Source organism: Musca autumnalis, unplaced genomic scaffold (genome assembly GCF_047663935.1).
Source record: "Musca autumnalis isolate F117 unplaced genomic scaffold, ASM4766393v1 scaffold_4, whole genome shotgun sequence".
Taxonomy (NCBI): domain Eukaryota; kingdom Metazoa; phylum Arthropoda; class Insecta; order Diptera; family Muscidae; genus Musca; species Musca autumnalis.
In genome coordinates this window covers 14,312,207-14,456,385 of record NW_027411977.1, presented here as the reverse complement: position 1 = coordinate 14,456,385, position 144,179 = coordinate 14,312,207, and the positions used below count along the sequence as shown (strand labels likewise).

The window sequence follows — 144,179 nt, the reverse complement described above, 5'->3', positions numbered from 1 at the left end:
ACCTATACCTACAAATTTCAAGTGGAAAGTTTTGTACCCCCCACGAAGACTAAATTCCAAATTTCAGTCATTTCGGTGAGGCCACAACCTAAAAAATACCAAAGATCGGGAGGTACCGTTCTATATATTATATTTTATATATTATGATACCAAGCAACGGTCTTGACCGGCTTTAACATGGCAAAGCCCAGGATTTATCTTGGTCCCTCTTTCAAGTGGACACTGACCTCCCCGTGGTGTCACCTGGGGAACTGCCTTTAACACCCGTTAAAGGTAGTGAGCTAACATGTGCCGCGCGTTCACCCATAAGAACGTTAAAAACTTGGGTTTGGGCGTCGGGTTAGTAACCCTCCCCTAGAAAAAACATCCTACTATGAAAAAACGAAAGAAAAGAAAAACAAACCCCTCTAAAGTTGACGAACCCCGCAAACGTTTTAAGGACCATGATCTGCGAATCTGCACCTGGAATGTTCGCACTCTTTATTGAGAAGGTGCAGTCTTCGCATTGGCAGACGTACTTGAAAAGTACAAGGCGGATATTACTGCCATACAGGAAATACGATGGATTGGGAAAGGCGTCACAACAACACCTAAAGGTGACGCACTGTATTATAGCTGCCATGACGTAAAGCATGAGTTTGGTTGCGGATTCGTAGTTAGTCGGAGACTAAAACATCTGGTATCCAGCTTCACCTCAGTGAATAAAAGACTTGCTGCTATTCGAATAAAAGCTAAATTCTTCAACATCAGCTTTATTTGCGCTCATGCTCCCACTGAAGAAAAGGACGAACAGACCAAAGATATATTTTACGAGCGCTTAGAAGAAACATATGACCGTTGCCCTGGCCATGACATTAAAATCATTCTCGGCGATTTTACTGACAAAATTGGAAAGGAGAATATCTTTGGCCCAACAGTCGGGAAATTCAGTCTCCACAATGAAACATCTGACAATGGTATGAGGCTGATAGACTTCGCAGCTGCAAAAACATGGTAGTTAGCAGTACCAGATTTAATCATCTCGATATTCATAAGGGCACCTGGCTGTCACCAGATCAAAGAACAAGTAATCAAATTGATCATGTTGTAATAGATGGAAGACATTCATCCAGCGTGGTGGATGTACGATCGTTCCGAGGCGCAAACATTGATTCGGACCACTACCTTGTTGCAGCAAAGGTACGTACCGGTCTAAACGTTGCAAATAAAGCACGAACAGACACAACGCGGAAGTTGGACATCGATAGGCTGCAAACACAACAGATAGCCACAGCATATTCCACTCAACTAGCCCAATTGTTTAACGCGAGCACTCCTTGTCCCGATAACATAACAACACAATGGCAACATATTGCCCACTCCATGCAAACAGCCGCAAAATCCATACTTGGATTCCAGAGAATTCCACAAAGGAATTCATGGTATGACCAGGAGTGTCGTGCTGCCACCGAAGAGAAAAATGCTGCATATAGGGCTACTTTACAATCAGTAGCAACGCGTAGCGCACGAGAGAGATATCGGGAGAAAAGGAGAGAAGAGAAACGTCTTTTCCGCAGGAAAAAGAGAGAAATGGAAAAGCGGGAGTGTAAAAAAATCGAGATGAACAGGAGCCAGAATGAAGTCCGAAAATTCTACCAAAGAGTGAAACATCAAACAGATGGCTTTGGTACAGGCACATCCTCCTGTAGAGACCAGCAAGGTAATCTGGTAACAGATACAGATAGCGTGCTCAGGATATGGAAGGAACATTTCTCCAATCTGCTGGTATCCAATAATAGTGAAGACGATGATACCACAGATCCAATCCCAGAAGATGGTATAGAATGTATACCGCCCGGCCAAGATGAGGTAAAAACAGCAATCAACCGGCTGAAGAATAATAAAGCAGCAGGAGCCGATGGCTTACCAGCCGAGCTGTTTAAAACCGGAGGCGACGCGCTGATAAGGTGTATGCATCAGATAGTTAGCACCATCTGGAAGGAAGAACTCGTACCCGACGATTGGAACATGAGCATCCTATGTCCCGTCCACAAGAAAGGAGATAAGACTGTATGCTCCAACTATAGGGGCATAAGTCTTCTCCCTATTGCCTATAAGATAGTGTCAGGGATATTGTGCGAACGACTAAAGCCAATGGTCAACGAAATAATTGGACCATACCAATGTGGCTTTAGACCTGGCAAGTCCACCATTGACCAGATATTTACCCTGCGACAAATCCTAGAGAAGACCCAAGAGATGCAGATCGACACATTTACCTTTTTGTCGATTATAAAGCAGCATTCGACAGTCCCCTCCGATCAAAGGTATTCCATGCAATGTCTGAATTTGGTATCCCCGCAAAGCTCATCCGGCTTTGTAAGATGACTTTAACTGATACTAGGTCCTCAGTTAAAATTGGAAAGAACCTTTCCGAAGGATTTTGTACCAAAAGAGGTTTCAGACAAGGAGACAGCCTTTCGTGTGACCTATTCAACATTTTGCTCGAAAAGGTAATACGAGATGCAAATGTCAAAAGAAATGGCACAATTTACACCAATAGCCACATGCTACTTGCCTATGCTGATGACATAGACATCATGGGACGATCAGTAAAGGAAGTAACTGATACCTTTAGGAAGGTCGAAGCAGAATCTGCGAAAGTGGGTCTGGCGGTAAACGGCGAAAAGACCAAATTGATGGTGTCGACGCGCAAAGCGTCCATAGAGCTCGGACCAACTGTGGAAGTTGGTACCTACAATTTTGAAGTAGTTAATGACTTCGTCTACCTCGGCACTGCCATAAACACAACAAGCAACATCAGTTGTGAAATAAGAAGAAGAATTGTATTGGCCAACAGATGCTACTATGGTCTAAGTAAGCAATTTAAAAACAAAGCCACATCTCGTCAAACAAAAGTAACACTATACAAAACGCTGATACTATCCGTGCTAATGTATGGCTCCGAAGCATGGGTACTTGCGCAAGCAGATAAGGCAGTGCTTGGTGTGTTTGAGAGGAAAATTCTTCGAAAGATCTACGGGCCGATTTGCGTTGACGGTGAATGTCGACGTCGTATGAACCACGAGCTATATGAGCTATACAAAGACATGCATATAGTTAAACGTATCGAGATGCAACGATTGCGTTGGCTAGGCCATATCATGAGAATGAGCGATGATGAACTCGCTAAAAAGGCGTATGAATGCCACATGGCGGTGCACGCAGAATCGGCAGGCCTAAGCTTCGATGGAGCATACAAGTGGATGAAGAAATGAAAAGGCGCGGTATTCCAAAAAGTCAAGCGAAAAACAGAGAGGAATGGAGATCTTTTCTTAGTTCGGTCTATGGAACAAATGTTCTGTAATGGGCCAACTAAGTAAGTAAGTAATATATTATATATTATATATTATATCATATATTTTATATTATACTAGTAGACCCGGCGAACTTCGTCTCGCAGTCTGATGTACACTGAAATTAAAGATTTTAATTCTATTAATGAATAGAATTGCAATTAAGTATCAGATTTCTTGTTATGAAAAGAAAAGTTGCTCCCTTCGAGGATTCCTTTTATTTAGATGTAGATCGTGGTAAAACTGGTATAATTGTCTCAAAAATCTTTTGTAATTCGCTTCAATTGGGTTAATCGCAAGCTTATGCGGCCTTAGATATTCGTAACAAATAAATTGGCCTGTTCCCGTACTTTATAAAGTGGTAAAAGTCGTAAAAGTTGTAAAAGTCGTAAACGATTTTCATATAAATATTGTGTACGGGAACGCAAAATGTGTAAATGTGGTAAAAATTGTAAAAAAATTTTAGTTCTGGAACAGAGCTATTATTTGGCTAACACTCAAAGCGTTCCGACATGTGTGTTTTAACACGGATTTGTCATTAGGCAAGATTCACTATTTTTTCCGTTGAAGCGTACTATGTGCTAACCCTTTAAGAACTCTAGACAAACAATCATATGAACAAAATATTATCAGCGCCCCCAACCTATGAAATGTATTTACTATAGACATTTGATCATGAACTTCTGTAGAAATCACATAAGGATGACCATCAGGATTATTTATGGTTCGTGAAATTGGTGCCTTCGACTATACATGGTGATTATGGGTCGACGACGCCACACGCTCTGTGAATCTAATTTTCAATTTTAACTAAATGTTGGTCTTCATCAGGTTCGGGATCAGGGATTTCGGCAAATCAACTTAGTTTGATACTATTTTTCAGACTTACCTAATGATAATGTTGGCATGTGTCAAGCTCCTTTCTACGTCCAAATTAGTACAGTCTATATCGTGTATTCTCCCAGATGCGATCCCCAGAACCGAAACAATAACTTGGTATTTGCGAAACAATTTACATATATTTTTCCTCTGTATTTATTGTTCTTCATTGATCAAGCTGAATTCACTGTTTCGCTGAATCCAGTTCATTTTCCAACAACGGAAGTCATTCGTAAGCATGTTATATCGCTGAGTATTAGAAAGAAAATGGCGTGGCATTAGTGTTCTACAACGTAGTAAAGAATACAATAGCTTTGGTAGTATGAACAATTGTGTTAATTTTACCAAGAAAACTAAAAAACACCATGGGTGAGAGAATCATCCATTAGCCCCAATGTAAGTGTTGTGCTCCTTTGAGCAATCATAATGAAATACTAAATCGTTGATTAAGATTTCAGCGTGGTCTTTGGGCATTGATCCAAATTTTGAAGCTGTTAATAAATTCTACGATGTTTTATTCCTTAATGAATTCATTCGCCTGTCTTTGTTCTTGATTGTGATCCACGAATTCTGTCTATTCCCATTCAGTTTCGTGATCATCACTTTTCAACTGATGTGCACTATTGCGATGGTGTGCATTTCTGGCCCGACGTCTACATTTCATATTTTGATTAGCGCAACTGTAAGGAATAATACATAAAAAACATTACCACTTATTACATAATTAAATAATCACAATAAGTCTTGGGGTTTCCACCAAATGTATCAATCAGAATGAAATGAACGCATTGATTCAAATTTTGACGCTGTTAATAAATTCTACGATGTTTCATTCCTTAATGAATCCATTCGCCTGTCTTTGTTCTTGATTGTGATCCACGAATTCTGTCTATTCCCGTGCAGTTTCGTGATAATCACTTTTCAACTGATGTGCAATATTGCGATGGTGTGTATTTCTGGTCCGACGTGTACATTTGATATTTTGATTAGCGCAACTGCAAGGAAAATGGTAAATTACTTGAAGCATACCGCAACATACATATGTACATAAAAAACATTACCACTTATTACTTAATTAAATAATCACAATAAGTCTTGGGGTTTCCACCAAATGTATCAATCAGAATGAAATGAACGACGAATAACCCTTGACTTCACAAACAAATCCAATACCGTAAGTCAAACTGAACAAAATATTTTATACAACATTGAATATTGACAAAAAAAGAAAACAGGAAAAATCAAAAATACGCATTTTCTTCAAGAAAATTTTTGCTGATTTTTCACGATTTTTTTCGGTTTTATCCTTTTCTGCCATGAGGCCATTCCGAATTGGTGCGAATGATACAAATCTGTTCAGCCGTTCTTGTGTTATAAGCGTAGTAACTAACATCATCCTTTTTTATATACATATATAGATATAGTAAGGCAAAAACCTGTACACAAAAATTTCTGGAGAAAATTTTTTTCCCCAACTAAGACTAAATACCAAATATAAGCCATTTCGGAGGATCCTTTTGGTAATTTTTACCTACTTTTCGTGTGCTTTTCGCGGGCAACTTCATGTTTTCTGATATAATAGTCCAAAGGTCTAAATTATATGGTGACCAATTGAAATGACTGATGGGCGCCAAATACATATTTTTGTGGGTAAGTCCGTAAGCAAATAAAATCTGAAAACCCCCTAAATACCAGGGATTTGGAGTCGGGTTCTACGAGTCGGGGTCAAGCAATTTCGCTGGAGACGGAGTCTGAGTCGAAAAAATAACTCGACTCCGACTCCGGGCAATTTTTTTCTGCATTATAGAAATATAACATTAAATTCTGGACACCAATTTTTTTTCAAAAAATCATTATTCATTTTAAAAGAAAAAGAAAACAATTAAGCAAACGGTATATTATACTAAGTGATAGGGCGATTCACAGGATATCTAGTATCCTCTGAAGTCAAATCTTTTCATTTCTATTTTGATTACAAAATTCATTCATGCAAGCAAAAGTAAAGTTCTATGATATTCGAATTATAATTGGACATTTAACGTCTTCAGTACAAGTTCTACAAGTCTTCTGTCATAAAAAATGGCTTTTTAAGTCCCTCGTAGCATTCTAAAATGTTAGCTTTAAAACATTTTCATTAGGTTTGTTCCAGAACTAAAACGTTTTTACAACTTTTACGACTTTTACACATTTTTCCCGAAAAACCGTACACAAAAAAGTTGTAAAGTGTTCACTTATCTTTAAACAAAAATGGCGCTGAATGGCGTTCTCTTTAAAAACTTTTTACTCGACAAATTTGAGCGTGTACAAAATAGTATCATGGTTGCCGGCGTCTGATTGGCTGATACGCCGGCTTTGACATTTGTTCCAGTTTTTTTGACGTATTTTTCGTTCCCGAACTATTTCAAAAAACTTTTGTGTGAGAAAACATGTTTTACAGTTCTCTCTTTTACGAGTTTTACTATTAAAAGGTACGGGAACGAAACCCTGTTAACCCTGTTTTAAGGAAGTGTTCAATTCACGCAGGCTGAGGGTAAAGCCGACTGATAGTTATTTAATTGTTACTTGACTGGCCTAATATACACACACACCTACAACGCTATTTAACGTCAATACCGTAGACAATTTAATGTATAGACAACGAACAATTTAAGTTTTCGTATCCTTACAGAAGTTGCACACATAGGTTTTAGAGTTAGTGAAACTATTTTTTTTTACAAAATGGAGGCTGATATTGTAAATTTCCGCACTTTGATGGGTACTTTAAATTTCAAATTAACTAAACCACTCTAATTGATGAACAAATAGTTCGTGATTGTCTAAAAATACTTTTAGGATTTCTCGTTGGCTTTTGAGTGAACTAAGTAAGTAGCTTTCATTGAAACCATAGAACTGCGTGAACGAAATCTATTGTTCAGAAGTTTAACGTTAAGAGCAGTTGTCTGTCTTTACATGAGCGTCGCCCAAAAATTTCCATCAATGTTTTAGTTACTAAAATTAATTATTATTAAATACTAAAATTTAGTATGTTTGTGTATATATGAGTGAACAAAACAATAACCACATGATTTTTATTGTTTGGTTTCATTCACTTACACTGTAAACGAGAGAGGGAGAAGCAAAAGCAAAAACAACTCAGTGGGCGCCCTCACTATACTGTATTTGCAAAGAGCCCGTCTCTGCTTTACATTCAATAGTCTATGACTATGCTAATATTTTTAATTATACATTAGGTTTGTTCTATTTACATTCACAAAATTTCTCAGTAACTGGTTTTAGTGGAGTAAGGAGGATTTTTTCTCTTGAGTTAAAATATTGCAAGGAGTGATGAGTCTATATGTGTGGAATTCATAAACGATAAATACGAAATATTATGACATTCCGTTATAGGCGTGTCATTGAAGTCTTGTCGGCCTGGCGGGCTGGTGTGCACGATAACTCTCGAAAGGATCATCCGATTTGGTCCAAGCTCTTACTTACTTACTTAGCTGGCCCATTACAGAACATTTGTTCTATAGGCCGAACTAAGAAAAGATCTCCAATTCTCTCTATTTGTTGTTTCGCTTTCTGGAATACCGCGTCTTTTCATCTCATCATCCACTTGTTTGCGCCATCTATTCCTTGGCCTGCCAATTCTGCGTGCACCGCCAAGCGCTCCGTGTTTATACACCTTTTTAGAGGGGTCATCATCGCTCATTCTTATGATATGGCCTAGCCAACGCAATCGCTGCATCTCGATACGTTTAACAATATTGATGTCGTTGTACAGCAGATACAGCTCGTGGTTCATGCAACGTCGATATTTACCGTCAACGCAGATTGGTCCGTAGATCTTTCGAATAATTTTTCTCACAAACACACCAAGCACTGCCATGTCTACTTGCGCAAGTACCCAGGCTTCGGAACCATACATCAGCACGGGTAGTATCAGTGTTTTGTAGAGCGTTATTTTTGTTTGACGAAATGTGGCTTTGTTTTTGAACTGCTTACTTAAACCAAAGTAGCGTCTGTTGGCCAATATTATTCTTCTTTTTATTTCACAACTGATGTCGTTTGTTGTGTTTACGGAGGTGCCGAGGTAGACGAAGTCTTTCACTACCTCAATATTATAGGAACCAACTTCCACAGTCGGTCCGAGCTCAATGGACGCATTGCGCGTCGACATCATCAACTTGGTCTTCTCACCGTTTACCGCCAGACCCACTTTAGCAGATTCTCCTTCGACCTTCATAAAGGTATCAGTTACTTCTTTTACTGATCGGCCTATGATGTCTATATCATCAGCATAAGCAAGTAACATGTGACTATTGGTGTAGATTGTGCCACTTCTTTTGACGTTTGCCTCTCGTATAACCTTTTCCAGCAGGATGTTAAAGAGATCACACGAAAGGCTGTCTCCTTGTCTGAAACCTCTTTTGGTACCAAACTCTTCGGAAAGGTTCTTCTCTATTTTAACTGAGGACCTCGTGTCAGTTAAAGTCATTTTGGAAAGACGGATGAGCTTTGCGGGAATACCAAATTCAGACATGGCTTGGAATACCTTTGAACGCAGCGGGCTGTCGAAAGCTGCTTTATAATCGACAAAAAGGTGGTAGGTGTCGATCTGCATCTCTTGGGTCTTCTCCAGGATTTGCCGCAGGGTAAATATCTGGTCAATGGTGGACTTGCCAGGTCTAAAGCCGCATTGGTATGGTCCAATTATCTCGTTGACCATAGGCTTTAGTCGTTCGCACAATATCCCTGACACGATCTTGTAGGCAATAGGGAGTAGACTTATGCCCCTATAGTTAAAGCATACAGTCTTATCTCCCTTCTTGTGGACGGGGCACAGGATACTCAGGTTCCAATCGTCGGGTACTCGTTCTTCCTGCCAGATGGTGCTAACTAGCCGATGAATACACCTTATCAATGTGTCGCCTCCGGTTTTGAACAGCTCGGCTGGTAAGCCATCGGCTCCTGCTGCCTTATTATTCTTCAGCCGATTTATTGCTGTCTTTACCTCATCTTGGCTGGGCGGTATACATTCAATACCATCTTCTGGGATTGGGACTGTGGTATCTTCGTCGTCTTCACTGCTATTGGATACCAACAGTTTTGAAAAATGTTCTTTCCATATCCTGAGTACACTATGTGTATCAGTTACCAAATTACCTTGCTGGTCTCTACAGGAGGATGTGCCTGTACCAAAGCCATCAGTTTGATGCTTGACTCTTTGGTAGAATTTTCGGACTTCATTCTGGCTCCTGTACATCTCGATTTTTTCACCCTCCCGCTTTTCCATCTCTCTCTTTTTCCTGCGGAAAAGACGTTTCTCCTCTCTCATTTTCTCCCTGTATCTCTCTCGTGCGCTACGGATTGTAAAGTAGCCCTATATGCCGCATTTTTCTCTTCGGTGGCAGCACGACACTCCTGATCATACCATGGATTCCTTGGTGGAGGTCTCTGGTATCCAAGTATGGATTTTGCGGCTGTTTGCATGGAGTGGGCAATGCTTTGACATTGCGCTGATATGTTATCGGGATGAGGAGTGCTTTGATTAAGCAATTGGGCTAGTTGAGTGGAATATGCTGTGGCTATCTCTTGTGATTGCAGCTTACCGATGTCTAACTTTCGTGTTGTGTCTGTTCGTACTTTGTTTGCTACGTTTAAGCGGGTGCGTACCTTTGCTGCAACAAGGTAGTGGTCCGAATCAATGTTTGCGCCTCGGAACGATCGTACATCCAACACGCTCGATGAATGTCTTCCATCTATCACAACATGATCAATTTGATTTCTTGTTTTCTGATCTGGAGACAGCCAGGTGCCCTTATGAATATCGAGATGATTAAATCTGGTACTGCTAACAACCATGTTTTTTGAAGCTGCAAAGTCTATCAGGCTCATACCATTGTCAGATGTTTCACTGTGGAGACTGAATTTCCCGACTGTTGGGCCAATGATATTCTCCTTTCCAATTTTGGCTTTAAAATCGCCTAGAATGATTTTAATGTCATGGGCAGGGCAACTGTCATATGTTTCTTCTAAGCGCTCGTAAAATACATATATCTTTGGTCTGTTCGTCCTTTTCTTCAGTGGGAGCATGAGCGCAAATAAAGCTGATGTTGAAGAATTTAGCTTTTATTCGAATTGCAGCAAGTCTTTCATTTACTGGAGTGACTAACTACTAACTACAAATCCGCAGCCAAACTCATGCTTTACGTCATGGCAGCTATAATACAGTGCGTCACCTTTAGGTGTTGTTGTGACGCCTTTCCCAATCCATCGTATTTCCTGTATGGCAGTAATATCGGTCTTGTACTTTTCAAGTACGTCTGCCAATGCGAAGACTGCACCTTCCCTATAAAGAGTGCGAACATTCCAGGTGCAGATTAGCAGATCATGGTCCTTAAAACATTTGCGGGGTTCGTCCAAGCTCTAAGCCCCGTAATATTTTGTTTAAGCTTTGATCAAAAATTTGTTCAAATCGCTAACAATTTTTTTTGTGAATGAACACACCCATTAATAATTTTTAGACAGACTGCTCTCTTCTTCTTCTTTTTCTTAATTAGAAATGTCTAATTTTGTGATTTCCATGCGGTTTTTACATTGTGGTTTATGTCGTTGCGTTGTGTTTATTTTGTTCGAAAGAAATTTGCACTCTAATTCAAGTTTAAGTTGTACATTTAGGTCTTATAAGTCTTGAATTACTTAGTCATAGTCTAAATATAGAATTTAAATTTATGTGGAAAAAAAGTCTTTCTTAAGGTTACAAAATAGTTGAAGACAGAAGGCGGAAACTTGAGTACTTTATACCACACTAGCAAAGTGCCCGGAAAGGAAATAACAAAACAACAACTAACAATAATTACAGACCAATAAATTACAACCAACAAGATTGTAAAATGTGCTTAATATATAAAAAAAAACCTTAAATCGGGAGGTACGGTTACATGGGGGCTATATCAAAACATGGACCTAGAGACCCCATTTTCAATACCAGAAGTCAATTGATATAAAAAAGATTTCAGCCAAATTTTGGCACCCTACGTTAATTGGTTCGGCAGTTAAAGAGTTTTTACCCAACATTTGGGTAAAAACTCGGGTATTTACCCAAGTATTTACCCACATGTTTAAAGTACTGTTAAACTCTCCATTTTGAAATGATTTCACAACCTAAACCCTGGAATTGGGTGTAAGAAGTTGTATTGACGATTCAATATAGTAAATACCCACAAATGGGTATTTACCCAAATTTACCGGGTATTTACCCATTGAGTATTTACCTAGCTTGTCGTGACACTTGACGTTCTTCACCTGAGATTGATGGGGCATGTACTCCGAAGACTCCCAATTATTTATGGCATATGCGTCTGCATCTGAGTGAATGAAGATGCCTCCTGGCATGCCTGCGTGGGGATGTCATATCCACCATGCGGTGATTGGTATGCCTTTGACGATAACACTCGACCAAGTGTTGCAACGACAACATGCCACGACTCCTCGTGTTGATGATCTACGGATGGCATGCGCCAGTAATGTTCCATGGGGCAGTGCTTATGTTCGCATAACACACTGGCGCCGCATAGCTTACCAGAGACCAACCTATCGCGTTATATGTCCTTAACAAGATATTTGAGAATCTTGTTCCTACATCTCAGCTTCTCGCAGATAGCTGTGCCATGCGCGGGCGACGTGAAAATACTCCAGAATCCTATAATCTAGAGGTAGTAATTAGTCGGAATTGTGTTGCCATCGACCAGGACATTCAACCCTGTGCTCATATCCACGGTCCATGTGGTGAATAGTGTGGCCGTAGAGTAAGTGGCTGATATTTTCATATTCCTCAATGGTAGTTCTTTTCGCCATATGATTTCAGAATGACCATATTCGGAAGTGTACATAAGTTTAGCTCTTTGAGCCGGAGGGCATTCTTGGATGCCAGTTCCTGAACTACAAGATCTAGTAAATGAAATCCAACAGTGGACAGGGCAACCTGTGGAGATTCGAATTAATGTCGTTCTTTGGATACTATTTAGTTTACGTTTGCAGAACCAATGTTGGATTAAATGTATACCAAGATCAGAATAGAATAAGATCAAACCTATGAAAATCCGTCAGAAGAATAATAACGGATCAAAAGCCGATCGGTTCATGAGTCGCTGCGACACGTTGATAAGGTACAGTGACTGTCACTAAAAATTATGGAACCTGAAGTAAAAAATGTAAATGTTGATAACATGGAATCGAGCTGCGATTTTTTAACAATTCAAAAAACAATTTTATATTCTGAAAAGTTTTCTTTAAGATGGCACACAAAAATATTCCGTTTACAGTACCGTTATACTAAAATTTTTCCAAAAAATAAAAAATTGGCATTTTTGAATTGAGCAATAAAAATGATGCAGCGCAATAATCGATTAATAATTTCCAATTTTCTTCGCTTTTTATGCCATTTTAGTAATCAGAATGCTGGAATAATAGTTTCCCTATCGTGTCAAGTAGTGTTGTCATTGATTCCGATAGAAAAAAAAATATGTTCCTGATGTATTTTTGGCATGATTGTAATTAATGTCCCTTTGTAGGCAATTTGGCTAGAAATTTCTGGTTTTTGAAGTTATTTTCCAAAAAATTACTATGAAAAATCATTAACGATTATGTCTAGAGTACGTACAAACAATTTAATGATATTTGGAAAGTCCTACATCAGCCCGACTTGCCCTATATTATACTAGTCTTTAACTGCGTTGTCCTGATAGAGCTAAAAATCAAGGCATAGAACAAAAGTTTCGCACATTTCTTGAAAATAGTTTTTAGAAACATTGTTAACAATGTTGTGATCATGTTTGCTTTTATGAAAACAAAATTTTCCGGACCCATTGTTGCCATTCAAGCCAAACAGTACTAATCCCTTTCACCAGTTTCATTGAATCATTGCAATTATTTCTTTCGGTGCGGGTTTTTTCATGTTATTTCGTATTTTTGCGGGGATTGTGTGGTATAAAATTCATAGTTCGGATGAAAATCAACATATCTGGCGTTAAATCTATATTTTACTTGTGGAAGAAGCCAACACACACCTGAGTTTAAATAAGTAAACTGTCGCTATCAAACCGCTTCGTAAGAAGTATGGGCTTGAATGGCAACAAAGGGTATTGAAATTTGTGTTTTTATGAAAGCAAACATGGTCAAAAAATTGTAAAAAATATTTCTGAAAGCTATTTACAAAGAAGTGTGCAAAAGATTTAGCTATATGCCCTGATTTTTACGTCTATCAGGACAACGCCATTAAAGACTAGTATAATATAGGGCAAGTCGGGCTGATATAGGACTTTCCAAATATTATTAAATTGTTTGTACGTACTCTAAACATAACCCGTAATGACTCTTCAAAATCAATTTTTGGAAAATAACTTCAAAAGCTGGAAATTTCTAGCCAAATTGCCTAGAAAGGGACATTAATTACAATCATGCCAAAATTACGTCAGGAACATATTTTTTCTATCAGAATCAATACAAAAACTACTGAAAACGATAGGGAACCAATTATTCCACCATTCTGATTACTAAAATTCCATAAAAAGCTAAACATTTGGAAATTATTAATCTTTAATGTTGTGCATAATTTTTATTGCTAAATTAAAAATGCCCATTTTTTGTTTTCTGGTAAAATTTTAGTAAAACGGTACTGTAAACGGAAAATTTTTGTATGTCGCCTTAAAGACAAGTTTTCAGCCTACAAAATTGTTTTTTTGAATTGTTAAAAAATCTTAACCCGTTTCCAAGCTATTAACGTTTACATTTTTTATTTCAGGTTGCATCATTTTCAGTGACAGTCACTGTATATGTATCATAGCTAGAGCAAAGCATATTCGACAATTGGAACTCAGATTATTTATTTATTTATTTAATTTTTATTTAATTGAATAAATTGAGCTATAATGACCTAAGGAGTTTGTTTTAAAAAAGTGATATATAGCGATGTCCTCACACATCCAACCAATATGCTACGATCGTTTCGCTGGTGGTTAATTTAGCTCATCTAGCATATCAGATAGATGTGTTGCTAGACAAAAGCTGATTTTGAAAACTTGTATTTGTACTAAATTTATTACAAATTTGCAGTTGTGCAGTATTTTTGAAGCATTTTTTCTATCAAATTAACCTAGTGTCTCTGGTCTTCCTAGAATCATTTAATTTTTTAGAGAAACAACTAAGAAGACTCGAATTCAAATTCGTTCGAATTTCTACCGAACTTCTGTTGTTGATGGAAATGTTTGTTTGATTGAAAATAGAAACAATTTAAATATTAGTCCATATGATTCACCCGCATATGTACGCACATACATACATACATATTCATTTAACTACTTATTTTCGAGGTAAAAAATAACCACCTACTTATTTCGTGGAACATGCCCTTGTTAAAATAATGTATGTATGTCCTGTACAGTTTTCAAGGCATACAAAGGAACTACGAAAAAAGCACCGGATTAATAGCCTCTGAATGTCTACATCATAGTAATGTGTATTAAATGTTCACAGAAATACATCAAACGATATAAATTGCAAATTTTAAATGCAGCTTTATATTAATAAAACTTAATTCAGGTGTAAATACATCAGCTTTTAATTACAACGAAATTGTATCTACCCTGAAGCAGTTACGTACGTACACATTGCCATTGCATAAAACTCAGCTGAGATATTATTCCACGTAGTGTTTTACATAGCAAAAATACAAATTGGCAACGTTTAAAATTAAATATTCGCAAACATACATACATATTAGGGCTATGACCAAAAAATACCACGCCAGTACCATGTGCGAAATATTGTCCTGATTACGAAAACACGTGTTTTAGTTCGGTTCGATGAAAAAAGTTTTCGCACCGACTAAAATTTCTAAATGCCTTTTCAACATTTTTATAAACAAAATTTTTGATTTTAGTTTTTTAAAAAAACATTTATTTGTGTACATATATGTACTTTATTTATGTTAAAAGCAAAGGATCGTAGTCGGGCCGACTATATGATACCCTACACCACTGTGAATATGTAAAATATATATGAAGATATATATAAATTTGAACCGATTTCGATATAATTTGGCACACTTATTTCTAGACCGAGTTCAGTCACACAATCCAAATTTCATCGAAATCGGACGTATATAGCGTGTTTGGTGCAGCAATTACGTCAAATCGACCGAAACAATGGGTCTATTTCGTTTCCTTTTGTATGTTACATACAAATGCACAAAGACATAATACCCCTTACCACAGTGTGATGTAGGGTATAATAAACGCTCTAAATATCGCGATTTGACAAAATGTATGTACAGGAATTACATATGTAGAATTTTTCGATACTGATTATTATATTCAATTTCAACAACTAATAGCTTATTTAATAACGATATGCTATTATAATGGAAAACATATAACAAAAAAACTCCAATGAAAAACAGTATGCAATAGGTGAGGAAACTTTTTTAACGGTAGGGAAAAGTGATAATGCATTTCGTAATATGTTTCCATGCTCTATACGGCTATGTGGTGGTATTTTTGATATTTGCAAACAAATCAGAAAATGTATAACCCTAATGTACATAGTTATTATTTGCATTATATTCATTGATATCGTAATGTTCACGGTGCTCTTGAATCAAATTTAAATGGAAGGTGCTTACACCTGGGAAGTTTTAGCGGATTCTGAAGCTACAATGTTCATAGATGAGAAAAATCAAAAAACCAAAAAAATCGGCGGAGCGCTTTTTAAATAAATCGCGATTCAAGTTGACATTTTTAGGGGTTGTTTAGGTTTTCACGATTTTGCTTAGAAACCGCAAGTCCTATCAAAATGAGACTGAAGAAAATGTTTTAGCTATGAAAATTCTCTACAAGATTGGCATTTACGGTATTTTCGTAAGTTTTACCATTTTTGAGATATGAAGTTCAAATTGGGACAATGCACTGACTGTATCGCCCCCTTATAAAAGAATGTCATGAAGGGTGCGCCTTAACTAACTTTTAATAAAAACCGCTTACACAGGGAAAGTTTTTGTGAATTCTGAAACAGCAATGTTCATAGATGAGAAAAATCCAAAAACAAGAAAAAATCGCAATAGAGATTTTTAAATAAATCGAGGTCAAAATTCACATTTTTAGGTGTTTTTAGCTTTTTACGATTTTGCTTGGAAACCGCAAGTCCAATCGAAATGGAGCTAAAGAAAATGTTGTAGCTGTGAAAATTCTCTACAGGATTGACGTTTATGATTTGTTCTCAGGCTGTACCATTTTTGAGATAAAGAAGCTTAGTTTACATTTTTAGGTTTTTTTGTTAGGGATTCGCGATTTTGCTTGAATGCGGCAAGTCTTATCGAAATGGGACCTGAGAAAATCTTATAGCTGTGAAAATTCGCTACAAGACTGGCTTATGTAATAATTCCTGGGTTGTACCATTTTTTATATATATAAATTAAGTTGGGAAATTGCAGTCATAACATTGTTTTATTAGGACACGATACATAATTGAATTGAATTTGAATTGTCCCAATTTCAACTTCTATATCTCAAAAGTTGTAAAACCTACGAAAATATCATTAAGGTCAATGTTGTAGAGAATTTTGATATCTACAACATTTTCTTTATTTTCATTTTGATAGGACTTGCGGTTTCCAAGCAAAATCGCAAAAACCTAAACAACCCCTAAAAATGTCAACTTGAATCGCGATTTATTTAAAAAGCGCTCCGGCGATTTTTTTTTTGTTTTTTGATTTTTCTCATCTATGAACATTGTCGTTTCAGAATTCCCAAAAACTTCCCAGAAAATGCTTTTTTTTTCAAAAAAACTTACGTATTTAGGGTTTTTTCAAAACAATATTGATAGGATTAAAGCGCAAAAATGTGCGGGGACATCGATAGATAGGGCTTTTTTAAACTAAGTTTCGACAATATTTAGAGTACCATTAAGCGAATATTTTCGAACATTTGTGGGGGAATTTCATCTAATATTCGAAGAAATATTACGATATCCAAAGTGTGGACGAACGCAGTGTTCGGTTCGAGCTCTCCAGTCACTACATATGGTGCCATAGGGGGTTTTTACAACTTTCGAGCTTTTTTCTCAAGAAGTATGGACTTGCCCTTGATAAAAATGTTACTGTCGTAATTGAGGCAGAGAATGCCTCAAAGTGATCCGAGAGCAGGTCTTAAAGTGAATTTATCCAAAAATATGTGTGGGAGGGTACCCCACGGAGTGGACATATATGTATAGTCCATATTCGAACCTTACCTATACCTGGTAGATATATTAGGATGTATAAAGTATGGACCAAATCTGTCACTCCCATCAAGAGTTATCGTACGCACATTTATGCCGAGTATTTTTGAACTTTTGTTGGGAAGGTACCTGAAGTATTGGACCGATATGGCTTATCTTCGAACTTAATCTAAGTTTGCACAAAATATTACGAAGGCCACATTTTGGACAGAAACGGCAGATACGTTCGGTGTCAAAGGTTTTTTTGCACCTTTCAGACTATTTTATCAGAAAGTATGGACTTGCCCCTGATGAAACTTGTACCGTCGTATGTGGGACAGTGAATATAAGTTCCTACAACAAAAATCAAAGCGATTCGAGAGCAGGCCCTAAACTGAACTTTTCCGAAATTTTGTGTGGGAGGTACCCGAAGGAGTGAACCGATCGAGTCCATATTGAAACCTTATCTATGTCTGGTGCACATTTCACGATGTGCAAAGCATGGTTTCGGAGACTACGAGTCGGTGTCAAGCAATTTTGCTGGAGTCGGAGTCGAAAAAAATAACTCCGACTCCGGGCAATTTTTTCTACAATATAAAAATATAACATTAAATTCGGGTCACCATTTTTTTTTATCATTATTTATTTTAAAAGATAGCTAAAAACTTATAAGCTAACGGCATGTTATACAAATTTAGAGAACGATTCACAACGATATTTACTGTCCTTTGAAGTCTAATCTTTCCATTGCACATTGCATGTCCAGAATATTTTTGATCCAGTTGATCCTTTATTTTGGTTGCAAGCAAAAGTAATGTTCTATGGAATTATTATTGGACATCTAACGTCTTTTGTATAAGCCCTACAAGTCTTCTGTCAGAAGATCTACTGGTCTTCTCACAAAAATCTACTGATCTTCTCATATTGTCTTTTGTGAGATGTCATCTTTGTCTTCTATTTATTGTTGGACTCCTATGAAAGACATTGTGGTCGCTATGGGAAATCTTACTGACATAAAATGGAAGCCAACGTCTAGGAGTAGAAAATTAATGTTGGGAATGAAAGCGCCTATTGAATATATTAAAAACTCCAAAGGACCCATAGCAGAAGTTTCTGAGTTATGGCGTAAAGATTTTTTATTGAAGACCAATAATGCTTGAGTAAGTAGCTTTATATTTTTGTTTGGCGATACTGTTTCATCATTTTGAGATGGAATGTTTTCAGATAAAAGGAATGAAAAATCATTTGTAGTTTATTTTGTGCTTTTAGCTCAGTTCCTTCCATGTCCTTCTTGTTCTTGAACTGACAAACAAACAATGTCGAGTCGATTGGACAAGAATTCTCAAAATTAACATTTTGGAATGTAGGGCCCACTGTAGCTCGAAAATAGATGATCCGATCTTCATATGTTTTTGTGGGATTATTATACATATTAAAAATTTGTACTTAAGCGAGAGACTTTTTAAAAAAAGGCGTAAAAACTATCCATTTTTTAGTTAAAATCTAAATGTTGATTTTGACAGTTCACAATTTTTTCAAAAGTGGATATTTTTTTTTTTTGTAAAGATATATCGACCTTTGATTCTTTTTATGTTAATTTTATGACGTGTGTCTTATTTGGGCTATAATATTTTTTTAATTCCGTTTCGCTTAAGTACAAGTTTATTGGTTATTAATGATCCCACAAAAAATATGCTGATCGGTTTATTCGTTTTCGAGCTACAGTGGGTACCGCAAACTGCTTCAATAAAAACAGTGTTTCGTACGCACCATTTGTCAGGAAACTGTGCAATATTTTTCAACAAAAAAAAAAAAAAAAAACAAACAAAAAAAAATCCAAAAGTTTCTGATAGTGTGATCTATCGGAAAATTTAATTTTTCATGAACAATAAGTGGCCATAACCCCTTAACTTTCAAATATTTTTTGTCCTTTTTATGACCAAAAACGTAATTTTATTAAAGCCAACATTTGAAATGTTGCCATTTTCTGTCCACCATTTCCGTAAAATCTAATATTTTTTACAAAATCGAGCGATGAATGACTAGATTTCGATGTCCTTGTTAAGCCCACACAAAATAAATGACAATCGAATTATTAGTTTTCGAGCTAGAGTAGGCACCCCAAAACGCTTTAAAACTATATGCAAAGAAATACTCATAACTTCTTTAATATTGGTCCAAATTTAATAAAAAATAGAAAAAATTGCACAGTGTGCTTGGATGCAATTTTCGCGATTTAATATTTAAAGTAAATTTGAACAATGATGGTACTCTTTAATTTTCTTGAAACTTTTTTGTATTAAACTACGATCAATTACAAAAATTTTAGATCCTATTAGGTAGTTACATTCGAATGATTACTATATTTTCTTAATTTTTTTTTAATTTCTCAATACATTATACCAGTGTGAAAAATTCGTTATTTTACGAAAAAATACTAAATAAAATTTGCATATTTCAAATTCAAATCCTCTTTCATATTTAAATAATCATCTTCTGAAAAAAACTATCACTGGTATATTATTCGGCTCGGATGCCCAGTCATATAATTACCGTGCTGTATTTATGTATTGGATCATCAATTTAGTTAGTTTATTGTTCGGCTGGTACAGCAACTGCTAATTCATTTTCAAAACCGACAAATTACGCAGTTTTTAAGATGTTTAAGATAAATCCATGTTCAAAATAAAACAACAAAACAAATGTTAAAAAAACACTATGCAACATTTTTAAGGTAATTGTGTGCAAATAACTTCTAATGTGGTTTTTATGACAGTACAGACCTAATAGACAAAACCTCTATTTGGGTTTTGTTTTGTTAGATCGGTTTCGGAGTTTATGGCCCTATCTAAACATGGTTAAATATTGACTTTTTTAAGCAAATCGGGGCTATGTCTTTAAAACCAATATGAATCTTTCCATGACATCCTCTCAAACTTGTAGATAAGAACACAAAGATGATATTCGGAAAAATAATGAACACAAATAATCTCATTTATTGCCTCAAATTTTATAATATATGTAAAAATGCCGTAAATTGTATATATTTCGCAGCGTATCTCCAAAATGGTTAAAATGTTCTTAATATAATATTTGGAAAACGTATTCGCTGAAATGTAATACACAACTCTTCAGTACATATCATTGTTGTAAAATGCCTCTATCGCGAAGTTTCTAGCATATTTTTCAATGACAATTTGAAAAATATATCAACAATATATTGAAATTTCAAATATGTGAATAAACGGCCTGTGTGAACGTTGTTTGAAATACTTTTTGTAGAAAGTATGATATGAAATACCACCTAATCAATTAGTTTCTAAGGTAAAGCCCAGATCAATGGAAAAAGGATTGTTTTAGCAAGGTATAGATTAGACCATAAAATCCAAACCCGATCTAAAACGCGAAACCCTACTAGGGGTTCTGTAACCTCAATATGAACTTTCAGAAAATGCCCACTAGAAGTTGTTTGCATTTTCAGTGCTGCACAGTGAAATATATTTTATTTTATTTTTTGTAAAATAACAAAGGTTTCACACAGGTATAAAGGAAAAATGGTATTAACAAATTTTTAAAAAATGAAAAAAAGTAGTAATCATTCGAATCCCACTACCTAATAGGACCTACAATTTTTATAATTGATCGTACCCAGCAAAAATTCAGATCCGTTAGTCATTATGTAACCCATAACCAAGTAATTTAAACAAAAAATAACTACTTATATTACTCCTTACTAAGTTATGAGTACGGTGTGTTCAACGCTCACCTCCGGCAGGGTACTTTTTGTTAAACAAAACATCGAATATTTGGTGGTGCTTATGTAAGCGTTTTAGTGTGTTCGGCTACAACGCAGAAGTTCGTGTGTTCAAATCCAGCAAATTGCGAAATAAAATAAAAATATAAAGTATGTTGAATAGAAAATAAATTCCACTTAAACTGATCTATAAATAAAAAAATATTTTTTAGCTTATAGCTTATTTTTTAACTTCCTGTGACCGTAGAATAACTAGTTATTCTAGTGGTCATAGAATAACTAGTAGTTCAGTGCGACATGCCCTTGTTAAAATAATGGGTTAGTAGGGGGTTTTGTAAGCAGTTTCGGCTCCCAAAAATCCTTTATAAAACCCATTATTTTGGGAGGAGTTTTTGCTGGGTAGTTTAAAACAAAACAAAAAATTGATTTTAAATATTAAATCGCGAAAATTGAATCCGTAATTTGAACTTCTATCTTAATAACTATAAAAACTACGAAGATGTTATAAAAGTCAATCTTGTAGAGAATTTTCGTAGCTAAAACATTTTCTGCAGTTCAATTTCAATAGGAATTGCGGTTTCTAAGCAAAATCGTGAAAACCTAAAAAAAACCTTAAAAATGTCAACTTGAATCGCGATATATTTAAAAAGTGCTCCGGCGATTTTTATTGTTTTTTTTTTTTTTTTTTTGATTTTTCTCATCTATGAACATTGTAGTTTCAGAATCCGAAAAAATTTTCCCAGGTGTAAGCACCTTCCATTTAAATTTGTTTCAAGAGCATCGTGTCATACTATGTATGGAAGGTATTTTAAGTTTGTTTTTCTTCTTGTACGTCATCGAAATAATCATTTGTGGCCCCATAAAGTATATATATTTTTGATCAGGATACAATTCATAGCCGACTTACCCTTGCCCGACTGTTGTAATCACTCTAGCATCCGTAATATTTAGCACCCCAATCTATTTTTTCCATGTGCAGGTCAAGCTTGAATATGGACTATAACGGTACCTTTTGGTTTAAAGTATTTTGAGGATTTTATGCACCGAACTGACTTTAGTTTGACATTTCAGGTTTCCAGTGATCGAATAACTTCTTCACAAAAAATTGTCAACATAGGTTCATGTTTTGGTATAGCCCCCATATAACGGTACTTCCGCATTTAAAGTATTTTGAGAATGTTTGCTATATTTTTTTACCGAACTGCCTGTATTTTGACATTTAAGGTTTTCAGTTGTCGAAAAATTTCCCCACCAACAATTTTCAACATTGGAGCATATTTTGGTATATAACGGTACCTCCGGATTTTAGGTATGTTGAAGATATTATTTACATGTTTTATCCGAACTGCCTATAATTTGACATTTGAGGTTCAGAGTGGTCACTAAACTTCTACACCAAATCAATCCTACGGCAGCGGGTTCTTTCGTACCGGATTGACCCGAAACCATAGTGTTTTGGCCAGCAGATTCCAACCCAGCATCAAAGCTGCTACAACAACACTAACAAACAAAAATTTTCAACAAAACATGGACCTAGTATAGCCCCTATATAACCGTGCCTCCCGATTTAAAGTATTTTTAGGATTTTTGTTTCATTTTCAATGCCCTACCTGTAATTTAACATTTGAATTTCCCAGTGGTTGTAAAACTTATCCCTAAACAAGTAAGAAAAGTCTATAGTCGGACGGAGCCGACCATGGGATACCCTATACCACTATCCCTGACCAATCGCTCTCCACGGAACTTCTTTTCAATGATTGTGAAAATTTAATTATCAAATATCAAAGATGTAATGTATAATACTAATGACCAAAACCAAAAAGTTATCTAGCATGACAAAGACATTTTTGTAGCAGGAAAGGAAAATTTAGTTCACACAAACTAAAATGTAATGAAACCCACTTATGTAGTACTACTACTTCCGTTGTTTAAAAGCTTCATTATTGAAATTTTTACCAATTTCACACAAAAGTTTCAGTCCATTTAACCCACTAAGTATTATCTGATCTTCACGTTGGTTTGTACGCTTCTTCATCATCATAAACCCAAACTTTGTTTAAAATTTTGCGGGTTATTATTTTGACCTACAGAGCCGCTACAAAATTCGTTAAAATTTTATTTTTGGTCCATTTCATTCCCTGAACATTTCACGATCATCAGCAGAAACTAATCACTTCTATTCTGGCCCCAACCCAACCTCCTTACAAAATTCGTTACAATCGGTCCATAATTGCAGCCTTAAGCTTGTTTACAATTGTTAATGGACGGACACACATCGCTAAATCGCTTTATCTCGTCGAGATATGAATTTTTGCATAACAAATAAGGGGTCTAGGACGAATATTTCGTGGTGTTACATAAACTTTTGGAGAGACAGTATGTAGCATGGGATAAAAATGTGGTTCTCTACACAGAACCCATTATATATTAGGCAGTAGGCCCGTAATCTAGCAAACACTTTATTGCAATTTACATCAGAGGAAAGGTCAGTAGTTTTTTCCTATATTTACTACTTGCGAAATATATATGTCCTAAAGGAATTAAAATATCGACCAAAAATAAAATTTTTATATTTTTCATACAAAAGTAATGGTCCATTTCACCCGCTAAAGAATATCAGATCATCATTCAAAATTGTAGGCATCTTTTTCGACCTATACTCTTACCCGGTGCAAAATTTCGTGACTATTGATGTATAATTGCGACTTCTAGCGAGTTTATTATAACTCTACAAACAAATAACGGAATATATTAGGCTGTAACTCTGTTATCTGATCATGCACACAAACACAATTGGCATCAATTGAAAGGTCAAGCGTTCCACTTTCAAGTATATCTCACTTGTCCGGAATGTCAATTCCAGGAATTAAGATATAAGCTGTATATTAAAAAATTTCACAATTTTCACACAAAAGTTTTGGTCCATTTAACCCTCTAAATATTATCCGATCGCCATCTAAAATTGCCAGCTTCTCCTTTGTGATATACTCTTATCTTATTTAAAATTACGCGTTGATCGGACTATTATTGAGACCTACAGAGCCGCTAGAAAATTGGATAAATATTATGTTTTTGGTCCATTTCACCCGCTAAATATTTCACGATCATCACCAATAAGAATAGGGATCTATTCTGATCTGAACCCGACCTTCATACAAAATTTCGTGACGATCGGTCCATAATTGCGGCCTGGAGTGTGTTTACAATTTATAATGGACAGACGGTCGGACGGACGGACGGACGGACGGACAGACACACATCTCAAATTCGCTTTATCTCGTCGAGATATGAAGATTGGTATACCACATTGGGGGTCTCCGACGAATATTTCGCGGTGTTACATGAATTTTTACCAAAACAAACTTATAATACCCTTTTCCACATTGTGGTATAGGGTATAAAAATTGTCAACGTGGGACAATTTGTAATTTGGTAATACTCCACCAAAAATTGTGGACATTGTGGGGGATTTTCGGGTTTTTGAACTTTCTGATAGAATTAGCTAATATTTGGCAGTAAGGGTCCCTTGTGGTCAAAACACTGTGAAGGACATAGTTCCATGTTTTGGAATAGCCCAATTTTTTCATCGAAGTTTTTGGCTAAGTTTGGATGTAGTTTGACATTTACGGTTCAAAGTGGTCAAAAAAGTTCGCCACCAAAATTTGTGGACATTGGTCCACGTTTGGGAAGTACCATCCAATTTCAGGTATTTTAACGATTGTGTCTATATTCTCGCCCTAAATTTGCATTTGGCATTTAGTGGCCAAAAAAGTTCTCCACCAAAAATTGTGTACATAGTTGACATGGACATATAACGCCACCGCACAGTGCGAAGTATGGGAAGTTTAGTGGAACTTTTAGGAATTTTGAAAGTATATAAAATAAATAAAATTTTTATTAAATTCGTTAGCTAAGTACTTCAGTTTGGCGATTTACTCCACGACACGACTTGCAAATGCACATAAATATGCACTTTTGTTTTATAATTTTTTTCTAATAAATATATTTTCCATTCATTATAAAAAATGGAGGGGCGCGGACAAATGGTAAATGAGTATCCCATGATTAATTTTTCTTTATATTTTACAAAACAATTATGATATTTTACTCTTTAAAAACAAAATTATTTTTTTTTTTCGTGGACATTTCAAAAGTGAGTCTCTTACATTCCCGTGTTAAGATATATATAATCTGAAAGATTATGGTCTCCTCTGTTCGCAATGCAATACATAAACGCGCAGTCTTCAGATATATTCAAGATTTTTAAAATGACTTCGGAAATTTCATTTAATTGTATTTTCCAAAAGTGGAATGTAAACGCGGCAATGAACGCCATTGTTGACTGAACTCACTAACTTTAACAAATTATGATTTTTGTTAAATTAGGAAACATCTCGCAATTTTTCATAGTTTTGACTGTAAATGTTGGTGATTTATATGTAGTGCAACATTTTTAAATGTTGTGTTGCAAATACCAATATACGTTAAAAATTGGAAAGCAATGCCAACCTGAACTTGATCTGAGAGATATTATTAATAAAATTAATGGTACAGACCTGCTGAATAGACCATTACACATTATAGATAAAAACAAGTAAGAAAAGTCTATAGTCGGACGGAGCGGATACCCTATACCACTATCCCTGGACAATCGCTCTGCACGGAACTTCTTTTCAATGATTGTGAAAATTTAATTATCAAATATCAGAGATGTAATGTATAATACTTATGACCAAAACCAAAAAGTTATCTAGCATGACAAAGACATTTTTGTAGCAGGAAAGGAAAATTTAGTTCACACAAACTAAAATGTAATGAAACCAAGGATCATCACCAAAAACTAATCATTTCTATTCTGGCCCGAACCCAACTTCCTTAAAAAATTCGTTACAAACGGTCCATGATAGCGGCCTTAAGCTTGTTTACAATTTTTAATGGACGGACGCACATCGCTAAATCGCTTTATCTCGTCGAGATATGAATTTTGGCATACCAAATAAGGGGTCTAGGACGAATATTTCGTGGTGTTACATAAACTTTTAGAGAGACAAAATGTAGCATGGGATAAAAATGTGGTTCTCTACACAGAACCCATTATATATTAAGCAGTAGGCCCGTTATCTAGCAAACACTTTATTGCAATTAACATCAAAGGAAAGGTCAGTAGTTTTTTTTCCATATGTAGGCTACTTTGCGAAATATATACATATGTCTTCAAGGAATTAAAATATCGACCAAAAATAAAATGTTTATATTTTTCATACAAAAGTAATGGTCCATTTCACCCGCTAAAGAATATCAGATCATCATTCAACATTTTAGGCATCTTTTTCGACCTATACTCTTACCGGTGCAACATTTCGTGACTATTGATGTATAATTGCGACTTCTAGCGAGTTTATTATTACACTACAAACAAATAACGGAATATATTAGGCTGTAACTCTGTTATCTGCTCATGTACACCAACATAATTAGCATCATTTGAAAGGTCAAGCGTTCCACTTTCATGTATATCTCACTTGTCCGGAATGTCACTTCCAGGAATTGAGATATAAGCTGTATTATTGAGACCTACAGAGCCGCTAGAAAATTGGATAAATATTATGTTTTTGGTCCACTTCACCCGCTAAATATTTCACGATCATCACCAATAAGAATAGGGATCTATTCTGATCTGAACCCGACCTCCATACAAAATTTCGTGACGATCGGTCCAAAATTTGCGGCCTGGAGCGTGTTAACAATTTATAATGGACAGACGGACGGACGGACACACATCTCAAAATCGCTTTATCTCGTCGAGATATGAAGATTGGTATACCACATTGGGGGTCTCCGACGAATATTTCGCGGTGTTACATGAATTTTTACCAAAACGAACTTATAATACCCATTTCCACATTGTGGTATAGGGTATAATTGAAACAGTTATTGTGTGAGAAGGTTTTTTATTCGCAAACTTCTTAAAATTTACATTTGCATAAAAATCGGTTGCAATTTTTGGTATTTAACCTTTAAAATACCTAATATGAGGGAACCCGTCGTATGGGGGCTATACCAAAACGCGAACCAATGTTGCTAATATTTTGCACAGAGGTTTTCTGTCTACGAATAACATAAAATGCCAAAATACAACCAAATACTTTGGAAAATGTGTGTGTAACATTTAAAATATGTCCTATCGACCGGAACCGTTAAATGGGGGCTATAACAAAATGCGAACCTATATTGAAAATATTTTGTACATAAGTTTTCTATCCGCTTAAAAGTCAATTTACCAATTTGCAGCAAAATCGATTAAAAAATAAATGTAAAACGTAAAAACGGCCACCGGCGTTAGATGAAAGCTACAGGAAACCGCGGGTCTATGTGGCCCAATTTGTGCCCCACCCACACTATCCACTAATATAAAAAAAATTTTGCAAAATTTTAGGAATCTACGCCCTTTCCTTAATAATGTGCTCATATTTCGCACTGTGCACCGTCCGGTCTCAGGTATTTTGACTTTTCAATATAGGACTCCCATTGTTCAGAAAACTTTCCGACCACAAAAACAACCAATTATTTATTTTTAGTTCATAATTTTTCATCTATTTATAAAATTCGGCCCGGCCGAACTAAGCGCTTTTTAATTGTTTTAAAATTATGCCCCTTTTTTATACCCTCCACCATATGGAGGGTATAATTAAATTTGTCATTCCGTTTGTAACTCATCGAAATATTCGTCGGAGACCCTATAAAGTATATATATTATTGATCAGCATAAAATTCTATGTCGATTTGACCATGTCCGTCCGTCCGTCCGTCAGTCCGTCCGTCTGTCTGTTGAAATCAAGATACAGCTCGCAATTTTAAAGATAGAGAGTCAAAATTTGGTACAGAAGTTTTTATTATTTGCAGGATGGTTGGTATTGAAAATGGGATATATCGGTCCACGTTTTGATATAGCCCCCATAGAACGGTACCTCCCGATTCTCGGTATTTTTAAGGTTTTAGCTTCATTATCCAACCAAAATGGCTGAAATTTGGTAAGTAGTCTTCTTTAGGGGTATAAAACTTTCCCCCAGAATTTTGTCGGTATCGGTCCACACCTTCATATAGCCCCCATAGAACGGTACCTCCCGATTTTCGTTATTTTTAGGGTTTTAGCTTCATTATCCTACTAAAATGGCTGAAAATTGGTACGTAGTCTTCTTTAGGGGTATAAAACTTTCCCCCTGAATTTTGTCGGTATCGGTCCACACCTTCATATAGCCCCCATAGAACGGTACCTCCCGATTTTCGGTATTTTTAAGGTTTTAGCTTCATTATCCTACCAAAATGGCTGAAATTTGGTTAGTAGTCTTATTTAGGGGCATAAAACTTTCCACCAGAATTTTGTCGGTATCGGTGCACACCTTCATATAGCCCACATAGAACGGTACCTCCCGATTTTCGGTATTTTTAAGGTTTTAGCTTCATTATCCTACCAAAATGGCTGAAATTTGGTACGTAGTCTTATTTAGGGGTATAAAACTTTCCCCCAGAATTTTGTCGGCATCGGTCCACACCTTCATATAGCCCCCATAGAACGGTACCTCCCGATTTTCGGTATTTTGAAGGTTTTAGATTCATTATCACACCGAAATGGCTGAAATTTGGTACTTAGTCTACGTTGGTGGTATAAAACGTTCCCCCAGAACTTTGTCGGTATCGGTCCATGCCTTCATATAGCCCCCAAAGAACGGTACCTCCCGATTTTCGGTATTTTGAACGTTGTGGCCACAATATTCCACCGAAATGGCTGAAATTTGGTATTTAGACTTCGTTGGGGTACTCAAACTACCCCTTTAAATTTGTCGGTATAGGTTTACGCCTTCATATAGCCCCCATGGAAAGGTGCCTCCCGATTTTTCGTATTTTGAAGGTTGTGTCTTCAATATTCCACCAAAATGGCTGAAATTTGGTATTTAGTCCTCAATGTGATATAAAACTGTTCGCCACAAATATGTCTGTACAGGTCCACGCTTTCATATTGCCCCATTTCTGACTAAAATTCGTCGGTATAGGTCCACGTTTCGATATAGCCCCCATAGAACGGTACCTCCCGATTTTCGTAATACTGAAGATTGTGACGTCAATATCCAACCGAAATGACTGAAATTCGTTATTTCGTCTTCCAAGAGTTATAAAATATTCCAGAAGAGTATTATCAGTATAGGTCCACGTCTTCCTATATCCCCATAGAAGCGTACTTCTTGATTTTCGGTATTTTTTAAATTTTAGCCACATGGGACGATCAGTAAAGGAAGTAACTGATACCTCAAGAAAGGTCGAAGCAGAATCTGCGAAAGTGGGTCTGGCGGTAAACGGCGAAAAGACCAAATTGATGGTGTCGACGCGCAAAGCCTCCATAGAGCTCGGAACAACTGTGGAAGTTGGTACCTACAATTTCGAGGTAGTTAAAGACTTCGTCTACCTCAGCACTGCCATAAACACAACAAACAACATCAGTTGTGAAATAAGAAGAAGAATTGTATTGGCCAACAGATGCTACTATGGTCTAAGTAAGCAATTTAAAAACAAAGCCACATCTCGTCAAACAAAAATAACACTATACAAAACGCTGATACTACCCGTGCTAATGCATGGCTCCGAAGCATGGGTACTTGCGCAAGCAGATAAGGCAGTGCTTGGTGTGTTTGAGAGGAAAATTCTTCGAAAGATCTACGGGCCGATGTGCGTTGACGGTGAAGACGTCGAATGAACCACGAGCTATATCAGCTATACAAAGACATGAATATAGTTAAACGTATCGAGATGCAACGATTGCGTTGGCTAGGCCATATCATGAGAATGAGCGATGATGAACCCGCTAAAAAGGCGTATGAATACATGCCACATGGCGGTGCACGCAGAATTGGCAGGCCTATGCTTCGATGGAGCATACAAGTGGATGAAGAAATGAAAAGGCGCGGTATTCCAAAAAGCGAAGCGAAAAACAGAGGGGAATGGAGATCTTTTCTTAGTTCGGTCTATGGAACAAATGTTCTGTAATGGACCAGCTAAGTAAGTAAGTAAGTAAGCCACATTCTCTTACCGAAATATAGGAAATTTTGTATTTAGCCGTCTTTGAGCCTAAAACTTTCCGTCAGAAATATGTCGGTATAGATCGACGTTTTGTAATAGCCCCCATAGAATGGTTCCTCACATTGTTTTACCGAAATTGCTGAAATTTAGTATTAAGTCTTCTTCATACACGAAAGGAAACTATTCCATTTTACTTCAATACAACTTGTGGTGGAGGGTATAACAAGTTCGGCCCGGCCGAACTTAACGCCGGTCTTACTTGTTTAAGTGTAGCTTTAGAATAAAGGCTGAGGATATAAAATCATTGTTAACACACGATTCATTGACGAGAGAACATAGGCGTTATGACTCTATTAAACAACGTGGTAGAATCTCGCAGTCTATGCAGTCTCTCCATTAACAACGAATGAAAATACTAGTTTTTAAATATACATCCCTGGGGAAACAGAAGAAGGAAAACAACTTTTCACACCCTCACTGAATACAACAGGCGGCGTTATTTCACCGCCCCAACCGCTATCACTTTGTCACTAATATAAACTCTTTTTAGTTTTCTATTATTATTTGCATAATTAAGTAGATTTCTCTTGCCTTGTTTTTACGCATAATTTCACTCAAAGAGTTTATTTTGTATCCGCAATCTTATTTTAAAATTTCCATATTACTATCAAAATGTTTCCATTTGCATCTAAAATCGTTTACTTTCCTAATTGTTTGCTCATGCAGCAGAAACAACAGTTTTTGTTTTCATTATTTCTGTGGTTATGACAGATAACACAAACATCATAATTCCAACATTTCATATTTCCGGGGTAACAAAAAAATGTGAATGTTTGTCCAAAGAATTACTAAGTCATAACTTAAGTTCAGTTATGTGTGGTATTTACCACCTACATAACTGTGATTTTAGAAAGAATTTCGATGAAATACTCGTAGTCCATAGCCATGAAATTTGCATAGACAAATAGTTTAACCGAAAATTATTATGTTGGCATAATTGAATGTAATTTGTTCAATTTGGTTGTGGTTCCAAGTAAATCATGTAAATAACCACAATTTAGCAAAAATACATATTTTCAAATGAAAATATTATTGTAAAAATATTCCAAAAGACTAGAAGAACATGAAAAATTGCTCCTAATTAGGTCGAGTATTTATTTTCTCATGAAAGAAATTTCATGAAATTGTGTATTTTCGAAATAAAACGTATAATTTCATAATAATAGTGCACACGCTTTCATGTGTTCATCATATTTGTACAATGAACCAGACGCTTCCACTGAATAATTATTTTGTTTTTCTGCACTTAAAAAATGCTGATCTTTTGTGGTGGCCACATTCGAATTTTATCTAAGAATCGCAGAAATAAAACGAATTGCCCACCTTATTAGCGAAAATATTTTAACTTTTGCTGGGGAGGTACCTGAATGTGTGTACCGATATGCCCATCTTCGAACTTAACCCATTTCATACTTGGTGTTCGATTTTTCGAACAGTAAAATCATTTTTTTTCAAAAAAAATCTTTACGGATGAAAAATGTAAAATTTTAAACAAGTTTTGGTAGTTGTATTAAGTCTCATCTGTCAGCAATTAAAACAAAGTTCTTCACTTCGAAACCTCAATTATAGGGGTACATTTTTGAAACCTATATTTTTGGATAAATTTTAAAAAAATTAACAAAAATTTAAATTAAAAAATAATCATGGGGAATTATTGTCAATATTTGTAAGCGTTTCAAAAAAAATATAAATAATATGATTTATATGCCCAAGCGCGACTTTACATATGTGCAAAATTGGCTGTTCGAAATTTCGAACACTGGTGCTTAACATATTTGTCGGCGGCTATATCAACACGTGGAAATGTACCGACAAATTGTGGGGAAAGTTATTATAGCCCCACAGAAGACTTAACACTAAATTTCAGCCATTTCTGTAGGATAGTGCGGCAAGAACCCTGAAAACCCCTAAAATCGGGAGGTAAAGTTCGAGGGAGGCCATATAAAGCGTGGACCTGTACTGTCAAATTTCTGGAGGAAAGTTTAGTAGCTCCAAAGAAGACTGACAGCCTGTTTCTGCATGTCGAAAGAAGAATGTGTGCGAATGAAACACGCCCAAACTTTTGTTTTCGAAATAATTTTACCTTTGCTTTTGCTTTAAAACAAAAAAATTTAAAAACAGACACGAGTTTGGACGTGTTTCATTCGCACACACTCTTCTTTCAACATGTAGAAACTGGCCGTTAATGTATATTCAATTACAGCCATTTCTGTAGGATAATGCAGCTAAATCCCTGAAAAACCCCGAAAATCGGGCGGAACCGATCTTTGGGGGGGTAATCCAAAACGTTACTGGTCCACGTTTTGGACCACATTTCCGGGGAAAAGTTTTGTAGGCCCAAATAGGTCTCAATGCCAATATTCAACCATTTTTTCACTCGAAAATTATAAAATAAATCAATAAAACAGCAATAAAATATTTTTTTTTTACTTCTATACATACATATATGTAGGTTAAGCGCCAGTGTACGAAATTTCGAACACCATTTTCCGGGAAATCGATAAATCGTTAAATTTTTTTGAGTAGATTTTTGACATCAGTTTGTCCTAATTACCCTAGAAAAAGATGTTTTTCTTAAAAGGAAAATAAAAATTTGGTCTCGGGACGAAATGGGATAAAAAAAGTTTAGACAAAATATTACAAAGGGCAAATTTTGGACCAAATGGACTGATCCGTTCGAGGGTTATCGTAAACTCCAGTCACTCCACATGGTGCCTTTTGGGTCCCTGACAACTTGTACCTTCGTAATGGGGGCAGCGAATACAAGTGGTTGGGAAGTACCCGAAGGAGTGGACCGATATGGTCCATATTGGAACCTTATCTATGTCCGGTAGAAATTCCACGATGCAAAGTATGGACCAAATCGGTTAATCCATTGGAGAGTTATCGGCGGTACAATTTTTCTGAACATTTCTGAAAGTTTGTGTTTAGTTTTGTTTCATTTTAAAATTATTAAATTTGGAGCACAATCGGAATATGTTAACACGTGCCACTGGTGTCTCGAAATTTCCATATTAATTTATACGGGGCCAAAGGCGAATTTTCACGAAATCGTTTTTCAGACCAAATTTATTATCCAGTCGATGAAAAAATTTACAAGTTCTTTGTTGTGGCTAAAAAACGAATCCTACAAAATTTTTTTGAAAATCGGCTAGGATTTGAATATTAGTTATATATAGGAACAATGGAAACTATGAGGCCCCAGTGGCACGTGCTGACATATTCCAACTGTACTCAAACTATGGGAATCTTAAAATCTAACAAAACTGAACAAATTAGGGGCGTGCCGCCTAAAAAAATCCTACATCGATTTTTTAAAACATCATAGTGTGCACCAATATTGTCCATCTTCGTACTCTTCCTGGGATACTGTTCGAAAGCAGTTTGGAAATTTTTACCGAAGGTACTCGTAGTGGTAATGTTTATATAATGTATAATAATGTAATGTATTATAATGTATGTATATAATGTTTGTCGTGGGCAAGTTCATGTTTTTGGATATAATGGCCCAAAAGCTCTAAATCATATGGTGACCAACTGAAATGAGAGAGAAATGACTCCTAAAATAAGACCCACTTTCAAAATAGACTATGTCGGTCCACTCATTTAGGTACCTACCTTACAAAACTTTCGAAAATGGACAATATAGGTCCACTCCTTCCGGTACCTCCCCCACACAAGTTCGAAAATGTTCAGAAAATTTGTGCGCACGATAACTCTTGAAGGAAGTAGCCGATTTGATCCATACTTTGCACATCGTAAAATTTTTAGATGAATTTCCAATATGGACTCAATCGGTCCACTCCTTTGGGTACCTCCCACACAAAATTTCGGATAAGTTCAGGTTAGGACCTGCTCTCGAATCGTTTTTTGCCTTTGATTTTTGTTGAAGCGATTTGCAGTCGCTACCTAAATTACGACGGTAAAAGTTTTTTCAGAGGCAAGTCCATATTTCTTGGGAAAACAGCTCGAAAGGTGAAAAACCCCTTTTTTCACCCTATGTGGCGGTCGGAGAGCACGATATCGCTCGAACTGTTCAACCGATTTGGTCCAACATTTGGTCTTCGCCATATTATATCCAAACTTAGTTTCATGGGGCAGTACCGGTCCACAACTTCCGGTACTTCTCCCCAATATTTAAAAATTGTCACTAAAATGCTAGGACGATATCACTTGAAACCAATTTGGACCAAACTTTGGATCTCCTAATATTTTGTCAAAATTTAGTTTAACTTCTAAAATGGTCCATATCGGTCCTACTTAAGGGTAACTCCCCCACAAAAGTTCAACATTTGTGTCTTAGTGGAGTTAATTCCTAATCCACATTTTTGTTGGCAAGTTCAAATGCCCAAAAAGGGCCAAAAGCAAAAAGGTGAAAGTTTCACTTCACATTGGCGGAGGGTATATATCTGTCGACTGACACTTTTTTACCTGTTATACCCTCAGCCTTTAGGCTAGAAGGGTATATACACTTTGATACGAAAAATGCCTGTCTGTCTGGATTGTGCGCACGATAACTCTCGAACGGTTCAACCGATTCGAACCAAATTTTGGGTATCGTAATATTTTGTTTAAACTTAGTTTAAGTTCGAAGAAGGGCCATATCGGTCCACTCCTTCTGGTACCTCCCCCACAAAAGTTCAAAATTGTTCTGTAAAATGGTCTGAACGATAACTCTCGAAGGGAGCAATCGATTTGGTCAAAACTTTGCACATCGTATTATTCCTCCCAGATATAGATCTGGTTCGAATATGAACTATATCTGTCCACTCCTTCGGATACCTCCCACACAAAATTCGGATAAAGTGATGTTTAAGGGTTCCTCTCGGATGGTTTTGCAATTTGTTTCAGTAAGTTTTCCTTGCGGCTCCCTTTATGACGGTACAATTTTTTTCTTGCGGAAGTCCATACTTGCTGAGATATTGGCCTTAAAGCTCCCTGACGGCACCAACCAAAATGGAAAATCCGCAACATAATCCTCGCAGGGATTGGTGCAGGCTTTGCACATCGTATTATTTCATCCAGTCATGTATCAGGTTGGAATATGGATTGTATCGGTCCACTCCTTCGAGTACCTCCCACACAAAATTCGGATAAAGTGAAGTTTAAGAGCTCCTCACGGATCGTTTTGAATTTTTTTCAGTAAGTTTTTTTGTGGCTCGCTTTACAACGGTACAATTTTTTGCCGGAGTAAGTCTATAATTCCTGAGATATTGGGAGGGAGTTTTTGATTGATGCAGGCTTTGCGCATCGTATTATTTCATTAAGCCAGTATCGGATTGAAATATAGACTATATCGGTCCACTCCTTCGGGTACCTTCCGCCCAAAATTCGGATAAAGTGAAGTTTAGGAGCTCCTCTCGCATCGTTTTGACTCTTTTTCAGTAGATTGTTGGAGCGGCCTCATTTACAATGGTACATTTTGTTCCGGAGTAAGTCAATACTTCCTAAGATAATGACCCAAAAGCTTCAAAACCCTATGGGATATTGTGCAAGATAACTCTAAAACTTTTTCAAAAATTTCTTTCAAACTTATTTTAACATAATTTAATATTTTGAGTCCTTTATGTGGAAGTTTGGTTGCCAAAAATGTTTGGTATATGTCAATGATTTGGTATAAGCCCACGTTACGGTACCTACAGATGTTAAAGCAAACTCGTGATATACAATCAATATATTTTATATACGGCATAATTATTGTGTTTGGTTTGGTTTTGTTGCTTTTTTTTTTTTTTTTTTTTGGCCAGTGTCTGAGGATATTTCTCCGTCAGCACAGCTGACTGATACGTACTTGTTATTATAAATTTGTAGAAACTCCCATAATAAATTCTTGTTAATATGGCAAGGCCGGAATGCTTCAGGTTATCACCATTATTTTTTGCGTTGTCAATTTCTGTACGTAAGTTTATGTGTGATGTTTAGAAATAGGACATTGTTGTGCCGGCTTTTTTTCATTTTCTTAGTGTTTGTATGATAGGCACACTGAACTGGCAATGCTTTCCTTCTTCGTTCAGTCTGCTATTGCAAAAATGTTCGATTCAAACAAGTTCGATACAAATTCGTACTTTGTGCACAAGTGCTTTCTACCGCAAATTATCAAACATGGTTTTTTATGTTAGTAGGTTAGTTGAATTTTTGGCGCCATTTGACTCAGCTCTTTGCTACGGGTTGCCGCTGCTACAGAAATAAAACGTTTCCGCCGGATATTAAAGAGCGTAAAATAAATGCAACAGCCGTTGTATAGACAACAAACAAAAAAGTGGCAACAAACGCAAACAAAGGAATATTCTATACAATGCCCTTGGTTAAGGTGGTTTAATTTAAATACCTAACAAGTGTGAAATCGAAGAATTGTGCTTTGGAGAAATTATAAATGTGAGAATATAAAGCAGAAAAAAAGAATTGAAGTGAAATAAAAACAAGTAAGCAAAGGCTATAGTCAGACAGGACCGACAATACGATACCCTATACCACTACCCTGCGAGTTAGCTTTCAGCAAATCAAAGTTTCTTTTGGACAAATAAGCTCATTGTAAGAAATAAATTTTTGGAGTCTGCAACCTTATCACTTTAAGGGCCATTATTATATGTGTTCTTTTACTATCTGATGGATTTAAAAACGCAAAATAAACCAATTTAGAGCCATTAAAAATATAATTTTTACATTGAAAGCTAAAAATGATGATTGAATTTCAAGGAGGAGCTTCTTGGCATCCTCCTTGAAATTCAATCATCATTTTTAACTTTATGTTAACTGGAAAGCGATAAATCTGTTCGGTAAATCCAAGCTATAACAAAAGAAGACTTATAATAATGGGGGTAAGTTTAAATAACAATATAATAATTTTTCCACAAACATCACAGAAGGGACAGGGCGTGTACCACGATTCATATTACAGCAATAGTATGGGGCCTACTGTTTATCACCGAGTCCGAAATGCATGTCTTAAAACACCACCTGTAGTTGAGTACATGGTTGAAATACTCAGAAAATGTCGCCAACTTTACTGAGGGGTATTTTGCCATCGTTGGAAATTTGATGTTTGCTGGCCGGGAATCGAACGCCCGACCTTCAGCGTGCAAGGCGGGTGTGCAAACAATTGTACTATGGTGGCACCAATAAGTAATTTTAGAACGGACACTTAGTCTGGACCTAATTTTTTGCATATTTTGACATATTTTTTAAACCATATGCAAGACTTTGTGCCCTAAATATCCCATCGAATTGACTGAAAGTTTGTATTAAGTATTCGTTCATCAAAATTTTCGACCTGAAATTTATCGGTATAGGTCCAGGTCTTCATATAGCTCCCATAGAACCGTACCTCCCGATATCCGGTATTTTGAAGGTTGTGGCCTCAATATCAAACTGAAGTGGCTGACATTTTGTATTCAGTCATCGTTGGAGGTAAAAAAACTTTCCACCTGAAATTTGTCGTTATATGTCCACGTCTTCATATACATAGCTCCCATAACCAGAACCTACGGATTTTCTGTACTCTGAAGGTTATGGTCTCAATATCAATCTGAATTGGCTAAAATTTGGTACTAAGTCTTCATTGGGGGTATTAAACTTTCCATCTGAAATTTGTCGGTATAGGTCTAGGCTTTCATATAGCTCCCATACAACGAAAGCTACCCATTTTCGACATTTTGAAGATCGTGGCTCTGGTTACAGATTTCTCTATTTTATTGACTTGTCTGAAGTGAATTTCGAACAGAAAAATGTACACATAAACATTTTAGAAGATATGATTGAAATATATGTAGCATACGAAAATATATGAAATACAGAAATTTTCCATATGCAAAAATAATATTTGCATATGCATAATTTATACATTTCGCATATTTTTGCTTATGTGATATATTTTGATTGGAATTTAATTAGAAGCCAAAAATATGCAAATTTTACAAAAATAGGTGTTGCATAAAATTCCGCTGTCTACATATTATTGAGCTGATATTAATCGGGGTGCCCTCATTGATATGAGAGAAGGCTAGGGACAAGGGCGCCTTCTCTCATATCAATGAGGGCTGGGATGTTTGTGGAACAATTATATACAGTACATTTTAAGAAATATTCTTAAATTGGAAAATTGGCGTAGTTTAGCAATTTCTGCTACATCTTTAAATTTTGGACAATTGGACAGGTATGATAGGGTGCCACGCAATTTGTAAGAACTGGGAATTTGTCTGTCATGATAGAGAAAATTTGTAGCATGGGAGGAAGATGTGGTTCTCTTCACAAAACTCATTATATCTTAGGTAGTAGGTCCGTTACCAAGCACACATATTATTGCAATTTTCATCAGAGGAAAGATCGGTAGTTAATTTTTCATATATAGGCGACTTTGCCGGTATACGGCCTCCAGGGATTCAAATATGGACCAAAAATAAAATGTTTTTATTTAGCATACAAAAGTAATGGTCCATTGCACCCGCTAAATAATATCAGATCATCAACAAAAATTGTAGGCATCTTCTTCGACCTAAACCCCTACCTCGTGCAAAATTTCGTCACTATTGATTTATAATTGCGACCTCTAGTATGCTTTTGATTACATTACAAGCAAAACACTCGATATATTAGGCTGTAACTCTGTTATCTGACCACATAAATCAACGTAATTGGCATTAATTGAAAGGGCAAGAGTTGTCCTTCCAAATATTATTTATGTGGAGGGAATGTGTGGTCCAGGAATAAAGATATTACCGGTATATTAAAAATTTTCACAATTTTCACACAAAAGTTGTGGTCCATTTAACCCTCTAAACATCATCCGATCACCATCTCAAATTGCAAGCTTCTTCTTTGTCATATAATCTTACATTATTTAAAATTTCGAGGCGATCGGACTATAATTGCGACATCGAGAGCCGCTACAAAATCGGATAAAAATTTTGTTTTTGGTCCATTTCACCCGCTTAATATTTCTCGATCATCACCAATAAGAATAGGGATCTATTCTGATCTGAACCCGACCTCCATACAAAATTTCGTGACGATCGGTCCATAATTGCGGCCTGGAGCGTGTTTACAATTTATAATGGACAGACGGACGGACGGACGGACGGACGGACGGACAGACACACATCTCAAAATCGCTTTATCTCGTCGAGATATGAAGATTGGTATACCACATGGGGGGTCTTCGACGAATATTTCGCGGTGTTACATGAATTTTTACCAAAACAAACTTATAATACCCTTTTTCACATTGTGGTATAGGGTATAAATACAGTAAAATAATTGACTACATACTCATTAATAAAATTTAAAAAATGCATTTGAAATAAAAATAAATAATTGTTGGTGTTGGATATTCTAAAGATAATATATAAAGAGAAAGCCATAATTAAAAATATATGTGAATTTATATTCACGATATAACGATATATTAGATTAATAATATTAATACCAAATGAAATGGTATTGACGACCTCAAGCGCAAAAAGAATTTATTTTACAATACTTACATACAATTTGAAAAAAAAACAAAACTACAAGCAAAATAAAATAAAATGCAAATAAAATAAATTAAAAATAGATATTTATATAAAGTGAATGTGGATGGTGTTAAACAAAGTTTAAATGAAATTCAAATATATTCACTAATTGAAAATGCAAGCAGGCTACAAACAATTAAACAACTTGTAAAAATCCTACTGCGAACATAACACATTGCATTGATTACTTGGATGTATCTAGCTGCCCAATTTAACGGACTATATAGCCTAATTTCTGTTCTTCCATAGAAAAGTAAGTTCATTTTTTCATTATTTTTTCAACGGATGCCAGTAATCTTTGTTCTATCATTTCGATCGGAGTTTGCCCAAGAATATTAAAACAAGTAAAAAAGTATCAGTCGGCTTGGCCGACAGAGATATTCCCTCAGTCTGTGCATATGTGCATACAAAAAAAAAAAAAAAAAAAAAAAACATATGTATTTAGAGGTTTTTAAAATTTTTGGGCGTATGAACCGAAAAAATATTGATTAGGATTAAAGAGCACAAGTTTTGCGGAAGAAATACTTAAAGGAATGAATCAACATTGACCATTATGGAAGTGGATCTCCAGTCACTACATAGGGTGCCATAGGGGGTTTTTAAATCCTTCAGGCTGTTTGGTCACGAAGTGTGGATTTGCCCGTGAAAAAAACTTTTAACATCGTAATTGAGGCAGCGAAGTTGTTTCAACAAAAACAACAAAAAAAAACAAGCAAGCAAAGGCTACAGTCGGACGGGGCCGACCATGTGATACCCTACATCACAACCTGTAGGATTTAGCTATGTGCAACCGCCTTGCACGCTGAATGTCCGGGTTCGATTCCTATGGATCTATGTTGACAATGTTTCGTTGGAGATGTTTTATGACCACTGTGAAATTCAAATGTCAAATTACAGCTATTTCGGTTAAAAACTGCAGCTTAAATTCTCAAAATACCGAAAATCGGGAGGTACCGATATATGGGGGCTATACCAAAACATGGACCTATGTTGACGATGTTTGGATGAGATGTTTCATGACTACTGAGAACCTCAAATGACAAATTACAGCTAGTTCGGTTAAAAATTGTAGCTAAAATTCTCAAAATACCGAAAATCGGGAGGTATGGTTATAAGGGGGCCATACCAAAACATGGACCTATGTTGACGATGTTTGGTGGAGGTGTTTCATGACCACTGAGAACCTCAAATGTCAAATTACAGCTATTTCGGTTAAAAACTGTAGCTAAAATTCTCAAAATACCGAACATCGGGAGATACCGATATATGGGGGCTATATCAAAACATGGACCTATGCTGACGATGTTTCGTGGAGATGTTTCATGACCACTCAGAACCTCAAATGCCAAATTGCAGATTGTTCGGTTACAAATTGTGGCTAAAATTCTCAAAATACCGTAAATCGGGAGGTACCGTTATATGGGGGCTATACCAAAACTTGGACCGATATAGCCCATCTTCGAACTTGATCTACCGACGGCTAACAAAAATGGTATTCCCCAATTTTCAGCGAAATCGGTCAACAAATGCGACCTGTATGTTGCGAACGGACGGACGGACGGACATGCATAAATCGATTCTATGTATATCCCTAGGAGGAACTATGGGTCTATCTCGCTTCCTTTTGTATGTTACATACAAATGCACTAACACATAATACCCCTTACCACATAGTGGTGTAGGGTATAAAAAGCGATTCAATAGCAGGTCTTAAAGTGAACTTATCCGAAATGTTGTTTGGGAGGTACTGGCTGAAGTGGACAAATATAGTCCATATTCGAACCTGATCTATATCTGGTAGATATATCAGGATGTGTAATGTATGGACCAATTCGGCCACTCCATTCAAAAGTTACCGTACGAACATTTTTTCCGAACATTTTTGAAATTTTGTGGAGGAGGTGCCTGAAGGAGTGGACCGATATGGCTTATCTTCGAACTTAAACTACGTTTGAACAAAATATTACTAAGGCCAAATTTTGGACCCAATCGACAGATCCGTTCGAGAGTTATCTTGTGCTCCAACCACATCGCACGGTGTCATAGGGGTTTTGTGCAACTTTCAGGCTATTTTGTCAGGAAGTATGGACTTGTCCCTGATGAAACTTGTACCGTCGTATGGGGGCAGTGAATACCAGTTGCTAAAACAAAAATGAAAGCGATTCGAGAGCAGGTCCTAGACTGAACTTATCCAAAATTTTGTGTGGGAGGTACCCGAAGGAGTGAAGCGATTGAGTCCATATTGGAACATTATCTTAGTTTGGTAGACGTTTCACGATTTGCAAAGTATGGACCAAATCGGTTACTCCGTTCAAGAGTTATCGTGCGGACAATTTTTCCAAACATTTTTGAACATTTGGGGGGGGGGGGGGGGGTACCTGAAGGAGTGGACCGATATGGCCCATCTTCGAACTTAAATCAAATCTGGACAAAATATTTCGATACCCAAAATTTGAACCGAATCGATAGATCCGTTGGAGAGATATCGTGCGCGCCAGCCAACCAGACAGACAGACGGACGGACATTGCTAGATCGACTAAAAATTGTCTGAAACGGATATCGTACAAACATATTTACACTTTGCTACGACCAAAAATGTGCCTCATCGAAATAATGGTTTTAGGCATTATTTCGATGAGGCACATTTTTGGTCGTAGCAAAGTGTAAATACCCTCTTTAGCCTAAAGGCTGAGGGTATAAAAAGAGTAAAAAAGTATCAGTCGGCTTTGTCAACAGGGATATACCCTCAGCCTCTGTGAATTGAAACAATTGTTTCCCAAACAACTTATGTATTTAGGGCGTTTTCAGAATGTTGGGCGCATGAACCGACAAAAATATTGATTTGTATTATAGCTTAAAAGTTTTGCTAAAGAAATGGTCCGACATAGTCAATTTTGGAAGTGGGTCTTATTTTGGGAGTCATTCCTATCGACAAATATCCCGTTCACATGTCATTTCAGTTGGTCACCATATAATTGAGAGCTTTTGAACCATTATATCAGTAAACAAACAAACTTGCCTACAAAAAAACATAATATCATTGTAAACAGGGCCAATAGAATTACCTACGGTAAAAATTTCCAAATGATCCTCGAATAGACCCTTAGTCACACAAAAGTGTTGAACATTTGTGCTGGTGGTACCCCAAGAAGTGCGCCGTTAGGACCCACTAAATAAGTGTGGACAAATCGGTTGCACCATTTGAGTCATATCACGCGTACCATTTTAGAGAATATTTTCGAACCTTTGTTGGGGAGGTAACGGATGGAGTGGACCTATAAAAACCACCTTCGAATTTCATTTAATATTAGAAAAAATGTTACGATATGCAAAGTGTGGATCAACGCAGTATTCGATTCGAGAGTTGTCATGCGCGAATTGAATTCAAATTCGTTCGTGTTAATACCAAACACGTCAACAGTGACACTCCCACCAAACTTTAGAATCCCAATTCCATCCTTTCACCCTATACAAAGTTTAGTGATTTTTGTAAATTATTTAAACCTAAGCACCAATAGTGACCCTAATATCAAAATTCCAGCTTTATCCTTTCATCCAAGTTTTACCAAATTTAGTACCATTTATTACTTTCCGTACGATTATAGTACTAATAGTTCTTAAACGACCTCATTATCTCAACATTACTCACAAATAGTTACCATATTACCAAATTTCGGAATTCCAGATAAATCCCATTCCACGCTTATAGTTCCCATTTCTCCTCATATCAACCCCACTTATCACCTGTGACCCAGTTCTATCCCCTCATCTAATACCAAAAATATTCCATATGTTGTACCATTTAGCATTTTTCGTACACCTACAGTATGCATTTACACAATTTCAGAATTCCAGGAAGACCCAATACCAAATTTTGTATAATGTATTAATTTAGTCCTTTTATGGTACAAATTTTCATAACCACCTCCATATCTCAACCCCACACACTAACGTTGTAATATAGTACATACATATTTCAAAAACTTTACCTGCAACCAATACAAAATATAGTACCATTTAGTACCTTTCCTACACATAAGTACGAGTTTCCAAATGAACAGCTCTATACATTCAACCAAATTGGAATTGTTCCAAATTTAGTACAATTTAGTACGAATTTCCAAAACTCCCTCGATATCCCAATTCTACACTCCAACAGTAATCCTAATCCCAAACTTCAGGATTTCAGTTCTATCCGTTAACGCAAATCTAATTTGTATAAAATTTAGTACCATTCAGTACTTTTTGTACACAAACCACCTCCTTATATTAACCCTAATTCCCATACTTGATTATCATTCCAAATTTCAAGTTTTTAGTTCTATCCGTTCACATAATACCAAATGGTACCAAATTTAGTAGATTTTAGTACTTTCCGTACATTTATAGTTCGAATTTCCCAAAACCCTTCGGTACATCTATCTTGCACACCATAAGTGACCCTCGTTCCAAATTTCGGAATTCTAGCACGGGTAGCTCCCAATACAAATGGTACCAATTAGGTACCTTTTAGTACTTTGCGCACCCTTCTAGTCGGAATTTCTAAAACCCAACCTTATCTGACACCTTCGGACCAAGAGAAACCCTCACACACAACTTCAAGTTTCTCGCTTCAGCTGTTTGGTCTGGACCTTGATCAATTTAAAGTTAGAACCATTTAATACTTTCTGTACACATAAGTACGAATTTCCAAAACTATCTCTATATCCAACAGTAATCTTTATTCCAAGTTTTAGGGTTCCAACTTCCAACTTTATCCGCTGATCCAAATCCAATTAGATCCAAATATAGTACCATTTAGTACTTTTGGCACACATAAGGAGGAATTTCCAAAACTATCGAACTCCTTCACTTTCTTAATTCCAACAGTAATCTTAGTTCAAGTTTTAAGGATTCCAGGTATATCTGTTCAATCAAATCCAATTTGTACCAAATTTAGTACCATTTAATACTTACAGTATACATAAGTATGAATTTTCAAAACTAACTCCATACATCTATCCTGTATTCCAACAGCACTATTGTACCAAATTTAGTCCACTTTAGTACACATAAGTACGAATTTCGAAACCTACCTCCATATGTAAATTCTGTAGAGTAATCATAATGTCAAATTTTAGGATCTATCTCTCTCCGTTCATCCAAACGTAAATTGTACCAAATTTAGTACCACTTCCCAACCCCAACCTTGATTCCCATACCAAATTTCAAGATTCTAGCTATATCCGTAAAATTGGTACTAAATTTAGTAACTTTCAGTACTTTTCATACACGCATAGGCCAAACTTTCACAAACCCTTTGGTAAATCTTTCTAACTCTTCATCAGTGATCCTCATTCCAAATTTCACAATTTTAACTCTTCCCGTTTGCCTAATACAAAGGGTACCATATTTAGTACTATTCTTATACATAAGAATGAATTTCCAAAACTATCTCATTCCTAGACTCCATCAATAATCTTAATTCGAAATTCCAGGATCCCATATTTATCCGTTCAACCAAATCCAAATTGTACCAAATTTAGTACCAATTAGTAATTTTCGTACTACTTATGTGTACGAAAAGTACTAATTTGTACTAAATTTGGTACAATTTGGATTTGGATTTGTATTTCCAAAACAACCTCGATCCACACTCCAACAATAACTTTAATTCGAAATCCATCTTTATCCTTTCAACCAAATCCAAATTGTGCTAAATTTAGTACCATTTTGTAGTTTTCGTACACCTAAGTACGAATTTCTAACCTATTTCCACATCCCAATCCTATACTCCAACAGTAATCTTTTGTCCAAATTTCAGGATTCCAGCTTTATCCGTTCACCAAAATCCAAATTGTACCAAATTTAGTACCATTTAGTACTTTTCGTATACATATGTATGACTTTCCAAAACTACCTCCATATCTCAAACCTCCAACAGTAATCTTAATTCCAAAGTTTAGGATTCCAGCTCTATCCGTTCATCCAAATCGAATTTGTACCAAATTTAGTAGAATTTTGTACTTTTCGTACACATTTTCAAAACCACCTCTTATATCAGCCGAACTTCCCTTTCTTGAATCTCATTTCAAATTTGAAGATTCCAGCTCTATCCGTCCACATAATACAAAATAGTACCATGTTTAGTACATTTTAATACTTTTCGTACACTTCTATTTCGAATTTCCTTAAACCCTGTTGTACATCTATCCCACACACTATTAATGACTCTCGTTCCAAATTTCAGAAATCTAGCTCTTCCAGTTTGCCTAACACAAAGGATACCATATTTAGTACCTTTTAGTACTTTTCGTACAGTTCTAGTTCGAATTTCCAAAAACGCGGCCTTACCTGACACCTTCGGACCAAGACTGGCCCTGACCCATAATTTCAAGATTATAGCTTCAGCCGTTTGGTCTGGGCGTTGATGAATCATAAAGTCAGTCAGTGAGTCAATCACTTTACTCTTTTATTAATATAGATTGCAAACGGTTGGTGAAAATGGCATGCCAAAGCATTGGTGAAAATGACATGCATTGGATCCAAAAATGAATAGCATCTTTTGGGGACCACGCTCATATAAAATTCATTGATGAAGATGCTAAAAAGATGACATGCCAGCTCACTTTCACCCATGATTGAATGGTATCTTTTGCATCGAACATTTCGCTGGGTGCATAATCAGTTTACGCACGGCATCAATGTTTTGTGGCACAACGGCTGTTTCTGCACGACCTTCGTGTTTGAGCGAGCGTCGGTCATGATTGAATTCATGAAACCAGTTTTCCACAGCACTATAGGATGATGCTTTATCCCCATACAACGATTTAAGTTCATCGATGCACTCTGAAAATGATCGCACGAAAATGTTCACGAGTTAATTACATTTTTTTTTAAATTTTAGATTTTTCAAATTACTGTAAACAACACAACAATTTTGAGATGGGCGCGTGCCTAAATAAATAGGCACGAACATGCACGAACACGGACCAAATTTTTTATGTACATTCACGCACAAGCACGGCGTTTTTCGAGAAGGCACGAACACGCACACTCACGCACGAAATTACAAAAACAGAGAAATCGATATAGGTGCACATTTATTTGTTCAAAAAATATTCGCATGTACTGAGCTGACGGGTATAGCCAACAATTTTCTGGATAATTGTTTTAAATATTTTATATTAGACTGTTTCCAAAAGTTTAAAACATCAGTCTGGCCAGATACGGCACTCGATAATATGTATCAATTTTTGTATCAGTTGGAGACTTTTTTATTTTTCGTCTTTTTGCCATTTTGATCCAAAAACTCTAAAAATTCGTATCAATTGAGCAGACTTTCAAAAGTTTTTTAGACCAAAGGGCAAAACTGTACATAGTAGGGTACTTTTCCTAACTTAATTCTTCGGAACATTCTTTGAAAATTTTATGAAAACCAAATAGAGGTTCTAGCAATGAAAACTTTAAGTTAGATATCAGGAAAAATGTCTAAAATTGTCTTTTCCATTTCAAAAAAATCAAAAAAAAAATTTTGATACTACAACAATGATTTTTGGTACATAGATTAAGAAAAAAATCTGCATTCCAAATCTGTTTTCGTTACTAACTTTGATCGTTGCGCGCAAAAGATATGACCGTTTTATTTATGATAATTAGAAAAAATTATAAAAAAATCGCGGCTTAATATAGTTAGCCGTTATATCCTATTATCGTTAACTGAATTCGTAACCTTCGCGATGATGCAAAAAATAATGGCTAAGTCTCAATGGATTCGCGAAAAATCAAATTTGTTAACTAATTTCACGTATTTACAAACATATTTTAGAAACAATAGCGCTCATACTTACGAAAAATATATAAAAAAATTATAACAGCATCCAGACATTTTGAGGAATAAAATGAAACCTAAGTTGTGAAGGTTGGAGCTATAGTATTCATATTATTTGCAAAAATACGAAGAAAATATTAAAAAAAAAATTAAAATCATATTATTGTAATTTTATTTTTTTATGGTTTTATAGGAAAATTTGGAGAAAAAATGTTTGAGTTCTTCGGCATTTTCGTGAAAATTTCACGCAATAATGATGATATTCCGTTGTAACAAATTGTTCGCTTATAGTTTTCCTATTGGATAATATTATTAGAACCTTATATTAAATCACAAGGAATTCCAATTGTGGCATAACGTTAAAATAATGTTATGTTGAATATTATAACATTTGAGACGCACATAACCCGCGTAATTATGAAAATGACATGATGCGCATCCGATTTTCCAATACAGCGAATCAATCCCTCTTATTTGATGTACAGTTTGTCAAATTCTATTTGGCGGCCACGATGTAGCATCTGCTGCATACTACTGTAAAATGGTCATAATTTCCGCGAAGTTCATTTACATTTTATGCGCATCCGATTTCAGCAATCACCATTAAAAAATACATCATTCTATGCCGTTTTAATGCGATCCATCAAGAACCGTGGATGTAGCATCGCACTTAATTTTTAGAAAAAATCTATTATATCTCTGGATTTACGAGAGTTTTTAAATATCTGTTTTCGCACAGTTTAAACACGCGTATCGATCTAATTATTTAAGTAGAACTGACACATCCAAAACGCGTTTTAATATGCGATATTTTCAAAATAATTTTTTGCAAATTTTCGAAATTTGAGGGGTATCATATCCGCCGATCTAGTGGGTGGATTTTTACGCGTCGTGGCTTGTTAGATTCAGAACGTAAAAAAACTAAATATACGCGGGTCTCCACGGAAATCGAATGACGTTTGTAAATTTTAAACCAAAAAAATAGGTTTTTCAGAAAAATTTACGCACAAAAATTTCGTGTTTGGGCGCAGATTACTGTGATCCTGTGAGGGCTACACCCTCATGTTATACATTAAAAAATGCGAAATCGCGAGTACTACAATCAAATAATAAGCTTTTAGGGAAATCCAGCTGCGCGTCCCGATTAGAGCAAAAATTCAAAAAACCACATTTTTCAGGTTTCAAAATGTCAGCATCCGTTTGAGGTAGATACAGTGGATATATTAAAAAATCATACATTAGAAACTTCAACTCTGAAGTGCACTCTTTAACTTCTCCTTTGAGCATTAAGCTCTACATTGTGTTGTAAAACCACTAATTGGAAAATAACATAATGAAACTCGTTTATTTCAACGATTTTTTCCGATTTTTTTACGTTAGTACGACCACAGCTTCCGCTCAAATTATTATTTTAAGAAACCCCTCGGTGAATCGGGCTAAAACTGTTTATTTTACCGAAATGCGGTCAAAAGTTATGGTATAGTAAAACTGATCGCGAGTTACAATACCCCATACCTCAGTTTCAACATAAGTTAATTTTCTACAAAAAGCTTGATATACGATCCAACTCATTCTTTTGTAACAAAATACTCTTAATCTCATTCTGGACTTGGTATATGCTCTCAATCATTATATATGTTGAATTCCCGCGAGCGCTTATATCTTGTTGTAACATTCTCGACAAATTGATGTTTACCTCCGAGTGTTTAAAATTTCTTACAACGTTTTTTGGGCAGTCAATTAATTTTCCCAATTCGGGAAGAGGATGTTTTTCAATAACATCATCCATAACAGATAAGTAGACAGCGTAATGTTGTGCCCCTATTTTTGGTCCGATTCATGTCAAATTTTGGGACTAGGCATATTTTTGGCTTCTGATTTAATTGCAATCGAAACAAAAATTTTTCCGAAAATTGTTGAAATTTTGTGGGGGAGGTAGGTACCTGAAGGAGTGGACCGATATGGCTTATCTTCGAACTTAAACTATGTTTGGACAAAATATTATAATTGTTCCACAAACATCCCATACGGGACAAGGGAGACTTCTCTCATATCAATGAATGCAACCCGATTCATATTAGCTCAATGATATGGGACCTACTGTTTATCGCCGAGTCTGAACGGCGTGTCTTAAGACACCACTTTGTAGAGAAGTTTTACATGGCTGAAATACTCTGGAAATGTCGCCAACATTACTGAGGGGTATTTTGCCACCGTTGAAAATTTTGATGTTGACTGGCCGGGGAATCGAACCCACGACCTTCAGCGTGCAAGGCGGGTGTGCATACCATTGCAACAAGGTGGCACAAGGTTGGACAAAATATTACCAAGACCAAATTTTGGACCCAATCGGCAGATCCGTTCGAAAGTTATCTTGCACTCCAACCACACGGTGTCATAGGGGTTTTGTGCAACTTTCAGACTATTTTCTCAGGAAGTATGGACTTGCCCATGATGAAACTTGTACCGTCGTATGGGGGAGTGAATACAAGTTGCTAAAACAAAAATCAAAGCGATTTGAGAGGTGGCCCTAAACTGAACTTTTCCGAAATTTTGTGTGGGAGGTACCCGAAGGAGTGGACCGATTGAGTCCATATTGGAACCTCATCGGTTTCTTCCTTCAAGAGTTATCGTACATACCAATTTTCCGAATATTTTCGAACTTTTGTGGGGGAGGTACCGGAAGCAGTGGACCGATATTACCCATCTTCGAACTTAAACTAAGTTCGGACAAAATATTACGAAAGCCAAATTTTGGACCGAATGGTTTGATCCGTTCGAGAGTTATCGTGCGCACCAGCCAGCCAGACAGACGGACGGACATTGTTCAATCGACTCCAAATTGTCTGAAACACATTTCGTCCAAACATACTTGGGGTCTAAAACCATTATTTCGATGAGGCACATTTTGCCCGTATGAAAGTGTATATACCCTCGTTAGCATAAATGCTGAGGGTATAAAAATGTTTGTATGTACAATTTTTCTGTTTAAAATTCTTTTCAGACAAGTCCATAAAATAGAGAAATGTATATCCACAGCCTCAACCTTCAAAATAACGAAAATCGGGAGGTGTCGTTCTACGGGGGCTGTATGAAGCCCTGAACCTAAATCAACAAATTTTAGGTGGAAAGTTGTTTACACCCAAGGAAGACTTAATACAAAATTTCAGCCATTTTGGCGGGATATTGAGGCCACAACCTTCAAAATACCGGAAATCAGGAGGTTACGTACTATGGGGCTATATGAAGACGTGGACCTATTATAAGGAGGTGGTTTTGGTGGTTTGTGTACGAAGAGTACAAAATGGTGCTAAATATGGTAAAAAATGGATTTGGGTTAGCGGATAGAACTGGAATCCTGATGTTTGGAATTAGGATTACTATTGGAGTGTAGGTTTGAGATATGGAGGTAGTTTCGAAATTCATAATTATGGGTACGAAAAGTACTAAAAGTACTAAATGGTAATAAATTTGGTACAATTTGGTTTTGGGTGAACCGATAGAGCTGGAATCCTGAAATTTGGAACTAAGATTGCTGTTGAAGTGTACTAAATGGTACTTAATTTGGTACAATTTGGAGTTGGTTAAAAGGACTAAAATGATATCCTGAAATTTCATTAAGATTACTGTTAGAGTGTAGGAATGAGACACAGAGGTAGTTTTGAAAATTCGCACTTATCAGTACGAAATGGTACTACATTTGGTACAATTGGATTTGTAGGAACGGATCCTGAAATTTTGAATTAAAATTACTGTTTTATTGTAGAATTCGAATATGGAGGTAGTTTTGGAAATTCGTATTTATGATTACTAAATGGTCATTTTGGAAACTCGTACTTATGTGTACGAAAGGCACTAAATGGTACAATATTTTGTATTGGTTTTAGGGAAAGTTTTTTGAAATATGTACTATATGTACTAAAGGTACTAAATAGTACACCCAATATAACTTTAGTGTGTGGAGTTGTGATATGAAGGTGATTATGAGAATGTGTATTATAACGGTACAAAAGTAATAAATTGTACAAAATTCGTTATTGGGTCTTTCTGGATTTCTGAAATTGTGTAAATGCATACTAAATGGTACTATATTTGAAGTAATTTTGGTATTAGAAGAAGAATATTATAACTGGACAAATAAAATTTTGAATTATGGTCACAGGTGATGTGAGGAGAAAATTGGAACTTTAAGCGTACCAAATGTACTAGAAAAGAATATATCTGGAATTCTGAAATTTGGTAACATGGTAACTATTGGTGAGTGATTTTTATAAATGGTACTAAATTTTTTTTATAAATGGTACTAAATTTGGTACGACATGAATGAAAAATCTAGAACTCTGATTGCATCCTCTTTTCTATTAATGTGAGTTTGTCGCTAACGAAGCAGCAGGCACATGCTAGTCTTCCAATAAAAAACATAACCAAGAAAAATTTATCAACAAACAAGTCGGGCCGAACTTGTTATACCCTCCACCACAAGTTGTATTGAAGTAAAATGGAATAATTAGTTTCCTTTCGTGTATGAAGAAGACTTAATACTAAATTTCAGCAAATTCGGTAAAACAATGTGAGGCACCATTCTATGGGGGCTATTTCAAAACGTCGATCTATACCGACAAATTTCGGACGGAAAGTTTTTAGGCTCAAAGAAGACTAAAACCAAATTTCCTATATTTCGGTAAGAGAATGTGGCTAAAACTTAAAAAATACCAAAAATCAAATCGAAAAATCAATCTATGGGGATATAGGAAGACGTGCACCTATACTGATAATACTCTTCTGGAATATTTTATAACTCTTGGTTGGATATTGACGTCACAATCTTCAGTATTACGAAAATCGGGAGGTACCGTTCTATGGCGGCTATATCGAAACGTGGACCTATACCGACGAATTTTAGTCAGAAATGGGCAATAAGAAAGCGTGGACCTGTACAGACATAATTCTGGCGAACAGTTTTATATCACATTGAAGACTAAATACCAAATTTCAGCCATTTTGGTGGAATATTGAAGACACAACCTTCAAAATACGAAAAATCGGGAGGTACCTTTCCATGGGGGCTATATGAAGGCGTCGACCTATTTTTTAAAGGGGATGTTTGAGTACCCACAACGAAGTCTAAATACCAAATTTCAGCCATTTCGGTGGAGTATTGAGGCCACAACGTTCAAAATATCGAAAATCGGGAGGTACCGTTCTATGGGGTCTATATGAAGGCTTGGACCGATACCGACAAAGTTCTGGGGGAAAGTTTTATACCACCAACGTAGACTAAGTACCAAATTTCAGCCATTTTGGTAGGATAATGAAGCTAAAACCTTCAAAATACCGAAAATCGGGAGGTACTGTTCTATGGGGGCTATATGAAGCTGTGGACCGATACCGACAAAATTCTGGGGGAAAGTTTTATACCCCTAAAGAAGACTACGTACCAAATTTCAGCCATTTTGGTGGGATAATGAAGCTAAAACCTTAAAAATACCGAATATCGGGAGGTACCGTTCTATGGGGGCTATATGAAGGTGTGGACCGATACCGACAAAATTCTGGGGGAAAGTTGTGTACCCCTAAAGAAGACTACGTATCAAATTTCAGCCATTTTGGTAGGATAATGAAACTAAAACCTTAAAAATACCGAAAATCGGGAGGTACCGTTCTATGGGGGCTATATCAAAACGTGGACCGATATATCCCCTTTTCAATACCAACCATCCTGCAAGTAATAAAAACTTCTGTACCAAATTTTGACTCTCTATCTTTAAAATTGCGAGCTGTATCTTGATTTCAACAGACAGACAGACGGACGGACAGACGGACATGGTCAAATCGACATAGAATTTTATGCTGATACAACTTTATAGGGTCTCCGACGAATATTTCGATGTGTTACAAACGGAACGACAAATTTAATTATACCCTCCATATGGTGCAGGGTATAAAAAGAGGCATCAGAAAACAAAGTTTTCCTTCGATATTCATACGACATTATTCCAAAATCGTTGAGAAATCTTTACGAAGATTCGGAAGTTACCTCTGATTTTCATACGACACTATTCAGAAATCGTTCGCCTTCCGAATTTCCCAGGGATTTTCTTTCGATTTTGTTCCGAATTCTGGCCGAAATCTGTCCGATTTTGCTCCGAAATTATGCCAACCACTTCATACAACTTTCGTAAAGATATCGTTACGATTTCGGATCCGACATCCGACGTAGCGTCCGAATTTTGTTTCGATTTCGTTACGATGTCGTTACTATTGGTTTGCTGGGTGTGTATATGAAATTAATACAAGTCTACTTTGAATTGCAGTTATTGTAAATAATACATTACTAGTCTGAAAATACAATTTGCAATTTTCTTTTGAACTGTTGGCCTTACTGAAATAATTATTTTCCTGGCAAGTTTTATGATCTGTTGGCCATATAATAATTGCAGTTTAAACAAGTAAAAAAGCCATTCCGAACTCCACCATGGATTGTATTAAAAACCAAGTTCCGGCTAAACCATTTTCAAAATCGAAAAATGACGAAAATTTTAAGCCGTTTAAGATAAATTCCTAAATAAAACAAATGTTAATAAAATTACCTTTTTTTTTGGTAAAATACAACTGTTTCAAATTGGTATAATGAAAAATTTTGTTTATTTAAAAAATTAAGAAAAAATTGTAATTAAAAAAATTCTATTTGGACCAATATTAAAAAAGTTATGAGTATTTACATATGCATGTATACGGAGAAAACATGCAACAAAAAGATACATAAACAAATAAATTTGTTTGCACCGTGTATACACATGTATGTAGTTTTTATAGAAATCGACATTTAAAACCGCGATTACTACGCAACAGATAGTAAAAAAAAATAAATAAATTATACTGATATGGTTTTACTGAGGAGCTATATCAACAAAACTTTTTGAGTTGCAAACGATTATTTCGATGGGTAACAAAAAAAAAAAAAAAAAAAAAAAAAAAAACAAACTTAATATACCATCCATACTGTTGGAGGTTCGAACATCACCGGACTATGTGGCAGTAAACGTGCGCAGCAACAGAAAAAAAATGTAATTCAAATTAGTACAAATTGTCAAACGACTTGTAAAGTGCACAATGAAGAGGAAACAACTGAATTAACATCGGGTCAGCTGTATTTTCTTTTTTGTTCACACAAAACATGTGAATTGCAATCACAATCAGCAACTAACAATGGTAACTGCATTTTAATTACAGCCTAGTGTTGGCTTTGGTGCGACTCTGCGCCTGGTTATAGGTATAACCTGTAGTTATTTATGTGTAAAATTGAACATTGATTCCTTTTTTTGTATAGATTTGAACAGACACGATAAGTTTTAATCGAAAAGTTGCAATGAGGGGTATCGAGATTTTAAAGCGTTGTCAATAAAGCAATAACATTTTCAAGTCCAGAACGCACATAAACAATTGTAATGATGCATTTTATGAACAAAAAACCAGTAAGGAAAGGATCAAAGTCGGGCGGGGCCGACTATATGATACCCTACACCACTGTGAATAGGTAAAATATATATGGGAGGTAAATCCAAATGTGAACAGATTACGATATAATTTGGCACATATATTTCTAGACCAAACACCGTCACACATTCCAAATTTCATCAAAATTAGGCATACATAGCGTCTTTGGTGCATCAAATACCTTAAATCGGGAGAAAATATATATGGGAGCTATATCCAAATCCGAACCAATTTCGATAAAATTTGTCACACTTATTTCTAGACCAAATTCCGTCAAACATTCCAAATTTCATTGAGATCGGACATATATAACGTCTTTCGTGCCCCAAATACTAAATATCGGGCGAATATTTATATGGGAGCTATATCCCAATCTGAACCGATTTTGATATAATTTGGCACATTTATCTATAGACCTAATTACGCAACACATTCCAAATTTCATCAAAATTGGACGGATAAAGCGTGTTTGGTGCATCAAATACCTTAAATCGGGCGAAAATATATATGGGAGCTATATCCAAATCCGAACCAATTTCGATAAAATTTGGCACACTTATTTCTAGACCAAATTCCGTCAAACATTCCAAATTTCAGTGAGATCGGACATATATAACGTCTTTCGTGCACCAAATACTAAATATCGGGCGAATATTTATATGGGAGCTATATCCAAATCTGAACCGATTTTGATATAATTTGGCACATTTATCTATAGACCTAATTCCGCAACACATTCCAAATTTCATCAAAATTGGACAGATAAAGCATGTTTGGTGCATCAAATACCTTAAATCGGGCGAAAATATATATGGGAGCTACATCCAAATCTGAACCGATTTTCACCAAAAGCAATAGGCTAAAAAATGATCTTCCCCAATTTTCAGCCAAATCGAACAATAAATGCGACCTGTACGTTGCGAACGGACGGACGGACATGCATAAATCGACTAAGAAAGTGATTCTATGCATATCTCTAGAAGGAACTATGGGTCTATCTCTTTTCCTTAGGCATGTTACATACAAATGCACTAACACATAATACCCTTACCACAGGGTGGTGTAGGGTATAGCAAGTAAAAAAGTATTAGTCGGCTTTGCCGAATTTTTCGGCACTTTTTGGACATTTGAACTTGCCGATTAAAGCTCAAAAGTTTTGCGGAGGAGGGAATGGACCGACATAGTGCATTACGGAAGTGGATCTCATTTTGAGAGTCATATCTCTTCGATAAATATCGCGCCCACTGTTCATTTCAGTGGGTTATCATACACCTGTTGGACCAGCATGCCAGGAAGCATGGACTTGTCCACGCAAAACATAACTTTTCAAAGGATCTCCGAACAGACCCTAAACTGCACTTAGATACAAATGTTGAACCTTTGTGGGGGAGGTATTCTAAGGAGAGGACCGATATGGGCCATTTTAGAAGTTAAACCAAGTTTGGACAAAATATGACGAAGGCCAAGTTTTGGACCAAATCGGTTCCTCAGTTCGAGAGTTATTGTGCTCTTCAGCTACTACATATGGTGCCATAGGGGTGTTTACAACTTTCGGGCTGTATTCCCAAGAAGTATGGACTTGACACTGAAAAAACTTTTACCGTCGTAATTGAGACAGCGATTGCAAGTTGCTTCAACAGAAATCAAAGTTAGTCAAGAGCAGGTCTTAAAGTGAACTTAGCCGAAATTTTTTGTGGGAGGTACCCGAAGAAATGGGCAAATATAATCCATATTCAAACCTGATCTATATCTGGTAGAGATATTAGGATGCGTAAAGTATGGACCAAATCGGTCCTTCCCTTCAAGAGTTATCGTGCGCACAATTTTATACCCTCAGCCTTTAGGTTAAAGAGGGTATTTACACTTTGATACGACCAAAAATGTGCCTCATCGAAATAATGGTTTTAGACCCCAAGTACGTTTGTACGATATCCGTTTCAGACAATTTTGAGTCGATCTAGCAATGTCCGTCCGTCTGTCTGGCTGGTGCGCACGATAACTCTCAAACGGAGCAATCGATTCGGTTCAAATTTTGGGTATCGAAATATTTTGTCCAGATTCGATTTAAGTTCGAAGATGGGCCATATAGGTCCACTCCTTCAGGTACCTCCCCCACAAATGTTCAAAAATTGTCGCAAAACTTGTGCGCACGATACTTTGCACTTTGCACATCGTGTAATTTCTACCAAACTTAGATGAGGTTCCAATATGGACTCAATCGGTCCACTCCTTCGGGTACCTCCCACACAAACTTTCGGAAAAGATCAGTTTAGGACCTGGTCTCGAATCGCTTTGGTTTTTATTTACGCAAGTTGTATTCGTTGTCCTCTATACGACGCTGTAAGTTTCATTAGGGGCAAGTCCATACTTCCTGAGAAAATAGCCTAAAAGTTACAAAAACCCTATGACACCGTGTGTAGTGGTTAGAGCGCAAGATAACTCTCGAACGGATCTGCCGATTCGGTCCAAAATTTGGGGTTTGTAATATTTTGTCCAAACTTAGTTCAAGTTCAAAGATGGATTATATCGGTTCACTCCTTCCGGTACCTCCCCCACAAAAGTTCGAAAATGTTCGGAAAATTTGTGCGTACGATAACTCTTGAAGGGAGTAACCGATTTGGTCCATACTTTGCAAATCGTGAAATGTCTACCAGACTAAGATGAGGTTCTCCTCCTTTGAGTACCTCCCACACAAAAATTCGGAAGAGTTCAGTTTAGGACCTGCTCTCGAATCGCCTTGGTTTTTGTTGTAACACCTTGTATTCACTGTCCCCTATACGAAGGTACAAGTTTCCTCAGTGGCAAGTCCATACTTCCTGAAAAAATAGCCTGAAAGTTGAATAACAAACCCTATGACACCACGTTTATGGCCGGCCATAATTTGGCCTTCGTAATATTGTTTCCAAACTTAGTTTAAGTTCGTAGATAAGCCATATCGGTCCACTCCTTCAGGTACCTACCCCAAAAAGTATGGACCGATTTGGTCCATACTTTACACAAACCCCCTATGGCACCCCCATGGTCTATGTCGGTCCATTCCTTTAAGTACCTTTTCCTCAAAATTTTTAAACTTTAATCCTAATCAACATTTTTGTCGGTTCATACGACCAAAATTTTGAAACCCCCTAAATACATAGGTTTTTTGTGAAAAAAGTGTTTCAATTTGCACAGGCTGAGGGTATATCTCTGTCGGCAAAGCCGACTGATACTTTTTTACTTGTTACAAACATTTTTGAACTTTTGTGGGGGAGGTACCGGAAGGAGTGGAACGATTGAGTCCTTATTGAAACCTCATCTAAGTCTGGTAAAAATTTCACAATATGCAAAGTATGGACCACATCAGTTTCTCCCTTCAAGAGTTATCGTGCGCACAAATTTTCCGAACAATTTCGAACTTTTGTGGGTTAGGTACCGGAAGGAGTGGACCGATATAACCCATCTTCGAACTTAAACTAAGTTTGGACAAAATATTACGAAAGCCAAATTTTGGACCCAATCGGCTCATCCGTTCGAGAATTATCGTGTGCACCAGCCAGCCAGACGGACGGACATTGCTAAATCGACTCCAAATTGTCTAAAACACATTTCGTCCAAACATACTTGGAGTCTAAAACCATTATTTCGATGAGACACATTTTGTCCGTATGAAAGAGTATATACCCTCGTTAGCATATATGCTGAGAGTATAAAAATGGAATTAGTGATAGATGTTTAATGTTTTGAGATTTCTGTTTGTTATCTGGTTCCTAGGGGATGGCAGAATAACAATTATTTAATAGGTGTCAAGCATCACTGCCACAAACTTTTATCTTTTTTTTTTTGAAGAGGAGTTAAACCTACATTAAAATTTCTTGCAATGCTTCTACATAACTTCTATATATTACTTACTTACTTACTTACTTAGCTGGCCCATTACAGAACATTTGTTCTATAGGCCGAACTAAGAAGAGATCTCCATTCCTCTCTATTTGTTGCTTTGCACTCTGGGATACCGCGCCTTTTCATCTCATCATCCACTTGTTTGCGCCATCTATTCCTTGGCCTGCCAATTCTGCGTGCACCGCCATGTGGCATGTATTCATACGCCTTTTTAGCGGGTTCATCATCGCTCATTCTTATGATATGGCCTAGCCAACGCAATCGCTGCATCTCGATACGTTTAACTATATTCATGTCGTTGTATAGCAGATACAGCTCGTGGTTCATGCGACGTCGATATTCACCGTCAACGCAGATTGGTCCGTAGATCTTTCGAAGAATTTTTCTCTCAAACACACCAAGCACTGCCATGTCTGCTTGCGCAAGTACCCAGGCTTCGGAGCCATACATCAGCACGGGTAGTATCAGTGTTTTGTAGAGCGTTATTTTTGTTTGACGAGATGTGGCTTTATTTTTAAACTGGTTACTTAAACCAAAGTAGCATCTGTTGGCCAATACAATTCTTCTTTTTATTTCACAACTGATGTCGTTTGTTGTGTTTACGGAGGTGCCGAGGTAGACGAATTCTTTTACTACCTCAATATTATAGGAACCAACTTCCACAGTCGGTCCGAGCTTAATGGACGCATTGCGCGTCGACACCATCAACTTGGTCTTCTCACCGTTTACCGCCAGACCCACTTTAGCAGACTCTCCTTCGACCTTTATAAAGGTATCAGTTACTTCTTTTACTGATCGGCCCATGATGTCTATATCATCAGCATAAGCAAGTAACATGTGACTATTGGTGTAGATTGTGCCACTTCTTTTGACGTTTGCCTCTCGTATAACCTTTTCTAGCAGGATGTTGAAGAGGTCACACGAAAGGCTGTCTCCCTGTCTGAAACCTCTTTTGGTACCAAACTCTTCGGAGAGGTTCTTTCCTATTTTAACTGAGGACCTCGTGTCAGTTAAAGTCATTTTACAAAGCCGGATGAGCTTTGCGGGAATACCAAATTCAGACATATTCTATATATTAGCAACAAGAAACAAATTTTTTTTTTCGATTGAAATCCCTACTGCTCTAAGCGTTATTGGATGTAATTAATATTTAATAACAAATTATTATTATTGTTGAATTTAATTTGATTTATCGCACATTTAGTCAATTATATATAACATTTTGTTATTAACCTTAGAAAATGAGACGCGAATAGAGTCAGTCATTCGTATGAAACTTTAATTTATAATAATACAATCAGTATTCTGGAAAAATAAACAAAAACAAATAGTGACCGCTACTTAATTAAATAGCAATTATAAACCGCTTAAAATATTATTGACTAGCAAAATGCCCGCTACTTCGTATGCGGACAGGGAATAATGTACAAATAAACAATATTTAATATGAAAATGGTGGACACTGACATTTTTGATGATTGATATTTAATTTTAATTGATATTTCATTTCATTTTATTACTGTTCGTATACCTGTAGTTCGAATTTCCAATAAAGGACCTTATCGCACCCCTACACATTTACAGGTTCACAATTCGTGTGAGAACATAATTTTTTTTACAAAAACAGGGGCTAAACGACAACTTCGAATTTCACAACTTTAGCCTTACCCCTTTACACAATACCAATTTGAACCAAATTCTGTGGCATTAAGTAATTTTCGTTCACTAATAATACGTATATCCACTAACAACCTCCTCCATTACTCACCCCTACACACCAACAGCAACTATAATACCAAATTTCAGAATTCCACCTCTATTCATATACCAAATTTAGTAAAATTTAATACTTTTCGTACGAAAGTACGAATTTCAATAACTATTTCAATCCTCCACTCCAACAGTTATCTTATTTCTTTAGTTCAGGATGCGTTCACCAAATCTAAATTGCAACACATTTAATGGATAATTGTACTTTTCGTACACATAAGTACGAATTTCCAAAACTACCTAAATCCTCCACTCCAACAGTAATCTTAATTCCGAAATTCACAATTTCACCTCTATTCGTTCACCTATTTCCAAATTGTACCAAATTTAGTACGATTTGTTCTTTTCGTAAACATAAATATGAATTTTCGAAATCTGTCTCAATCATCCAGGCAACAGTGATCATAATTCCAAATTTCACGATTCCAGCTCCGCCCAATCACCAAATTCCAAATAGTACCAAATTAAGTGTCAGTTGGTACACATAAGTACGAATTTCCAAAACAATATCCATATATCAATCCTCCACTCCAACAGTAATCTTAATTCCAAATTTCAGGATTCCACCTCTATTCATTCACCCAAATCCAAATCGTACCAAATTTAGTACTTTTCGTACACATATGTACGAATTTCCGAAATCGGTCTAAATGCTTCACGCAACAGTACTAATATTTCTAAATTTCACGATTCCAGCTCTATCCATTCACCAAAATCTTTAATTGTACCAAATTTAGTATTTCAATTTACACTGCAACAGAAATCATTATTCCAAATTTCAGGATCCCAGTTCTATCCGTTCACCCAAAATCAACTTGTACTAAATTTAGTACTATTTAGTACCTTTCGTACGCAATAGGTACGAATTTCAAAAACTACCTCAATCCTACACTCAAACAGTAATCTTATTTCCGAATTTCAGAATTCCATATTTATCGGTTCAATCAAATCCAAATAGTAACTAATTTAGTATCTTTCTAGTACAAATTTCCAATAATAACTCCATATCTCAATCCTCCACTCCAACACTAATATCAATTCAAAATTTCCGGATTCCACCTCTATCTGTTCACCCACAACCAAATTGTACTAAATTAGTACTTTTCGCAAGCAATAAGTATGAATTTCCAAAACTCAACTCATCAATCCTACACTCACTCAGAAATCTTGTTTCCAAATTTCAATCGAATACAAATAGTACAAAATTTAGTACATTTTAGGAACGAATTTCCAAAAATACCTCCATATCTCAATCCTTCTCTACAACAGTAATCTTAATTGCAAATGTGAGGATTCCAACTCCATACGTTCGCCAAAATCTAATTTGTTCCAAATGAAGTACCATTTAGTAGTTTTAGTACACATAAGTACGAAATTCCAAAACCACCTGCATATCTCAATCCTCCACTCCAACAGTTGTCTTAATTCCAAATTTCAAGATTCCCCTCTTTGGGTTCACCCAAATCCTAATTGTACCATATTTAGTCCTGCTTAGTACTTTTCGTACGCATAAGTACAAATTTCCAAAACTTCCTCAATCCCATACTCCATCAGTAATCATTATTCGAAATTTTAGGTCTCCAGCTCTATCCGTCCACCCAAATCCAAATTGTACTAAATTAAGTACCATGTATACCTTTCGTACACATGAGTACGAATTTCCGAAACCATTTCCTTTTATAAGCATAATTTCCTTACCTTGATTTCCATACCAAATTCCAAGATCCTAGCTATATCCGTTCAAAATATACATCTTTCTAACCCTTTGGTACATCTTTCTAACTCTCCATTAGTGACCCTCATTCCCAATTTCAAAATTCAATAATACTAAGGGTACCATATTTAGTACCTTTTAGTACTTTACGTACCCTTCCAGTTCGTATTTCCAAAAATCCAGCCTTCTCTCACCCCTACACACCAACATCAACCCACACTCAACATTTCAAGCTTCTAGCGTCAACCGTTTCGTCTGGGCTATGATCTGTCACTCACTCACTCATTTATCACTAAGCTCTTTTATATAATAAGATTTTATAAAAAAGTAGAAAATACATTAAATTCTAGACGAAGTTTCTCCCTTTGGCTTTTGAAAAGCAATGAAGAAATAAAAATATGCGCAGCGATCAAATACATATCGTCGGTGTCATGCTTAAGTGTTCCATACTTCACTTTTGACTTTTTGAGATATAGGGAAATTCTAGTGTTTTCGCGTATGCTCTTTCGGAATTTATGACCGGCTTTTTCCTATCTGCTCTAGTTTGGCGTGTGGAACAAAAAGAGACAAAAACGAATTTTTCCGCATCGAAAATCATCGCGTTTGGAACAAAAAAACTGTCAAGTTACGATCAATGTGGCGTATGGAACAAATTGTTTTAAAGGACTGGGTTAAAATTGAAGAATAATCGTTTTGAAATGTAAATATTTTTGAATATTGTATTGTGATATGAAAACCACAATTTATTTTCGCCTAAGTTTAACGCCTCCTACTTAATATCCCAGCGCAAAAAAATCGGTTAAACAAAAAAATTCGCTCGTAAATATACATTCTTTGAATTTAGTTAAGTATAACTGAGCTCTTAAAGTATTCGATTTTTGCACCACTTTTTGCACCATTAACTTGAGTTTTTCTCGAATCAGGCAAATGACATATGGAACACTTAAGCATAACACCGACGATATGTTATACACTAGCGATCATCTGAATAGGTTTGAATTTTTTTCTTTTTATATGTTAAGGTATCTTCTGATTTGTTCGTATTACAGATCCATTCTATTTAGTTTTTGAGAGTCCTATACTATGCCAACATTCCCAAGAAAAAACTTAACGGTGTTGCCATACTTTCGGAAAATATCCCAATTATAATAAAAAATGTACAAAAAAGTGTCCAATTTTTGCGATCATCAGAATAGGCTTGACTTAAATAAAATTGAAAAATTGTACTACCCATGCAAATATTGTGCAATTTTTTGGTTTAGTTTAGTAAAATGAAACATTCTGATAAATCCTACAACAAATTTGACTCGCTTTATCAGGAACGTGGGTTCAATTCTCAACCTGGAAAGTTACCAAGAACTTTCAGATAAAATCAAGAAATATTCCAACAAAATTTTCAAGTGCTTTGTGCGGAACCTGTTTTTATCATAAAAATAAAAATTAATGTTATTTTAGGCATTAATAGGCAAAAGTTCATTCATTCTCACAACAGGAAATCATTTCAAAAAGTCATAATCCTAATGGTTAACCAAATTGTTTAAATTGAACCAAAATGCACGCTGCAATTGGGGAAGGCATATGGTATTAAGGGGTCATTTGGAAGATTCTTTAATAGCAGGGTATCACCTGAAAAAAAATCAAAGTTATTTCTGTACAAAACTACTCACGGTGCTCTTCAAACAATTTTAAATGGAAGGTGCTTACACCTTGGAAGTTTTTGCGGATTCTGAAACTACAATGTTCATAGATGTGAAAAATCAAAAAACAAAAAAAAATTGCTGGAGCGCTTTTTAAATAAATCGTGATTTAAGTTGATATTTTTAGAAAAACCGCAAGTCCTATCAAAATGAGACTAACGAAAATGTTGTACCTATAAAAATTCTCTACAAGATTGACCTCTATGGTATTCTCGTCGGTTTTACCGTTTTTGAGATATAGAAGTTCAAATTGGGACAATTCAAATTCAATTCAATTCTCTAGCGCCCCCTTATAAAACAATGTCATGACTGCAAATTCCCAACTTAAACTTATATATTTAAAAAAAATGGTACAACTAAGCATAAGTAACTTAAGCCAGTCTTGTAGAGAATTTTCACAGCTTTAAGATTTTCTCAAGTCCCATGTCGATAAGACTTACCGTATTCAAGCAAAATCGCGAAACCCTAACAAAAAAACCTAAAAATGTAAACTGAGCTTCTTTATCTCAAAAATGGTACATGTTGGGACAAATGATAAACGTCAATCCTCTAGAAAATTTTTACCGTTACAACATTTTCTTTAGCTCCATTTCGATTCGAATTGCGGTTTCCAAGCAAAATCGTGAAAACCTAAAAAACACCTAAAAATGTGAATTTTTACCGCTATTTATTTAAAAGTTCCTACAGCGATTTTTTCCTGTTTTTGGATTTTTCTCATCTATGAACATTGCTGTTTCAGAATTCACAAAAACTTTCCCTGTGTAAGCATTTTTCATCAAAAGTTAGTTAAGGCGCACCCTTCATGACATTGTTTTATAAGGGGGCGATACAGTCAGTGCATTGTCCCAATTTCTTCTTCTCAAAAATGGTAAAACCTACGAAAATATCATAAAGGTCAATCTTGTAAAGAATTTTCATAGCTACAACATTTTTTTAGTCCCATTTTGATACGACTTGCGGTTTCTGAGCTAAATCGTGAAAACCTAAACAACCCCTAAAAATGTCAACTTAAATCGCGATTTATTTAAAAAGCGCTCCTGCGATTTTTCTTGTTTTTTTTTTTGATTTTTCTCATCTATAAACATTGTAGTTTCAGAATCCGCAAAAACTTCCGAGGTGTAAGCACCTTCCATTTAAAATTGTTTCAAGAGCACCGTGTACTATTAGACCTGTTCTGGTTTATGCCTTACCTATGTGGTTTTCGATATCACCAACGGTAATGAAAGAGTTCGGAATACTGGAAAGGAAATTACTACGACTCTGCGTGGGAAAAAATGTTCAAGCTTATAACAAGCGTTTCTCAAATCAGTATATTTATGAGGCAGCTCATATTATCCCAATATCAGTCTATGCCATGCAATTAATTAAGAATTATGTAAATAGACTTTATATGCATTCTAACTCACTTATGCAAAGAGTTGTTGAAGAACAAAATGAATTCGATTGGGAAAACAACAACTATGTTTTTCCACTTGGTATTGATTTGGCTATGGCCTTGGATTCTATTGAGTGTCCAGATTTCTTTATCAGCACCTCTCCTGGTAAGCAGATAAAAGGTTTTCTCTATAGAAATGTGTGCTTTAAGCTATAAAGCACATGTATTTCGTTATTACAGTGCTTACTGCTTAGTTTAAGTTAGGTTAGGTTTAGGTTAAATTTAGTTGTAAGTTAAATCCAAACGAGACATGCTTTCAAAAATTGTAGTGTCGGGAGCAAACACGAGAACATATATTAAGTTTAGTTTTAACACAATCAATATTATATAGAAAAGCATGGTGCTGAACTTAACACACAGGTCATTAAAACCAAACACTATAGTTTTAAGGACCCATTGAAACATTGTTCAAAATTTTACATGTATATGTATGTTAAAAAGGAAAAGACTCAATAAAATTTGAATTGAATTGAAAATTTAATACATTACGAAAAATAGTTTAAAAGTCGTGATTTTTGTCGAAATTTTAAGACGCTATTAGCAACTTCAATCGGTGTTGCCATTTTCATCTAAACTAATAGGAAGTACGCTGCGGGAACGATTAGCAATCCGATACGCTCATAAGTTTAAAACAATAGGCCCCCGAAGTCTGCAAATATGTAGCATTTTGGACAACAGGACATTCCTGAACATTTTCTGAAAATTGCATGAAATTAGGTTCAGTAGTTTTGGAAAAATAATGTATTGAAAAGAGTGGGCGTGGTCATCAGATTTCAAGATATAATATATTTAAAAAAGTGTGCGAGGTCCGGTATTTTGGCTCCAAATATGTAAATTTTTAAACCGATACATGCGTAATTTTTGAAAATATAGCGTTTTCTAAAAATACCACCCCTTTGGAATTCAATAAAATATGTAGCCTGTTTTCGGGGCCATTCCTGTACACTCCTTGAAAAATTCAGGGGAAAAAACGTGGGCGTGCTAAAACTTTATTTCCATAAAAACCTACGTTGGGTTATGATAGCATTTGATTTTTATTCATAAAGATATGGCGTTTTTGAAATATGGCAAAGGGAAGTACCCCGTCCCCTTCGAAATTTAAGAAAATATGCACCCTATTTTCACCGAGGGCCATCCCTGTACATTCTCTTTCAGGAAAATCGGTTCAGTCGTTTTGTAGATGTAACATATTTCAAAAAGAGTCCTTGTCCCTGATAATTTCTGGAAAATCAGTTCAGTAGTTTTTGTAGAAAAGATTAAAATGGAAATTTGAAAAAAAGTGGGCGTAGTCACATTTGCATAACAAGTGAGAAAAGGCTATAGTCGGTACGGGGCCGACTATGTGATACCCTACACCACTACCTCTGTGAATAATCTTTTCACTCGAAAACATGTCGTTTATGGAGATACGAAAATTTTCACCTATCTGGCTTTTATACCAAACTAGCTGAACCCGGTGCGCTTTGCTGCCCCGACTACGATAAAATATAATGGAATGCCAGAATTATTTTAACGTTTTTAATATTTTAAGGAATAAATATGTATAGGAGATATGAAGGCGTTACATACCTATTCAGGGTTGTTATGGAGCTACTATGGTATTTTTGTATGTTGCAAGAGGTAACACTCCTCCGAAAGCCTTTCCGCCTATAAGTATTCCTTATGATTTAGATATATCATAATAAAACATAAATCTTATGAAGTCTCTCAAAGATATGATACTTAATAGCTATAGCCTTGGTCAACTCCTTCCCGACTATAAGTACTTCTGTAAATAATGATGACTTTTACTGACTGCTTAGTCTTCAAAATTTCATTGAAATTGAACATACGTAACAAAAACATGAAATCGAACGAAAATATATATGGGTAGCTATATTCCGATATGAACCGCTCTCGATATAATTTGTCATATTTATTTTTAGACCAAATCCCGTCTCACATTCACAGTTTGTGCATAAAATACAGAAAATCAGCCGAAAATATATATGGGAGCTATATTCTAATCTGAACCGATTTCGGTATAATTTGTCCCATTTATTTCTAGAACGAATTGCGTCACGCTTTCCAAATTTCAGTGAAATTGGACATATGTAGTGTGTCCAAATCTGAACCGGTGTCGATATAATTTGGCACATTTATATTTGGAACAAATTCCGTCAGACATCCCAAATTTCAGCAACATTGGACACATATAGCGTGTTTAGAGCATCAAATACAGAAAATCGGCCTAATATATAGATAGGAGCAATATCCAAATCTGAACCGATTTCGATATGATTTGGCACATTTATGTCTAGACCCAATCCCGTTACGCATTCCAAATTTCACCGAAATTGGACATAAATAGCGAGTTTGGTTCATAAAATACAGGAAATCGGCCGAAAATATATATGGGAGCTATATTCAAATCTGAACCGATCTCTATATAAGTTAGCACATTTATTTCTGGAACAAATTCGGTCAGACCCTCCAAATTTCAGCGAAATTGAACATATGCAGCGTGTTTGGTGCATAAAATGTGGAAAATCGGCCGAAAATATATATTGGAGCTATATCCAAATCTGAACCGTTTTCGATATAATTCGGCACATTTATGCCTAGACCAAATTCCGTTACACATTCCAAATTTCAGCGAAATTGGACGTATATAGCGTGTTTGGTGCATCAAATGCGGAAAATCGGCCGAAAATAGATATGGGAGCTATATTCAAATCTGAACCGATCTCTATATAATTTAGCACGTTTATTTCTAGAACAAATTCCGTCAGACCCTCCAAATTTCAGCGAAATTGGACATATATATCGTGTTTGGTGCATAAAATAAGGAAATCGGCCGAAAATATATGTGTATGGGAGCTATATCCAAATCTGAACCGATTTTGATATAATTTGGCACGTTTATTTCCATACCAAGTTCCGTCATACATTCCAAATTTCATCGAAATTGGACATAAATAGCATGTTTGGTACATAAAATAAGGAAATCGGCCGAAAATATATGTATGTGGGAGCTATATCCAAATCTGAACCAATTTGAATATAATTTGGTAAATTTATTTCTACATCAAATTACGTCACGCATACAAAATTTGGAGATTGTATCTGTAACAGTTCTAAAGATATTTGCATACAAAATCTAAATTTTTTGGAGGTACCTCCGGTTTTGATGCTATATCTCCAGATCAACGCGAAATTTCAAAAAATGATATAGCCTATTTTCATTCCAGGCCATGTAGCAATGTACCCTAAACATTTCAGTAAGATCTGTTCAGCGGTTTTCGAGTCTATAAGGCACAAACAAACGAACAAACAAACAAACAGACAAACAAATTTCAATTTTATATATATAGATGACTTAAGGCGAACTGAACCAAAATAATTGATATTTCATTTTATATTTGACTACTGTCGACATCACCAACATCAATAGGCTTCTATCTCTGTGAGAAAATTTCGTGATGATTGCAGAAAAAGTGGAAAAAGGGATGCATTAACGACTATTGCGATATCTCTATTATTTGACTACCTACGCCAACCTACTTTGCATAATTTCAAATGTGGGAATTTCTACTTTCTTAGTCAGGCTTTGCTTTTAGAAGGTCCCCAACCAAAGGTGTGATATCCGTCATTACTATTAAAATCGCAAAAATGAGAAGTTGGGTTTTATTAGCGACTATTGCGATATCATCGTTGTTTGACCACCTACGACAACCTACGTTACATCGCTGTAAAGGTGATATTTTCTACTTTCATTGCCAGTTTTTGCTTTTTGTAGATCCCTTATAGACGCTGAGATATTTCCTTTGGAATAAAATGTTGACTTTTTCTCCAAATAAAGTTTTTGCTCATTCCGACCCCTAAATATTATCCGACCATCATCAAAATCAATAGGCTTCTTCCTCTGCGAGACCCTCATTAACCCTCGAAATTTCGTGACGATCCGATCAAAATTGCGCCCAGTAGCGTGATTTCCAAAAAAATGGAAAAATGGGATGTATTATCGAATTTTGCGATATCTCCGTTATTTGGTCACCTGCGTCGACCTATTTTGCATCATTGTAAAGATGGGATCTTCTACTTTCATAGTCAGGATTTGCTTTTGGAAAGTCCCCAGCCAAAGCTGTGATATTCGTCATTATAACAAAAATCGCAAGCATGAACATTTTGGGTTTATTTGCGACTATTGTGATATCTTCGTTATTTGATCACCTACAAGAACCTGCTTTACATCATTAGAAAGGTGATATTTTCTACTTTCATCATCAGGTTTTGCTTTTGGTATACCCCATATAGAAGCTGAGATATTTGCTTTGGAAAAAAACGTTGTCTTTTTATCCACATAAGTTTTTTGCCCATTCCAACCCCTAAATATTATCCGACCATCACCAAAATCAATGGGCTTCTTCCCCTCCGGGACCCCCATCAACACCAAAAATTTCGTGACGGTCCGATCAAAATTGCGACCTGTAGCGTGATTACAAGGTTTAGATGGACAGACGGACAGACGGACGGACGGACGGACTGACGGACGGACACACATAGCCAGATCGACTCAGCTCGTCGAGACATTCATTTTGATATACATAAGTATGGGTCTACGGCCATTATTTCGATGCGTTACAAACTTTTTGGCCAAAACCAACTTATAATACCCTCCCCACATAGTGGTGTAGGGTATAAAAACCTAAGTCGGGTTATGGCGAACATTTCACAGAAAGAATTATCCAAATCAGTTTAGCGCACAGTGGTCGAAATCACTGATCTAGCTGCGCGAAATTACTAACTTGGAAACGAATGGAGATGTCTTTCTGAAATTTTGCACAAACTCAGTCTGTGTCCGTGGGTAATAATGGACTAAATGTGAACAACAGCGGCTAATATTTTGGTATAGCCCCATATAACGGTACCTCCTGATATTCGGTGTTTTGAGGATTTATGCCACCCTTTCCTTTCAAATTAGTTATAATTTGGTACTTAGGGTTTCTAGTGATCACTACATCTTTCCACCAAAAATTGTGAAAATAGGTTCACGTTTGGGTATAGGCCCCTCCCGATTTTCAGTATTTTGTGGTTTTAGAGCTACACTTTCCGGCCAAATTAGGTGTAATTTGGTGGACACAAACATTCTCCACCAAAAATTGTGAATATATGTAGGTCTACGTTTTGATATTGTCCCCATATAACGGTACCTCCCAAATATTCGGCATTGCTAGGATTTTGCCTACATTTTCGGACCAAATAAGCTGAACTTTGGCAATTGTGAACGTAGGTCTACATTTTGATATAGACAGATTTTGGGTATTTTGAGCATTTAAGCTAATTTCAAAACCATTTAACAGAAAGATTTGCAGCGAAATTGCGGAATGTGGAATTTTCCCCATAATTGATGTCTGCGGCTCGAATATATTTTTAGTTCAATGAAATTGTACATCCTGTTTATTGCCAAGTCCCATTGGCATTCTGAGAAAATTCTAAAATTTACTGGAATAAAATTACAATTGTTAATGTAATGGAAGTAACTTCCAAGAATGAACCATTGTTACATTCATACGACAAAGTAAAATACTTCTTACAATATCCCAGAAAGGTCAAGGGGAGAATTTTCTCATAGCACATAGTGATGTTGATTCTACATATTTACTAACTCGAAGTTTTCTAGTTTTCAGTAGAGACAATAAACTGTTGATGCATAAGTAGTTACTCTGAAAACAGGAAGAACGACATAACGGTATATTTGGATGGAAAAATAGACAAAAAAATGGGGAATTTTTTATAGTGGATAGAGTTGATCATTATATATAATATTTTAATAAAAGGTGAAAATCTCGAAATTTTGAGTAACTACCTACGCATTTGTTGAACAGGTGCCATATGTTCTATTTTTAGAACACTAAACCAGGGATGCACAAAACAATGGGGGTTATCATGAACGGCAATTCCCCGTGAATTTTTTCACTTCCTCCCTTAAGTTGCAACGGCGGAAAAACAAAACTCACGGGGAAATTTCATTCATGATAACCCCAATTATGTGTGACTGTAGTGGTAAGACTACCAAATTTACTCTCCGATTGAACACCAAATTTAAAAATGTTGTTTCTAATAGATTTTATTTATTTTTTTAATCGAAAAACTAGTTTTAAGTAACAAACAATAAATTTAATGTTTTAATTCTAATTTACAAGCACAATTCAAGTACAAAATTAAGAAAACATTACGTACATCCGTGCTTGTGTGCTTTCGTTGACGTCTTATCAACAATTGAATGTATGGAATAAAAAAACAATCGACGCTAGAGTATGCTTTAGTCCATCCCTGCACTAAACATTTTTATTTTGCTATCTGCTGCATTTGAACAAGCGAACTTCTGACGAACACGAATATTAAAAGTTGTTATACGCATGCATGTACACTAGGGTTATGACTTGTTTACAATCTCGAATACCTGTATCACATTTTGATGAGATAAAATCTTAATTATGAGTTGATTCGATAAAAAAGCTTTCGCCCAAAGTCATTTGAACATTTCTTCTATATTGGCTTTTTTACGAACTTTTGAAGTCACTATAAGAAGATTATATAACTGAAGATAAGCTTTGAAGCAGCAATCGGCACACAACAACAACAATTTGAACAAACACTGTTGTTAGTGCATAGATGGGCTTTCTTGCACGCCAGCGTTACTATGTTTTGTTTCTCTTTTTCGTTGTTACAATATAAATAAACATTTACGAGTAATTTTGCAAATTTAGTTTTAATATAATAGTTTTTTGAACTTGTTAAGATACCGTCTGTGTTTAAAAAATATTAAAAAGGCAAAGAAATTTTAACAAAAACCCCGTTCTAATTTTCCCTTAAATTCTATTTAAGAGAAATTTTGCCCATCTATGTGTTAGTGCATGGTTTTTCAATTAGTGAGGGGAGAGAGAAGCTCTCTTTGCTCTAAAGGGCTGCGGAATGTTGCTTTTAAGCCACCAAATGGCATAACCTTTTGTGTCAAAGTAAATTTTTAACAAGTAAAAAAGCATTAAGTTCGGCCGGGCCGAACTTTTCATACCCTCCACCATAAAATATTCATTCCTGTCCCCAACTTTAAGTGAGTACGTTAAAATGTCAGATAATGTACATAAAATGCTTCATTCGGGAGGCCCTTTTTTATGGTGCCTATATCTAACTGTTGACAATTTTTGGTGGGCTAGAAATTGGGAGGTACTGTTATATAGGGGTTATAATAAAACATGGGCCTATGTTGACAATTTTTATGGGAGCCTCTAATGTCAAATAACTCCTAATTCGGTTAAAAAATTTAGCTAGAATCCTCAAAATATCGAAAATCGGTACATAACGTGGGAACTTCAAATGTCATTAACAGCTAGTTCGGAGGTATCTGGGCTATACGAAAATATGAACTGAAATGAACAATTTTTGTTGCAGAATTTTTGTTGACTTTTAAATTTCAAATTACAGAAAGTTCGTCCAAAAAATAAAGCTAAGGTACGGAAAATCGGGAGGTTTGTTTTGGGGCTATACAAAAACATGGACCTACGTTCGGTTAAACATTTTAAGTAAAATCCTCAAAGTACCGAAAATAGGGAAGTATCGTTATATTGGGGCTATGTTGAAAATTGTTGATGCAGATGTGTGGTGACCACTACAACCTTCAAATATCAAATTACAGTTAGTTCTGTTAAAAATTGTAGCTAAAATTGCTAAATTACTGAAAATTGGGAGGTACCGTTACATGGGAGCTATATCCGAACATGGACCTATGTTGACAATTTTTGATGGAGAGGTGTTGTGACCACTAAGAACTTCAAATGTCAAATTACTGCTTGTTCGGTTTAATATTGCAGCTAAAATCATCAAATTACTGAAAATCGGGAGTTACCGTTATATGGGGGCTTTCTTGACAATTTTTGGTGGAGAGGTGTGGTGACCACTAAGAATTTCAAATGTCAAATGTTCAAATTACAGATAATTCGGTTAAAACTTGTTGGTAAAATTCTCAAAATACCTGAAATCGGGCGGTAACGTTATATGGGGGCTATTCCAAAACATGGACCTATGTCCACTAGTTATATAAGTTTATTGACATTTAAGAACCCTAAATGTCAATTGATAGCTAAATCGGTCTGAAAATGTAGATAAAAACGTCAAAATGCCGTAAATCGGGGGTACCGTTATATGGGGGCTATACCAAAACTTAACCTAGGTCCACAACTTTTGTTATATAAGTTTAGTTACTTATTTATTGTTGTTTATTCGACCTATTTATTGGTTTCAAATGAAGCAAATATTTTTTGAGCTTGAGGTCATGTTGTTTATTTTAATTTTTCCAATATTTCGCAATTACTCTAAATTGCATCTTCAGGGAAAATCTACAAAATATTTATTTCATATTAGTATCACAGCATTTAGCATAATAATAAACAAACACAAAATTTAAAGAAACGAGAATCGCTTACATTAATCTATATATATAAAATTGAAATTTGTTTGTCTGTTTGTTTGTTTGTTCGTTTGTTTGTGCCTTATAGACTCGAAAACCGCTGAACAGATCTTACTGAAATGTTTAGGGTACATTGCTACATGGCCTGGAATGAAAATAGGCTATATCATTTTTTGAAATTTCGCGTTGATCTGGAGATATAGCATCAAAACCGGAGGTACCTCCAAAAAATTTAGATTTTGTATGCAAATATCTTTAGAACTGTTACAGATACAATCTCCAAATTTTGTATGCGTGACGTAATTTGATGTAGAAATAAATTTACCAAATTATATTCAAATTGGTTCAGATTTGGATATAGCTCCCACATACATATATTTTCGGCCGATTTCCTTATTTTATGTACCAAACATGCTATTTATGTCCAATTTCGATGAAATTTGGAATGTATGACGGAACTTGGTATGGAAATAAACGTGCCAAATTATATCAAAATCGGTTCAGATTTGGATATAGCTCCCATACACATATATTTTCGGCCGATTTCCTTATTTTATGCACCAAACACGATATATATGTCCAATTTCGCTGAAATTTGGAGGGTCTGACGGAATTTGTTCTAGAAATAAACGTGCTAAATTATATAGAGATCGGTTCAGATTTGAATATAGCTCCCATATCTATTTTCGGCCGATTTTCCGCATTTGATGCACCAAACACGCTATATACGTCCAATTTCGCTGAAATTTGGAATGTGTAACGGAATTTGGTCTAGGCATAAATGTGCCGAATTATATCGAAAACGGTTCAGATTTGGATATAGCTCCAATATATATTTTCGGCCGATTTTCCACATTTTATGCACCAAACACGCTGCATATGTTCAATTTCGCTGAAATTTGGAGGGTCTGACCGAATTTGTTCCAGAAATAAATGTGCTAACTTATATAGAGATCGGTTCAGATTTGAATATAGCTCCCATATATATTTTCGGCCGATTTCCTGTATTTTATGAACCAAACTCGCTATTTATGTCCAATTTCGGTGAAATTTGGAATGCGTAACGGGATTGGGTCTAGACATAAATGTGCCAAATCATATCGAAATCGGTTCAGATTTGGATATTGCTCCTATCTATATATTAGGCCGATTTTCTGTATTTGATGCTCTAAACACGCTATATGTGTCCAATGTTGCTGAAATTTGGGATGTCTGACGGAATTTGTTCCAAATATAAATGTGCCAAATTATATCGACACCGGTTCAGATTTGGACACACTACATATGTCCAATTTCACTGAAATTTGGAAAGCGTGACGCAATTCGTTCTAGAAATAAATGGGACAAATTATACCGAAATCGGTTCAGATTAGAATATAGCTCCCATATATATTTTCGGCTGATTTTCTGTATTTTATGCACAAACTGTGAATGTGAGACGGGATTTGGTCTAAAAATAAATATGACAAATTATATCGAGAGCGGTTCATATCGGAATATAGCTACCCATATATATTTTCGTTCGATTTCATGTTTTTGTTACGTATGTTCAATTTCAATGAAATTTTGAAGACTAAGCAGTCAGTAAAAGTCATCATTATTTACAGAAGTACTTATAGTCGGGAAGGAGTTGACCAAGGCTATAGCTATTAAGTATCATATCTTTGAGAGACTTCATAAGATTTATGTTTTATTATGATATATCTAAATCATAAGGAATACTTATAGGCGGAAAGGCTTTCGGAGGAGTGTTACCTCTTGCAACATACAAAAATACCATAGTAGCTCCATAACAACCCTGAATAGGTATGTAACGCCTTCATATCTCCTATACATATTTATTCCTTAAAATATTAAAAACGTTAAAATAATTCTGGCATTCCATTATATTTTATCGTAGTCGGGGCAGCAAAGCGCACCGGGTTCAGCTAGTAACTTATAAAACTAGTGTCAAGATTACTTATAACTATGATAGACTTCACTATCGTCGTCGTCGAGTGTAAATATTGCACTGAGTTAATCTAGTTATTGCACGATTTCTCTTTCTGTGTAAGATGTCGGTAACAGTATGCTGCATTGTCCGTATCACTCTTAAAGTTAATTCTCTTTGTTGTTGGTATATTGTTAATAAGTAGCATCTCCAAAGTAAGTCTCCTATTGTATTGGTTTTCCGTTTGTAGTATTTGCACTCTATCGAAGTTTGGCATATGGTTATTTCTCTTGCAGTGGTCTGCAAGAGCTGTTTTTTGAATTGCATTATTGTTTCTCAATTTAATATCGGATTTGTGAGCCGATAGTCTAGTTTTCAATTTATTTTTCGTGGTTCCAACGTACAGTCTGTCGCAAAAATTAGTATACACCGTTGAAACCAAAATGTATTAGCGATAAATATCACTATAACTTATTGAGAACAACAAACAATTAGTTTTATTTGATAGACAAGAAGGTTGTCTTCCGTAATAACAATTAAAAATGCGCAATATTTGCATACATTAGCAAATGCACGGTTCGAATCCCAAAAACACCAAAATTTATGTCGCAAAAGTTAGTATACAACGGAGAATCCTCGTGGAACTGTGTAAGAAATTCTTGATATTTTTGAACTAAATGAAACTAAATCTGTACTTAAGATCATAAATAGTATATTAATTGGTTTTAATGGCAGTTATAGTACTTACAGTGACAAGTCCCACGTACACTGGATCGTAAAATCCACAAAAATTGGTCGTCTGCAAACGCAACAACTGTAGCGACAAAATTCCGAGTGTTATGTCCTGTTCATGAATTCTAAAGCCAAGAAATTCTCAAAAAAGCTCTAAAGTTTCAATATGGAGTGATCTTGATCGAGTTCTGACTTGTCCTGCTTGAAAAAACGGGAATTTCTTGAAGGAAACCCATACTTTTGAGGTCATTGTCCTTTTTAAACATGTAATAATCCTTAATCCTTACACATAAGGACTTTCCTTTTGAGTTAATTTTCTCACAAATGTTCCCCCTCTTCATATTCCCAACAAAAGTAAATAGTAGGAGAACCTCAAGGTCCGCTGTAAGCCCTGCAGTTATACTGTCCTACCGGCCTTTTAACAGTATCGGACATGCTTATCGTGTCCCTAGTGTCTAATGTACTACTAATGTCTAATGAACTACTTCTAACTGATCCACTTAGTTGTACTTTGGTCCTAAGTGAAGCGAACACAGCTTCTCAGAACGTTTTTGCACAATCCATGCGTTATAACAGCAGAGAAAGCTCTGTATTAAAATTTTAAATTAGCTCTCATATCCTTCTGTGGTGGTGGATTATCACTGTAGGGCTTACACCAGAACTTGAGGTTCTCCTACTATTTATTTTTGGTGGGAATGTGAAAAGGGACATAATATGTGAGAAAATTAACTGAAAAGGAAAGTCCTTATGTGTAAGGATTAAGGACTATTACATGTTTCAAAAGGACAACGGCCTCAAAAGTATGCGTTTCCTTCAAGAAATTCCCGTTTCTTCAAAAAGGACAAGTCGAAACTCGATCAAGATCACTCCATATTGAAACTTTAGAGCTTTTCTGAGAATTTCATGGCTTTAGAATTCATAAACAGGACATAACACTCGGAATTTTGTCGCTACAGTTGTTGCATTTGTAGATGACCAATTTTTGTGGATTTTACGATCCAGTGTACGTTGGACTTGTCACTATAAATACTATAACTGCCATTTAAACCAATTAATATACTCTTTGTGATCTTAAGTACAGATTTAGTTTCATTTAGTTCAAAAATATCAAGAATTTTTTACACAGTTCCACGAGGATTCTCCGTTGTATACTAACTTTTGCGACATAAATTTTGGTATTTTTGGGATTCGAACCGTACATTTGCTAATGTATGCAAATATTGCGAATTTTTAATTGTTATTACGAAAGACAACCTTCTTGTCTATCAAATAAAACTAATTGTTTGTTGTTCTCAATAAGTTATAGTGATATTTATCCCTAATACATTTTGGTTTCAACGGTGTATACTAATTTTTGCGACAGACTGTACATCTTCCCACATTGTTCTCCAGTGTTACCATCACATTCTATTTTATAAATAACATTATGTTTGTCTAAATTCTGTATTTTGTTTTTTGTGTTCGTGGCACAAAAAAACAAATAATACCCTTAAAAAGGTGTTTTCGAACACAAAAAACAAAATACAGAATTTAGACAAACATAATGTTATTTATAAAATAGAATGTGATGGTAACACTGGAGAACAATGTGGGAAGATGTACGTTGGAACCACGAAAAATAAATTGAAAACTAGACTATCGGCTCACAAATCCGATATTAAATTGAGAAACAATAATGCAATTCAAAAAACAGCTCTTGCAGACCACTGCAAGAGAAATAACCATATGCCAAACTTCGATAGAGTGCAAATACTACAAACGGAAAACCAATACAATAGGAGACTTACTTTGGAGATGCTACATATTAACAATATACCAACAACAAAGAGAATTAACTTTAAGAGTGATACGGACAATGCAGCATACTGTTACCGACATCTTACACAGAAAGAGAAATCGTGCAATAACTAGATTAACTCAGTGCAATATTTACACTCGACGACGACGATAGTGAAGTCTATCATAGTTATAAGTAATCTTGACACTAGTTTTATAAGTTATTAATGTAAGCGATTCTCGTTTCTTTAAATTTTGTGTTTGTTTATTATTATGCTAAATGCTGTGATACTAATATGAAATAAATATTTTGTAGATTTTCCCTGAAGATGCAATTTAGAGTAATTGCGAAATATTGGAAAAATTAAAATAAACAACATGACCTCAAGCTCAAAAAATATTTGCTAAGTTTAGTTACACTTAAGAACCCTAAATGTCAAATTATAGCTATATCGGTCTGAAAATGTAGCTAAAAACGTCAAAATACCGTAAATCGGGGGGTACCGTTATATGGGGCCTATACCAAAACGTGGACCTATGTCCACAAGTTTTGCCACATAAGTTTATTGATATTTAAGAACTTCAAATGTCAAATTTAGCTAAATCGGTCTGAAAATGTAGCTAAACCCGCCAAAATAGCGTAAATCGGGGGGTACTGTTATATGGGGGCTATACCAAAACGTGGACCTATGTCCACAACTTTTGTTATATAAGTTTATTGGCTTTTAAGAACCCTAAATGTCAAATTATAGCTAAATCGGTCTGAAAATGTAGCTAAACCCGTCAAAATACCGTAAATCGGGGGGTACTGTTATATAGGGGCTACACCAATACGTGGACCTATGTCCACAACTTTTGTTATATAAGTTTACTGACTTTAAAGAACCCCAAATGTCAAATTATAGCTACATCGGTCTGAAAATGTAGTTAAAAACGTCAAAATACCGCAAATCGGGGGGTACTGTTATATGGGGCCTATACCAAAACGTGGACCTATGTCCACAACTTCTAATTTATAAGTTTATTAACACTTAAGAACCCTAAATGTCAAATTATAGCTACATCGGTCTGATAATGTAGCTAAAAACGTCAAAATACCGTATATCGGGGGGTACCGTTATATGGGGGCTATACCAAAACGTGGACCTATGTCCACAAGTTTTGTTATATATATTTGTTGACACTTAAGAACCCTAAATGTCAAATTATAGCCAAATCGGTCTGAAAATGTAGCTAAAAACGTCAAAATACCGTAAATCGGGGGGTACCGTTATATGGGGGCTATACCAAAACGTGGACCGATATAGCCCATCATCGAACTTGACCTGCCTGCAAACAAAAGACGCATTTTCCCAAAATTTCAGCGCCCTATCTCTATTTTTGTGGATGCTAGAGTGATTACCACAGACGGACGGACGGACGGACGGGCGTGCTCAGATCGACTTAGAATTTTACCCTGATCAAGAATATATATACTTTATAGGGTCGCAAATGAGTATTTCAATGCGTTACAAACGGAAAAACAAACTTAATATACCCTCCATACTATGGTGGAGGGTATAAAAATAAATTCTCTAATTAAATTTATTACAAAACAAGTAAGAAAGTATCAGTCAGCTGAGCCGACAGAGATATACCCTCAGCCACGTACCCGAAGAAAAAAAGTTAACACAATACTTTTGTAGGTTTTTTAGCTGTTGGGAAAATTGTCCAGGATGGAAAGGGCCGCTAAAACTACATGTTGCAACAAAATTCAGAATGGTCCAAGACGAGTGAATTTTTTTCCAAACTTTGGGTAGGGTGTACCCATAGGAGTGATCCGATGTAGTACATATTCGGACCTAATACAAATCTGAACGACTATATAATTAAATATGTTGTACTTATTATATATATTACAATTTTACTTTTCAATCTACAAAGTTTGAGCTAAATCGATTTCTCTCTTTTAAGGGTTATTTTACACATTAGCCAGTTTAGGTGGTGCCTGTAGGATTTTCTGGACCTTTTTGGGTCATTATCTCAGGAAGTATGGACTTTCCCACGAAAAAAAAATTACAACGTCGTAACAGGGGCCGCAAGTCCAACCTGCTGCGTCACAAATTTATAAGATCAGAGAGGAGTTGTTAAACTATACTTTTTCCAAATTTTGTGTGGGAGGTACTCAAATGAGTGGACCGATATAGTCCATATTAGAACTCGAACTATGCCTGAAAGTAATATTACCAATAGCAAAGTTTGGCTCAATTCGGTTATTCCCTCCTAGAGTTATCATGCCCACAATCTTGGCGAAAAATTTTGAACCTTTGTGGGGGAGGTACCGATATGTGGACCGATATGGTCTATCTTCGAATTTAAACTAAGTTTGGACAAAATATTGGAAAACCCAAAATTTTAACCAAATATGTTGATCCGTTCGAGAGTTATCGTGCACTCCAACAACGACACATGGTATTATATGGGTTTTTTGCAGTTTTCGTGCTGATTTCTGATGATATATGGACTTGCTCTTGAAAACTAGGTCAGCGTAGGTAATAACGGAGATATCGTAATAGTCGGTAATACATCCCATTTTTCTATTTTTTTGGAAATCACGCTACAGGTCGCAATTTTGATCGGATCGTCACGAAAATTTGAGGGTTAATGGGGGTCTCACAGATGAAGAAGCCTATTGAGTTTGATGATGGTCGGATAATATTCGGGGGTCTGAATGGGCAAAAACTTATTTGGGAAAAGGTCAACGTTTTATTTCAAAGTCAAAGCCTTTTAAAGAAACAGAGCTCTATCTTGCGCTCCAACCATTACACACGGTGTCATAGGGCTTGTAACTTTCAGGCTATTTCCTCAGGAAGTATGGACTTGCCCCTAATGAAACTTACAGCGTCGTATAGAGGACAGCGAATATAACTTGCGTAAACAAAAATCAAAGCGATTCGAGACCAGGTCCTAAACTGAACTTTTCCGAAATTTTGTGTGGGAGGTACCCGAAGGAGTGGACCGATTGAGTCCATATTGAAACCTCATCTAAGTTTGGTAGAAAGTACACGATGTGCAAAGTATGGACCAAATCGGTTATTCCCTACAAGAGTTATCGTGCGCACAAGTTTTGCGACAATTTTTAAATATTTGTGGGGGAGGTACCTGAAGGAGTGGACCTATATGGCCCATCTTCGAACTTAAATCGAATCTGGACAAAATAATTCGATACCCAAAATTTGAACCGAATCGATTGACCCGTTCGAGAGTTATCGTGCGCACCAGCCAGCCAGACAGACAGACAGACGGACAGACAGACAGACGGACGGACATTGCTAGATCTACTCAAAATTGTCTGAAACGGATATCGTACAAACATACTTGGGGTCTAAAACCATTATTTCGATGAGGCACATTTTTGGTCGTATCAAAGTGTAAATACCCTCTTTAGCCTAAAGGCTGAGGGTATAATTATATCATTACATGTATGTATATTTTTTTATATTATTATAAAAGTGATTTGTAAAGGTCCCTCACAAATCACTTTTAATTGATTGACAATATTTAAATGGATAAAAGTTGTTATAGTCAATAATAGGCAAAAGGTCATTCATTCGTGCAACAGGAAATACACATGTGTTTATACCCTCCACCATAGGATGGAGGGTATATTAAGTTTGTTTTTCTGTTTGTAACGCATTAAAATAAACATCTCCGACCCTATAAAGTATATATTCTTGATCAAGATAAAATTCTGGGTCGATATAGCCATGTCCGTGTGTACGTCTGTTGTAATCACTCTAGCGTCCACAATAATTGAGCTATTGCGCTGCATTTTTGCGCACGAGTGTCTTTTCTCTATAGGCAGGTCAAGTTCGAAGATGGGGTATATCGACCCACGTTTTGATATAGCCCTGATGTTCGGTATTTTGAGGGTTTTAGCTACAATTCTTAACCGAACTAGCTGTGATTTGGCATTAAAGGTTCTAAGGGGTCACAACACTACACCACCAAAAACTGTTAACATAGGTCCATGTTTAGGTATAGACCCCATATAACGGTAGCTCCGTTTTTCCGGATTTTTGAAAATGTTAGCCACATTTTTTATCCAAACTACCTTTGATTTAATATTTAAGGTTCATTGTGGTCACAAATCATCTCTAAAAACCGTCAACATAGGTCCATGTTTTGGTAAAGCCCCCATATAACGGTACCTCCCGATTTTCGGTATTTTGAGAATTTTAGCTACAATTTTTAACCGAACTAGCTGTAATTTAACATTTGAGGTTCTGAGTGGTCACAAAACTTCTCCACAAAAAATCGTCTATATAGGTCCATGTTTTGGTATGGCCCCCATATAACAGTTCCCCTCGCTTTTCGGTATTTTGAGGATTTTAAATAAAATTTTTCAGCGAACTACCTGTAATTTGGCATTTTAAGGGTCTGTGCGTGGATCATTTGAAAATTTTTACGAAAGATGCTAGTCTCCCTGTTTACAGCGACAATATGTTTTTCGTGGTGACATTATACGGAGACCAACTGAAATGACTGATGGGCGCAATATTTATAGAGAGGACTGACTCCCAAAATAAGACCCACTGCCAAAATGGACTATGTCGGTCCATTTCTTTAGGTACCTCCGCCGCAAAACACTTTTGGGCTTTAATCCAAGTCCATATTTTAGTCGGCAAGTTCATACGCCCAAAATTCTGAAACCCTCCTAAATATATACGATTTTTCGAAAAATAAGTGTTTCAATTCACCCAGGCTGAGGGTATATCTCTGTCGGCAAAGCCGACTGATACCTTTTTTACCTGTTTATTTAGTCACTAATAGACAAAATTTTATTCGTTCTTGCTACAGGAAATCATTGTTTGAGAAAAAAGGTCAAAAAGTCATAACCCTAAATTACATATCAAAATTTATTCGTGACATTGGTAACAAAAAACAAGTAAAAAAGCATTAAGTTCGGCCAAACTTTTCATACCCTCCACCATAAAATATTCTGAACTAAAATGGAATAATTACTTTTCATTCCTGTCCCCAACTTTAAGTGGGTACGTTAAAATGTCAGATAATGTTTATGTACATTTATGCTTCATTCGGGAGGCCCTTTTTTATGGTGCCTATATCTAACTATGTATGTTGACAATTTTTGGTGGGCTAGAAATTGGAAGGACACTTATATAGAGGGGTTATAATAAAACACGGGCCTATGTTGACAAGTTTTTGATGGGAGCCTTTAATGTCAAATAACTCCTAATTCGGTTAAAAAATTTAGCTAGAATCTTCAAAATATCGAAAATCGGTACATAACGTGGGAACTTCAAATGTCATTAACAGCTAGTTCGGAGGTATCTGGGCTATATGAAAATATGAACTTAAATGAACCGTTATATGGGGGCTATACCAAAACGTGGACCTATGTCCACAAGTTTTGTCATATAAGTTTATTGACATTTAAGAACTTTAAATGTCAAATTATAGCTACATCGGTCTGAAAACGTAGCTACAAACGTCAAAACACCGCAAATCGGGGGTACCGTTATATGGGGGCTATACCAAAACGTGGACCTATGTCCACCACTTTTGTTATATAAGTTAACTGACATTTAAGAACCCTAAATGTCAAATTATAGCTACATCGGTCTGAAAATGTAGCTAAAAACGTCAAAATACCGCAAATCGGAGGGTACCGTTATATGGGGGCTATACCAAAACGTGGACCTATGTCCACAACTTTTGTTATATAAGTTTATTGACACTTAAGAACCCTAAATGTCAAATTATAGCTATATCGGTCTGAAAATGTAGCTAAAAACATCAAAACACCGTAAATCGGGGGGCACCGTTATATGGGGGCTATATCAAAACGGGGACCTATCTCCACAACTTTTGTTATATTAGTTTATTGACACTTAAGAACCCTAAATGTTAAATTATGGCTACATCGGTCTGAAAATGTAGCTAAAAACGTCAAAATACCGCAAATCGGGGGGTACCGTTATATGGGGGCTATACCAAAACGTGGACCTATGTCCATAAGTTTTGTTATATATGTTTATTGACACTTAAGAACCCTAAATGTCAAATTATAGCTAAATCGGTCTGAAAATGTAGCTGAAAACGTCAAAATACCGTAAATCGGGGGGTGCCGTTATATGGGGGCTATACCAAAACGTGGACCGATATATCCCATCTTCGAACTTGATCTTCCGACGGCTAAAAAAATGGTATTCCCCAATTTTCAGCGAAATCGGTCAACAAATGCGACCTGTATGTTGCGAACGGACGGACGGACGGACGGACATGCATAAATCGACTCAGAAAGTGATTCTATGTATATCCCTAGAAGGAACTATGGGTATATCTTGCTTCCTTTTGTATGTTACATACAAATGCACTAACACATAATACCCCTTACCACATAGTGGTGTAGGGTATAAAAATCACATGCCGACGGTGAGCGTTGAACTCAAAAAACTCGCTATGTACTACCAAACCCATTACTTAGTAATGAGTAAAGTAAGCACTTTTGCCCTGTACAATTTTTAAAAATAAGACCATAGACTAATAAATGTATAGACGAAGAAAAACTCATGCTATGCGCGGCGTTGTGACTCAAACCAACTAACTCATAATTTTTCGAAGACAATTTTTGCTGGTAATTGCAAGATTTTGTTCCATATTTTTATATGAGGATGTATATCCGGCCAAATACTAGCCAAATATTGTATTTTACCAGAATAAATAGTTTAAAAATATATAGTTATTGCCATTTTAAAAATTCAGTGCATATTATCAGACTCAATTCCAACATACTCACTGAGTGGATTTCTTTGTCTATACATTTATTAGTCTATGTCATAGAATCTATGATAAGACATTATTTAATAACTTTGTAATGAATCGTTCGGCTCATGAGCCTCTTAAATTTTTGCTGGTGTGGGTTTCTATCCAATAGTCTCAAGGAAAAAATGTATCATGAGAGAAGAATAAGACCATGAACCCCAAGACAATGAGACTTGGAACTAGAATAATACAATCTACGGGTTGTGCAGCGAGAGAAAGAGAGAGAGAGAGGAGTCAATTATGACATATCTAGCCGCTAGCAAAGAAAACACCAAGAAAAGAGAGGAATGATTCAATTTACTCAGGGATACCAAGATGGTGTTTTTCCCGCTACGTGTTGTGATTTTTGGCGTACAAAAACCACTGTTTAAGCAGGGATGTCAACTGTTTCGAGGTAGAATCGCTACAGATCTATGGTCTGCAGCGATTTTTACCTCGAAACTGTTGGGATCCCTAAATAAACTGGCATATGACTGTACTTGGAACTAGTATAGTACCATCAACGGATAATGCATAGAGTGTCAATTGATTACTTAGGAGGACATGCCAATGTAAAAGTTTACAGTTGATTGCACTGTGAGGGGTCTAAAGTGGAACTAGATACTGTAACCCTAAGTTTCCCATACCACACTAGTTCATCTTGCTGGTGGGTATGTTAACGTTTACAATTGACTGCAATGTATGGGGTTTAAAGTGAAACTTCTTACCGTAACCCTGAGAATCGACGAGTTTCCGAGCTCATCTTGCCAGAGATTTATTATTTGCAACGGACGCCTTTTCGTTTACTTGGGGACAAAAAGTAGTCCATTAGTTTCCTTCGCAATACTTAGTGACAATTTTGGTACTAGTTCCGCTTCAAACTAGTTCTGAACTGACTAAATTGAAACAATTGCAATTTTGATCGCTAGCTGCATAGGACTGAAAACCTGGAACTAGAATAATACAGAGACAATCAATTTGGTTATCTCATATGATATCCCCATGTTAACGTTTGCAATTGATTGCTCTGTGAGGGATTTAAAGAGAATGCCTTCCCATAACGCCTTACTTTCGACGAATTTCCTGGAGAACGCCATTCAGCGCCATTATGTTTAAAGAGAATCCGCACCTTTTGCTAGGTGTTTGAGTACGGGAACGGTACTCAGCGACATATGCACTTCGAAAGTAAAAACCGATATTACCGACTTTAGGGGAGTGTGACAAAACGGGAAGGGGCGCAACAACTGGCTTGGGTTTGTGGTAATTCGGACACTCAAAATCTTTTCTCCAGATTCATCTGGAGGTTTAACAGGGCGTTTGGGTGTCCAAAACGGAAACCGTTTAACCGGTTATCCGGTTTTGAGTTACAAAACCGAAAGATATATCGCAAAAAATTTTAATTTCGGTTAACCGAGAAAACCCGGTTATTTGTGTCGGTTATCCGGTTTTAAAAAAAATAGTAATATTTTGAACATTCCATTGTAATTTTATGCCTGAAAGTAGAATAAACATTTATAGTTGTGCCTATCTAGTTCAGTTGAACGATCTACAATTAAAGCGAATATTTGGTTCCGCCCGTGGACAAAATTCGAAAATTTTATGGCGACAAATTTGATTGCGATTGAAAGAAATATTCTCTAAACACATTTACAGCGGTAATATGTCAAGTTAAGTCCAAGAAGTTGATACTTGTATGCGGTGCCTTAAAAACGAAAAATAGATCCGCAATGCATTTGTAGTTTATGAGTGAAATTGAAAAAAATTGAAAATTCGGTTTCTAACTTCCTTAAAAGTAAATTCTTTGTAAATGACTTTTTGTGCTATTTTTAATATCATTACTATAAATTTATCTTGAGTTTTACTAAAGTTGGCCCCGTAAGGGCATGTCCATATTTTTTAAATACAGGGAAAGTCTCTACTTTACGTTAAAACGAGATCCAGCTGCCCCCAGCTGCCACTCTGTAAGTTATTCCACTTATTAGTCCGGTCAAAATAGACATGCGTATAAGGGGGAAATAGCAAAAATTCCCACAAAGCTGAATTTTGGTGGAGAGCTAGGGTTAGCCATTAGAAGCAACGTCCTAAAAGTCCCCATCGATCCCATGTGTGCAAAACAAGTTATTCGGGGTCAAAGGTCATTTTTGGAGGCATTATTCAGTTTTTTTTTTATTTTTTCTCAAAAACGGTAAGACTTAGCAAAAGCCGGCTAAAGTAAAAGTTGTAGATTTAATAATTGTCTACAAGAGTGGTCCTAATGATTTTTAAACAAGACTTACCATTTTCGAGATATCGCGATCTAAAAGTCAAATAAAGAATTAGCCGCATAAGTACATTATGAGGCGAACCGGTTAAAGTAACGACACTATGTGTTAGATACTTCCGTAAGCTTTCAAACGATATCCACTTTGCAGTAATCGGTTTAGTACAACCGGGTCTAACCCGGTTTTTAAATTTGGCCCTTCAGGTCGAATAACCGGCGAACCGGATCCGCAACCGTTGAAAATTATACATTTCCGTAATCAGCGCAACAAACCCTACCTTCCGACAAAACTTGAAAAAAATCGGAAATACATGTGGGCTAAATGGGCTATTTTTTGCATAAATTGACTCTAACATTAAATAACTCTACTAAACACTCTCCGATTTTGTTGGATTCTTTTTTATATAATAGCTAAATTTCGCTCTTCAAGAAAATATATATTTTTTGGGGGACAGACCCGATTACTTCGTTTTTTTTAGCCGGTTCGTCTGAATATGTGCATATTTCCCTTATAAGTGCATAAAAATCATGTGTTTTTTAGAACAGCTATATCTCAAGAATGGTTCCTCCTAGGAAAAAAATTATAAAAGTCAAACTTGTAGATAATTTTCCTGTCTACAATATTTACTTTAGTCATTTTTTGATTAGATCAACCGTTTTCAAAAATTAAATCCGAAAACCTAAAAAACCCTTAAAATATGACCTTTGACTCCGAATCATTTTTTTTGCACACATGGGATCGATGGGAACTTTTAGGACATTGCTTCTAATGGCAAACCCTAGCTCTCCACCAAAATTCAGCTCTGTATATACCACGCCCGTAAAATCGCCAAAATTCCGAAAATCGGGAGCTACTAAACTAAACGTGAGCTATAACTAAACGTGGACCTATATTGAACATTTTTTGCAAGGAGGTATGTTGTTCCCTCAGAAGTCAAAATACCGAATATAGGGAGGTACGTTTATATGGGACCTATATCTAAACTTGGACTTATAATGAACATTTGTTGCAAGGAGGTATGTTGTTCCCTCAGAACACAAAATGCAAACTTGCAGCCAAATCGATTAGAAAATTTGGCTAAAATCGTCAAAATACTGAATATGGGGTGTTACGTTTATATAGGAGGTATACCTAAACGTGGACCTACATTCAGTAATATTGTTTTTCTTTCTTTTGGGCTCGTTTTAAAACTATGTTTAAAATTTCGAGGCGGTAGCTCGATTATAACTATTTTTGGCACTCCTTTCCATGCAAGTGGGACCACTGAGCAACATAGTCATTATTCAACAGACCGTCGAATTTACCGATGCTATCAAATATTCACTATGATTAGCTTTATTAGACGAAGTCTGTAAACATAATTCTTTTAGTACACCATTTTATATTTTTATGGGCTTTTGCTATTCTTAGAGCACAATTTTCCTCTTTATTTTGCTGTCCCAACTTCAATGACATAATGTGTTTAGAGGACAAGCCCATACACCTAGACATAATTACCCACAAGCTCAAACAAATTCCTAGAGTGAGCAACTAAAATGAGTGTTTGGCATAACACATATCGAAAGAAATCATTTGCAAAATTAAATGCATTGGAGTATGACGTGTTTAAATTTGAATAGCGTGTAGTCATTTTACATTTTTTTGTTTGGCTAGGGTCTGTCAATGTAAAACTTAGGCATGCTGTTTAGCCCACGAACGCCAAATAAATTACTCTGAAAACTTCCGAAACTTCGTGATCACCTACAAAAACACTATTTTTAAAACTAGGGAACTCTTCTTAACACATGTAGATTCAACGCTTCAGTTATTGTTTCTTGCACTCCACTGTGTGCCTGAACTAATTTAAAATGAAAGGAACTTAAGGCCTGCGTACATAAGCTGCTCTGCCTGATTGCCTTGCTTTCCTGCTTCATTTCTGACATAATAAAAATAAAAGAATAAAGAAGGCCGAGGAAATTTCAAACTGGGTTGACCTTTTCTTTTTTATTCTTTTATCAGAAGTAAGCAAGGTAAGCAGGCAAGGCAGCTTCTGTACGCAGGCCTTTACACCTAGGAATATTTCTTTAAATAAAAAGAGCTCACACCTGAAAAGTTTTTGCAGATTCTGAAACTACAATGTTTATAGATGAGAAAAATTTAAATGTTTTGTTCAAATTTTAACCAAAGGTGATGACTTACATACATCTCCACCGCAGGCCCCTAAAATTAAAAAAAAAATTGAATTTAAAGACGACGAAAATTATATGTAAAAGTAACAAACAGAATTATAAACTTAATGCACTCTTTAATTCGACTGCAAACTAATTACCCGAACCTTCTATTGCATCAAGTATACTTTAGTTCAATATGTAATCATATAAAATATAAGACATACATACGTCATGAAAATAATTAACGTTTTACACTTGCATTTATTACAGAACTGTTTTCGAAATGCAGAAATTCTTCTATAGATAAACAATGACAGACAGTTGCTTCTGTAGCTGCAACGAAATGACATAAAACTAAGTTCGAAACCCATTAAAACCACAAATGAATATGGACTTATATTCCACAATGGCAAGTTGAACTTAACCTACTAACACCAGCATATTACAAAAACAAAGAACAAAAAACGACTGCAAATGAAAACTAATTGAGAAAATGGAAAATGTATTTTGAAAGCAAATTCTAAAGAAAGTCCCTGCCGTTCAAAATGAATTTCAATATTCTGACCCCACAAATGAAACGAGTTCCGTCTATTGATCAAATAATCCATGTGGCCAATGGTATAACAACGAATTTGACTAGAAATGGTTTTGGCACAGCCAATTCAACACTGAAAATACTGAATAGTCCTGCAATAGATGAAATCCCTCCCTCCACTCACATGTCACATGTCGAGTCTAATGACGGCGGGGAAATGATAACAACAACAACCGCACGTCATTAATTACTGCATTGGGAAAATATTGCACAGCTTGCCAACACCAGCTACGCATTCCTCACCAACCTCTCCTATACCAAACCTCACATCTATGTTCCCGCCAGCACATTACCAGCCATTGAAGATGACGAGATACGTTTGGAACATGCCCCCCCAACTCAGCAAGTCGGCAATGATTAAAGCCTATGTTTTAAGTTTGATGACCTTATTTTCGCTGCTTGGTAATGTCCTGACAATGTGGAACATTTACAAGACCAGCATGACGCGTCGTAATTCACGTCACAGTTGGAGTGTCATTTATTCGTTGATTTTTCATCTCTCCATTGCGGATGTTTTGGTAACGAGCTTCTGTATAATTAACGAAGCTGCCTGGTGTTATACGGTACAGTGGCTGGCCAATGAGTTGACCTGTAAACTGATGAAACTTTTTCAAATGCTCAGCTTGTAGCGGTCCACGTATGTGTTGGTGCTGATTGGCGTCGATCGTTGGATTGCTGTCAAATATCCAATGAAATCAATGATGGCCAAATGATGTTATCTATTACTGGGTGGTACCTATGTACTGTCACTTCTGTTGAGTTTACCTTAGGTAAGTAGAAATGTTTTTTTTTTTTTTTTTTGAAAAAATTACTAACCTTATAAAGGTGAAGACGTTCACCCATAAAACGATAAAGACTTGGGTTGAGGTTTTGGAATGCATCCCCTTATATCAGGGTACCATGCAAACTTTTTAAGGGAAGCATATACTTCTTAACAACAAAAAAAGGTAACTTTGTAACACTCAAAGAGGAGGAGGGTGTTTTCATACCATAATCTCAATTTGGAATATTTCATTGGGAGGTAGGTTATATGGGGACTATAGGAAAACTTGGACCTATATTAACGATTTTTTCCAACATTTGACTAATTTGGTGGAGAACTTTCTTGGCCCCTCAAAAGCTCAAATGTCAAATTACAACTAGTTCGGTTTAACATTTTAGCTAAAACCCTCAAAATACCGAAAATCGGCAGGTACCGCCATATGGGGGCTATATCAAAAATATATATATTGACGATTTCTGGTGAAGAAGTTTCGTGACAACACAGTACTTCAAATGTCAAATTTCAGCTAGTTCGGTTAAAAATTTTACCTAAAACCCCCAAAATACAAAAAATCAGGAGGTACCGTGGGGGCTATACCAAAACCTGGACCTACGTTGACGATTTTATGTGAAGAAGTTTTGTGACCACTTAGAACCTCAAATCTGAAGTTACAGCTAGTTCGGTTAAAAGTTGTAGCTAAAATTTCCAAAGTACAGAAAATCGGAAAGGTACCGTTATATGGGGGCTATACCAAAACATGGACCAATTTTGACGATTTTTGGTTGAGATCCTTCGTGACCACTGGGAGCCTAAAATGTCAAATTACTGCTAGTTCGGCTAAAAATTTTAGATAAAATCCTCAAAATACCGAAAACCGGAATGTACCGTTATATGGAGGCTATACCAAAACACGGACTTATGTACCCAAGCTTTCAGGATATACTCTTATATGGGGGTTTTACAAAAATGTGGATCCACATGAGCCATTTTTTGTACCGATTACTCTATATAATTTCAAACCACGAGCTTGAACATTTCTTTAATCAAGCGAAGGATAGTGGTAAATATTCGGCACCAATTGCTTTTGTTTAAGGTTACATATATAGGGGGCTCTAAAAAAAAGTTTGGTCTGAGATCTAAAAACTCTTTCAGGTCTTGATCTACTAACCGAATGCTATCACCCCACTTGGAATTGCCCACACCCCAGACAATGATCGGAAATTTTTTGCACAGTGTAATCAGAATCACATTAACTGCCTTCGATGTACACGGTGTGCCTTAACCAAATTTAAATAGAAGGTGCTCACACCTGGGAAGTTTTTGCAGATTCTGAAACTACAATGTTCATAGATGAGAAATATCAAGAAACACAAAAAATCGCCGGAGGGATTTTCAAATAAATCACGATTTAAGTTCAAATTTTGAGGGGTTCTTTAGGTTTTCACAATTTTGCTTCGAAACCGCGAGTCCTATGTAAATGGGCCTAAAGAAAATAATGTAGCTGTGAAAATTCTCCACAAGATTGACCTCTATGATATTTTCGTAGGTTTTACCGTTTTTAAGATATAGAAGTTTAAATTGAGACAATGCACTGGCTGTATCGCCTCCTTATAAAACAATGTCATACTCAGTGCGCCTTAACTCACTTTTGATGAAAACCGCTTACACATGGGAAGATTTCGCGGATTCTGAAACAGCAATGTTCATAGATAAGAAAAACAACAAGTAAAAAAGCGTTAAGTTCGGCCGGGCCGAACTTTTCATACCCTCCACCATAAAATATTCTGAACTAAAATGGAATAATTAGTTTTCATTCCTGTCCCCAACTTTAAGTAGGTACGTTAAAATGTCAGATAATGTACATAAAATGCTTCATTCGGGAGACCCTTTTTTATGGTGCCTATATCTTCTAACTATGTATGTTGACAATTTTTGGTGGGCTAGAAATTGGCAGGTACCTTTATATAGGGGTTATAATAAAACATGGACCTATGTTCACAGTTTTTGATGGGAGCCTTTAATGTCAAATAACTCCTAATTCGGTTAAAAATTGTAGCTAGAATCTTCAAAATACCGAAAATCGGTACATAACGTGGGAACTTCAAACGTCATTAACAGCTAGTTCGGAGGTATGTGGGCTATACGAAAATATGAATTTAAACGAACAATTTTTTTTGGCTTTTAAATTTCAAATTACAGAAAGTTCGTCCAAAAAATAAAGCTAAGGTACGGAAAATCGGGGGTTTGTTTTGGGGCTATACCAAAACATGGACCTACGTTCGGTTAAACATTTTAAGTAAAATTCTCAAAGTATCGAAAATCGGGAAGTATCGTTATATTGGGGCTATGTTGAAAATTGTTGATGCAGATATGTGGTGACCACTACAACCTTCAAATGTCAAATTACAGTTAGTTCGGTTAAAAATTTTAGCTAAAATTGCCAATTACTGAAAATTGGGAGGTACCTTTATATGGGAGCTATATCCGAACATGGACCTGTGTTGACAATTTTGTATGGAGATTTGTCGTGACCACTAAGAACTTTAAATGTCAAATTACTGCTAGTTCGGTTTAATATTGTAGCTAAAATCATCAAATTACTGAAAATCGGGAGGTACCGTTATATGGGGGCTTTATCTATACATGGACCTTTCTTGACAATTTTTGGTGGAGAGGTGTGGTGACCACTGAGAACTTCAAATGTCAAATGTTCAAAATACACCTAATTCGGTTAAAAGTTGTAGGTAATGTTCTCAAAATACCGAAAATCTGGAGGTACCGTTATATGGGGCTATACCAACACATGGACCTAAGTTCATAATTATTTCGAATATAAGTTTTTTGGATTCGGTCTAGAAATGTGACTTAAAACGTCAAAACATGGACCTATGTCCACTAGTTTTATTATATAAGTTTTCTGACACTTAAGAACCCTAAATGTCAAAATATAGCCAAATCGGTCTGCAAATGTAGCTAAAAACGTCAAAATACCGTAAATCGGGGGGTGCCGTTATGTAGGGGCTATACCAAAACAAGGACTTATATCCACAAGTTTTGTTACATACGTTTATTGACACTTAATAACCCTAAATGTCAAATTATAGTTAAATCGGTGTGAAAATGTAGCTAAAAACGTTAAAACACCGTAAATGGGGGGTACCGTTATATGGGGGCTATACCAAAACGTGGACCGTTATAGCCCGTCATCGAACTTGACCTGCCTGCAAACAATGGACGCATTTTCCCAAAATTTCAGCGTCCTATCTCCATTTTTGTGGATGCTAGAGTGATTACCACAGACGGACGGACATGCACAGATCGACTCAGAATTTTTCCCGGATCAAGAATATATATACTTTATAGGGTCGCAAATGAGTATTTCAAACGGAAAAACAAACTTAGTATACCCTCCATACTATGGTGGAGGGTATAAAAAAAAACAGAAAAAATCGCCGGAGAAATTTTTAAATAAATCGCGATCACAACTCACAATTTTAGGTTTTCAAGATTTTGCTTGGAAACCGCAAGTCGTATCAAAATAGGTCTAAAGAAAATGTTGTAGCTGTGAAAATTCTCTACAAAACTAACCTTTAGGTTTTTTTCGTAGGTTTTACCATTTTTTAAATATAGAGGTTCAGTTCAAATTTTTAGGTTTTTATCTTAGGTCTTCATGATTTTGTTAGGAAACCGCAAGTCACATCAAAATGGGACTAAATGAAATGTTGAAGCTGTGAAAATTCTCTACAAGATTGGATGATTTATGTTTTCTTAGGTTGTACCATTTTCAAGATATATAAGTTTAATTTGGGAAATTGCAGCAATGACATTGTTTTACAAAGGGGCGATACAGTCAGTGCATTGTCTTAATTTGAACTTCTATATCTCAAAGAGGGTAAAACCTACGAAAATATCATGAAGTCAATCTTGTGGAGAATTTTCACAGCTACAACATTTTCTTTAGGCACATTTACATAGGGCTCGCGGTTTCCAAGCAAAATCGTGAAACCCTAAAGAATCCCTAAAAATGTGAACTAAAATCGCAATTTATTTGAAAATCCCTCCGGCGATTTTTTTGTTTTTTCAGAATCTACAACAACTTTTTAGGTGTAAGCACCTTTCAATTAAAATTAGTAAAGGCGCATCGTGTGTAAAATTCACAGCAACGCTAGAATAGTTCTTAAACTGCACTTAAGCAGGTGGAGTTGTCCGATATGGATCTCTTTAGAACTTCATATAAGGTTGGAAGAAATTGTAGGATTTTCAAAGTTTCGGCCTAATCGGATACTCAATTCGTAAGTAATCGTGCTCATAAATCATGTTAGATGGTGCCGCAGGGTTTCTTAGAACCATTGCGCAATTATATTACTATAAATGGACTTGCACCTGAAAAAAATTGTAGCGTCGTAAGAAGGACCGCGAGAACAACCTGATGCAAAAAAATTCACAACGATCTGAGACTCATCCTTGAACTGCACTTGTGCGTAAGAAGAAATACTACGGGTAACAAATTTTGGACCGAAAATTTATGAACGGAATATTATAGCGAACCCGGCGGAGTATTCCGACATGGCCCATCTCTGAACATGATCCAGTATACTGCGAATTTTAACCCACTTAGAGCAGAGAATTTTTTTTGTGAGAAAACATAAAATTTTTATGAAAATAAGATTTTAGATATTTTTTAAGCATTTTTTTAATAACATAACTTTTTTCTCTACAACGTAAACGAACTTCTCTGTATCTAGTAATTCTTCGGCTACGTTATGGAGAAGTTCGACTGAAAATTTGTTATTGAGAAACCAACAAACGTGTGTATATGAATAAACATGTGTAAATCGATTTTTTATTTAGGATTGAAATAAGAAGTGATTTTCATTTTGTCACTTTGCTTTTTCAAAATATTCACAATTAGCAGTGGATGAAAAAATACGATCGGGAACATTGTTTGTATACTCCAACAAATGAATAATTCATATTATTTCTGTACATATTGAGACCCTATTTTGTCATAGAAATATTATTTTCTTCAATAACAATTCTATGGCCGTACTAATAAATCCAGCCATTTTATAACAATGGTCAGTTGTTTGCCTTTAGTTGTCAAATTTCCCAGCAACTAGGCACGCTAGTCATTAAAAATTTACTTATTTTGAAGCAATTTTCATTCTAAAAATGATTTTTGCCTCTCTGTTTAAGTGTGCATTTCAATAAAAAGAGCGTTATAATTTTTTTTCATTTATTGTGTAATCATCAATGAAACAAAGTTTGACAAAAATTCGTTACAGAGAGGTTATTTTGAGTGAGAGTTGCCACTTGTACAATAAAAACACATCGTTATAGATAAGTATTTGTTATAGGGAAGTTCGTTATAGAGAGGTTAAAATATGTGAAAATGAGCTCTGTTTTCAATTTTTCTTCGTTATAGTGAAACAATCGTTATAGGAAAGTTCGTTAAAGAGAAGTTCGAGTGTAGTTTGAAGGGTAATTAATATAGGTGTATTTTTTCATGCCAATCCCTCGGTTTTTGATTGAGAAAATACTCTTACTATGTACATTCCTAACAAATCTCTGAATTTATATGAATGTAAAATTTATGATTAAATTTATATCACATATTTAAGTTGTTGAACAAAAATGGAAAATTACAAAAAAAAAAAACAATTTTTTAATTGCTTGCGTTTTAGGCCAAGCGCGTGGAAATACATAGGCCAAATGAACACACAATGCCAAATGAACACCAAATGCAAAAAAACCGACAAAAATATGCGAATGTATAAATTTTTTGTGGCGTAATGTTGGTTAACCCCACAAAAGCTCTGTACATTTTGAGTTGCGGAATTTTTTTTTTACAATGAACCTGACACAACCACCACTAATTAGTACAGCGATACAGAATATATATCATTCATTCATTACATAAAACATTGTAGCATTTCCGTCCATTCTAATTGATGTTTCCAATGAAGTTCAATCAATACTGCCATCATTTGCATCGATAATTGTCGAATTCAGATAAGAAATAATAAAACCAAATAAAAATACATAACTTTTTGCTCGCGGTAAAGCAATACAATGTTGTACAGAATACGAAAGTGGGATAATTAGAAAAATATTAACATTTCGATTGGATGAAAGTCAAGCTGTGAAAGAAATTCTTCGAAAAGTTTCCGACTTAACGTTAAAATTCTACAGGTCATGTATACAAAAGTATATAAAAGAAAACTAACCAAAAAGAGTTGATGGTAAAACTTGTTATTGATGAAATCCCAATGTTAAAGGAAGAAAAAGGAAACAAAAACTCGATTGAAGTTAACTACATAGTAACAGCAGATATAAATTTGCTAATTTCAAAAGCTGCTGAGATGATTACAAATGGGAAAGGTGAGTTCTCCACTACTGGGGAGTTAAGATAACTTGTTGAAATTCTTCAATATACTTTTATTTATTCTGTAATTAAAATACAAGAGCAGGGATGTTCATATTTAATGTTGGTTTTGAGTAAAGACCAACGAAAATGGGCGCAAAGCTGCTTGATATAAAGGCATTGATAAACAGGTAAAATGGTATCAGTTGGCATTGTCGACAGAAACATACCCTCACGAGGTGATAGACCAACTTTGTTTTGGTCATTATATGGGAAAGAGAAATTGAAATACAGAGAAGCAAGAGCGAACCTGGATCATACTGGCACATGGAAAGATTGGAGAAATATAATAAAACAAAACAAAAACATTGTTCCACAACATCCCATACGGGACAAGGGAGACTTCTCTCATATCAATGAGTGCACCCCGATTCATATTTAGCTCAATGATATGGGACCTACTGTTTATCGCCGAGTCCGAACGGCGTGTCTTAAGACACCACTTATGGAGAAGTTTTTCAAGGCTGAAATACTCAGGAAATGTCGCCAACATTACTGAGGGGTATTTTGCCACCGTTGAAAAATGTTTGATGTTGCCTGGCCGGGGAATCGAACCCCCGACCTTCTGCGTGCAAGGCGGGCGTGCATACCATTGCACCACGGTGGCACCCGGAGAAATATAATATACACGCTAAAAATGCCACCGAATGCCAACGACAATGCTCAAACGCTTTGTATAGAGCAGAGGAATGCAGACATCGAAATAGACCAGAAATCCCTTACGTCAGGAAATAGAGCGGTTAATAAACTTAAATTTGTCGCATCACCAAAAGAGAACAATCTGGAAATAAAAGTAAAAACGGCGTTAAATTCGGCCGGGCCGAACTTGTTACAAACTGTGTATACTTAATGTAATACGTTAGATTTTATGGCTTTACTCGGCTTGGAACTAGTACTGTGAACTAGGAACTAGATTAGCCAACTCTAGACTATATCAAAACATCGATCTATACCGACAAATTTCGAAGAAGTACGCTTCTGATAATTCTCTTCTGGAATATTTTGTAACCCCATGGATGACTAAATAACAAATCTCAGTCATTTCGGTGGGATATTGACGTCACAACCCTCAGAATTACGAAAATCGGAAGGTATCGTTTTATGGGTGCTATATCGAAACGTGGACCTGTACCGACGAATTTCAGTCGGTTTTTACCTCCAACGTATACTATATACCAAATTTCAGCCATTTCGGCAGCTGATTTTCTGTATTTTGAAGGTTGTGGCCAAAAACCTAAATACCAAAGACTAAATACCAAATTTCAGCCATTTCGGTAGGATATTGAGGACACAACCTTATGCCGACAAATTTCAGGTGAAAAGTTTTGTACCCCCAACGACGACTAAATACCAAATGTTAGTCATTTCGGTGTAGAATTACACCGAAATGGCTAACATTTGGTATTTAGTCGTCGTTGGGGGTACAAAGATTTTCACTTGAAATTCTACCAAAGAGTCAGGCATCAAACTGATGGCTTTGGTACAGGCACATCCTCCTGTAGAGACCAGCAAGGTAATTTGGTAACTGATACTGATAGTGTACTCAGGATATGGAAAGAACATTTTTCAAATCTGTTGGTATCCAATAGCAGCGAAGATGACGAAGATACCACAGTCCCAATCCCAGAAGATGGTATTGAATGTATACCGCCCAGCCAAGATGAGGTAAAGACAGCAATAAATCGGCTGAAGAATAACAAGGCAGCAGGGGCCGATGGCTTACCAGCCGAGCTGTTCAAAACCGGAGGTGACACGCTGATAAGGTGTATTCATCAGCTAGTTAGCACCATCTGGCAGGAAGAACGAGTACCCGACGATTGGAACCTGAGTATCCTGTGCCCCGTCCACAAGAAGGGAGATAAGACTGTATGCTCTTACTATAGGGGCATAAGTCTACTCCCTATTGCCTACAAGATCGTGTCAGGGATATTGTGCGAACGACTAAAACCTATGGTCAACGAGATAATTGGACCATACCAATGCGGCTTTAGACCTGGCAAGTCCACCATTGACCAGATATTTACCCTGCGGCAAATCCTGGAGAAGACCCAAGAGATGCAGATCGACACCTACCACCTTTTTGTCGATTATAAAGCAGCCTTCGACAGCCCGCTGCGTTCAAAGGTATTCCAAGCCATGTCTGAATTTGGTATTCCCGCAAAGCTCATCCGGCTTTGTAGAATGACTTTAACTGACACGAGGTCCTCAGTTAAAATAGGAAAGAACCTCTCCGAAGAGTTTGGTACCAAAAGAGGTTTCAGACAAGGAGACAGCCTTTCGTGTGACCTCTTCAACATCCTGCTAGAAAAGGTTATACGAGAGGCAAACGTCAAAAGAATTGGCACAATCTACACCAATAGTCACATGTTACTTGCTTATGCTGATGATATAGACATCATGGGCCGATCAGTAAAAGAAGTAACTGATACCTTCATAAAGGTCGAAGGAGAATCTGCTAAAGTGGGCCTGGCGGTAAACGGTGAGAAGACCAAGTTGATGGTGTCGACGCGCAATGCGTCCATTGAGCTCGGACCGACTGTGGAAGTTGGTTCCTATAATATTGAGGTAGTAAAAGACTTCGTCTACCTCGGCACCTCCGTAAACACAACAAACGACATCAGTTGTGAAATAAAAAGAAGAATTGTATTGGCCAACAGATGCTACTTTGGTTTAAGTAAGCAGTTTAAAAACAAAGCCACATCTCGTCAAACAAAAATAACGCTCTACAAAACACTGATACTACCCGTGCTGATGTATGGCTCCGAAGCCTGGGTACTTGCGCAAGCAGACATGGCAGTGCTTGGTGTGTTTGAGAGAAAAATTCTTCGAAAGATCTACGGACCAATCTGAGTTGACGGTGAATATCGACGTCGCATGAACCACGAGCTGTATCTGCTATACAATGACATAAATATAGTTAAACGTATCGAGATGCAGCGATTGCGTTGGCTAGGGCATATCATAAGAATGAGCGATGATGAACCCGCTAAAAAGGCGTATGAATACATGCCACATGGCGGTGCACGCAGAATTGGCAGGCCAAGGAATAGATGGAGCAAACAAGTGGATGATGAGCTGAAAAGGCGCGGTATTCCAGAGTGCAAAGCAACAAATAGAGAGGAATGGAGATCTCTTCTTAGTTCGGCCTATAGAACAAATGTTCTGTAATGGGCCAGCTAAGTAAGTAAGTAAGCCATTTCGGTGTTATATGAAGCTAAAACCGCCAAAATGCCAAAAACAGAAGGTACCGTTCTATGGGTGGCTATATATAGCCCATTTTCAATACCAAACACCCTAGGAGTAGTAGAAACTTCTATACCAACTTACAAAGATCTATCTTAACAAGGAAAAAGTGTCAGTCGGCTTTGCCGACAGAGATATACCCACAGCCTGTGTGGATTGAAATAATTTTTTTCCCAAAAAAAAGTATGTATGTATTTTCAAAATTTTGGGCGTATGAACCGACAAAAGTATGGACAGGATTAAAGCTCAAAAATTAGCGGGGATATCGATAGATAGGGCTTTTTATCAAACTAGCCTACGATAAACATAATATTGCTGTAAACAGGGCCACTAGGAAAATCTTCGGTAAAAATGTCCAAAGGATCCTCGAACCACACAAAACTGTTGAACGTTTGTGTGGGTGGTACCACAAGGATTGGACAGATATGGCCCAAATTTGAACATAAACTAAGTTTCGACAATATTTAGAGATCCAAAGTTTGGACCAAATCGGTTGCTACGTCTATGAGAAATCGCGCGTACCATTTTAGCGAATATGTTTGAACTTTTGTGAGGGAGGTACCGGAAGGAGTGGACCTATAAGCACCACATTCGAATTTAATCTAATATTCGAAGAAATATTATAATATCCAAAGTGTGGACGAAAGCAGTATTCGGATCCTCGAACCACACAAAACTGTTGAACGTTTGTGTGGGTGGTACCGCAAGGATTGGACAGATAGGGCCCAAATTTGAACATAAACTAATATTTAGAGATCCAAAGTTCGGACCAAATAGGTTGATACGACTATGAAAAATCACGCGTACCATTTTAGCGAATATTTTCGAACTTTTGTGAGGGAGGTACCGGAAGGAGTGGACCTATAAGCACCACATTCGAATTTCATCTAATATTCGAAGAAATATTATAATATCCAAAGTGTGGACGAACGCAGAATTCGGTTCGAGCCCTCCAGCCACTACATATTGTGTCATAGGGGTTCATATTAGCTCAATGATATGGGACCTACAGTTTATCGCCGAGTCCGAACGGCGTGTCTAAGACACCACTTTTTGTAGAGAAGTTTTACATGGCTGAAATACTCAGGAAATGTCGCCAACATTACTGAGGGGTATTTTGCCACCGTTGAAAAGTGTTTTGATGTTGCTTGGCCGGGGAATCGAACCCACGACCTTATGTGTGCAAGGCGGGTGTGCATACCATTGCACCACGGTGGCACCCTAGTGGAAGTATGAACTTGCCCCTGAAAAAACTTTTACTGCCGTAATTGAAGCGGCGAGTGCAAGTTGCTTCAACAAAAATCAAAGAGATTCGAGAGCAGGTCTTAAAGTGAATTAATCCAAAATTTTGTGTGGGAGGTACCCGAAGGAGTGTACAAATATAGTCCATATTCGAAACTGATCTATATCTGGTAGATATATTAGGATGTGTAAAGTATGGACCAAATCGGTCACTCCCATTAAGAGTTATCGTGCGCATAATTTTTCTGAACTTTTTTGGTTAAGGTACCCGAAGGAGTTTACTGATACGGCTTATCTTGGAACTTAAACTAAGTCTGCACAAAATATTCCGAAGGCCAAATTTTGGACCGAATCGGCAGATCCGTTCGAGAGTTATCTTGCGCTCCAACCACTACACACGTCAGACGGGTTTTTTTGTAACTTTCAGGCTGTTTTATCAGGAAGTATGGACTTGCCCTAATGAAACTTATACCGTCGTATGGAGGGCCCTGAATACAAGTTGCTACAACAAAAATTAAAGCAATTCGAGAGCAGGTTCTCAACTGAACTTTTCCGAAATTTTGTGTGGGAGGTACCAGAAGGAGTGGACCGATTGAGTCCCTATTGGAACCTTATCTAAGTCTGGTAGAAATTTCACGATGTGCAAAGATGGACTAAATCGGTTACTTCCTTCAAGAGTTATCGTGCGCACAAATTTTCCGAACATTTCCGATATAACCCATCTTCGAACTTAAACCAAGTTTGGACAAAATATTACTAAAGCCAAATTTTGGACTGAATTGGTTGATCCGTTCGAGAGTTATCGTGCGCACCAGCCAGCCAGCCGGACAGACAGGGAGACGGACGGACATGGCTAAATCAACTCCAAATTGTCGGAAACACATTTTGTCCAAACATACTTGGGGTCTAAAATCATTATTTCGATGAGGCACATTTGCCGCATGAAAATGTATATACTCTAGTTAGCATAAATGCTGAGGGTATAAAAATTGCGAGCTGTATCTTGATTTCAACAGGCGGACGGACAGACGGACATGGTTATATCGACTTAGAATTTTGTGCTGACGAATATTTCGATGTGTTACAAACGGAATGACAAATTTAATTATACCCTCCATATTATGATTTCAAAAATTAATATAGCCTATTTTACTTTTAGGCGATGTTGCAATACACCCTCAAATTTTCAGGAAGATCTGTTCCGCGGTTTTCGAGTACATAAACTACAAACAAACAAACGTAGAAACATTTTCACATTTTATAGATATAAGAAGATACAGCGTTTTCATAGACAAACTAAATTTAAAATAATTCGATTTTAGTCGTTTTGAGTAACTTGTGATGTTATGTGTATTTAAGATATTCATCCTATTTTATGTTTTTTTCCCCCAAGGAATATGAGGTCACTTATAATAAAAAAATATGAAATGCCCATGGCACTTTTGGCAACTTGCCACTTGCATGCATATTCAATTAAAAGAGAAGAAAACACAATTTGAAGATAGTTAGCATGTGCTTTTAAAAAGAAAACTTGCCTTTGTTCAATCTTTTTTTTTCATTAGCCAAGGACATTTATATTCCAAAATTACATTCACTGGTTCGGTGGTTTTTTTATTACAAAAACTTTGAGGCTTTGTTCAAGGTATCCTTCAATTAAATTTTTTCATGAAATGCAAATTCATAGATATGAGGGGGTAAAAGAAATTAAAACAAAAGAAGAACATTAATTATGCACGTTTGAAGTTGCGTAACATTTACATTTGTTTGCTTTTGTGAATAACAAAGCATAATTTAAAAAATATAACGATAACATTTTACGAGTTATGGGACATAGGCACACACTTTGTATGCTTGTGAAAAGATGTAGAAAAAATATGGATTTTTGTAAGCAGGCCTGTTTTTATAATCGCAAGTGGACAAGGAAAGGAATCTAAAAGAAATAAAAAAAACAGTAAGGAAAGGATCAAAGTCGGGCGGGGCCGACTATTTAATATCTTACACCACTGTGAATATGTAAAATATATACACGCAGAGAAAAAATATGATTGATCCAACAATATTCGAAGAGCGAAATAAAAAGTTCAAAAATGTTCGGAAAAATTAGGCGCACGATAACTCTTGAAGGGACTGACCGAAGTAATCCATACTCTGCACATCCTAATATATCTACCAGATATAGATTAGGTTCGAATGTGGACTATATTTGTCTACTCCTTCTTGTACCTCCCACGAAAATAATCCTCATTTGACAGCAGACATGTCATTTCAAAAATAAGCTAAAGCAACAGTGAACATAGATATAACGCTAATTCCAGGTGGCTTACAGGATCTCTAACAAAAACTTCATCACGCCATAACGAGGAAATTCGACTAACGGCGGATCTGTTCTTCGGAGTTTTTTATTATTATTATTATTATTATTATTATTATTTTATTTTATTATTATTATTATTATTATTATTATTATTATTATTATTATTATTATTATTATTATTATTATTATTATTATTATTATTATTATTATTATTATTATTACAGTTAAGAGTTTTTATTCGTAGTATCGAAATAAAAAAACACTCCGTCAACAGACGGAAAATTAATTACACCGTTTTTAAATTTCACAAGTTTATTTAAAATTACAAAAAGGATTTTTAATTTCACAATCAGTATATGAATCACAATTATTTCACAATCAGTATATCTATATATATAAAAGAGCTCAGTGAGTGAGTGAGTGAGTGAGTGAGTGACTGACATATCATCGCCCAGACGAAACCGCTGAAGCTAGAAAGCTGAAATTTTGACTGCGGGTTGCTGTCGGTGTGTAGGGGTGAGATAAGGCTGGGTTTTTGGAAATTCGACCTAGAAGGGTACGAAAAGTACTAAAAGGTACTAAATATGGTACCCTTTGTATTAGGCAAACGGGAAGAGCTAGAATTCTGAAATTTGGAATGAGGGTAACTGATGGAGAGTTAGAAAGATGTACCAAAGGGTTTTTGGAAATTCGACCTATAAGTGTACGAAAAGTTACTAAATTTGGTACCAATTGTATATTTTGATCAGATATAGCTACAATCTTCATATTTGGTATGGGAATCAAGGTTGGGAAGTGGCGTTAATATAGGGAAATGATTTTGGAAGTTCGTACTTATGTGTACGAGTAATACTAAATGGTACTAAATTTGGTACAATTTGGATTTGGGTGAACGGATAGAGCTGGAAACCTGAAATTTGGAGTTTAGATTACCGTTGAAGTGTAGAATTGAGATATGGGGATAGTTTTGCAAATACGTACTTATGTGTACGAAAAGTACTAAATGGTACTAAATTTGGTACAAATTGGATTTGGGTGAACGGATAGAGGTGGAATCCTGAAATTTGGAATTTAGATTACCGTTGAAGTGTAGGATTGAGGTATGGGTGTAGTTTTGGAAATTCATACTTATGTGTATGAAAAGTACTAAATGGTACTAAATTTGGTACAATTTGGATTTGGTTGACAGGATAGGGCTGGAATCTTGAAATTTGGAATTAAGTTTACTTTAGAAGTGTATGATTGAGGTAGTTTTGGAAATTTGTAGGGTACGAAAAGTACTAAATGGTACTAAATTTGGTACAAATTGGATTTGGGTGAACTAATAGTGCTGAAATCCTGAAATTTGGAATTTAGATTACCGTTGAAGTGTAGGATTGAGTTATGGGGATAGTTTTGGAAATGCATACTTAAGTGTACGAAAAGTGCTAAATGGTACTAAATTTTGTACAATTTGGATTTGGGTGACCGGATAGAGCTGGAATCCTGAAATTTGGAATTAAGTTTACTTTTGAAGTGTAGGATTGAGGTAGTTTTGGAAATTCGTAGTTATAAGTACGGAAAGTACTAAATTTGGTACAAATTGGATTTGGGTGAACGGATAGAGCTGGAATCCTGAAATTTGGAATTAAGATTACTTATGGAGTGCAGGTTTAAGGAAGTTTTGGAAATTCGTTCTTATGTGTACGGAAAGTAGTAAATGGTACTAATTTTGGTACGATTTGGATTTGGGTGAACAGATAGAGCTGGAATCCTGAAATTTATAATTAAGATTACTTATGGAGTGTAGGATTGAGGTATTTTGGAAATTCGTACTTATGGGTACAAAAAGTACTAAATGGAGCTATATTTGGTTCAATTTGGATTTGGGTGAACGGATAGAGCTGGAATCCTAATATTTGAAATTAAGATTACTGTTGGAGTGAAAAGTGTGCGAAAAGTTATAAATGGTACTAAATATGGTATAATTTGGATTTGGGTGAACGGAGATAGCTGGAATCCTGAATTTTGGAAGTTAGATTACTGTTGGAGTGTAGGACTGGAATAGTTTTGGAAGTTCGTAGTTGTGGTTACGAAATGGTACTAAATTTGATAAAATTTAGATTTGGGTAACGGATAGAGGTGGAATCCTTAAAAATTCGGAATTACTGTTGGAGATAGTAACTGAAATTCGTACTATCATACGAAAAGTATTAATTGTATTATGAATAGAGGAATTCGGAAATTTGGTATTATAGCCGCTGTTTGTGTGTAAGGCTGAGATATAAATGTAGTTTTGGATATACGTACAATAAGTGTACGAAAATTATGAATTATATGAAACTGGCACAGAATTTGGTTCAAATTATTATTGTGCAAAGGGGTAGAGCTGTCATTTTGAAATTCGGTATTAGTATAGCAGTTGGCGTTTATAGTGGAGATAGAGAGGATGTTTTGTAAGGTATGTATACGAAAAATATTAAATCGCGGTTTGGAAATAAGGAAGTAATTTTTGAAACTTATACATATTACAAGTACTAAATTTGGTACCAGTTTTGTGTTGTACCAACGTTGTGTTGACGTTGGGTGTACTCGTAGCATTGAAGCTGGAATTATATAATTAGTGTGTGAAAAGTACAAAATTGCAATAAGTTTGGTATTAGGCTAAGGAATAGAAGTGGAATTCCGATTTATTTTTTATTTGTCAGGTTCGTTGTTAGAGGTGGTCGTAGAATAAGTGCACTAGAAGTATTAAATAATACTAAATATTGAAGCACTGGTATTGAGTGAACCGATAAATGAAATTTGTTATGAGAATCACTGTTGAGATCAGAGGATCAGGATCAGAATGTTTATTAATATCCACCTTTAAATATATGAAAGGTTCCTACATGTAATACCATTTGCATTGGGTGAACAAGTAGAGTTAAAACTGTGAAATTTGAGCTAAGGTCCTGAATTTTAAAAATTGTACTGAATAGTGTACTATTGTTTTTATGTTAACATGAACTCGGTTCATAAATAATGTACTGAAATCAAGAAGTGAAACGTATCTTTTCAACAAAATTGTTTTTATTTTTGTTTTCTATTCTGATAAGTTATAGTTAAGTTCATTTGAAAAAGGAAAATCTATGCGGCTGATGTTTTACAAGAAGGTTTTTACAGCCTGAGAACAAAAAGGCCTAAAATAAAATGTCTCAAAAATTAATTGTTATATAGGGTAACATCTTTTGAATAAAGGTTTTCTACATTTTGATATGACAAATTCCAAAGTTCGGTTGGAAAATGTGGATAAAAATCTAATCCGTTCCGTTCTAATAAAACATGGAATGGAATTTAAAATGTATGTCGTTGTTGAAGTGTGGGTGTCTTTGTTGAAATTCGAACAAATCGTTTACAACAGTACTTAAATGAAATTACATATCAATTCAAAAAGGTATTAGTACATCAAAATATTCACTGTTCACCATATTATATATTGTTTATTCGTATATTATTCCTTTTTAGAACTAAACACGCACGACTCCCAAAAAACACTGACGTTTCCAAATTCTCCTTCTTAGCTTTAAGTCTCCATATCTTGGCAGCGACGCCGTTATTACTTTACCAAATATGTTTCCCACAGGTGAATTATGTTGACAATGCAACTCGTGTTAAAGTTGAGTGCCTGTGGGAACATATCATGTTGCATTTTCGCAATACTCCGTAATTGCTTACTCGGCAACACGTGTAGCAGAAAAGTATCGCAAGACAGTGGCTCGTGAAGACTGCAGTGTGTTAACTCCTCCCCCTTTAAAGATCTGCGTCCCGCAGATTCGGATTTGAGGACGAAGTTTGTTGTAGTATTCGCAGGTTGAGTTTAGGGAGGTCGGTCTTTGTTGTCAATTTCCTCCAGATTATGAAAATTAGGCCCATTAATAGGAACAGGGCCAATGATCCAGATGTCATAAACCATGAAGTTTTTTCCTTTAGGTACCCCAATAACTGTATATTTGTTGAAGCCATTTCATGGATGAGATTAAGGTTTACTGACAGGCTCTTCTTTGTGATGGTGGTAAGTACAGGTGGGAGAACTTGCACTCCTGAACTGGCTATACTCCAATATAATTTATTGTCGATCGTCAAGGATTCATGTTCCATTTGTAAAATGAAGGAGCCATCTAGGTGATGGGACGTTCCGTTAGACCAAATGCTACCATTAAAGTTGTCCAGGAATAATGTGTCTTCTTTGAGTAGTTCTATCCTTGATTCCCCACCAGTTACATAGCGGCAAGCTGTTTGACCACCCTTCAAAAGTCGTGGTAAGCAATCGTTCTCTGGCAACAGATCAAGCATTTCCTTGTTGCAAACCATGGCTGTGCTTAAACGTAGACAATTGCCCTTGATACCATAGGTTTCGTCCTTGTTCGTCAGTATGGTTTTATAATTTAGATCCACTTTTTTGAGACTGCTCGTACGATCAGGTGGTTGAATTTGGTTTCCTCTACTTTTGGCATCGACAGTATGTAGAGCAGGGTAGTACCATTGGTGTAAATAGAAGGTTCGCTATATTCAATGGCTTCAATAAAATTACTATAAGGAAGAACTTCTATTTCACCTATTAATTGATTTATCTCTTCTTTGTTCAATAGGTTGCTATTTACAACTTTAGCCTTGGCCATTTGGCAAGCTAAGACTAATTCGCCCACTTCATCCTTCAGAATCATAACCTTGTGTTGTAACTCTTGTGAAAACTTGGCCTGAATGCTGTGTCCCTGAATATCATTTGTTGTAGTAACAGCTCCATTAAGGGTTCGCAAGATCTCTTGAGTTTTCATGGAAATTTCGGAGTTGATTTTGTATTGCTGGTTGTTATTAGAAATAATTGTGTCTTGACTTCGCAGAATCTCATCCCAATCTGATGCATCAGGCGAGCCAGCTATCCATTTCCACGCGGAACCGATCCAGTTAATTGAGCGTTTAAATCTCTCGACTTTAGGTCCCTTTAGTTCATCAAGTTGAATTTGAATTCTTTCCAGGTGAAAGTTGATAACATCCTTGATGCCGGTTGTCTCATTCATCTTATCGTTTTCGTCCTTTAATCGATTTAATATATTCTCATAACGTTTTAAGTCGATGTTATGAATTAATTTGAAGTGTCCATTGATCATCCAGCCATAGTCATCACGAATAGTTAGAAGAGGAGAGTCCAGATTAAATACGACATATGCCTGTGCGGTTGCACAGAGGCATAACCTAAGAAATAATTATAGTCTAATGGCTTAAGTCTATCGTATCAATTAAAACATAAAAGTGTTCAAAATAGGAAAATGTTACGTTACGTAAATAAATCTTATTTCATAGAAAAATTTAAACACATTAAAGTATGAAAATTATATTATTATATTATTCGAATAATAATGTATTCTAATCCTTCTAATTCTAATCCCTCAATAACAATATTAAATTTTACTGTTGGAACTCCAATATATTCGTAAGGTTACAAATTTAAGAATATAAATTGGTGTAAATTTTTGAAAATGAATCTGAAATTACATTTAGTAATTGTTTGGTATTTGATGTTTCAAATCTAATTATTCAATAGTGTATTTTAATATTGAAATGTAATAAAGAAAAATTAGCCTTTCACAATTTATATTGTAAGAGAAATTATCAAATGTTTCTATTTTAATGTGTTAGTAGTTAGTTAATTGGAGTGAGAGGATTTCGGGAAGGCGGAAAAGTTTCTATTGAATGAAACTATGAGCGGGATATTTGTTAGTAAGGGTTAGTAGGCTTTTTCCTTTTTTTTTTTATTTTGACCCTTTGGGTTCCTTTTTGTTTTGTTTTTTTTTTATATTTTGTATTTGTGACCCGATGGGTTCCTTTTTTTATTTTGTACTTGTGACCCGATGGGTTCCTATTTTTGTTGTTTTTTTTTATATTTTGTATTTGTGACCCAATGGGTTCCTTTCATTTGTAATAATGTATATTTGTGACCCGATGGGTTCCTTTTTTTGTTGTTTTTTTTTTATATTTTGTATTTGTGACCCAATGGGTTCCTTTTATTTGTAATAATGTATATTTGTGACCCGATGGGTTCCTTTTTTTGTTGTTTTTTTTTATATATTGTATTTGTGACCCAATGGGTTCCTTTTATTTGTAATAATGTATATTTGTGACCCGATGGGTTCCTTTTATTTATTTTTTTCTTTTTGAGGTATGTCACCGTACTTCCAACAAAGCATGACTAAATGTACAATGTCACTACCTATGCCTCTCAACCTTATGCCATTGCTGAGCTGCCAGGGCATTGACATTGTCATTACTTGCAGAGGCTTTTAGTTCACTTTCGGGTGCAGTTCCAATTGTTTGTATAAGAATTTCTTTATCTTTCGATTTTGTTCTTCATACATTTTTATGTAAAATAATGTGAATTCATAAAATTTTAACATGGAAAGGATTCTAAGGATTTAACTTTCAAGAATTTGATATCGTTTGATATGAGCGTTGCTTAGCATGTTTCTCGAGCTTGCCATGGGGAGATCGTAGTATTCCGTTTTAGTCGAGGACAGGCAGGCCTTCCCCAACCTACTAAGGTACGATTTATCTCGCTTACAGGCATGCTCTTGTTAAGCTAAGCAACCTCGATCGAAATTTCTGTTAGTTTTTTTTTTTTTTTTTTTTTAGCTAGAAGAGCTTGGCAGAATTTCGTTTCTAATGTGATTTTTATGAATTCTTCGACCACTTTCGGTTGACACAGTAACCTTATTATCTTTTAAAATCCTTTCTTTTACGTAAAGAGGTTTCTGTTTACCCTTCCTCTGTCTGTAAGCTACATAGACTGTTTGCCCTTTTTTGAATTTTTTTGGGCTTTTGCGGTTAGCATTATGCCGCTCTAGCTGAAGTTTTTGTACTCTTTTCAATTCCGTGGAGAGGTCGTTATTGATTTTTTGCTTGAAGTTTAAGAGCTTCTGAAAGTTGATCCTTTCGGATCTATTAAAAAATACGTCATTCGGTTTTCTCTTAGTGGTTGTATGTACTGTGCCATTGTATCGATCCACTGCAATATTTAACAGCTCTCTTAGCTTGAGGTCTTTATACTCAGCTTTTAGACAACGATAAATTTCCAAGACTGTTGAATGGAATCTTTCTACCTGACCGTTCACCTCACTGCGTTGCGTTGGTGTGCGGTACAGCTGGATTCCCAAAATTTTAATGAAATTTTGAATTATAGGACTCAGAAAAGCACTTTCATTATCTGTAACTAAAACTTTTGGAGCCGTGAAATAATGCAGTAGTTTTATAATTTTTTCACGCAAATGCAACGTCGATCGATTTTTAATATGGAAGAGTTTGGCAAATTTGGAAAATTTGTCTAAACATGAAATGAATTTTTCGCCCTGAATTTCAAAAATGTCTATATGAAGGATTTCGCAGGGGTATGACGGTATCGGGGTGGCTTGTAACAAAGGCACGGATGGATGCCTGTCGTATTTATTTAGCTTGCAAATTTCGCACGTTGCCACGAATTTCCGGATCAGGCTGCTCATTCTGGGGAAATAATATTTTTTCAAAATTTGCTGCCTGTTTTCAGCAATATTTCGGTGAGCTCTTTTATGTTCTTTGGCAATTATCTCAAGAATATTGTCAATGTTCCTTAGATCCTCAACAGTTCTTTGTGTAATTCTTACTTTGTATTTTGAAAAATGATCACGAAACACTTCTTGAAGAATTGATAGTTTTTCCTCTGGCATTTTAATTCCATTAAGTATGTTTGGTCTGAGTTTTTCTTTCAGTATTTTTGTCGGCTCTTCCCTGCAAAGACTATTGACGGGGATATAGTGGCGTGTTTATCCAGGATGCGGTTCTTCATAGGCGTATGTACTTCCGCTAAAGATCAGTTGGTTTCGAAAGACGTTAATGGGGGCTTCCACGTGTGGTATAAATTCTGAACTATCTTCTTCTGCGCTATGCATTGTTGCTACAGTATCACTGTCCCTTGGTTCGTTGTCAATTGCCTGATTCTCGTCGCGACCCTCGAATGCCGATTCTGTTGCTGAATCGCTCGGAACTACTTCCGAAGCGGTTTCGGTTCTTGAGTCGGCACCCTCGCTAGCAGTATCTGTTCCTGAAGTTAGATGGTTGATTTGGGTTTTCAGACGTGATAATGCATCAGCCACGTAATTTGATTTACCTGGCTTATAAATCAATTCGTGGCTATATTCTTCAATGCGAGCCTTCCATCTTTTCAATTTTGCGTTGAAATTCCGATTACCCCAAGCGTAGGTAAGCGGTTGATAGTCTGTATAAATTTTAATCTTTCTTGCGCCGTAAAGATAGTTTCGGAGTCGAGTACCCAAACGATAGCAAAAATTTACCTTAAATTTGATATAGCTTGAGATTTCTTTTAACAAATTTGTATTAACAAATATTTCCTTAATGCGGATAAAAGAATAAAAAGTATTTCGAATACGAGATAAGCAAACAATCGGCAGCAAAAATAATATATTAAAAACCTTTTTTCTAAAAATTCATTACTTAAAACATTAGCGGTCTTGTAAGAATGACTCGCCTTACCTCCAACAACATATAGAGGTAGAATAGTAGTATGTTAAAACAGTCGGCAATAGTTATGAATATAACGTTTTTATTTATATTTCGTGGAAAAACTCAATTTGACTTATATATCTTTAATTGGAGAACCAATTGGAGTTCGGGAGTGGATCGTGATAGTCTGAATCTTAATATAAACTCATTAAATAAGTGTCATTGGAATAGAAGTGTTAAATTAGTGTCATTGAAAAAATAATTCCTTTCCGTCTACTCTCTGAGACATGCCTGCGACCCCACTATTGAGCGTATTCAGGGCTTGAGTGTTTTGCCCATTCATTTGCTCAATACTGCCCAGGCGTACCTCTACGCTCCGGATATTACTTATTAGGGCGTTTACAGCACCCGACAATTCAGTAACTGACTTCTTTAAATCTTCCATTGTAATAGTACTTACGTGAAAATTAAGAGTTTCATATGCAGGATATTTTTATTTTTTTCTTTTTTTTAAATATTTTTAATATTTTTTCAATATTTCTATTTTTAAAAATTTTCACCCTCTTTGAATATTTTCACCTTTTCAATATTTTATTTTTTAAATATATTTAATTTTTTTAATATTTTTTAAATATTTTCAATATTTTTATTTTGATTATTTTCACTTTTTTTATTTTTTAAATATTTTAAACTTTTCCAATATTTTTATATTTTAAATATTTTCAAAAAAAAAAAAAAAAAAAAAAAAATTATTTTAAGTATTCTCACTTTTTCAATATATTGTTTCTTCAATGTTTCTTTAATATTTTTAAGTTTTCTTCAATTTTTCTTTTTATTTTTTAAGGACCTTTTGCAGGGTCCCTGCTCGGGCGCCAGTTAAGAGTTTTTATTCGTAGTATCGAAATAAAAAAACACTCCGTCAACAGACGGAAAATTAATTACACCGTTTTTAAATTTCACAAGTTTATTTAAAATTACAAAAAGGATTTTTAATTTCACAATCAGTATATGAATCACAATTATTTCACAATCAGTATATTAAGTATAAAATTAGAACTAAACACGCACGACTCCCAAAAAACACTGACGTTTCCAAATTCTCCTTCTTAGCTTTAAGTCTCCATATCTTGGCAGCGACGCCGTTATTACTTTACCAAATATGTTTCCCACAGGTGAATTATGTTGACAATGCAACTCGTATTAAAGTTGAGTGCCTGTGGGAACATATCATGTTGCATTTTCGCAATACTCCGTAATTGCTTACTCGGCAACACGTGTAGCAGAAAAGTATCGCAAGACAGTGGCTCGTGAAGACTGCAGTGTGTTAACTTTACTATTGTTATTATTATTTTTAATATTATTATTATTATTATTATTATAATTATTATTATTATTATTATTATTGCTATTATTATTGTTATTATTATTATTATTATTATTATTATTATTATTATTATTATTATTATTATTGTTATTATTATTATTATTATTATTATTATTATTATTATTATTATTATTATTATTATTATTATTATCATTATTATTATTATCATTATTAATATTATTATTATTATTATTATTATTATTATTATTATTATTATTATTGTTGTTATTATTATTATTATTATTATTATTATTATTATTATTATTATTATTATTATTATTATTATTATTATTATGTATTATTATTATTATTATTATTGTTATTATTATTATTATTATTATTATTATTATTATTATTATTATTATTATTATTATTATTATTATTATTATTATTATTATTATTATTATTATTATTATTATTATTATTGTTATTATTATTATTATTATTATTAATATTATTATTATTATTATTATTATTATTATTATTATTATTATTATTATTGTTGTTGTTGTTATTGTTTGCCGAACAGTCTCAAAAAGGCAGTAAAATCACGACTACATATTGTGTTGTCCAATAAGGCAGAGCTAGGACCCGTATTTCAGTGTGTCACAAAATGTTGTACCAAAACATGGGAGATTAATTATGTATGCGGATGATATAACCCTATTATATCCATATAATCATGAACTGGTTCTAAAGGCCCAAATGGAACATGATGCAGAATTTTTAATGGAATATTGCAGAATTAATAAACTAGTAATTAATCCCAATAAGACGAAAATAATAAGGTTTAGACCTCGATGTCCACAAATTGACTCCAACTTTTATGTTTCCATAGGAGGAAAAAGCATATCTGAAAGTCAGTCTGTAAAATACTTAGGCATACATATGCAAAACAATCTGACGTGGGATGTACACATGGACTCATTACGTATGAAAATTGCTCCTGCTATTGGAATTCTACGAAAGTTCAGAAATAAGTTTAATATTAAAACCAAACGCTTACTATATAATTCACTAGTGCAAAGTCATTTGAATTATATGGCAATTATATATGCACATAAGAAAACTACTCACTTGAAGTCACTTCAAAGGACGCAGAATAAGGCTCTAAAGATTGTTTTTAATTTGCCTCAATTATACCCAACGTACGATCTTTATAATAATGTTTGCAGAGATGTACTTCCATTGTATGGATGCTATAAATTACAGATCCTGACATATATGTATAAATCTGTAAGGAATATTGGATTCAACTCAATTCAATTCAATGCCAATCAAACTTTGGTAAACACGAGGAACTGTACAAATTTAGGAGTTAAAAGATGTCGTTTGGAAATGACAAAACAACGTATTGAACATAGTGGATGCTTAGAATTTAACCATTTGCCCAATCACATTAAGAATCAATCACAAATATCTCACTTTAAAACTGAACTAAAGTCTTTCTTGTCAACAAATGTAGGAATGCTTCTGACGTAAGTCATCTGAAATCAAATAAATAATAACATTTTTATTTTCAATTTCTTTTGATGTAATTAAAGTAATGCTAACCGTTCTTTAAAAACAAAATGAAATATTAATATAAAATAAGCCTCAATAATGCCTCAATGGCGCTGGGGCAATATTTAAGTAATGTAGATAAATAAAAATGAATTTAATAAAATACAAAAAAAAAAAAAAAATCAACTTGTAAAGCCCTCCCCACCGACATCGTGGTGTCGAGTATAAAATCCCGTATAACCAAATGAAAGTAATTTGCACTTATCAAAACTTTAATTCCCCATCCCCCGCATTTGTACATGTTTTGTATAAACAAATGGAGGGGTCATAGCAACTGTGATCTGTCATTTAATAAAGACAGGATTATAAACCAAATATGTTTTTTTTTCACTCCCTCCCAGACTACCTACCCACAAACAAAGTTAACAAAAGAAAGAGAAAGGAGTGCCATAAATACAATAAATATTCCCAAACTCAGCCGGCAGCAACAACAACAAATAACCTGACAACTTTATACGAAACATAACTAATATATCAACTGCAAAATTTATGGCATACATCAAAAATGACATTTGCGTTAGTCATAAACAAAATATGGATGCGTTTAATAAATTGCCACTGACAATAAAATGAAGTTAAGGTAAATTAAATTAAATCAACAATAGTGGAGCAGCAAGTCATAAGTTATACATACATATGCCATTTATTACAGACATGTATCACCACTCAATCATTCAATTCTGAAGAAGACAGAAAAAGAAATGTATCAATCTTTTAAAGTACCTTTCTCGGAATGTTGGCAATGAAGCAAAAAAAAAATCGACATTACTAATGGAAGATGTTGTCCATTAAATTACATATGTATATGAGAACCTTCAAAACACTCAGAACATGGAAATGTACAAAAAAATGAAAGTTCAGAGAACGACCTGTGTTGTCACTCCTATACCAACATTAACCGCGTCGGTTGTAAAAAAGTTTACAGCAGGGAAGATGTAGCAGTTTCATATGCGACTAAGTCGTTTTATATGCTTATTTGTAGCAATTACGATATGATTGGTCTCTAAAAACCCATAAAGTAAATGAATCCAATTGGAACTCGAACTAACATATCGGATGAAGTCTAAAGTTGGTACGAGGTGTTAAAGGCCCTTCCCCACACGCAAAGCATTAACTATGACTGATTCAACAATATTTAAGAGCAAAAGATGTGAGCAAAGGCTATAGTCGGGACAGGGTCGACTATGTGATACCCTACACCACTACCCATGTGCATAAGGTTTTCATTGGTAAACATTTCTCTTAGGGAATATTATCTGACTTCCACTAAACTCAATATGTTCATTCCTCGCTGGGAGCCCCAATCAAAAGTGCGACCACGCTACAGATTACAAGATTACAAGAAATGGAAAAATTGGATACATTACCGACTATTATGATATCTCCCTTGATATCTAAAAATTGCGACCTGTAGCGTGATTAAAAAAAATGGAAATACGAGATGCATAACCGACTATTGCGATATCTCGAACCTACCTTGTATCGTTGTAAAGGCGTGATTTTCTACTTTCATAGCCAGGCATTGCATTTGGAAGGTCCCCAAACAAAGCTGAGATATTCATCATTATAATTGAAATCGCGAAAAATTAAAACTTGTTTTGGATTAGCGACTATTGCGATATCTCTATTGTTTGACCTTCTGCGAAAACCTACTTTAAATACAGAATAACTAGATATTCTATTGGTCATAGAATAATTAGTAATTCAATGCGCCTTGGGTTAGTAGGGAGTTTTGTAAGTAGTTATGACTACCAAAAAGTACTATAAAAGCCAATTTTTAGTAAGGTTTTTTTGCCATATTACTTACCGAAAAAATACTCATTAAAAAACTCCCTACTAACCCATTATTTTAATTTTTTTCACTAAAATAAGTAGTTTAATAAGTAGTTGCGTCTTTTTGCGACTATTTACTTAACTGCTTATTTTAGCGCACAAAAAATCACCACCTTTTCCTTAATTTGTTTAAATAATGGGTTAGTAAGGGGTTTTATAATAAGTGTTATTGCTGGGGACTTATGTTCCTATAATTTACAGGGCGGTATCATATTGACCGGGCGGTATCCGCTAATACCATCTTCTGGGTTTGATATGTGTTTCCTTCCCTATATGTCGTATTCTTCTCTTCGGTAGCAGCAAGATACTCCTTTTCATATCTTGAGGTCCATAGTGGAGGTCTCTGTTATCCATGTTTGGAGTGAGCAATACTTTACCAATGTGCTGATATCGTCGGTGTCATGATTAAGTGTCAACTGCTTGGAGCTGACTGGAGAAATATTTATATTTTCGACTAAATTTATTAGTAATAGTATATAGAACATCTTTGACAAAAGATAGAAGAATAACTTTTGGAACAAAGAGTTCTAGATAATTTTTTAAAAATAGATTTTTTACGAGTTGCCTAGCACATGCAAAATATTGTAAATCTCATGAAACAAAGTGACAATTATCTAAATCGGATATTAAAGTTCTGATTTTTAAATGTGTTTATAAATGTTAAGATATTAAAATATTAATTTCACACGCGAAAATAACTTATGCTTTATGGCCGAAACATGGATATCTCGGAAACTAGAGCAGAAAAAGCCGGCCATAAATTCCGAAAGAGCATACGGGAAAATCCTAGAAACCACATATATCTCAAAAAGTCTAAAGTGAGATATGGAACACTTAAGCATGACACCGACGATATGTTATCGAAACGAGAAGTGTATTTGTGGCTATCTATAGTGATTACAGCTTACCGAGGTCCAACCTCCGCGTTGTGTCTGTTCTTACTTTATTTGCTACGTTTAATAGGGTACGTACTTTTGCTGCAACAAAGTGGTGTTCCAAGTCACTGTTTCCTTCTCAGAACGATATTAAATTCAACACGCTCGATGAATGTCTTCCGTCAATCACAACGTGATCAATTTGGTTTCTCGTGTTTAGTCTGGTGGCAGTGTGTTGCCCTTATGTAAGTCGAGATGTTTAAATCTGGTACTGCTAACTAACATTTTTTTGTCGCAGCGAAATCTGTCAGCCTCATTACATTGTCAGACGTTTCACTGTGGAGACTTAATTTTCCGACAGTTAGACCAAATATGTTGTACTTTCCAATTTTGGCATTAAAATCGCCTAGAATAATTTTAATGTCATGGACAGGACACCGGTCATATGTTTCTTCTAAGCACTCGTAAAATATATCTTTGGTCTGCTCGTCCTTGTCTTTAGTGGGAGCATGAGCGCAAATAAAACTGAGGTTGAAAAAATTAGCTTTTAGATTTAGAATTTGTGGAGCATGTCTTCATACAAAAACCTATGCCATTATATTGTGCAATGATGATAAGCCGTTAAAAAAACGAGAGGAGGTCCAAGACTTTTCTAAAAATTTATGTTTATGTCCATATTCAAACTAGATCAATGTTTATTAAAAATATAACGGTATAAAAAATCGGTAACTCTCTTTGAGAGTTATCGTGTGCATAATTTTAGCGAAACATTTTCAATTTTCTGTATTTTATTTTTTCGACCTTTTTATGTTTTTAATGTTTTTCAATTTTTGTGGAGTAGGTATTCAAGAAAGTGGACAAAATATTTCGTAGTCCAAATGTTTACTAAATGTTTCCAGCCAGGCTATAACGTCTCCAAATTGTTTGATTTGAATTTCCCCCCAAACATAAAGCAGGTTATAACAAAAAATAATTAAAACAAGTAAAAGAGTGTCAGTTGGCTTTGCCGACAGATATATACCCTCAGCCAATGTGAAGCGAAACTTTCACCTCCGGACAGATAGAATGTATTAAAGGTCTCTTCAGAATTTTGTGGCCCTTTTTGGACATTTGAACTTGCCGACAAAAATCTGGATTAGAAATTAACTGCACTAAGACACAAATATTGAACTCTTGTAGGGCAGGTACCCTTAGGGAGGACCGATATGGGCCATTTTAGAAGTTAAACTAAATTTTGATAAAATATTAGGAGATCCAAAGTTTGGACCAAATTGGTTACCCCATTCAAGCGATATCGTCCCAGCATTTTAGTGTCATTTTGTAAATATTGGGGAGAAGTACCGAAAGTTGTGGACCGCTATTGCCCCTGAAACTAAGTTCGGATATAATATGACGAAGACCAAATGTTGGACCAAATCGGTTGAACAGTTCGAGAGTTATCGTGCTCTCCAACCGCCACATATGGTGACATAGGGATTTTTTACACCTTTCGGGCTGTTTTCCCAAGAAATATGGACTTGGCCCAGAAAAAACTTTTAACGTCGTAATGGAGGTAGCGAATGCAAATCTCTTCAACAAAAATCAAAGTGATTCGAGGGCAGGTCTTAAAGTGAACTTATCCGAAATTTTGTGTGAGAGGTACCAGAAGGAGAAGATAAATATAGTCCAAATTCGACCCAGATATATATCTGGTAGATATATTACGATGTGCAGAGTATGAATTACATCGGTCACTCCCTTCAAGAGTTATCGTGCGCACATTTTTGAAGTTTTGTGGGGGAGGTACCTGAAGGAGTGAACCGATATAGCCCATCTTCGAATTTAAAATATTGCGAAGGCCAAATTTTGGACCAAATCGACAGATCCGTTAGGGTGTTATCTTGCGCTCCAACCACTACACAAGGTGTCATAGGGTCTTTTTGCACCTTTCCGGCCATTTTCTTAGGTAGTATGGACTTGCACCTGATGAAACTTATACCGTCGTATGGGGGGAAGTGAATACAAGTTGTTGCAACAAAAAGCAAAGCGATTCGAGAGGAGGTCCTAAACTGATCTTATCCGAAATTTTGTGTGGGAGGTACCCGAAGGAGTGGGCCGATTGTGTCCATATTTGAACCTCATCTAAGTCTGGTAGAAATTTCACGATGTGCAAATTATGGACCATATCGGTTACTCCCTTCAAGAGTTATCGTGCCCACAAATTTTCCGAACATTTTGGAACTTTTGCGGGTTTGGACAAAATATTATGAAAGCCAAAAATTTAACCGAATCGGTTCATCCGTTCGAGAGTTATCGTGCGCACCAGCCAGCCAGACAGACGGACGGACATTGCTAAATCAACTCCAAATTGTCTGAAACACATTTCGTACAAACATACTTGGGGTCTAAAACCATTATTTCGATGAGGCAAATTTTATAAATAATAATTTGTCGTTTGGTGGGATAGTTTCTGTACAATTGGGTGCTCCAAATGCCAAGTTACAGCCAATTCGAACTGAAAATAAACATAAAATCATCAAAACACCTGAAATCGGGTGGTACCGCTAAATGGGGGATATAGGACAAAATGAGCCCATATTGGTTTTGGTTCCGTATTCATGTACTGTCATCCAAATCTGAAAAGTGTTCAAACTGTGTTGAAAATGAGTTACTAGATTTGAATTAAAAGGACACCAAAGCAAGTTAAATAAAACACTGTAGAAATGAAAAAGTTATAATGCAATATTATATTGGTCTTGATTTTCTGAGCAACCACTGGATAAGACACTTTACCGAATTTCAATTGAAGAAAAACTTCGAACATTATCAGCAAATATCTGCATTTGTATAAAAGTTACTGACTTTTTGGCCTGTATAGAACTTTTCGTATGGATCGGGACCTTCCTTGGCAAGTCCATTAGACTGAACCTTTTTCTGTTTCCTTAAAAAATGTTTTCCATTTGATCCAAAAACTTTATATATGAAATTGTATGGCGATCGGTTAACGTGCCAATTTAGCGATCTCTCTTTCCATAGTATTTGTATGGGACCAAAGTTGCATTTTCACAAAAGTTTTCTAAAGGCCACAATTATGGTCCAATCATTGTTGTGGCTAGAAAAACGAATCCTAGAAAATTTTGTGCAAATCTTCTTGGATTTTAAAATTAGCTATATTATAGGGACCAAACTACCTACATATGACCACATATGCATATAGTAGAATTGGTTTGTCATTGGAAAATAATTTAAGGCTTCAGAAATACTTCACAACTGCAAATTGGCAAAAAGTTAAATTTAAAAATTTTCGTGAAAATTCCCCTTTGGACCCATACAAATTACTATGCAAACAAAGATCGTTAGGTTGGATCAAATCGAAAATATTTCGGGGATAGGAGTACCAAAAAAATTTTTTTTGGTATTGCCCTAATGTTTATACCTAAGTTTAATATAAATCTCTCTATATTAAAAACTGATGCTACTTGTACCGTTGTGTTTCACTGAAACGTGGGTGATTATGAAGGCGGAAGAGGCTGTTCTTGAAGTGTTTGAGAAAACAATTCTTGGTAATATAGAAAGAATTAATATGTATAGAATGTTATAGAAAAGATGTATAGCAACTTTAAAGAATTGCAACTACATATTTCAATGCCGAAATTTGTAACATGAAATGAAATTAAAACCAATTCGAAAGGATTTGTGGTTAAGGGTTTCTTTGAATTTAATATAATTCATTTCTCCTACACATTGTGTTCCACGAACTGGCTATTTATTGTATTGATAGCATTTAATATTTTTTATGAATTCCTAAAAATATGTAAAAATTGTAAAAATTTTTTAAACAAAACAAATTATATATTTAATTAATACAATTAGCTTTAGTAACTAATTGGATATTTCAATATTATAAATATAAAAATATGTCCGGAGGTTTTCAAAGAAACAGTAAAAAATTATTACCAAATTTCATTGGACAATTGTATTTTTACACACATGAATGTTTCGGAAATGCATTATAGTATTAAATGCACACACAGACACAAATATGCATATTTTTTATGAATTCCTAAAAATATGTAAAAATTGTATATTTTTATTAAACAAAACAAATTGTATATTTAATTAAAACAATTAGCTTTAGTAACTAATTGGATATTTCAATATTTTAAATATAAAAATATGTCCGGAGTTTTCAAAGAAACAGTAAAAAATATCACCATACATATTTCATTGGCCAATTGTTTGTTTACACATATAAATGTTTAGGAATGCATGATAGTATTAAATGCACACACAGACACAAACATGCATATATACACACCCAAACCCGCGATTTATATTTTCCAAAAATATTCGATGATAGCGTATTTCAGTTGGTTTCAACAACTGTTGATTCAGTTGTTCCACCATCCCATTTCTCACAAAGGAAAGAATGGAAAAAAATAAACAAATATTTACACAGACATTTGGAGGAAATTGTAATAACAAACCACCCAAATCAATAGTATTTTTATTGGGACCAAAAAATTGAAACACCTAAGTAAACATAATTCATATATAGGCTGTCAATGGAAATTTAAAGTATTATTTTTTAACCGTCTGTCATTGAATGGAGCGTAAGTAAAATGCGTTTGTATTTGTATATTTATTGTGTGTATAAATTCATAGTGTACAATAATTATACTGTGCAACACTGGAAATGCAAACAACTTCTAATGGACATTTTCTGAAAGTACATATTGAGACTACAAAAACCTTAATTCGGTTTTGTGTTCTTAGATCGGGTTTACATTTTATGGCCTCATCTAAACCGACCTAAAATGAGCCTTTTTTCTAGTGATCGGACCTTTATCTCCGAAACTAATAAGAATTTTGCTTTGCAGTCTTCAGCAATATTGTAGTCCTAAAGTAGTAGAACTTATGTGTCAAACAGATGAACTAGGAAAAGCTGCCTCTAGCGCATCAAACTCGTTAAAATATAGAAAAGTTTACATAGTTTCTGAAATTCTGGTCAGTAACAACTAAACTGTTGGGAGTTAAAACAAGTAACCATTCTAAAAATTTTACAAATAATGTGACCATCAATTCTTCAGAACATTCTGAAACTCTAAAATGGTTATTTCACGTTGTTTAAGGCGTATTTCATAACATACCTTTTACAAAACTTATTTCAAACAATGTTCACACAGGCTGTTTATTCTCATGTTGGGAATTTCAATGAATTATTGAAATATTTACCAAATTGTTGTTGAAAACAACATATAAACAAGGCGATAGAGGCATTTTACAACAATATAATGTTCTTAAGAGTTGTGTATTACATTCCAGAGAATATTTTCCCAAAAGGTAACATTAAGAATAATTTAACATTTTGAGAGATACGCTGCGAAATATACACAAATTATAGAATTTTTAGATATATTATAAAATTTGAGGCAATAAATGCAGTTTTTCGACTTCACTACTCCTCCAAATAGTTTCTTCTTGCTCTTATCTACAAGTTTGCTGCAGATGTCAAAACAAGATTCGTATTGGTTTCAGAGATACAGCCACGATTTGTTTTAAAAATTCGATCTTTAACCATGTTTAGATGAGGCCATAAAACCCGAACCCGATCTAAGAAAACAAAACCCAAATATGGTTTTTGCCTATTGGCCCTCTACTTTCATAAAATTCTGGACAGAAGTTGTTTGCACGCGATTGGCTCCAAAATGTTGCACAGTGTAATTTAACATTTCTATGTAAGAGTTTAGTTTTTACAAACTTTTCTACTTAATCATATAAACGAATAATAATAAAACAATACATGAGTACATGGTAGAACAAATACAAGGTAAAGTTAATACTACAACAAATACATCTCGAACAACAACCACAAAGGAATTTGTTTTTGTTTGTAAACCTTAGTGTCAACGTAAAGGTAAACAAAACAAGGAAATGTCTATAAATTATTGGAATTTAAAAAACTAATAATTTTTCACATTTGATTGAATATTTTGGAAAACATGAATGAAAACTCGTTAGATTTTCAATTTGAATGTTTCCATATCATTCCACTAAATGCATAAATTCTCGCAGAAAATAGAATACTTGCAAAAATGTTTCGGGTCGCTGGTAATTCATTGAAAAAAGAGAAGATGTTTCAATCATTTGCTTTTGAAAACAAAAAAGCACATGTTTATTAGGGCTTTATTCTTTTCAAGTTTAAGAAAATACCACACATATTAACAAATATTGTACCGCCTCTATAAGCGGTGTTTTAGTGTGCGGCATGTCGTTCGGACCTGGAGGAGGTTACATGTCAATGATATGAAGCCGTCTTTATGGGAAATAGTTTTTTTTCTGATGAATAAATTTGTTCTTCAAAAATATATATCCCTAATATACATCGAACATAGAAATAAATACATAAAATGTCGAATGGAATTTGACACTAACACTACAACCCAGTTCAGTCAGCTGGGTATTGCTGCTACCTTTTCTTGTTCTACCATGACATGAGTATAACAATTACAGTTAAAGGGAAAATTTTTCAAAAAAAAAAAAAAAAAACGTAAAAGCGTAAATAAAATGTGTCATTGCTTTTGTAGCTCCTCGGCATAATTATTTCAGACCAAACAAAGTACAATCGAAATCGCTTATAAAGACGGCCAAGGTACCGACGAAAGTGGGCGCTACAACCAATATGTGGAGGTATTATTTTGCCTTTTTTATACCCTCAGCATTTATGCTAACGAGGGTATATACACTTTCATACGGGCAAAATGTGCCTCATCGAATTAATGGTTTAGACCCCAAGTATGTTTGGACGAAATGTGTTTCAGACAATATGGAGTTGATTTAGCCATGTCCGTCCGTCTGTCTGGCTGGTGCGCACGATAACTCTCGAATGGAGAAACCGATTCGTTTCAAAATTTGGCTTTCGTAATATTTTGCCCAAACTTAGTTTAAGTTCGAAGATGGATTATATCGGTCCACTCCTTCCGGTACCTCCCCCACAAAAGTTCGAAAATGTTCGGAAAATATGTGCGCCCGATAACTCTTGATGGGAGTAACCGATTTGCCCCACACTTTGTACATCGTGAAAGTTCTACCAGACTCCTTCGGGTACCTCTCACACAAAATTTCGGAAAAGTTCAGTTTAGGACCTGCTCTCGAATCGCTTTGATTTTTGTTGTAGCAACTTGTTATCGCTGTCCCCCATACGACGGTACATGTTTCATAAGGGGCAAGTCCATACTTCCTGAGAAAATAGCCTGAAAGTTGCAAAAAAAAACCCCTATGACACCGTGTGTAGTGGTTGGAGCGCAAGATAAATCTCGAACGGATCTGCCAATTCGGCCTGAAATTTGGCCTTCATAATATTTTGTCCAAACATATTTTAAGTTCGAAGATAAACCATGTCGGTCCACTCCTTCAGGTACCTCCCTCACAAAAATTCAAAAATTTTCGGAAAAAAATATGCGCACGATAACTCTTGAAGGGAGTGACTGATGTAATCCATACTCTGCAGATCCTAATATATCTACCAGATATAGATCAGGTTCGAATATGGAATATATTTGTGCACTCCTGTGGGTACTTCCCACACAAAATTTCGGATAAGTTCACTTTAAGACCTGCTCTTGAATCACTTTGATTTTTGTTAAAGCGATTTGCATTCGCTACCTCCATTACGACGGTAAAAGTTTTTTCAGGAGCAGGTCCATATTTCTTGGGAAAACATCCCGAAAGGTGTAAAATGTCTTATGTCGCCATATGTGGCTCTCGAACTGTTCTATCGATTTGGTGCAACATTTGGTCTTCGTCATATTATATCCAAATTTAGTGTCATGGGGCAATACCGGTCCCCAACATCCGGTACTTCTCCCCAATATTTAAAAATGTCACTAAAATGTTAGGACGATATCACTTGAATGGTGCAACCAATTTGGTCCAAACTTTGGATCTCCTAATATTTTGTCAAAATTTAGTTTAACTTCTAAAATGGGCCATATCTGTCCTCCCTAAGGGTACCTCCCCCACAAAAGTTCAACATTTGTGTTAATTCCTAATCCACATTTTTGTCGGCAAGTTCAAATGTTGAAAAAGGGCCACAAAATTCTGATGATACGCTAAATACATTCTATCTGTCCGTAAATGAAAGTTTTAATTCACATTGGCGGAGGGTATACCTCTGTCAGCAAAGCCGACTGACACTTTTTACTTGTTTGTTTTTATAAATACCCTTTATTGTATAAATCCTGGTAATAATACTCATATCCATACGAAAACAATACATGACTTATAGTAAGTTGAGGGTTTTTGCTAAATGTTTTTACCGAACTAGCTGAAATTTGACATTTGAGGTTCTCAGTGGTCCCGAAACTTCTCCACCAAAAATCATCAATTTCGGGTTTTTAGGATTTTAGCTACACTTTTTTACCGAACTAGCTGTAATTTTAAACTTGAGATTTTCAGCGGTCACGAAACTTCTCCACCAACAAGCGTCCACATAGGCCCATTTTTTGGCATATCCACCATATAAAGATACCAATAGATTGAAGACATTTTTATCTATGTTTTTTTACCAATTTTAGGCATTTGGGCTATCCGTGATCCGGCAATTTTTCGGCCCAGCCCAACTTAATGTTTTTTACTGGCTTGTCTTAAAATTCAACTGGCAAAAGTTCAGGGACATTCGTATGTCCCGTATATCCTTTTTCCTTGTTTCTCCTCCATAAAAAAACCATTGCGTGATTACAACTTGTTGACAACCTTATAAAATTATTAACATATTGCTAGAGCTTGTCATCCCCGTCTCCAAAATGAAAACAAAAATAAAGCATACTTAATGGCCATTAAACTATTCACGTTTTTGCACTGTTATTTCTCGTGTTTTTCGTAGCCGAAATTTAAATGATATATGATGTGATAAAATCTGTTTGTTGCGTGACAATAAATTAGTTACTAACATGCATTCAATTATTGAAATAATGCTTTCATCACATTCGATTTAATCTGTATAAATTTATGTACCCTTAGCTTTTAGGCTAACGAGGGTATATGCTAAAAACCAACAATGTTTTACAATCGATGAATCCGAGTTTCACACTTTCAGAATACGCGAATTGTTAAAATATTATATATAGTATGACATAAATTCTTTAAACTAAAGGGTTTTAGGAGGGATCCCATTATATCAAACATTAAAAATAATTTACGTGGAAGCTGTGTTGGCATCAAAGTAGAACAAGTAAAAAGTATCAGTCGGCTTTGCCGAAAGAGATATACCCTCAGCCTATGTGTGTGTTTTTTTTTTTTTCAGAATCTTGTGGCCCTTTTTGGACATTTAAACTTGCCGAGAAAAATGATGATTAGGATTAAAGTTAAAAAGTGTTGCGGTAGAGGTACTTGAAGGAATGGACCGACATAGTCCATTACGGAAGTGGATTTTATTTAGGGAGTTATATATTTTCGATAGATATCGCCCCCACTTGTCATTTCAGTGAGTCATCGTATAAAATTTATACCAGTATGCCAGGAAACATGGACTTGTCAACGGAAAACATAATACTGCTGTGAACAGGACCACAACGAACAGCATCGGTATAGATTTCTAAAGGATCTTCTAACAGACCCAAAACTGCACTTAGAAAAAAATGTTCAATTTTTGTGGGGGAAGTACCCTAAGGAGAGGACCGATAAGGGCCATTTTAAAAGTTAAACTAAATTTGGACAAAATATTAGAAGATCCAAAGTTTGGATCAAATTGGTTGATCGGTTCGGGAGTTATTGTGCTCTCAAGCCATTTGGGTTTTTACACCTTTTGGTCTGTTTTCTAAAGAAGTGGATGGACTTGCCTCTGAAAAAAGCTTTACCGTCGTAATTGAGGCATCGAATGCAAGTTGTTCAACAAAAATCAAAGTGATTCGAGAGCAGGTCTTAACCGAAATTTTGTGTGGGGGGTACCCGAAGGAGTGAACAGATATAGTCCATATTCAAACCTGATCTATACCTGGTAAATATATTAGGATGTATAAAATATGGACCAAATCCGTCACTCCCTTCAAGAGTAATAGTGGCCACATTTTTCCGAACATATTTTTGAATTTGTGCGAGGGAGGAACCTGAAAGAGTGCACCGATATAACCCATATTTGAACTTAAACTAAATTTGGACAAAATATTGCGAAAGCCAAATTTTGGACCGAATCGGTTGATTCATTCGAGAGTTATTGTGCGCTCAATCAGCCAGACAGACGGACGGACATGGCTAAATCAACTCCATATTGCCTGACAAGGATTTCGTTCAAACATGCTTGGGGTCTAAAACCATTATTTCGATGGACTTCTCGAATTATAAATGGAATGTTACGAATTACAAATAAAATGTTTCGAATTACATCTGAAAAAGGTGTAGCTATAATTTGGCATTTAGGATTTCTAGTGAAGTAACTTGGCATAGGTACTTTCGCAACAGAAAAAAGGTAATAATTCCATATTAGCCCAAAGTATTTCATTCGATAGTACATGAACAACTGTCCGTAAAATGGTTTTGATTTCGTTGGATTACGCACAATTTGACAAGCGCCCAAAAAAAGCTCGAGTAGATTGTTACAAAGAAATTTTAAAATTATACAATCGCGGTGCTTCAAATTTTATACTTGATGAAAAAAAGGTCGAACAAAACATAAAAATGTTTTTCTGCTTTATAAAAATTTTCGAGCAACATACATATTTTAAATGGAAGTTGTGTTCTTTGAAGAAAACATTTATTCGATGATATAAATCGTTGAATTACTTTTTCATTATATCCAATTGACAGAGTTGAAAATTTATCCAAAGTCTAAATTTTTGACAGTTGTTGGATATTTGGATAAATTTATACTCCAAATACACAAAAAAGATGTTTATGTGTTAATAAAATAAAACCAATATTATTTGAGTTGAATACAAATGTTTCTTCATATTAGTAAATTTCAACAAGTGTACAAACAACCAAAACCCTTCAGCGGTATTTTGTCATATTGTTTATTTTTGTTTTTTGTTTATATACAGACTAGTATATACATATGTATATTAAATTAATTACGGTTATTAGACAAAATTAACACAGATGCTACTGGGTTGTTTTTATACCCTCAGCCTTTAGGCTAATTAGGGTATATACACTTTGATACGATAAAAATGTGCCTCATCGAAATAATGGTTTTAGACCCCAAGTATGTGTGGACGAAATGTGTTTCAGACAATTTGCAGTCGATCTAGCCATGTCCGTCCGTCTGTCTGTCTGTCCTGCTGGCTGGAGTTCGGTTCAAATTTTGGCTTTCGTAATAGTTTGCCCAAACTTAGTTTAAGTTCGAAGATGAGCTACATCGGTCCACTCCTTCCAGTACCTCCCCGACAAAAGTTTGAAAATGTTCGGAAAGTTTGTGCGCACGATAACTCTTGAAGGGAGTGACCGATTTGGTCCATACTTTGTATAGCGTAAAATTTCTACCAGAGTAATGTAAGGTTCCAATATGGTCTCAATAGGTCCACTCCTTCGGGTATCTCCCACACAAAATTTCCGAAAAGTTAAGTTTAGGGCCACCCCTCGAATCGCTCTGATTTTAGTTTTAGCAACTTGTATTCAATGCCCTCCATACGACGGTACACGTTTCATCAGGGGCAAGTCCTCACTTCCTGAAAAATTTCTACACAATTTCTACCAGAGTAATGTAAGGTTCCAATATGGTCTCAATAGGTCCACTCCTTCGGGTACCTCCCACACAAAATTTCCGAAAAGTTCAGTTTAGGGCCACCCCTCGAATCGCTCTGATTTTAGTTTTAGCAACTTGTATTCAATGCCCTCCATACGACGGTACACGTTTCATCAGGGGCAAGTCCTCACTTCCTGAGAAAATAGCCTCAAAGTTGAAAAAAACCACTATGACACCGTGTGAGGTGGTTGGAGCGCAAGATAACTCTCGAACGGATCTGCCGCTTCGTTCCAAAATATGGCCTTATTTTGTCCAAACATAGTTTAAGTTCGAAGATAAGCCATATCGGTCCACTCCTTCTGGTACCTCCCCCACAAAAGTTGAAAAATGTTCGGAAAAATTGTTCGTACGGTAACTCTTGAAGGGAGGGCCGAATTGGTCTATACTCTACACATCCTAATATATCTACCAGATATAGATCAGGTTCAAATATGGACTATATTTGTCCACTCCATCCGTCCGGATAAGTTAACTTTAAGACCTAGTATCGAATCACTTTGATTTTTGTTGAAGCACCTTGCATTCGCTGCCTCAATTCCGATGGTAAAAGTTTTTTTAGGGGCAAGTCCATACTTCTTGAGCAAACAGCCCCAAGAGTGTAAAACCCCATGCCAATGTCGATCCATTCCTTTTAGTATCTCCTCCGCAAAACTTTTGATTTTTAATCCTAATCAACATTTTTGTCGGATCAAACATACAAAATTATTAAAACCCCCTAAATACATTCGTATTTCGGGAAAAAATTGTTTCAATATACACAGGCTGAGGGTATATCTCTGTCGGCAAAACCGACTGATACTTTTTTACTTGTTATATTATATTTTTGTTAAAAAATTATTTAAATTTGCTGAAAACAAAAACAGTTATTATGAGATTACCAAATAGCACGGAACAGATACCTTGCAATTTGGTAAAGTAAAGTAGGAGAGAACTTAAAGGTCATATTGTGGTACAGTGGATGCGTGGCAGACTACGAAACCGACGATTCCTACCTAGTTCAAATCCCAGGACTATTAATTTTTCATTTTGATTGTCAATGAGAAGATAGAATTTTGTCGTCATTTCCTTATTTAGCGTTGGAGTGGCCAAACTTCATAGCGAAAAGTTCCATGTTCGAAGCCCAACAATGACACAAAAAAATTGCAAAAGGGGTCTGGAAATAAAATAAAACAAAATAGCACTGATTAATATTTTTCTTTTGTGGCAAATGGCCGTCCACGAAACACTCGAAAACTAATAACCCGATCGACATATATTTTAATATTTTTAGTACATAAAGACCTAGTCCTTCATCGATCGATTTTTTAAAAAGATTTGATTTTACTGCAATGCACGATGGGGCCAATGGCAGGTTTTTGAGGCAAAAAGTCAATTTTTCAAGTCAGTGATTGAAATCAAACAATAACGGAATTATATTCTTAACACTTTCAAACCTTCAAAGCCAAAAAATTACAATCTGGCAACCGCCCTTGGCGACATGCCAAGCTGCCAAAGATGTCATAATTTTCATTCCGTTTATTTCTGACATTCAGTCGTTATTAAACAACTTAAGTATTTTGGCGCCAAAACCTGATCTGTTGATATTATATATTTTAAATTAAGATTATTATTAAAAATGTAAATGTAATATAAGACGTGGTCAATAATTTGTTGTGTCGGTAAGTGATGTTTTTGGTGTAGTCTGTCCATGTGTTCTATGGAGTAGAACTTTCGGTATCGGGGTGTATTCTTGTAAAAATATGTATCTGGTGAAAGGTGGCAATGCCGGCTAACAGATTTTGAAAAGAAATTTTGCGTATACTTGCGAATAAAAAAATCAGCGAAAACCTATACTGGATTTCTGCGAAATTTAATCGAGGTGTCAAAGACAACTTCGTTACAGGAGTTAAAAACGAGTTTATAACATTTGTGCACGCCTTAACCAAAAATGGATAAAAAATTGGAAGTCAAAAAATCGTGTATTACAATTTGAAAGCTTATGGTTAGCTAGCGACACAGTATTTACGCTAGAACAAGGTAATGATACAAAGAAGAAATGGCGCCATAATGTGGATTATAGTAAAGGAAGAAAACTTGCTTCGGGAGTCTCCTATGAACCCGGCAACAATACCAAGCTCTTGATTCATGCCGCCTCTGTTTCGCCCAATTTGTCAAAAGAAAAATATTTAAACTATGTTCTCAAGGAAGTTCGGTATCAACCAACTAAAATGAGAAAACAATTAACTTCGACAAAGAAAATTTATGAACGATATATCCAAATCTGAACCGATTTCAATATGATGTCTCAATAATGTTTTCTAGACCAAATTTCGTCAGACACTTTAAATTTCATCACAATTGGACATATATAGCGTGATTGCTGCTAAAATCGGGTAAAAATATATATGAGAGCTATATCCAAATCTGAACCGATTTCGATATAATTTGGCATACTGTTTTCTAGGCCTAATTCCGTCACACATTTTAAAATTCATCGAAATTGGACAGAATTTGCGTGTTTGTTGCACCAAATACCTCAAATCGGCCAAAGATATATATGGGAGCTATATCCAAATATGAACCGATTTCAAAATAACTTGGCAATCTTATTTCCAGTCTGAATTCCATCACATATTCCAAATATCATCATAATTGGACAGAATTTTCGTGTTTGGTCCATCAATTACTCGAAATCGGGCGAACATATATATGAGAGCTATATTTATATATGAACCGATATCAACCAAATTTGGCAGATTAGTTTCTAGGCCGATTACAAATATGTGCACGAAATTGTGGAGGTCTAGCTTGCCCCTGTGATTTTTGTCCTCAAACACCTGTCATCGGCCCCATCGTGCAATGGTGGACCAAGAAAGTCAAAATTTAAATTTTTGGCATAAAAAAGTGAGGTTTTTATGGTCATAAAACGCCAAAAAAAAAAAAATAAAAATGAAATGATCGACGAAGGACTAGTTTTTGATGTCCTTGATAACAGCAAAAAAATTTATGATAATCGGAACATTAGTTTTCGAACGAGAGTTGGTACCGATTTCAAAATGTCATTTCAAGAAAAACATGTTTTTAGTTTCTATATTGTTCTGATCGACTTGAAAATTCTACCACTGATTCTACGCTATTTCTACTTGAAAATAAGCTACTAAAATTTTTCGATTTTCAGAAATGTACACGGGGTGCTCATCCTAGGCCACTCTCAATATGTTTTGAGAATCTAAGTTCTTATCGTCTTGTGATCATAGCAGAACAATATGAACCGTATGTACATACATGTTGAGTCTATCAGCACTAGGTTGAAAAATTATATGTTGCCTTTATAGTCCGGTCAAAATAGACATGCGTATAAGGGGGATATAGCAAAAATTCCCACAAAGCTGAATTTTGGTGGAGAGCTAGGGTTGGCCATTAGAAGCAACGTCCTAAAAGTCCCCATCGATCCCATTTATTTTTGCCTTATTAAGGCGAAGGCCATTTATAGTGATATTTAATTAATTCTCTTTCGAGTTGAGCTGTTAGGCCTTTAGAGATACATTGAAAAATTAGGAGTCTACCGAAGTCCCACGCATCCAACCATTACACTACGTTTCACGGGTGGTAAATCCGATCTTCAGGTGTATTAGGATGTTGTTTTTGTGGCAGACGAAGGCATGAGCCAGGCTGGGATTCGAACCTGGGTCTCCGACAACTGAGTGTCAAGGTTGCCGGCGTCTTAGCGTTCTAAGCCACCATCAACTTGTCAAAACTTTAGTAGACAATAATTGATGATCAAAAAATAAAATCTTCTGATATAGAAGAGCAATTACTAATGATGTAGGAATAAAACTTACCATAGTATTTGTGAACATTGAAAAATGGGATTACCAAGCAGGACTATAGGAAAAGGTTGGAGTTTCAATTAACTGACATAATTTCGCATATACATTTATCTAATGAAGTTCGATATATATACCAGTTACCAAGCTTTGCCTTCGTCTGCCACAAAAACAACATCCTAATACACCTGAAGATCGGATTTACCACCCGTGAAACGTAGTGTAATGGTTGGATGCGTGGGACTTCGGTAGACTCCTAATTTTTCAATGTATCTCTAAAGGCCTAACAGCTCAACTCGAAAGAGAATTAATTAAATATTCAGTTTTTTTTTTTAATTTTCCTCAAAAACGGTAAGACTTAGCAAAAGCCGGCTAAAGTAAAAGTTGTAGATTCAATAATTGTCTACAAGAGTGGTCTTTATGAATCTTAAACAAGTAAAAAAGTATCAGTCGGCTTTGCTGACAGAGATATACCCTCAGCCTGTGTATATTGAAACAACTTGTTCCCAAAATACGTACGTATTTAGGTGGTTTTAAAACTTTTGGGCGTTTGAACCGACAAAAATTTTGATTAGGATTAAAGATCAAAAGTTTTGCGGAGGATATACTAAAAGGAATGGATCGACATTGACCGTTATGGAAGTGGATCTCCAGCCACAACATATGGTTCAAATATGGACTATATTTGTCAACTCCATCCGGTACCTCCCACACAAAATTTCGGATAACTCAATATTAAGACCTGCTCTCGAATCACTTCGATTTTTGTTGAAGCAACTTGCATTCGCTGCCTCAATTACGATGGTAAAAGTTTTTTTAGGGGCAAGTCCATACTTCTTGAGCAAACAACCCGAATAGTGTAAAAACCCCCTATACACTATTCGGGCTGTTTGCCGATAACGCTTATCTTCAAACTTAAACTATGTTTGGACAAAATATTACTAAGGCCATATTTTGGACCGAATCGGCAGATCCGTTCAAGAGTTATCTTGCGCTCCAACCACCTCACACGGTGTCATAGGGGTTTTTTGCAACTTTCGTGCTATTTTCTCAGGAAGTACGGACTTGCCCTTGAAGAAATTTGTACCGTCGTATAGAGGGCAGTGAATACAAGTTGTTAAAACAAAAATCAAAGCGATTCGAGAGATGGCCCTAAACTGAACTTCTCCGAAATTTTGTGTGGCAGGTACCCGACGGAGTGGACGTATTGAGACCATATTGGAACCTCATATTACTCTGGTAGAAAGTTTACGCTATACAAAGTATGGACCAAATCGGGCACTCCCTTCAAGAGTAATCGTGCGCACAAACTTTCCGAACATTTTCGAACTTTTGTGGGGGAGGTACCGGAAGGATTGGACCGATGTAGCTCATCTTCGAACTTAAACTAAGTTTGGGCAAAATATTACGAAAGCCAAAATTTGGACCGGATCGGTTCATCCGTTCGAGCGTTATCGAGCGCTCCAGCCAGCAGGACAGACAGACAGACGGACGGACATGGCTAGTAGAGTTGTATAGTTCATGAACGAACTAGTTCAATTGAACGATTCATTGAAAAGAGCGTATGAACTAGATCAGTCGATATAGTTCATTATAGTTCAATAGTTCAGTCGGTGACTGTACGATCAAGAACGATTCACAATCTAGTTCAACATGTCGTTCACAAATATATAAAGTGACGGCGTCGTCTATGTTAAGGGATGCCTTTGTAATGTGATCAGTTTCTTTATGTTTTGGATCAAGGTACATGGAATAGCTGTCCAAAAATGAAGATTTCTACAAAAACATACGAGACATAACATATTACAATATGTCGAATCCAGATTCAATCTGCCTTTTTGGATAGAAAAAAAGGGAAAAAATAAAAAGAAACACACACACACAAAGCTTTTTTGCAATGACAATTTCTACACACACACAACATACGATTTTTTGCCAGCCACCTAAATGAACGATGATTTTTCTAAAATTAATTAATCTTTCTTTAAGAATGCAATAAAACTACGCAAATGTAATATTTTTGTTATGGAGTAGTTAAATTATATAAGTCATTTGTTTGTTTGTATTTGGTGTATGTATGCGTTTTCATCAAAAGATCCATTAAGAGCCGGTGAACGATTTTGATCCGAATTATTGAACTGGACAGTGAACTATGAACTAGATTTCTGACCTAGTTCAGTTTAAAGAGCTGAGCTATTGAACTAGATCTTTCAACTGAACTAGATTGTACAACTCTAATGGCTAGATCGACTCCAAATTGTCTGAAACACATTTCCTCTAAACATACTTGGGGTCTAAAACCATTATTTCGATGAGGCACATTTTCGTCGTATCAAAGTATATCTACCCTCCTTAGCCTAAAGGCTGAGGGTATAAAAAGACTTACCATTTTCGAGATATCGCGATCTAAAGGTCAAATAAAAAAATTAGACGCGTAAGTACATTGTGAGGCGAACCGGTTAAAGTAACGACACTATGTGTTAGATACTTTCGTAAGCTTTCAAACGATATCCACTTTGCAGTAATCGGTTCAGTAGAACCTGGTCGAATAACCGGCGAACCGGATCCGCAACCGTTGAAAATTATACATTTCCGTAATCAGCGCAACAATCCTTACCTTCGGACAAAACTTGAACAAAATCGGAGAGTTTTCGTTGGGGTCGTTCCCGTTGGGCTTTCGATTATACATGTGGGTTAAATGGGCTATTTTTGCATAAAATGACTCTAACATTGAATAACTCTACAAAACACGCCCCGATTTTGTTGGAATTTTTTTAGAAGATACGAGGGCGGTTCGGAAACACCTTAGCCTATCAATGAAAGAGAATAGTTAGTTTTTCAAAAATATTTTTATTATTCAATATAATCTCCTGAAACTTCAATACACTTAGTCCAACGCTTTTCTAGCAATTCTATACCTTGATTAAAATAGTTTTCCTCAAGGTCTTCAAAATAGTGGTTTACAACTGTAATTGCATCTTCATTTGAGGTAAATCGATTGCCAGCAAGGAATTTTTTTAGATTTGGGAACAAGTAAAACTCACTGGGAGCTAAATCAGGAGAATAAGGTTAGTGGTCAAGCAACTCGTACTTTAATTCGTTGATTTTAGCCATTGTTAAAACACTCTTGTGCGCTGGTGCGTTGTCTTTTTTACTGTTGCATATGAAGGAGCACTTTCACCTAACACATTTACCATATCATTATGAAATTCTTGTCCCGATAAACCTTTTTTTTATGTAAATATTTAATGACAGCACGCATTTCTAATTTTTCCATTGTAAAAAAAATGCAGATGCGTCTTTTTTGAACACCTGTTTCTATATGAAGGAGTTGCCAGATCGAAACAAAATTTAACATGTGTTCATAACAGAGATGGAAGTTTTCAAAACACTTAACTTTTTTCTTAGTTTTTAAAAATATTTGAAAACCAATTTGAAGGAAACGTTTTCCTCCACCGAGATTTGAAGATTCCCCTATCTATCGGTTTGTAGTCTGGCACACTATACACTGCACCACATCACCCTTTTGGTTCAGATGAGTATTACTTATTATTTGTAAAGTAATTCAGTTTAATCAGTTTTGTTGTTCAATATTTCAAATCTATAATAACCATAGATTCGGATTACGCTACAAATCCTTATCAGTTATTTTCGTTTTTGTATAGAAATAAAATAGTCATGCCCAACCCGAGCTCAAGGTCAAGTGAATTGTGAATTTATTTAATTGAGAATATCCCAAATTATGCAAAATCTATAACTATTACCCATTGCTATACGACTCCGCTTTTGCAGAAAATCAACTTAAATATTTTGATGGTTTGGATGGTTCTTCCGACTGCAAGTCTTTTTTAATGAACTCACTTTAAAAATATCTGTTTGTTAATACAGAACGGTTTGTTAATAAGAACGGTGGCGGACGATATAAACTCTCGGTTGTCCATTTTTTACATGTTTTTCACATGTTCATTTCCTTTTTGAAATCCGTTGCATGTTTTTCGTAATACGAAACCATTTCTACCAATAATCGCTTTAATCTGCCATCATTGTTTTACGCCAGACAATATATTAATAATAAAAAAATTACTTTTATATATTATATTTAATCCCTTTCTTCGCCACTTTTTATTTGCAGTTTTTCATATTTCATGTGGCTCGTGGTCCTTTCGTGGAAGAATTCTATCAATGCGTAACACATGGCTTTTACACCGCCGAGTGGCAAAAGCAACTTTACGCCACATTTACTTTAGTTTTTACATTCCTGCTGCCGCTGTGTATACTCTTTGGAACGTACATGTCCACCTTCCGCACCATATCAAATAAGTATTCCCAATATGCTTTATTTCGATAACATTGAAAATAATGGAGACAGAAAGAAAGAAAGGAAATAAATGAAAACTGTGGATGCTCTTTATATTTATATTTAATTTTTTGAATAGCATAGCAAAATCAAAGGCTCAATTTTGGTTCTATTAAAATCGTTAATAGAGGAAGTAAATAGGAAGTGGAAAAATTATAAAGAAAATTTCGCCGAATACACCAAAACTCTAAATCGTACCTAAATGCCAGGAATCTGCCAAAAGTTAAATCACGTTTTAGGGTTAATGTTGTACTTTATCTGAGTATATTAAGTTTTGTCCCACAAAAGTTCATTCTAGATAGAAGACGTCAATAACAAAAATATTCTCCTAAATACCATAAAGATGGCAGCCACTCCTGCTTTGATAAAACTGACTGAATTAACCCTTGAAATTCAAGTAACTAGCCATATCTTAACTAAATTTGTTATGATCATTCATGATACACACATGTATGTATATCAGATTCTAGGATTAATTTAGTCAATTTTAGCAGAGCAGGAGTAGGTGCCATCATTATAGAATTTAGGACCATGCCAAAATCATGGATGTTAGGACCCGTATGTTAGATTTATTCACCAAACAATGACCGTAGACTATCCCCGCATTTTCACATACAATATCAGGAACCTATGACTTATCCCGATGACGTTATTTCGGTTTATAGTATTAAAATACGTAATTTTACAAAGTCCGATCTGGGTTATCAATATTTTCCCTATATATGGCGAATAACAAAATTCCTTTACAATTCCATTTGAAAAAAATTAAAAATTTTTTTTACGAGCACATCTACGATTTTTGGTACAGAGGTAAAGGAAAAAAATCCGGTTTCAAATCTGCTCGCGTTCACGAAATTGGCCAATGCGCGCAAAAGTTATAGCGGTTTTTATTCTCATATAAAGAAAAAATATTTAAAAATATCTTTTTTGTTGTTATGAGAAAATGTATGAATAAATCGTTAACAGCAGTCCATATCTATTCGTAGATGTTTAAATAGTTATTAAATTTATTATTATTTTCGCGGAAAGTCAACAAATAATAAAAAAATTTTGAAGTAAATCCAAATTATCCTGTCCCAGAATCCGTACAAACCCTCAAAAAATAAATTAAAATTTAAATTAAAATTAATTAAATATATGCGGAATCTAGACAATGCGTAGAAAAATATGATACCAAATTTATAGAGATTGGGTACATAAATTGCATATTATAGCAACAACAAAAGAGAACAACTTATTGTTGGAAAATATTGTTGCAAATATTTTTTTGGTTTGATTCTAAAAATTAGAAAAAAATATTTGGGAGTTCTCCAACTATTTTGCTAAAATCCCATAGAATAATGAATGTATACAGTTAAAACTTCATCAAAACATATGGATTACCATCGCGAGAGTTTAACTGATTACTGTGATAACTTATAAGGGTAGGAAATTAAGAGTAATATTGAAATTACAATCATTCAATTAATATTATAATTAAAAAGCCTGTTATTCGCGAATTAGTTAAAGTCGGTTGATGCGCATCCGTTTTTGGATACAGCGAATCAATCTCTGTCAAAATTTATGCATATTTCGATGTTTCGCTCAGGGGCCATTGTGTGCCACCAGTTGCATCATACACTGCAAAAAACCTTAAAGTTGGTAAAAGTCGCGCAATGTGCATACGATTTTGATGCGCATCCGGTTTCGTCAGCGCCTATCAAAAATACGTCCAAATATACCAATTTTAATTAGATTCTTCAAGAACCGCGGATGTGCCTCCACATTCTATTTTTGGGGAAAAACCCATATTACACGCGAATCTCTGTAATTTATGACACGCGTTTTCGCAAATATTATAATCGCGTATAAAGGATTCCATTTACGTAAAAAAATTTCAAGAAAATCGCGGTTTAGTACGCGGATTTGTCGAAATAATTTTTTGCTGCTTTTCCTATTTTCAGGGTATCTATATCCGCGGTTTTAGTTGATGGATTCGATCGCGGAAGGTCTCATTAGATCCGTCGCGTAAAAAAACTAAATTCACGCGGGGTACAAAGGAAATTGAATGGCACTTGTAAATTTTAAACGCAAAAAATAGGTTTTTTAAAAAAAATCACACATCAAATATTGGCCTTTAGACTCCAATTACTAGGATGCTGTAAGGAGCACACTCATGAGATATGCATTAAACGACGTAGAATCACGAGTTTTATAATCCTAATGTGAGTTTTGAATATTATCTTGTTGCGCGTCCGAATTATTAAAACAATTCAAAAAACCCCGAAATTCCGGCTTCAAAATGTCAGCATCAATTTTAGGTGGATGCAGTGGATATATCGAAAAATGATACACTAGTATCATATTGCCCATGAAGTATTCTTTGAGTCTTTCTTTGGGCATATGTCTATTAAATGTAAGGTTAAGCCTAAAATCGGAAGGGAGCATAAAAAAACTTGTTGGCTTCAACCAATTTTTACGTATTTTTCTACATTGATGCCAACACAGCTTCCACGTAAATTAATTTTAATTGTCGACCTTATGGGATTCCTCCTAAAACACTTCAGTTTAAAGAATGTATATCATACTATATAGAATATGTTAACAGTTCGCGAATTCTGAAAGGGTGAAACTCGGATTCATCGATTGTAAAAAATTTTTGTTTTTCGCCATATATATTCACCATAGATATTTCAAAAACAGTTTGGATAGAACAGACATAATATTCTGAAAGAAATTATTATGAAAAAACATCAATAAAATATATTTTATGACCGCAGATAACGAAAATGTGAAAAAAACGGTAGAATATGGTCCTAAATCATATATAAAAAACGAAAGCTTCTGGAGATGTTAAATATTATAGCTACAAATTTCTTTTGTTCAGAGACTCTTAATGAAATTTGATTTGGAACATTTCTTCTTTTGACACAGCCCCCAAAAAGTGACATATTTTAGAAGATTTTGACCCAGTATAGAATAAATTTTAATTAAGAGTCTAAAAGTTTAACAAATAATTTCTACCTATAATATCTAATTTTGTAACGTCATCTTCTTAACAAAGCAGTAGTCTTAGATAACTAGTTTGTTCTGAAATTTTGTGTAGAATATTTCTTCTGTCAACACCTTTCGTCTAAAACTAAATTTCATGTTACTTTTATGCATCAACTCGGAAAAAGAACAAAACAAATTTATTCAAAATCAAGTAAGCAAAGTCTATAGACGGATGGGGCCGATCATGTGATACCCTACACCACAACCTCTAGGAATTAGCTATGTGCAACCGCCTTGCACCCTGAATGCCCAGTTTCGATGCCCAGGCCTGGCCACATAAAATTTTCAACGCTGGCAAAATACCTCTTTGTAATGTTGGCGATATATCCTGAGTATTTCAGCAATGAAAACTTCTCTACAAGTGGCAACTTAGGGCATGCCTTTCGGATTCGGCAATAAAAACTAAGTCACATATCAATGATCTAATAAAAATCCATTGATATAAGAGAAGCCTCCCACCCCTACTGGGATGTTTGTGGAACAATTATATAAATAGTTCATTGTGGTTATATATTTTGATATCAAACATATATTTTATACCTGTAGAGATAACTAATATTGAATAGAAATTCAAATAATTTGCATGCAAACAAATTTATAAATCCCAAAATTATTCATATTCAATTACACACCAAAGAAGATAGTATAAGTCAGCTGCGCTAACGGTGATATAACCTCAAATTTTGAACTTTTGTGGGGGAAGTGCCCGAAGGAGTAAACCGATATAGCCCATATTCGAAATTAAACTATGTTTGGGCAAAATATTACGAAGTGTATAGTGCGCACCAGCCAGCTAGACAGTAAGAGAGACAGATGAACGGATAGGGGTAAATCGACTCCAAATTGTCTGAAACGAATTTCGTCCAAATATACTTGGTGTCTAAAACCATTATTTCTATGAGGCACATCATTGTTCGTATTTTGTATATACTCCCTTTACCCTAAAGGCCGAGAGTATAAAATTGTTGGCGAAGCGACCAAATGCTGCAATATTTGTATGAAAAATCCAATTGAACAACTGGACTGAAAAATTCTCTGTCATGATATATACAATATGTAGCATGGGAGGAAATTGTGGTTCTCTACACAAAATCCATTATATATTAGGCAGTAGGCCCGTTATCTAGAACACACATTATTGCATCAGGGGAAATGTCAGTAGTTATTTTTCCATATGTAAGCTACTTTGCTGGTATATGCCCTCCAGGTATTAAAATATGGACCAAAAATAAAATTTGTATATTTTTCATACAAAAGCAATGGTTTATGTCACCGCTAAATAATATCAGATCATGCAAAATTATAGGCCTTTTATTCAACCTAAACTCTTACCTCCAGCAAAATTTCGCGACTATTGAGCTGTAATTGCGACCTCTAGCGTGTTTATGATAACACTACAAACAAAAAACTGGATATATTAGACTGTAACTCTGTTATCTGACCACGTACATCAACACAATTGACATCAATAGAAAGGTCAAGCGTTTCTCTTCCAAGTATAGCTTACTTGCCCGGAATGTCTCTTCCAGAAAAAAAGGTATAAGCTGTATATTAAAACTTTTCACAATTTTCACACAAAAGTTGTGGTCCATTTAGCCCTCTAAATATTATCTGATCGTCATCTCAAATTGCAAGCTTCTTCTTTGTCATATACTCTTACCTTATTTAAAATTTCGAGGCGATCGGACTATTATTGCGACCTACAGAGCAGCTACAAAATCGGATTAAAATTATGTTTTTGGTCCATTTCACCCGCTAAATATTTCACGATAATCACCAATTAAAATAGCGATATATTCTGATGTGAAACCGACCTCCATACCAAATTTCGTGACGATCTGTCCATAATTGCGGCCTGTAGTTTAATTACAATTTATAATCGACAGACGGACACACGGACGGACGGACACACATCTCAAAATCGCTTTATCTCGCCGAGATATGAAGATTGGTATACCACATTGGGGGTCTCCGACGAATATTTCGCGGTGTTACATGAATTTTTACCAAAACAAACTTATAATATCCTTTCCACATAGTGGTGTAGGGTATAAATAGTTGGGTGCTTTGTTGACAAAATAGATGTATATATTTTCTTGATATACATATTAAATACATATTTCATTTATTCGTCGACTTATATTAAAATTTGATGGAGAATATTTTTGTCTAGAAATCTATCTAGAATGAACCCTTGTGGGACAAAACTTAATAAACTCAGATAAAGCACAACATTAACCCTAAAACGTGATTTTACTTTTGCAGATTCCTGGCGTTTAAGTACGATTTAGAGTTCTGATGTATTCGGGGACCTATAGTAAAATTTTGTAGAATATTTTGATCCGATACGATCATATTTTAAAGGAGTTTTTAAACGTTTTTAAAAAAAGAAACCAAAAAGACTCGTCTAGTGACTCTTCTTCTTTTCCGTTTAACTCCATGAGGAGCGTAGGGCCTCTACCATGGGGCCTCTAGCATAGTGACTCGGATAAGGGTTAGTTTTTTCATAAAAAGATACCCCGCATTGTTGCCAGTAATATTGCCAAAGACACTTTATACCAAAAAGGCAAGTATTCTAAGGAATCTGATGTCGAATATTTCAAAACCTGTAGCAATGGGCGGAACTTGCCACGCCTATTTAGGTTACCTCCCGAAGTAAACTTTCAAAACGCCGATACACGTATCTTCTTTTTTTCGGTCCTCTTTCATAATATGGCAGAATTGTCTTGTAATTATTGTCTGTGTTGTACAGTGTAATAACACAGTT

At 35.6% G+C, this 144,179-nt stretch overlaps 1 pseudogene; it reads left to right on the top strand.

Annotated features, from left to right (window-relative positions):
- Nucleotides 1-36,750: 36,750 nt before the first annotated feature.
- Nucleotides 36,751-138,433, top strand: LOC141402754 (gonadotropin-releasing hormone receptor-like; annotated as a pseudogene).
- Nucleotides 138,434-144,179: the final 5,746 nt, after the last annotated feature.